We start from the raw sequence: 140,799 nt of genomic DNA on the forward strand, positions 1-140,799 counted from the left end.
GATTTTTTTGAAACTCAACATTATTTTCATTTCTCAATGCACTAAATCACTATATTTATTGTGATTTTTTTGAAACTCAACTATATTCTCACTTATCAATACACTAATTAATGATACATGAGATAAGATTCCATCTAACCAACTTTTTTCTTAATATGTGTGTTTATTCCAAAATGGACCTATAAATTGAGACGGAGGGAGTATTTTTCAGAAAAGCTAAACCCAGTATAAATGTGTAATAACAAAAACCCAGTATTACAATCTACAACCACTTCATGTTTCGACTTCATTAGAAAAAACTGACTGTTAAAAAAAAAAAAAAAAAAAAAATGTAACAACCGAAATGTTCGGTTTCGGATCTAAATCCTGTTGGCTGTTCTCTACTGTTAAAACCGAAAAGTTCGGGTCGGTTTCATTTCATGGAAATAAGAATCGAGAGGCTCGGTTCGGTTTCAGAAAAACAAGAACCGAAAGACGATGGTGTTTACAGCGGTTTTAGAAAAACAAGAACCGAAAGACGATGACGAACTACATCTGCCGGTTTGGACTGACAAACCGGAGCGAAATTTTGATGACTAAAATCAAGCCAGAACCGACTGACTACTTCAGCTGCTGGAGTTTGGAAACTCAAACAGACCCGAAAGCGAACCGGAATCAGCTTCTCCTGAACTTTGCAAACACGAACCGACCCGAAACCGAACCGAATATTTCAGCTCCTGAAGCTTGAAAACTCAAACCGACCCGAAACCGAACCGAACATTTCAGCTTCTGAAGTTTGGATACTCAAACCGACCCGGAACCGACCCGAAAATTTCAGCTTTTGATCTCAAACCGACCCGCAACCGAACCGGAATCAGCTTCTCCTGAACTTTGCAAACACGAACCGACCCGAAACCGAACCGAACATTTCAGCTTCTGAAGTTTGGATACTCAACCGACCCGGAACCGACCCGAAAATTTCAGCTTTTGATCTCAAACCGACCCGCAACCGAACCGGAATCAGCTTCTCCTGAACTTTGCAAACACGAACCGACCCGAAACCGAACCAAATATCAGCTTCTGCAGTTTGGATACTCAAACCGACCCGGAACCGACCCGAAAATTTCAGCTTTTGAACTCAAACCGGCCAGGAACCGACCCGAAAATTTCAGCTTTTGAACTCAAACCGACCCGGAACCGACCCGAAAATTTCAGCTGCTAGACCCGGAAGACTCAAACCGACCCGGAACCGAATAACCCTAAGCCAAACCGTCAGAAAGCGGCAATGCACAACATTCAGAAACCGAAAAAGGCGACGTATCGGTTGGTTTGGCTGCTCAAACCGAACCCGAAACCGGATGAAATGGACTTGAATCGACCCATTCTCACCTCGAACACCATACCGTTCTGGAAATACGATATTAAAGAGGGAGGGAGCGGAGAGAATGACACTAGGAGCATGTGATTGAGAAGGCAGCAGCTTGTGTGGTGGGTATAAATTTTACAAACTCAAACAAATACTACCAAATCAACAATCACGATACAAAGAAATACATCAGATTAATTTAGTTGTTAAGATGATCAAGTAGGAAGAAAGAGAGGGTCTGAGAAAGGTGAGAGAGTGAGAGAGTTTTGTGCATATGGTTTCAGGCTTTTAGCATCAAGCCTAGGGATGGGCATCGGGTCACTTCGGGTCGGGGAGCGCTATAACCGGCCCCGATCCCCGAATCCTAACCCAATCCTCATCCCCGGCCCGATCCCCATCGGGGATTATTTTTCGATCCCCATCCCCGGCCCGATCGAGATTCGGGGATATCCGCGGGGATTCGGGGATTTTTAATTTAAACCAAAATTTCTAATTAAATACTTAAATTCATAATTATGATTAGTTTTTAATATGTCTTACCTCATTATTTTAATTTATCTTCAATGATTTAATTATGACCTTTTTAATTTTAAGACTTATTTTAATAAAATTAAATATTAACATTTAATTCAATAAATTTGATTATATTAAATATATAATTATAATATATATAATATATAAACAAGTGATGACTAAAGTTGCACCTAAAGAGGTATATAAACATATTAATAAATAATTATAATATATATATATATGTATATAATATAATATAATATGATAATCGGGTCGGGGATCGGGCCGACAATCGGGGAAAATCGGGTCGGGGATCGGGCCGGGGGAATGTGAAAAACCGTACCCGACCCGATCCCCGATATTTTTTTAAAGTCGTCCCCGTTCCCCGGCCCGTACCCGAAAAAATCCTCGAATCCCCGCACCATTCGGTGCGGGGATCGGGTCGGGATCGGGCGGGTCGGGATTAATGCCCATCTCTAATCAAGCCCAGACACAACATGTCCTTTACACAATCTGATGAAGAAATTATTATCATATAAAAAATAGTTAAACACATATATTTATATATTTTAATAATTTGGTTCAATTATTTCCTAACAAAAATATTCTAATCATCTTTACTCTCGAAATTATCATACTAAAATACGAGTACTCTAAAACTTCCATATGCATAAAAAATATTAACAACTATATTTTTGACATAAATTTCACATATATATGATTGGATCAATTTCCATCATCAACATTATGATCATTGAAAAATGAATACTCTACAACTTCAACATGCAAAATAACACTTATTATTTTTCAAATAATTTTCACATTTACGTGATATGTGTAAAATGAATATTTTTATAATAATGATATATATACTATTAGATTATGATATTATTAAATTTTTTATTCAGTATACTGTTTTCTCTTAAATTGGTTACTATTATTAATAAATCATTAATAAATTGTACGATTATGAATATAAGTTACACATGTATAATTTTTTTATTGTATGCTAAGTTTATAAATAGCGACGACCAACCTTATATTAGCTAATTATAACTGGATCGCAATTATCTTGTGACGGATTTCAGAAAGTTGAAGGCTATCTTGTTTAATCCTCCAGAAATGTTCTGTCCAGACCAACCAGCATTCCCATAACTTATTTAGCCTTCTTGTCAAGTTTCTGATGACGTCTGAGTACATCTTGACGATCGTCCCCATTACTGCTAATGACTACTCCAAATTCCTGATGATGTCTGAGTATATCTGACGATCATCCCCATTACTGCTAATGACTACTCCCAAGATCCTTCCACCATCCATTTGAGAACTCAATGTACTTGCATTCCACCATATCAAAATGGTATAAAATGACTAACAATTAGAAATGAAATTTTGATTTGTTGCGGTACATTAATTATCAGTTAAAATGTAATCACAAATAGAAAGATCATGTTTTTTTTTGTTGACGAATATGGCTTATAGCCTTACACATGAGTATCTGTTCTACGAAACTCTCGGGGTGAGCCAGGGTCGAACCCATGACCAGGGACGACAGAGGATAAGCTCTTTACCACTGAGCTATCCAACCGTGCTCAATAGAAAGATCATGTTAATTGATCCTAAATTGGATATATATTAATAAAAATCTTAAATTCAGCCCTATTAGTATATCTTAACGCTCAATATAATTTCTAAATTATATATCAGATATATGATGATAAAAGATGAATTTGTCGCGCCGTCATTATATCTTTAGCGACACTTTAATACACATTCATAAATAAATATCAATTTAACCTATAACATCTTAATTTTTTTTAGATAATCTTTTCTTACCTTCTTTGTCATGACATGATTTATGTGTTGAAGCTAGTGTTATCAGCAGAACACATCAGGATTCCTTATCTCAAAGAAGCAAGTGAGTCCATCGATTAAAATACACGTACAGGGGAGTCGTTGTCACTGTTATCGTAATTATCTGTCATTCAAGTTATGTTTCGACTGTTCTGATTTCAGTTTAATATGTTCTTCATGTTTGATATTTATGTGTATTATTTAAAGATTTCTTCAGAATGTTAATGTTGTGTTTGGTTAAGAAGAATAAAATGAAATGATAAAAAATAAATGAAGAAGATAATAGAAGTACGAGAAAAATCTAAAAAAAATTTAAAAAGTGTAAATTGTTAATCATATTTAAAAAGAAATTAAATATACAAGGGAAGGAGAGAATGGAGTATTGCGATCCATGGTATGGGATAAGGAATGAAACGAAGGAATTAATGAAATTTATATGTATAACATAATTCAAATTTATTCCATTCCTTTCATGTTCATTCACTCGAACCGAACACAATACAAGAGAATCAATTGACATTATCAGGAGAAGGAAGTGAGTACATATAAGCTCGTAATCTATGAATTCTCGATGAAATATATATATTGAATGCACTTTAATTTAGGGTTATCATCCAAGAGATCTGAGTGCCCTAGACGACTTTTGAAAATGGCGCTCCTATTTTTCAAGATCGTAAAAAAAAAATTACATACATTCAAAATTTCAAAGCAATATACAATGACATAATCAAAAATATTATTTAACATTAAAACCACAATTAATTCAAATATATGTAAATATATAAATTCATCAATTTATCATTATATACTACATATGCATAGGTTTTATCATGTCCTGGGATAGTGGTGCCTAGGCGTTCGCCTTGGTCGCCTTACCCAAGGGCGGATAGTGGTGTCTAGGCATTCGCCTTGGTCGCCTTACCCAAGGACGGATAGTAGTGCCTAGGCGTTCGTCTTGGTCGTCTTACCCAAAACCCGGCCTGATCCTTAACGTTCAACATAACAATAAAAATGCTTCGTCATAATATCTTAATCATAGTTAAATATATATTTAAATAAAATAATTAACCTATTACATTTTAACTTTTTTCGACAATATTTATGCGTTTAAAATAGCAGATCAAATCTAAGAATTCTCATACCAAAACCAAAAAGATAAGTGAGTTAATTTATTATTAAAATACAATTATGATGGACAATTGATATCAATGCTATCATAATTATTATTATTTAGTGCTATGTGGTGGGTTTTAATTGGCTGGTTGATGTAAATGCAGGGAGCCCATTCCAATTAAAATTCAACACATGTCAATATATACAAAATTTTGTACATATTTATGTGCACTAAGCATTTTCCTTATCATAATCATGATTTAATAATTTTATAATGGACGGTTGTTGTCTTTTTTACCATCAACTAATTCATCTACTTCAAAAAAAAAAAAACTAATTCATCAATTTTATGATCGACGATTTTCATTTATATTACCGTAAATTGCCTTATAAATTTGTTTCAATCATTTTAACTTCAATTTCAGAAAACATGTTGTCCTGTCAAATATTTATTTATATTACCCAAAAACCCCTAATCAAGTATCATAATTTAGGAAAAGAGTGAGCAGCTCGTAATTCACTTGTAATTTGTTAATCCTCGAAAAAATATATTATTACAAAAAGCACTTAAATCACACGACACCAGATTATAATAATTAAAAAATATGCACGGGGAAAAAGGGGGAAACCATTTTTTGGGCGAGGGCCTATAAATACACATAACACAGACACACAACACAAGAGATCGTATGTCGACAGCCGCATAGTCCAAGCCCTCCAAAGCTACAAAAGCCTCGTGGTTTCAGGTATGTCCTTAAAGCCCACCATCTTCATCGTCTTAAACCCCTTAAACCCCCTGCTAATACATGTTTAATCTTTAATCTAATCTTAATCCCCCTTTGTTTTAATATTTGATCATCGTTTTTTCTTATACATGTAAGCTCTTTTTTCGATCTCTCTCAATCCTGTTATGCGCTGATTCAAACAATTAATGATATTAATATAGATATAAGTGTGTAAACTAATCGATTCTGTTGTGTATATAATTGGCCGAGTTAACAGAATTTTTTATTGCTTGATTATTCTTGTTTGTTGTTATACCATATCTGCATTGTTATATTTTTGTGAAAATCAGGGATTAAATTTATGATTGGGATTATGGTATACTGGGTACGTGGTTTTTTTATATATAATGAAAATAATGTAGACTTTAATAGCAGCTTTGAAATGAATTTACGTGGGTATACAGTATACTCCCAGTACTAGCAGATGGGTGAGGTCTGATGAGCATATCTCACTCTTCATGCACCCTACTTTCGAGTTACGAGTGCGATATACGAGGCATGTTTGGAGTATTGAAATGATTGTTGAGACAAAAGACAATCAACTTCAGAAAGTTAATTTTATGTGGTTATGCCTTTTAGACTTTAGGCTCTGTGCATGAAAATGAGCATGTTTAATCAGAGGGAATTACATTCCGATTTTAATCAAAAATGCAATATCTGAACGAAGAACGAGTTGTAAGTGTTTGCAAATCTGCGGACTATTTGTTTTATTAATTTGCTCCTCAGTGTTTTGTTTTGTTCTTTCTTATATCACCAGTGACGGTGAATCCATAATTGTTGCATATTGTACATGAGAAATTGGCTGCGTGCATTACTTTATATAACATTTAATTTCGCGCCATGGTACTGGAATATGAATTTAGCGCTATTCTTGATACAAGTAATTTAATTAATGCGGTATTTGGTCGTTAATTCTTTAAAATGTTCATTTTCCGTTTAATATAATTTACTTGTAATCAATCATCAATGATGTTGGGCTGCAATTGTGTGTATTGTATGTTGAGAAGTACTTTACACCAAAACTATATTGCACTCCTGTGCTGAGAGGGAAAATTTGTGATTTATTTGATGTGCATATACATATATATGTTAAATGCTCTATTAACTGATATACTGTATTTTGATAATCAGAATCTTTTAGCTAAAGATGGAAACGGCTAATGAGAATAATGAACAGCCCAACAGTATCAAGAGAAAGAAGTCTATAGTCTGGGACTACTTCACAGTCCAGGAAATCAGTACTGACTGTAAGAAGGCTTTCTGCAATCAATGCAAAAAGTCATTTGCTTACGTTACTGACTCGAAGCTTGCAGGAACAAGCCATCTAAAGAGGCACATTAAGGATGGGATCTGCCCAGTTGAACGACAGAAAAATCAGGGGATGACTCAGGTTAATTCGTCTACCCCTTTAAAGACTGATGGTGAGAAACGTACAACCTTACCCAGAAAAAGGGACACAAGTATGCCTGTATCAGCACCAGTCCATGAGATTGCCAGAATGATAATGCTTCATGAATATCCACTAGATATGGTGGAGCATACTGGATTCAATGAATTTTTACAAGCTATGCAGCCTCAGGTCAATATGTTGAATACTGATTCTATCCAAGAGGAGTGTCTCAGTATTTACGCCAGTGAGAAGCAACGCATATCAGACCTTCTTAATGGGAGTTTGGGACGTGTTAACCTTACTTTGGATCTGTGGGCATCACAACGAAGCCTGGGATATGTACTTTTGACTGGCTACTTCATTGATAGCGATTGGAAATTGCAAAGGCGGATTCTTAATGTTGTCATGCTACCGTTTCCTGATTCAGAATCTGCCTTCAACCATGCCGTTGTAGCTTGCATAAATGATTGGGATTTGGATGATAAGCTATTTTCGCTAACCTGTGACCAATCTTTTGCAGCTGAAGCTGTGAGAAGGAATCTCAGAGGTCTCCTCTCAATTAAAAACCCTCTTGTTCTCGGGGGTCAGCTGTTACTTGGGAACTGTTATGCTCGGGTCATAAGTCATCTTGCTCTGGATGCTTTAAGTTCAATGGTGAAAACCATAAAGAAAGTCCGCAATAGTGTTAAGTACGTGAAAACGGCAAAAGGTTGTGAAGCAAAGTTTATAGAATTGAAGCAAAAGCTTCAAAACCCTAGCACCAAGAGCCTTATCATTGATGACCGAACAAAATGGGACACTACATATCATATGCTGGTGGCTGTTTCCGAATTGAAAGAAGTATTCTCTTGTTTGGATACATCAGATCTAGACTACAAACAAACGCTGTCGACAGAAGAGTGGGAACAGTTAGAAATTCTCTGCAGTTACTTGAAGCTTTTCTTTAATGCTTCTAATATTTTAACTTCTCCTGCCTGTCCGACTTCTGATATATTCTTCCATGAGGTGTGGAAAATTCATCTAGAATTGACTCATGCAGCAGTGAGTGTGGATACTTTCGTTAGCAATCTGGCCAAACCTTTGCAAGAGAGATTCAGTGAATATTGGAATGGTTGCAATCTAATTCTTGCAGTTGCTGTGACTTTGGACCCGAGGTCAAAACTGGAGCTGGTGAAATACTCTTTCTCTAAAATTTATGGCAAGGATGCTGGAACTTGGGTCAAGACTGTAATTGAAGGTATTCACGAACTGTTTCTTGAATATATTGCGCTATCGCTTCCTGCACCAACCTTTGTGGTTGAAGACTGTAACAATATTGAAAGTGAGATGACCCAGGAAGATGCTCTTGTTCCTGCTGGTGAGGATGGTATGTCTGATTTCGATGTCTATATATCTGAGATAATGAGTAGCCAACACATGAAATCAGAGTTAGACTTGTATCTGGAAGAGCCTCTTCTGCCAAGAACAGAAGAAGGTTTTGATATCTTGGCTTGGTGGAGAGAAAACATGCAGAAGTACCCTACTCTCTCTAAAATGGCAGCTGATATCTTGTCCATTCCAGTGTACACAGTTGCTCCAGAATCAGTTTTCGACACTGAAACTAAGAAGATGAATAGCTATCAAAGCTCTCAAAGACCATCGATGGTTCAGGCTCTTATCTGTGCAAAAGATTGGCTGAAGTACGGGCCATTAAAGGTTTAAACAAACTGTTTTTTTTTCGTTGGATTGCAAAATGATCCATAGATATAGTCAGTCTACAGTATCAACATACAGACATGAGGTTACAATGTCATTTTGTGGATTTATACTTGTGGTTTAGCAAACAGATCAGATGTTTGACTTTTTTTAGCTGGGATTTTGTTTTGTATTCTAAACTTTGCTTATGAAAGATCATGACAACTTCTTTGTTTTGAAACTTTAGATGAAAGAGAAACAGCATTTTGCTTCCTTGCTAAACCATTTCTTGATTTCCCATCTTTTTCAGTTTCATAGTTTAATTATTTATCTAATTTTCAATACTAGACAGCCAAGTATTTCCTTCGATACACAATAACATGTGGTGACGAGAAATGCAAAAGTGTAATCTGGAATCTATTTTTGTTACCTTCATATAGATCTCATGACTTCAATTTTTTTCCTCTCGTCGCTCTCGAGTTTAAATCCGTGTTTGTGTTTGAAATTTTTTTTCTTTCTTTTTGGCAGACTGGAAAATAGTTTCCGGGGATAAGTTCTATGAAAACCACGTTTTCAATTTGGAGACCACTTATGTACTGCAACTAAAATACTCCATAAAAACATTGCAAAACGTATTATTTTTCGAATCATGTTCTACAAAGATCATTATTTTACTGACAATCTTGCAAATTTTATACATTTGGCAATTTAACATTAACAAACATATTATTTTACAAAACCATGTTTAGTGTGCAGAACATACATGTTCTGCTTGTTTAGCATAAATAATTTTCAACATTTTTAATGAAATAGTGATATTTATCGAATGTACTTTGCAAAACAATAAATTTGGTAATGTTTTAATTGCGGAATATAAGTGGTCTCCAAAGTCTACGATGAAAACATGGTCTCCATAAAAATTTTCTCTAGTTTCCGGTTGATCTTTTTGTGTACAAAGAAAGAATAATATTTTCAAGGGGGAGTAAATTTTGCTTTAAAAAATTGATGAATTTTGAGATTATGGATTCTGTCTTCCAAAATGAACAACTTACTTGATGAGCAAAATAAATGTTGTTCTCCGTAAAAAATATTCTGATTTTTTTTCTTCCAAAATCAAGTTTTCTTTCGACAAACAAGTAAACAAACGTGCCTAGTGAAATCAGAAATATTTTGAAGCAAATATTCCCTCACTACACTGAATTGTATATATCAGATTGGGAGACGCGACATGCACTCTAATATTTTTGTAAGAGATAGTTTTATAAAAAATTTAAAAGTAAATTATAAAACTATATTTTAGCATTAAAATGTGCGCTGAATAATGAAAAAATGTATAAAATGAGTGACGAATGAAAATAAATGTGTAAAAATGAGTGAGACCGTGAAAGTATATCTAACTTCCTTTGAATAAAAAAGTAATTAGAAACATCCAAAACAAGTATCTAAGTATCTAACTCCCTTTGATATTATTTTTTAAAAAAAAAACATCATGTATAAATACATACACAAACATCAAGGTACACTAAGTATTGTGTATGTATAACTTTATTTATAGCATTAGTGCTTCTAAATCATGAACTCTATGAACTGAATCTTCAATTGCCTGCAAAGCAGCCTTGCAGTGTTCCTTTGAAATCACCCCCTCCTCCACAACTTGCAATGCACTTCTATAAAGGTGAGCAACCTTTTGAATCTGGTTGGCAGCATCATTGTAATTGGACAACTGATCTGGAAGAAATGTACGCTTGTAATCTTTCCTCCATCTTGATAGAATGTATGTCCAAGGGATCTCCTCCACCCCGTTAAAGTTAAGCACTGACAATGCATGGCGACATAAATAACCATAGAAGTTAAAACAGCTACATATGCAGCGAACTTCTGATGCTGCTCTATTGTACAGAACTTCATAATCCCTAATCTCTCTCCTATTTCCTTCAGCCAAGACACGCTCCTTCACCAAGAATATTATAATTGCCCCGTCAACATGCACTTGGGTAGTACTGAAGCAAGAATACATTTCCTCGACTTCTAACTGAAACTTCTTAAAGATTTCACTAGTATACACTTTCGATAGCTGAACTTCAAAAGAACATCTTGTTTTCAGTGTAGGAATTGACTCTCTCGATTCCTGATCTGCTTGTACTTCCTCCTTGTGCTTCTTGTGTAAAGCTAATTCGTACTTGTCCAGAAACTCTTTCAAAGGAGTTTGTTTATGGACATATTTATCAAAAAATGCATTGTGGGTCTCACCGGGTCGTGCAGCAGCCATTCCAGCAAAATAAGTTTCTTTTAGGTAAGCAGGAACCCACCGCATTCGATCGTCATACAAGGACCGAATCCACTCATGATCACCAACACCAAAATGCTGAATCATAAATGCCCACGAAGCTTCAAAATCAAAAGGTTTCAAGGCCTCATAAACTGCTTTAGTTAATGCCTTTCTAATAGCATCATAGTTGCGGAGTCCTCCCAACTTTTCTGGAACTTTTTTCATGATGTGCGACAAACCAAAACGATGTAGAGCATTTGGAAATACCTCCGCAACTGCACTCTGCAAAATCTTGCATCTCTCAGTTATTATGGTCTGGGGAGATTGTCCAGATGTGCAGGTAAGCCATGCATTAAATAGCCAAACATAAGACTCTATGGTCTCACCAGCAAGCAGGCCACAACCCAGTAATACTGATTGACCATGCTGATTCATTCCAACAAATGCCACGAGCGGGATTTCATATTTATTTGCCAAATATGTATTGTCAAAAAAAACTGCATCATTAAAATAATTAACTGCAGCCTTACACCTAGCATCTAACCAGAACACGTTTCTCAGACGCCCACCACTATTAAGATCCGTCACATAAAAAAAGTTTGGGTTAGTCAACTGCATACGACAAAAATAATTGTAAATGGCTTGAGTGTCACCTTTCCTCAAGTTCAAGTGATCAGGATGATCAGAACAACTTCTATCTTCTCTAGCATCAGACTTGGAGTTGCTAGTGCCTCCTGCATCTATAACAAGTGCTCTATACAACTTTATTGTCTGTGTTTCTGTATCAGAATTTGTATGCAGCTTCCTCTTGCTTCCAGGGTTCATCTTCTTCGGTGACTTGTAGGCCTTTGTACCTAACGAGTGGTTATGGTCGAGAGTTACTTCAATTATCCTCCACCTCTTAGAATCCACTAGTTTCATCCTTAGCATTGCAGGACAACCGGTTCTTGTTTCCCTTCTTAAACGGTTGACATCTTTAATTCTTTTGAAACCCTGACTGCTGCAGCATAAAACTGCACCATACTTCTCTCTACTATTTCTTTTAAACCATGAATTTTTAACTCTTACACTAAACCCCGCCTCCTTCGCGTAACAATTATAATAGTTGTAAGCATCATCATATGACTCAAATTCCATGCCTGCAGCAGGTGGGACAAACGCCTTCCTTTTTTCATTGTCAACATTTTGAGCATCTATAGGAACTTCCTCACCATTTTCCTCTTCCATAGCTTCACTGGCCTGACCCAAAGCCGCTTGATCTCCATCAAGCGGAAATTCCTCCATCTGACATGACCAAATTTATAAGAATTACACGATGATCTATGAGTAAGAAGACCTACAAAGACACAATATTTCAAACACCACGGATACTGTCATAAAGCAAGAAACAACTACGACAGAGGTCCACCAAACACCTTTGTAAGTCACAGAAAGGATTTCGAAGAATACTTAACAACAATTTCATATAATTCTATCATAGCAATGCCGGTACTCCTCATGTGATCCAATTCGATTTAGTTTAAATAACAAATTCCCCTAAGTTTTCCCACTTACATAAAATAAACACAGGAAAATTCCACAAACAAAAAAATCTAACCAAACAAATCGCAAGTTCATGTCCCTCATATAGTCATATGACTGATATACAACCAAAAATTGTCCCGCAGCCATGTACAAAATGTTGTTGAATTTTCAATTACATAACTAAAGAGCAACTTAAGCAAAGAACCAAATGATGCAATAATATAAATACATCAGCTAAGAAAGAGCTATAAAAATTAAATCTTGATAGAAACCCACGAATTAAAAACAGAACCCAAGTCGTAAACATAATCAAAAACAAATATTTATGATGGTTTTGATACATCCTCAACTCTGAGCTGGGTTAATAAGAATTAAGGGAAAATGCAGTGTATGGGGTGAAATGAAATGAGAATAGAGTGAAGTAAAAGCTACAAGAAAGAGATGAATTAATAGGAATTACTTACAAGTGCAATTCGGGGATTAGAGATTTCAGCAATTGATGCTCCTGTGTGTGTTTTCAGGTGAGAGCTTCTTCTCTTCCGTTCTTCGGTGTTCTTGTTGCCTTTGTTTATGTTACAGTATTCTGTGTTTCGTTTTGTAAATTTCTTTTTTAAATTTTTATGTCACCGACTCAATCGAATTTATTATTTCTTTAGATTTTTATTATAAATATATTCTTGATGGTAAATTAATATTATCAATCAGAAAAAGAGACGGAAGGGAAGAAGTGTTACACACCTGCTGTGTATTTAATTAAAATTTTAAATATTATTTTTTTTATTTATAAAATTTGGGTATTAAATTCGGATTTTAGAAAAAGATATTTCTAGTACCAGTGTGCGCTCATAAACAAGCACCAAAAATCACAATTTTGGAATATTCATTTGAAAATTTAAATTATACTATAAAATATGATATTATATTCGATGTAGATTTTAAATTATACTTAAACATCTGATATTATTCGGATACTAATGGATCATAAAATGATGATTTTTTATAAAATTATTTAATATATTTTAAGTTTTTTGAAATTCTCATCAAAATGAGATTTTGAAATATTTTACTTAAATTTTAATTTGCATAAAATTGAAGTGTTTTTCTTTTCACTTGAAGAAGAAATTATATAATCTTTAGTGATATGGAAATGCTGTGTTACATTTGTGGCTCACATGAAGCAGAGAAAGAAGATTCAGCACAAGTGGTGATGATGTCTCCAAAACAAAGAATGAATGACAAAAATGAAATGAACTAAACTAGTTTAGCCAATGGCTTCAACTCTCCTCACTCCTCTTCTCAATCTCCCAACTTCATCTTCTCATTCTTCTACAACAACTTCCTACTTGACATTTACTAATAACATTAGTAATCATCATCCTGAGCCAGTTTTCAGCACATGCTATGGTTTCTGCAGGACAAAACCTTCACAAAAAAACAGGAGACTAATCAGTGTCAAAGCTTCTGACAATAAAGAAAAAGCAGCAGAGGAAGAGTCCGCTCCAGCGTTTAATCCTTTTGGCTTTGTCACTGATAATGCTTCCAGCAGGACTGCCATTCAGCTCCCTGAAGTCCCTGCTGAGGATGGCAACGTCGGCCAAGTTCTTTATGTAACTAACTAAACATTAGTCGCTTTTTTAGTTTCAAATTATTAGTTTCACACTTAGTACTTAAAGTTCAAAATTTTAAGCCTGTAATGTATTTTTTAGTTGAACTTTATTTTTCTGTTCAGATCATATAAAATTGTGCATTGAGTGAATTCTTTATGATATTGAAATGTATGCATATGGATGTTAATTAATTCATCGACGACTTGAGAATCTGCAATTGGTGTTTAGGTATTATGGTTTTATGAAACTACTGATTTCCAAGTCTTTTTCTATATTAGAGGACCGAAGACAAAGGGAGGGAATATGGTTCCTATATTAAAGCAGGAGAGTTTAGATGGTTTGTGAGAGAAACAGGTATTTCTTTGCTTTATCATAAATTTATGCGGTTTCTTGGTAGAATATTGACATTTATTATTTTACCATACAGGCTCAGCTAGAAGTGATCGTGGTACGGTTATTTTTATACATGGCGCTCCAACACAGTCCTACAGCTATCGAGTTGTAATGTCTCAAGTATGAGCCCTAATCTGTATTCAGATCATCAATTATATAAATGAAATATTTATGTACTACCTTTTCCCCATTGCCACTTTCACTTCAGTTATTTACAGTTACAATGTTTAGATTAAGACTTCTTAATATAATACTAAAACAGATGGCTGATGCTGGCTTTCGCTGCTATGCACCTGATTGGTTAGGGTTTGGTTTCAGTGAGAAGCCGCTGCCAAAATACGATTTCGACTACACTGGTTTGTAATTGTTTTGCAGGGTTATGCAGCATTAATCATAGCATTTTTATGAAGCTAATTCTCCAATAATAATATTTCAGTAACTTATTGTGACAGAGATAGAGTTCCACAAGGAACTTGATAAATTACTGGATGCGCTTGAAGTTAATGCACCTTTTTACCTAGTAGTTCAGGTCTGAATGAAGTCTAACAAAGCCTATACATCTGTAAATATTATCTTTATCCTTGGTCTTGGGCACTTCCATAATAGATTTACATTTGCTGTAGGGGTTTCTGGTGGGTTCATTTGGATTAACTTGGGCATTAAAAAATCCAGCTAGAATATTGAAGCTTGCAATTATGAACAGTCCATTGACAGCATCCTCTCCCATTCCTGGACTATTTCAACAGCTCAGGTTCAATTGCTATGCTGTCTATTTCTGAAACGCGTAATTATGTATTTTCTTCCCTTTTCTGTTGGCAGATCATTTAAAGTTCTTCAAATTTTCCCTGTTTCCGCAGAATTCCACTCCTTGGTGAATTTACCTGCCAAAATGCTGTAATGGCTGAGCGCTTTATTGAAGCAGGTAGCGCGTATGTATCCAAAATTGCAATTTATCACTTTAGAAATTCATCTACATATATCTTGGCATGGATTCTGAACTATCTACAAAAAGAATTCTCCTTTATTGGTATCTGGTTTTGCTAATCCTAAATTGTCTCACTTTATCATAGTAGATAATATCATATCACCTGTTATTAGTTTTCATTGTCAGACTCCCAATAACACTTGTGGACACACAATGCTAAAATTTTCTCCAGACCAACTGCATGTGACTTGATAATTCTCTCAAATGTATGTTTGAATAAGATAGTCATGATTCTCAAAATTCAAATTCTTAAATTCTTTGTAATACCAATTACAGAAGATTTGGACTGTACTTTAAATTTGGAGAAACTTTATTGCAACTATAGGCTATATCACTGTTGACAGCATCGGAGAAGTCAATTAATTATTCTACAGACGACTAAACACATGGTGTTTTTCTTAGTATGCTCACTAATGCCACAATTCATGATGCTCCTTGGCAGCTATGTCCTAAAGCTGGAGAAGGCTGATGTTTATCGGTTACCATATTTGTCAAGCAGCGGGCCTGGTTTTGGTTTGTAGTTCCATCTTCTCTCCTTTTTCCCCTCTCTTAAATAGGAATTTGTTGACTTTATATATGAATATATGCAATGCAATTGCCCTTGCTGTCCAAAAATACCTTTAGCATATTTTTTAAAGTTTTAAGTATTTTTTGAGTTATCAAGCTTAATCTTTTCCTTATTATAATAAGTGTCTTCGTCGGGATAGTACATATCTTAATCGTTATGGCAATGTTAATATACAAATGTGCCAGGAAGTCATGTCCTACCCGTTGTTGCTTGAGCATCTGTGATCAGGCTTGTGAAATGTTGACAAATGATTCCTCCACCTAGCCACATATAATGCAGTGTCTACATTTTATCGATTTCCAATTTTCCAGAATTATTAGGTATTTTTGCTTGGAATATCCATATTTGCAGGTTCTACCAGCGACTCCTACCTTAAATGTTAAAAATAACTTGATATTCTGCTATCAATACTGGTTGTCCTTGATTTGCCTTCCTAGATTTAGTTGGCTAAATTTGGCATTACTGCATCGTGTATTCCGGCTTTGTAATATCGCATTCACATTAATAAAATCAATTATACACACTTCCAGAAGTACTGAGATTTCAGTAACTCTGCTGTATTATACATTGCAAAAAGTAACTTGAGCTGTGGCATAAATTTTAGCATTGATCAGGGAAACTGTGTGACTTTTAGTTTAAAATTAAATAAAAACCAATCCTAGTTAAAATCAATATCTTTATATAGGTTAATTACTTAAAGAATCTGAGAAATGGTGATTTGTTTTCATATTAGCTTGTCTAATATCTGTTCTTCCCTTGTATGTTCAGCTTTGCTTGAAGCAACAAAAAAAACCAACTTCAGAGATGTCTCAAGTCAAATAGCAGATGGCTTTGCATCAGGAAGGTATAATGGCATTATTCATTTCTTTTAAGCCTATATATGGCCATAGTATGAGGAATCAACTTAATTCAAGCCTATTAAGGATCAAGTTGCTGCAATGTATTCCTCATTCCCCAGCAATAATAAAACGACTGTTCCTTTTCAAATATAGTGTCAGCTTCTAAAGCTTGCATAGTAGATAATAGGTGGCCAACTTTGACAGACGCTGTTTTCACTTGATACTAATATATATGATTGCCGAAACTACCATAGAGTTAACAGCTCAATTTTCATAAGCCAAAGTACGTAGATAAGTTGATACAGGAAAGCACGTTTTTAAGTATAGTTTCCAGCAAACCAGCCTAATGATAATCTATTTTGGTTTCAGGTGGGACAAACCAATCTTACTTGCTTGGGGGATTTCAGACAAGTATCTTCCTCAGTCTGTGGCAGAAGAGTTTCAAAAAGTAAATCCTGCTCTTATTCAGCTAAAACTGATTGAAGGTGCTGGCCACATGCCTCAAGAGGACTGGTAAGAACTTGACCAGTGTTTATGTTTAAACAAAAGCCATTTCATAACTCCTTTCTGACTGATTGACATTGAACAGGCCTGAGAAAGTCGTTGATGCTCTAAAATATTTCTTCTGATCCCGTTCATGAAGTGTGTTCATGCAACCATACAGTTATTGCATGGCTTGTACAAATGAAGGAAGAAATTATCAAAAATATAATTATTCCGGAATGAATCCATCATTTTGTTCCTTGTATTGCGTGATTATACATTAAGTTCATACATGACCAAATCGAGGTAATTATCTCAACAATAGTTAGCTCCAATGGGAACTATTATCTACCTTGATAAGTTGTTGGGATGCTTTTTAGTGTTCAACATAAGAATGAAGTAGGCCTTGTAAAGTTGTTACAAGTAAACATTTGAGATTGGTTTTGTTTTTGTAAGAAGAGAATAAGCAGAATCTATGTCAATAGGGGTAAATTTTACCATATAAACCAAGAAAAGGATTATATCAAGCATGGTTTCAGAAATGGTTGCTGTTCTTGTGTTGCTGGTTTAAATTCCAGAAAGTCTAAGATAGAAAATCTCAAGTTTGTTACAGACTTATAGTCTGTCTTCTACTGCTGGACTAGGAAAAACAGCTGATTCAGAACATACGAATGGTACTAGTATATATCTAAAGGAAAAAAAGCGTCAAACGTGAAGAACGGATGTGCGAAAAAAAGAGCGTGCAAAAAAAAAAAGCGTTAGGATGTGAAAAATCTAGAACGGGACAATTTTCTGCTGAATGATACTAGAACACCCCGTGTATATATAAAAAGAAAAAATTGTAGCACCCCATGTATATATATAAAAAAAAAAAAAAGAGAAAATTTTAGGATTAACCTACGTATGTTACTAACATACATATATGAGAAACCCAGACCCTGTATATATTTGAGCATCTGGCACCACAGAATTCGAACAATAATACCTTACCCTAGTTCATAGCACATTTTATCTGTAATCCTGGGCATTTGGTCAAAGCCATTCATGATAGCATTTTATCTTTCATTTAAGCGCTTAACTTAAGCCATACATGATTTACAATTACATATATTGTGAGTGAAAGTTATGAACAATAAAGGATATGGAAATAAAGAACTGTTCGCTAAGCAGCATAAGATTGCGAGTCAAACATAAAATTTACAAACTCGTGTCTTCGCATGGGCCATAGAGGCCGCTGACAGTTTGATGGGCACCTGGAGAATGTAGGTGAAAAGATGAGAGAACTATGCTCTACTTCCACTTAACACTTTACTACATCACTTTATAGCAAAAGACTTTTAATGTTCCAAAACATGAGATGCAAGGGGTAGTACAAACTATCTTGATCTCTTCTTTGGCTGCTTGCCCGTTTTGCCTGTTTCCTTCTTTGCCTTGCTTTTTTCTTCCTTTATGATCTCTTGATCCTCCTTGTCATCATCCCTATCAACACCATCATCATCATGCTCGTCATCACTTTCCAGCGACTTTCTTTTTGCAGGCAATTTCTTACCTCCTCGGGTTTTCTTTTTCTGGTCTACAACATCCTTTTCATCTTCCTGATGTTTTCCTTTTGTTGAAGGATTCTTGCCTCTACTTCGCACTTCAACAGCGGCTCCCCTGCTATCATTTACTGTATTCTTTTCCTTTGCAGGAGGCTTTTTGCCTTTCTTGGTAGTGTTTTTTCCTTTCAGCTCCACATGTTTTGCATCCTCCTGAACTTGTTCTTCAGGACCACCGGCGTCGTCACTATCATCCACATCCTCGTCTTTCATAGGGGTTTTACGAGATCTAACTGGTGCTTTAGCAGCTTGACTATCAGGCAATTTTTGCAACTCTGGTACAAAAGCTGATGTCTGCAAACATGAGAAGCACGCTTCCTTATATTACCAAATATATATGCATGGAAACAACAAAGGAAAATGTTTACCAAACACGTACTCTGCCTCCAGCATTAATAAATTCGATTTTCTTCCCTGCCACAAAATGCAAATCCATAAAAAAAATCATGAGATCCACCTCTGGATATATAAAATTTGGGAACGATATAGTGATATAGAGGTTGAAACTTAACACATATACACAAGTAGACTCTGCTGAGCATGCACTAGGTATAGGTGTGCTTAAGAATCACAGCTTGCAAGTCTAAAACAAAACAATATAATTAGGAATATCATGTCTATAAAGGGATAGCATAGCCAAGAGATGTGACCTTGTGTTTATTTAAACTAGGTTTTCTTCAATACTTGTGTATTTAGTAAGTTATAGACTGCAGGCGCTATACAGTTATATTAAGGATAGGATCTAAAGTTAGCATAAAAAGGATCTCCTGTCAGCAGTAATTGGAAACTAGCGCAAGTTATGTAATATTTCTTATTGCTCTCCTGTAACAACCATAAAGCAAAAAAAATGTCACTTTTCCTCTCCCTCTATCAAGTATTGTGAGTAACAATCAGCACAACATATGTTCATACTCTGCTACTGCTACATGTGCTGACATAAACATACATGAGCAAATTTGTGATTGCTATCAAACTATTGTTAAAATATTTTCTTTTCAAATTAATTAGTGTTGAGATATTAAATTGTAAGTCCATATATTACCAACTTGACCAACTAGGAAAAAAAGTAACAAATGAATTATATTTTCTACACAAGATTTACATAAGAATGTCAAGACTCAATTTAAAGAAAAGTAGCCAGATAATTCCAAGCCATGTAAAGAGTTTGAAATAGTTTGGAAATCAAACCATCAACAAAAGCTTTGCCAGGCTTTTTTTCACGAGAATGAAATATCCAACTACTTGGAAACTGACTGCTATCAGCCCCAACTTCGACAGCTTTTTCAATAACCTGTCAAATGAAATGATTTTGTCTTAATGATCACAATTTTACTAACCACTTATTTTTCCAGGTTTTTTGCCCCATCGAAAATGAAACAACCATTGATTTGGAAAACGGCCGCAGTCAGCATCAACTTCAACCGCAAACTGAATAACCTACATAAATTGTCTTCTACACTAATATAATAAAAAGATCCTAATTAAAACCAGACAACAAGAGTTATGATATAAAACCGCACCTCTTTAATGCACTGGTGCAGTGCGAAGCAACTTTCTTTCGATATGCTTGCACTGATTTGCAGTGGATGAATTCTTGCCTGTATTAAGGGGGATAAAAAAAACATTGGTAAAGTTATAACGTAAGCAAGACCACCTATATGAATGAAACATGAACTATAAAAACAGAAAACTACACCACACAATCAATAAATTTTTACATCCCAATTAGTACTACAGTGTAATAACTTTTCACTGGGTAAGGTAAAATAAGTAAATGCCGAATGTATGCTTGTAAGAATTTTGGCAAATAATAATACAGCACCTACTTGAACTTAATATTAGATAGAACATGAAAAGAAAGTGGAGAAGTAAATGATGACAAAATTATTCGCAAGGGAGCGTCATAAAACTAACTTGGTATAACACTTCATCAGCAATCCAATTGCCAATGCCTGAAATGTAACTCTGCAAGAATATGAACAAAAAGAGATTAGTATTATTGAAATTACATAAAAGGTTCATTATAGGGTCGCATTCGATTTCATTCCTATTCTAGAGAAGCTTCTAGTAGATGTCAAGCACCCAGATTCAGTACCCTGGATATCCTAAGCACATTGGTCTATAAGTTAATTTATTACCATTATCGTTTGATAGCATTTAGAATAGTGCAAGTTGCAGATAATATGTATCTACCTGGTCCAGTAGAAGAGCTTTAATTCCAGTCTTTTTACTGCTAAGAGATTTAAAGAAGTCTTCTGCTGTCATAGGTTCAAAGAGTGCATCAGGACCAAGCTCAGATATAGGTAACGCAGAGACTGGCTGCATAAATTACATCAGAAGAAACATTAGAATACTGAAACTACATAAGAAAAACTGATTCAACATCCAACAAATAGGAAAACAAGTTTAAAATACATTTTCGAGTAAGCGAACTTTAGCAAACCGCCTCTTATCAGTGAACGATAACTCCAAACCATCATCAAGCTGCCAAAGGAAAAAAGAGAATAGATCAATGTTATAAATGAACCGAATACATAATCATCTACTATGATCAACTAATTGAATACCCCAATTAAGAAATCACACAACTAAAGCACCAAAGATATTCAATTAAAGTTTGATTGAAATCCGAGAATTTATTTAGGCATTAAAATCACTTCTATAATTCTATAAACTACCACAACGTAGTAATTTCTTAAATGACGGCAACTAACTGGCTCATACTGATGGATCTCCCAAGATAGAATAATCATAACACGAAGTTTAACAGTCCAAGTACATATACCTTTTAAACAACAACTGCGCAAGTAGTCAATTATTGACAGACTCCAAAACATGCAATAAATTTCTAATTGCCGAAAAAGTTTTTTGAAAAAATAGAATAGAAGCTCTTACTTCCATAAAAACCTTGGAATATTTGGAAGGCCACTCATCAGTGTCATTCACAGCAGACCTATAAACAGCAACATTATAAATTAACTCGGTCGATTTTACAAAAAACCATATCCGGAGGTTTAAATATTGAGAGAGAGGGGGGGGGGAGGGAGAGAGGACCTCTTATATTTAGTAACAGCAACTCCTTTAATATATATAGCTCCAGCCATACCTACAATGTATAAACCCTAAGATGTTATATCACACACATTATATATTGAATTCGAGAAAAACAAATGAAACAAATGATTTAGGGTTTAGTACCGAATTGAAAGGTAGGAAAAGGAGGTGAATCGAGCTGGAGCCACATGTTTTTGCCTTTGCGATGAGCGGCGACGATTGTTTTGCCGACGAGAGAGGCTTGGAAATCGGAAGGAGAAACGGCGTCGATCACTTTGGAATCGTCGGCGATCAGAGCTCGGATTATCTTTTTTCCGATGCAATTATCTTCGATGGCTCTTCGAGCCGCTTCTACCTCTGGGAGCTCTGGCATTGTTGTGTTTTAATGGAGTTTCGCGCGCTTTTTAGCTTCTTCACTCCCTGCTTGTGTTCTACGCTTTTTGAGAACTACAGCATTGAGTTTAGATGTGAGAGACTGAGTGGGTGGGCTGGACCGGGTCAGTTATCAGTGTGGGCCTCTAGGGTGGATCGATGAAATTGTCATTTCCGGCTTATTACTTTATCACCGTTCCGTTAAAAATTAATATTAAGAGAAAACTTACTTTAGAATTTTTATTTTATCAGAAAAGTGTAATAAAATAAGCAATTATAATAGTTGCAGATTTAAGCACAGGAATTGAGCTGACAAATCAAATAGGTAAAGACTCTCATTTAATTAAAGATAAAAAATTAACTTGCTAACAGACTCGACGAGGAAATATGAAGAGAATGAAGAGCACAACAAATACAGCTAAAAATAATGATCTGGCTAATGATATCAATCTGTTTTGGGAACAATCAATGTTCGGTTTTTCTAGTGTGCCTATGAATTTTCTAATGTGCACCATGGATGATTTTCATTGGTTTCTACTTCTTTATAATGATAGATCCCGACAAATTCACCAACTAAAATTCACCGAATTTATTGAATTTAATGTTTGATATATGCACAGAAGCACACACTAGACAAATCCATCGATGTTCTCTGGCCAGAAAAACTCGTGGCTGCAGCCTGCATGAAGTTTAAACCGTGGCCAAAATTATATGAACAGACACCATTATATTTTCTCAAAAAAAAAAACAGACATCATTATAGAAACTTTTTTTTGACTATGTGAATGTATGTTATACTTGGACAGATGTTTTATTATTCTGTTTCAGTTTTTTCTTAAATAATTGCAAACAAATACATACGCATCTTTTTTCATTCTTTATCCTATTATTACTGTTTCCACGCCTTGTGATTCTCAAAACAGATTATTGTTACATTTAACTGACCTTGTGAACATTAAAAAAAATCAGCTTACAATAAGGCTATTTGGCAACACTTTTTTTAAAATGATTCTGGACTCTTTTTTTTAACTTTTTAAGTTGCTTCTATTTTTTATGTAGTGATTGGCAAAATAAATGGAAGTGCATTTTTTTAGATTTTTACATGTTCATTTTGATTTTCCAGAAGTCAAATTGACTAATTTTTGACTAAACATTACAAATTATCTGTTCATTATTTGTAAAATCTGAAAAATACATATTAATATAGACTAAATATACTTTCGAATGATATAATTCTTATTATTATTTTCAATTATATGATATATGTAAATTTCAGTCAAAACATAATCAATTTGATTGGTCAGAATGGGTGGCAATATCAGACACGACCCGAACCCACAACCCGATTTACTGAGACAAAACCCGAAAATCACCCGATTGACACAAAATGGACCCGAAATGACCTGAAATTAGAATTTCATTTTTAATAACTTCAATTTTCAGTTTTATTTTATATTAAGTGATTTTAGTTTTACCCGAAATCGACCCGATTGCTGACACGAACACGACCCGTTACCTGAAATTGCGCACCCCTCAAACATGTAAAAGGGAACAGAGGAATTACCATTTTACAGAATAGCTTTGTCATGTGCACTCTGTCAAATTAGTCCAACTTTTTTTTCCTTGAACAATGAACTTGGCTTACATGCCTACAAATCCGTTGCAAGAACGTTGGAGAAACTAGATGATAAATCTCTATCATTTAGAATATATGGTGCTGCAAATCTAGTTCATATCTAAAATTTCCTGACCAAACATGGAAAATATATCTTTACATTAGTTTGTCGAGCAGCCACTGCCGCACGTCCATATGTTTTTCAAGGTATGGCTCCTTAAAAAGCGAAACAGAGTATGGGCTCTCTGTTTCCTGTCTACCAGTCTACTGTTAAGCATCGGGTATGATTTCTATTATTTTGCCATTCTTAAACATTTCAGTGGGAATTCTAAGAATACATAGTAGTTTCCTCAAATTTTTAACCACAAGTAAGATGCCCTAAAACCCAAAACTACATATTTATTAACTTAATCACATGAACTTAGCTATCAAACCATGATGGTTGTCCTTTAATCACACAAATGCCATACATGAATGGATATGATTCAAAAACAAAACACAGAAGAAGACTGAATTTCTATAGAGATAGATCAGCCAAGTCAAAAGTCCTGGAAACGGCTTTGCACCATGACTCCACCTTTTTCTTTCTCTTTTCCTCCTCTAAAATTGGATTGAAAGTGGTAGCAATCTTCATCCTCTCACCCGAAGAGAATATCTCCTCTTCTTTCCAGACCCCGACAGCTAAACCAGCCGCGTATGCAGCTCCGAGAGCCGTTGTTTCAATATCTGCTGGTCTTACCACTGGGTTACCCAATATATCTGCCTGCAATTTATAACATAAGAAAAGTTTGATTATCCACTCGCTCATTAGAGTCGAGGGTCATTAGTAACTAATTAATACTGGCAGGAATTGATAAAAATGCAACATTGCCACAGAAGGTAACATAGTTTGTCCCCAAACAAAAACCAAGTGCACCACTTTATTATCTGCCACTTTAATTTGAGTTAATAAATATTCTAGATAAAAGCATCAAAATTTAACTGTTGAAGAAACAGTTTCTGATCTTTGACAATAATTATCTTTTCAAGTCAGTGAGAGTTTAATTGTTTCGAGAATCCACTACCAAAGATCACATTCGGCATCCACTTTTGATCTACCTTTATGAAGAATGGCTTGAAGTTTACTACATGTTCGACACAAGAAAGTAACTATGTAATTCATTTTTTTTGGTAATTAAAACGAGTAACTTAGCAAAAGAAAACAGCTTGATAATAGACAAGTGAAACTACTTGTAGCAAATCAAAAAGATACGGAAGCAAGAAGCACAAATATACTACTGAGTGTGAGAGTGTACCTGAATTTGCATTAGAAGGTTATTAACGGTAGCACCACCATCCACCCTAAGCAGAAACTTTTCTTTACTTTCCACTTCACTTGCATCCTTATGCATCGAGTCCAACACATCTTTTACCTGGAAACACATGCTTTCAAGTACAGCCCTAGCAATGTGAGCCTTATTTGTGAACCTTGTGATTCCAATACAAACTCCACGAGCATCATCACGCCACCAAGGAGCGAACAGTCCGTTGAATGCTGGCACAAAATAAACCCCGCCAGTGGAATCAACCTCTGATGCCAATTTTTCAATTTCACTTGCTCTACCAATTAGGCCAAGACCATCTCTGAGCCACTGAACTGCGGCTCCAGCAATAGCAATTGATCCCTCCAGAGCATAATTTGTTGGAGCATTAGGACCAAGTTTAAACGCCACAGTGCTTAGTAGCCCATGAGTTGAATTAATCATCTGATCACCAGTGTTTAGAAGAATGAAAGCACCAGTCCCATAAGTGCTTTTCGCTTCTCCCTTCCTACAAGCTTGGCCAACCATAGCTGCATGCTGATCACCAAGACAACCAGCAATTGGTATTCCCGTAATTGGCCATCCCTCTGTAACCTTCCCAATAATCTCTGAATTACTAACAATTTTCGGGAGTATTCCGCTAGGAATTCCCAATTCTTTCAACGTCGTCTTGTCCCAATCAAGAGTCTTAAGATTCATTAACATCGTTCTCGATGCATTTGAAACATCAGTGACATGCTGCCCCCCATCAATCCCTCCAGTCAAATTCCAAATTAACCAGCTGTCAATAGTTCCAAATAAAGCATCCCCACTTTCTACAGCTTTCTTAACCTTTTCAACATTTTCAAACAACCATAACACCTTCAAAGCACTAAAATAGGTACTTATTGGTAAACCACACGTCTCCACAAAATGAGTTCTCCCCCCTTCTAATTCCTTCTCTAATCTCCTGTAAAGTATTTAGATCAAATTAAGTCTTCTACAATTAACCAACTATAATATACTATATTACAAACACCCAATTCATATTCATTGTAACCACATTCATAAATGAAACAACATCCATGTTAACAGTACCTAATAACACCCAACCCAACAAGATTTTTCCACACAATTAAGGCAAAATATTAACAAGTAGCCCAGATCTTGATCACACGAAATAAAATGACTGATGAATCAAACATAGACTAACACAACATAAATGCATATTACACACAAACACAGAGAGAGAGAGGGATAGAGAGAGAGAGAGAGAGAGAGAGCGAGAGGGAGAGGGAGAGGGGGAGGGAGGGAGAGAGAGGGAGGGAGGGGGAGATAGAGAGAGAGAGAGAGAGAGAGAGAGAGAGAGAGGACCTGCAAATAGAACTAGTGCGAACATCCATCCAAACAATAGCATTGTGAAGAGGGGCACCAGTTGACTTGCTCCAAATAACCGTAGTCTCTCTCTGATTAGTAATCCCAATAGCTTTCAATCCTTTCTCAACACTATGACCATCAGCAGCAGCCTTCTCAATAGCCTTCGTCATACAAATCCTCGCACTCTCCAGTATCTCAACTGGATCATGTTCCACCCATCTAACCAATCAAAATCAAAACATTCACATAAACCACCACACACAAACCCATAAACCAACACAAATAACTAAAAAACAAACTCACCCTGCTTCTGGGTAAAACTGAGTGAACTCAACCTGGTGTGATCCAATGGCCTTAGCGTCATGATCATAGATAATGAACCTCGTACTCGTCGTCCCTTGATCAAGCGAACCAATAAAAACATCAGATTTCGCCATCCTTTTCTTTCTCAGTTTACAATAATTTCTTCGAGTGAAACAGAGGATGAACTGTTGCTAAGAGTTGTGTTAAGATAAAATACAAAGAGACGAGGAAGAGTTAAATAAGCCAAGTAAATGTAAAGATATATATGGACACACGCTGATTTCTTGGGAAAATGTCCGTGAGTTTTATCCGAATCAGAAAAATATTTATCCTATTATGACATGGATATGATTAGAAAGGTCAATATTTTCCTTTTACGAGTGCTGTTAATTTGGACTAAACAGAGCCGATATATATTCGTTTTAATGAGTTCCGATTGTAAATTTAATATAACCGAATCAATTAGCTCAAAATTAGTAATGGAAGAGGTTGTTTATATCATTTCCTTAGTTGACTTGTTTTGGACAATAAGTCATCGATTTTATCTTTAATTTAACGCGCTTGCCAACCGGATTATCCGACATTTTTGGAGATGAAATTCGTCATCCACATTTATTAGATTCATTATTGACAGTTATTTTTTTAGATAGGTTATTAATTTCGAACAGAACTACTCAAGTTTAGTGGAAAATACTCCCTCCGTCCCTATTTATCTGTCCACTTTAGAAGTAAAAATTTGTCCCTATTTATCTGTCCATTTATACTTTCAAAACTAATTTAATGATAATTTTTCAAATATATCTCCATAATTTCAATTTTCAAGGCTTGACTTATTTAAAACTTGATTGAATTCATGTTTTCAAAACATAAAGTAGGGGTATTCCACCATTTTCAAGATATTAATTAGAGGCATTTAATGAAAAAGTTTATACAATCAATTATTCCTTGATATGTGTTTTTTTTCCAGAATGGACAGATAAAAAGGGACGGAGGGAGTATATAATTACCTTTATTACTATATAATATAAATTTATATAAAAATTGTAGTTACCTAACTTATATAACGAGGAATTTAAATTTGCGTCGATGATATTTGATATATTTGAAATATATATGGGAGGTTAAGCCTGGCAAATAACTAAATTATAAAAATTATAAGGAATAAAGATGTTACACTAGAATTAGTGTTTCGTTCATTCTGAATTAAATTTATTTTTTATTGATTATATCAATTTTTGCATGATGAAAAATATATAATTTATATTTATATATATTAATAAATATAATTTTAAATTTTCAAAAATTGAATTAAAATATTTAGGTCGGAAAGTAAAGAGGTGAATATACGTCACGCAGGATATTACGCATTTAATTTTAGCAAGGCTTTTGGTTGCGGTTGATGCGCAGTAGTTGATACTGATCACCAAATGAGATTAACTAGTTTGTATCCTGGTCTTGATGATAACGAGATTAGTTACTAGGCAACCAAGTTCTTGTAATCTTGTTTGTGAGTTGTGACCAAAAAAAAAAAAAAAGCTTCATGTGTTCTTGTTCTTCACGCCCATGATGATTCATGTGTATTCAGTATTCACGTCAAAATCACATCTTCCTTTCCTGCGCTTTTAATTCTAGTACTTCTCGTGTCCTTGCTTTTATCAACCATACTCATAACTCTGCCGTTACAAGTATGACCGGCTCTATTTTAGGTACGAGCATGAGTCAAAGCCAAGAAACGATACTATCATGAGTCTTGTTCCCGGAAAATGTCTCAGACCCTAAATAGTTTTTAAATTTATTCTCATTTCTCAATTTTATGATTATCTCCGATCTTATTATAATCCTACAATCCGTTCCATATTCTTTATAAAAATGTTAATTTTATAATGAAAAGTCATACACATCTACAACAATGTTTGAGTCTCATTATTGAGTTGAACAAATTATTAATTGTCATCGTCTGTTTTCATTAAAAACAAGTAAACGATTTCTTTAAAAATAATGTATATACAAATAGAAGTATCCATTCTATACGTTCTCATTTAATTATTAATACATCTTCATCATTTACCGATGAAACTATCGACCAAAACTGCATACAAAATTTCGTCATCAAATCAATAACACCACTTACAATTAATAAGCGATAACAAATCATATGGTAGTTAAGGAATTTTAATTTAAATTTAAAGTGATAATTGGTATTTTTTTTATAAAACTCGAGCAAAATATTCTAACTTAATAATTGAAATTGTACAAACTTTATCTGATTGATAACAGATTAGATTTTCAATAATCCTCTTTAAATATAAATTCATCAACTAAGAGCAAGTCCAACAGTGCCCTAGCAAGTGTCATATAAATATAATAAAAAATAGTGTCCTAGTAATTTAGGACATTTTTTATACATGAACTCCAACAACATGCCTTATATGTGTGCCTTATTATTAAACTAATAATTTATTTGAATTAGAATTGGAGGGAAGTGAAAAAGTGAGAGGAGAAAGATGCATTAAAATGATGGGAAGTTAATATTTTAATGAGAAAATTAGTTTAGGACATGCTTAAAAATGCCTCAAAAATGAGGCACTTGTTGGATGTCCCAGTGGTTTAAAGCACCATTAGGACATTGTTGAAGAACACATTTCATCCAATTGCCTTATATTTTAACTTAGGACATCAATTTAGAACATTGTTAAACTTGCTCTAAAATAACTAATAATGGTTAGGAATAACATTCCCTTTGCTCCCTCAAATGTTTATTGCACGTATTTTAATATTTTTTATAAAATATAATGTGATAAATTACCTTGAAACTTTTTTCTTTGAAGTAAAATTTGATATTTAAGTCTTATATTAAAAATAAGTTGTTAAATTATATTTTACACGTGTTTTAGAATACTTGTCGAGCAATTTCCAACCATCGCAAAGAAAAGAGAAGCACAAGAGTACTAGTTTTAGGTTTTTAGAGCAAGTCCAACAGCTGCCCTATTTAATGTCCTAAGTCATGATATAGGGCATTTGATGAAAAAACTTAATCCAATAATTTCCTAGTGATGCTCTATATCACTAAGACAACCCATTCAAGCCCTATTTTTGAGGCACTTTCTCTCCTCGCCCTATTCCATATTTTATAATAAATTTTTACCAACACTCTCTTTCTCTCTCTATTTTATATTATGTTTTAATGATGAAAGTGAATTTTTAATAATAAAATATTAAACATATATTGAAAATAAGGCACATTGTTGGAGTTGAAGTTGAAGTTAGTAGAATATGTCCTAAACTACTGGGACATAATTTTTTATATTATATTTAAAACTTCAACTAGGACACTGTTGGACTTGCTCTTGGCATCAAACCAATTCTATATCGGACTACTTTACGGAACTCTAACCTACCATAAAACTGTCGTCTTCCGAGGACAAGAATTTATGAGAACTCCAAGCTACGGGCCCATTCAGCAATCTGTTCGGCCTGGACAATGAAAAGTCCAGTCCCAATGTTGGGCAATACCACCCCTCCGGCCTCCTGTCATGCGATTTACCAGGTTTCGGGCCTTTCAGCCTTTCCGGAAGGGCCACGAAAACTTCTGCTCCCAGGTTTCGTTTTGTTTGTCTCTTCGATTTTTCCGGAGAGTATATTCTTTTATCGGTTTTTATAGTGTGTCTATAGCACATGATAAGTACGAAATTTTACAAATCTGGTTCATTTTTATTGACTCTTGTATCTTAATAATACAACCACCACACCAATCGAATTCTCTCAAACATAAAAAATTATGAGCTTAGCATGTGCCCAGACAAACCCTTCTTTTATTTATGTTGATTAACCTCACACGTTATTTTATATTTATTGTTTTCTAAATATATAAAAAAGATAAGGGATGTTCTATATGGTACACTCGTAGGATTGACTTTTATCAATGGAACAATTATATTTTTAACTTTTATACCTGATAACCTTATGTTTATGATTTCGCACGTATAATACCTTCATGTTATGTAACATTTAAAAGAATTGATATTGAATTGTAAAATAGGTTGAATACTTGAAATCTTTGTAAACAAAATACATGAAATAGACTTTTAAATCATATAAATCAGAGTTAAACTAAATGAGATACTCCTATAAAAATGATTAAAGTTTGGTTGAGAAGTTTAGAAATATCTCACTCAATTTATTATTTTTTGAGATATTCTTTATAATACACTCGTGAAATTGGCTTTTTCTGATGGTGTCATCACATTTTTTACTTCTATCTCTGTTAACTATATATTTATGATATTCCATATATAATATCTCATGTTATGTAAAACATGATAAAATTGATTTCAGATTGTAAAATAAAGTATATATTTAAAATTCTTAATAAAAAATATATCAAATAGACCTTTGAATCATGTAAACCCTAGAAGTGATCAAAATTATTTAACCAAACTCCATAACGACAAATCATCTTTACATAGATTAGCCAAATCCATAAGCAACCTCTTTTTTCTTGCTCTAAGTTTCTGTATAACTTAAAAATATGAAGAAACTTAGGTGTTGTTTGGCCGTGGTTTTTAACCCCGGATTTCGAATTCACAAGTTAAAAGTACTTATTCGTACTGTGTAAAAAGTCGAGGAAAACTTATAAAAAATCGAGAAGTGCTTATAAAAAATTGATAATATTACCTTTTGTTTCATGACTTCTACTTATTTTTTAAACAGTTTAATCACTTGCAAGTCTAAACTTACTACTAGCTTTTATTCCACTTCTTTACTTTAAGTAGAAAAACACTTATTTTAAATTCACCCAAACGGCTCCACAGTATGAAGAAATAACAACAAGATTTTGGGATCGTTTGGATTAGCTTAAAAAAACGACCTTTTACTTGAATTAAAGGAGTAGAGTAGAAGTGATAAACAAATATGTTAACAAAGTTTTTGAAAAACAAGCAACTTCTCTAATAGAAAAGCTAGCATTCTCATCTTTCTGAAAACATTTCTGCTTATTCTCCAACAGCTTCCCTGTATGGTGTCCTAAGCTATTAATATAAGGAATATGACATAAAACACAACTCCAGCAGAGTACTAGCCATCCCTTAAAAAGTTAAGATGCCCACTTCATTCCTCATTTTTAAGCATTGTGGAACCATTCCTCATACTATTTTGAAAAATAAAATATTCACTTCTCTTCTTTTCCCCCTTCTTTCCCTCATTTCTCTCTCCTACTTACAAGTTGAATATAATATTATAATAATAATAGGGAATAAAAATAGGGAATGTTGTTGGAGTTCTCATTCAATAAAATGTAATAATCTCTTAAAAGATAAATATTTTATTATATATTTAAGGAACATGTTAGGACTCTGCTGGAGATGCTCTAATAAGCTTCCGCTTCTGCTGAACAACCGGCTGTTTATTCTCATGTTTTAAAATCTAAAATAAATGGTGAAAACATATTTTACACCGCATAATCAATGAATGCTGTTTACAGAAAAATGCGTACAGAAAAAATCTGGATAAATACACCGGGCAGGAACGCACGCAACTCAACGCACAAAAACGTCAGCTACCGGCCTACGGCTGTCGAGAACAGCAATCGTTTTCTTCTCACTTGCTTTCGCCTGAAAAGAGCAGCGAAAGAAATGATTTTTGTTACTTTTTTTTTTCTAAATATTTTTGTTACTTTTTTGTTTTCAAAAAACAAACGTTTATTTTCTGACATATTTTTAAGATTGTTGATTGTATATAAAAATATATTATATTTAAACATTTTCCGAAAAGTAAATATGAATATATATTTTAGTTCAAAAAATTGAGAAATGATATAAAATGCGGTCAATATACTTGAAAATGAGTGATAAGAAATAAAGTGTTAATTATTTAAAATTAAATGGGGTAATGGAGTAATATATTAATCTCCCATAATTTTAAATAATTAATAATTTATTTTGCTTTAGTTGCTACCACATATTATTAGAAATTTAGGAGGGGTGTATTGGATTAGATTTTAAAGCATTTTTTTTCATTCATGAAATTCGAGAGTATTCGATTGGGATTGTTTGAAATTCATTAAAATCTTGAGGTATTCAATTGGGATTTTAAATTCTGCTACAAAATCTGGTGGTATTCAATTGAGATTTTAAATTATACTTTAAAATCTGATGGTATTCAACTGAGATTGTTTAAAATTCATTAAAATATGATGGTATTCAAATGCTGATGGATTTTTTTTGGATTTCATAAAATGATGGATTTTGTGGCATTATTCAGTATATTTTAAGTTTTTTGAAATCTCACCAAAATCAATGAGATTTTGAAGTATTGTGTTTAAATCCTATAAACACTTCGATATTTATCAAGAATCCGCGCAAAATCAAAATCACATACAATTCATTAAAATCCATAGATTTATAACAATCCATTAAAATCCCAATCGAATACTCCATTAGTTGCCACTTTTGGGTTTGTGCCGGTCAAATTAACCAAAGTTTAACTTGAATTTATTAATATTTTATCAAGTGAAAAAATAAAAAATATGTCTTCGAAAATAACTTTTAATCTACTTTAAAATATAATTTTCTGTTTTTTAAAATAATGAAAAAATAATTTATAATTTTTAGTCAAAAATTAATAAATTTAGCCAACAAAATAAAAATATACTCCCTCCGTCCCAAAAAGAGTGAACTGGTTTGACTTTCACGGAGATTAAGAAAAATGTAGTAAGTTTAGTTGAAAAGTAGGTAAAGTGGTGGGACCTACCAATATTTAATAATAGATTTGAGATAGTGGAGGAAGATAGTGGGTGTAACAGTGTTTATATTATTATAGAATGAAGATAGTGGAAGAAAGTAGTGGGTGTAATAGTGAAAAGTAGTGTTCAAAAATAGTAAGTATGGTAGGTTCATTCTTTTTGGGACGTCCCAAAAAAGAATAAGGGTCACATAAAATGGGACGGAGGGAAAGATGATGACATTGTTTTTTCGAGATACCTATGTCCATATTCCATATCCACCGAATCCTGCTAATAATCACATCTGACGTGTGATACAACAGTCTCCACCGTAACAACCATACTCCCAACCGCACTCTACACGCCCCAATCTTATCCTCTGTACCTCACACCCACCATTATATAAACACCGCCTCGTTACACTAAACCCCTCTCCTCTCCTCACTCTCTTATCTCCTTTGTTTTCTTTTCTCTTCTCTCCGGCCGGCGAGATTAGCCACAATGGCATTGCCCATGCTCTCAGATCTGGCAACGGAGATCGTGATTCCGACCTGCGCAGTGATCGGAATCATCTTCTCACTTGTCCAGTGGGTTATAGTTTCTCAGGTCAAGCTCTCGCCGGAGAAAAACTCGGCGCCGAAAAATAACAAGAATGGCTATAACGATTTCTTGATTGAAGAAGAAGAGGGCATTAATGACCACAACGTCGTTGCTAAATGTGCTGAAATTCAAAGCGCTATCTCCGAAGGTCTTTTTCTTTTCTAGATCTCTTTTGTATTGTCTCAGATCTGTTAATTACACTTGTGCTTATGTTTTTGTGTAAATCTTTAGATCTTGATAAAACAGTGTGTATGTGTTGAAATCAATGACGGGTTTCACTTTTTACGAGCCAATGTTTAAATCTTGATGATAAAGTTTGTTCATTTACATCTGCAAGTTGGTAAAGGTTTGATTTTTTTGTGTTTGAGTGAATAAATTTCTGATTTTTACTTGAGATTTAGTGTTGAAGTTTAAGTCTTTGAGTTTTGTTGATTGTTTTAGCGCTGGGTTTGGTGTTAAGTGATAGGAGGAAGTAATTTGAACTTGATTTACTTTGGTTTCTGGGCATTGGGTTTCTAGGGTTTTAGGGTTTTTAAGGTTTTGCTTTGTTTTGATTGTGTTGATGTGGAGAATGGGGCGGATATTGTGGCAGATCTGGTGTCTTTTTGAGAAAAGGAAGTATTTTTGGTTGAACATGATTTGTCTTTTAATGGTCTTTTTTTAAAACTGTTACTATTACCTGGATATTGGGAAGGGAACATTTGATTATTATATACTACATTACACAGTACCCTGTTGGGGCTATATCTGGGGGAGTTTATATCCTCTTTTCTCTGGGGAAGTAATTCTATCAGTTTATTTTATTATTATTGATTGATTATACAATTCTTCTTGGCACATGTCCTCCACGTGGAGATTATGGCAAGTAGATGGTGTCTCCTATTATATAATTAAAGAATTATCACATAGCTAGTGGTTTCTAATCTTTTAAGTTGTTATTATTAGAAATCAAGTAGTGTCTCTGTTAATTGTGTAATTGACATTAGTTTGGGCCTATTAGTTTTGAGATCCATATCTGCATTTCTGGTAAATATATTCTGTAAGCTAATATGTGAGATTGTAGCAAGAGACGTACCCTAGCATTATATTATTAATGTTAGAGAACTGTGTACAAAATTGCCTGATTTTAGTTGATTGATTATGTGGATAGTTTCTGTCAACTTTCAAGCACTCAAAATATCGGTGTTAGCTTCTCTCAGACAATATGGTTGGTTGTTTGTCACATTTAAACAAAAACTTTTAAGCTGACCTTTAACAGTTATCACCTCTAATCTATAATTGCTATGCCAAGAGCGGAACCTGCAGATCTAAACCCTAGTATGCATGACTGTTTCTTACTCTACTGAGCCTGTTACACAGGCTGTTTAAAATGTATTGTTTATAGTCCAGGAAAATATTGAAAAAAATGATCATGCATTTAGTAGTACATCGTGTCCTTGTAAGATGCTCATACTTTTTAATTGCATTTTGTTGGGGACTTTAGAATATATGATTTTCTTGTATTTACTTGAATCTTGTTTTGTATGGCACACTGTCCACTTTTACAGAGTTCTTTTTACTAGCTTTTAATCTATGTTTGACATTCTTTTTGCAGGTGCAACATCCTTTTTGTACACTGAATATCAGTATGTTAGTATTTTCATGGTTGCTTTTGCAATTCTCATTTTTCTCTTTCTGGGGTCTGTTGAGGGCTTCAGCACAAAGAGCCAGGCATGCACTTACGACAAATCTAAGACGTGCAAGCCAGCACTCGCCACTGCTGTCTTTAGCACCATATCATTTCTGCTTGGTGCTATCACATCTATCGTGTCTGGTTTTCTTGGAATGAAAATTGCGACATATGCGAATGCAAGGACCACTCTGGAAGCAAGGAAAGGTGTTGGTAAAGCTTTTATCACTGCATTCAGGTCTGGTGCAGTTATGGGTTTCCTTCTGGCTGCCAATGGTCTTTTAGTTCTATATATTATCATCAATCTCTTTAAGTTGTATTACGGTGATGACTGGGAAGGCCTTTTTGAAGCAATTACTGGATACGGGCTTGGTGGGTCTTCTATGGCCCTATTTGGAAGAGTTGGTGGCGGTATATATACCAAGGCTGCTGATGTTGGTGCCGACCTTGTTGGAAAAGTTGAAAGGAATATTCCAGAAGATGACCCAAGAAACCCAGCTGTAAGCTTATAAAAACGGCTGTTAATTTCTTTTCACAAGAAAAACACCTGAAACTAAATTCTATGACATTTCAAATTATAGAAACTGAGAAACTATAGCTGATCGATCTGTGTGGTAATTTTTGCAGGTTATTGCAGACAATGTTGGAGATAATGTCGGTGATATTGCAGGAATGGGATCTGATCTTTTTGGCTCATATGCCGAGTCATCTTGTGCTGCCCTTGTCGTTGCTTCAATCTCCTCTTTTGGCATCAATCACGAGTTCACTGCAATGTGTTATCCCTTACTCATTAGTTCCATGGGAATCCTTGTTTGCTTGATAACTACCCTTTTTGCTACTGATTTTTTCGAAATCAAAGAAGTCAATGAAATTGAGCCAGCCCTGAAGAAGCAGCTTATCATCTCCACTGTTCTCATGACTGTTGGAGTTGCAATTGTTAGCTGGATTGCACTACCATCATCCTTCACCATTTTCAACTTTGGTACTCAGAAAGTAGTAACTAACTGGTAAGCTATGCTTGCATCCTCTGTTATCCATCTCATAGGCAATTTTCTTTGTGTTGGTCTCTGGGCAGAGCAGTTGATACTAGCTAAACTTGGTGATTTCCTTGAATTGTTTTTGCAGGCAATTGTTTTTGTGCGTTTGTGTTGGTCTCTGGGCAGGGCTTATTATTGGCTTTGTCACCGAGTACTACACAAGCAATGCTTACAGGTACCTGTCTAATTATTGATGGAATTAATGTGATGCAAATTGATTCATTGAGTATGCTATCAGTTTCATTTTTTCATTTAATTGATTCATCTTTTCATGGCAGCCCCGTGCAAGATGTTGCTGATTCCTGCCGGACTGGAGCTGCAACAAATGTTATTTTTGGCCTTGCACTAGGATACAAATCTGTCATTATTCCCATTTTTGCCATTGCAGTCAGTATTTTTGTTAGTTTTAGCTTTGCTGCCATGTATGGGATTGCCGTTGCTGCACTTGGTATGCTGAGCACCATTGCCACTGGACTGGCTATTGATGCATATGGTCCTATCAGTGACAATGCTGGAGGCATTGCTGAGATGGCAGGCATGAGTCACAGGATACGTGAAAGGACTGATGCCCTTGATGCAGCTGGAAACACCACTGCTGCCATTGGAAAGGTACAATGATACTCTTTCTTCTTACATAGAGTAATTTGTATTTCTGCACATGCAACCATGTGGTGTAAGTTCTCCTTGTGCATATTATACTGTATGCAGGTATTTATGAGATTTTAAAACTTCTACGAATGCATTAGAATCTCTAATAACTCGTTGCCCATATATTGATCCTGTTTCTGAGATTTCAGTGCTGTTAGTTACTCCTTCAAAATTTGTTACTATTTATTTATTTTTAAATTATTAATTATTAATTATTATATTATATTTAAAAATGGTTATTTTGAGAAATTTAGATACTGACTCATGCTTCTACTGAGAGGCTTGAATTCCAACCTAGGTAGAAAATTTTATTTATTTTAACCTCTAATTATCTAGGAGTAGAGGGATATGAGCATTCAGCTAAGTTACAACAAGGAATTTTCTCGCACTTATTAAAATTACAAATTACATTCCTGCAGGGATTTGCCATTGGATCTGCTGCTCTTGTTTCATTAGCGCTTTTTGGTGCCTATGTAAGTCGTGCATCAATCACTGTAGTTGATGTATTGACCCCAAAGGTCTTCATAGGCTTGCTGGTTGGTGCCATGCTTCCTTACTGGTTCTCTGCTATGACCATGAAGAGTGTGGGTAGTGCCGCTTTAAAGATGGTTGAGGAGGTCCGCAGACAATTTAACACCATTCCTGGCCTCATGGAAGGCACTGCCAAGCCTGATTATGCAACCTGTGTTAAGATTTCAACTGATGCATCTCTAAAGGAGATGATCCCCCCTGGTGCTCTTGTGATGCTTACACCACTCATTGTTGGAATCTTATTTGGAGTGGAGACCCTGTCTGGTGTTCTTGCTGGTTCTCTTGTTTCTGGTGTCCAGGTATTACTTGCTAAAAAGAATCAGGAGACAATGAACTATATGTTGATCTTAATTTATTTATTTTCTTATCGGAAACTGTGGGTCCTTTAGATATCCTTGCTCGGTTAATATGAGTTTGTTTATATGTCCGGCATTTGATATAGTAGTAATCACTCTAACTTTTTACTGACAGATAGCAATATCTGCATCCAACACTGGTGGTGCCTGGGACAATGCAAAGAAATATATCGAGGTAAATATAATTCTATTTGAATGTTTCTAATTAATTCTATGATCTTCTTTTATTTGAGATGGTTATCAATATTCTGTAATTTTTGTTAGGCTGGGGCCTCTGAACATGCCAGATCTCTTGGACCAAAGGGTTCTGATCCACACAAAGCTGCTGTAATTGGTGACACCATTGGAGACCCCCTAAAGGACACTTCTGGCCCATCACTCAATATCCTTATCAAGCTTATGGCAGTTGAGTCCCTTGTATTTGCCCCCTTCTTTGCTACTCATGGTGGCGTGCTTTTTAAGATCTTTTAAAGAAAGATAAACAAACGGAACACAACATGGAAGGGAGGATCACACATGACCTTTTCACCCTGTAGTAGTTATTTTTCTTTCATAGTCCTCTCCGCATCTTTTCAGAAACTGTTCTCTTCCCAAAAATGTTTTGAGTTAGTACGTGGTCAGCAAGTATTATTTTTGATAATGATGACAACGACGGCAAGTAATGATGATACAATCCATCAAACTAGCAAGGTTAGAATTGAGAACATGTGTACTAGTTTTCTTTTTAGCTAGCTTTTAGAACATCTAGTATCAAGTATCCTTGTGGAAGAGAATTAGACATTTGGTTCATTATATCATTTATTTTCTTATTTGACTTGTGTTTCATTGTTCTTCCTCCCTCATGTACGCCTCATTGTCACATCTAAGTACCGCGACATGGAACAGCCAAGCTTTATTCTATCTTGATTTTCTAATTTCTGGTTTGCTAGTGAAAAAGACTGGGATAAGATGTCTCCTGCCAAGTTTGATTCTATATTGGTCTTTTGATTTTTGGTTTGCTAGCGAAAAAGACCGCGATGATCATAAGCTGAGATCTCCTGTCCTTGTTGAGAAGGATGTGTGAAACATACATTGGTAGGTGTAAATTAAAGCTCAATTTATTGTTGTTGCATCACACTTGAGATTCGAAAGTAGCTGGGACAACTACCATATTGATTGAGTAGGTGACGAAAGGGTAGAAGTAAAGATGCCTGTAACATTGTACGAGACTTGAGAGTTTTGTCCACAATACAGACATGAAGCTTTTAAGTGAAGATATCAAGCACTACAGGTATCATAGGCTTTGCACTACCCACATGCCACAACACACTAATGTTGTGTTTGGTCGGGGAGAATGGAATGACCAAATATAAACGGAAATAATGTTGTGTTTGGTTGAGTCGAATGCCTGTTAGAGTTTCGACTTGTTACATGAATGCCTATCCATTTCCCAACCTCCAACTGACTAGACCTTTGACTCGTTTCGACTAGTTACACGAATGCCTATCCTATCGCAAACCTGTGAAGTCTGGCGAGAGCTTAACCATATCACGAGCATCCCGTTGAGATGAACAAACGCTGCTTGCAACTGTTGTTATTTGCATCTTCTTTACATGTTAAAAGAGTAGATACTTGCTAGACAAAAACCTATATCTTTTTGCACAGATACAAAATATGTGAATCAAAGGCGATTCTTTCTCGAAAAAATATTACTATTAAATATTGTATTCATCGAAGTGATCGATGAGGTCCTACAAGACAGTAGCATTAGCCACTTACAGACACTAGTTTGGATAAAATGAATGATTAGGTTTTGGAGATAGACATGGGATTCCTAGTCATCTTAATGAACGTCACGTTTTAGCAGTTCAATGAAGATGACAAATGCTACATAATATATTAATATATTATCTTGCATGGCCCATCATCCCCCCATTGTTATTTAAATGTAGTCATCACTTTGTTGATATACAACAAGACTGTGCCAATGGGGAGTGCATCATCAGTCCTATCTCAGTCTGATATTGAAGAAGTTCAAGAACACTGCAACAATCTCTGTGAGTTCTCCTTACATGTGTGTGTGTGTGTGTGTGCAGTTCTCGAGTTTGTTTATCTTGTCATAACTGTCTAACTGAGCTTTAATTTTGCTCGTAGTTACTGAGGAGGAGATAGTGTCGCTGTATCAAAGATTTTGCCAGCTTGATGGGAATGGCAAGGGATTTATCTCAGCTGATGAGTTTCTATCACATCCTGATTTTTCAATTAGCCCTCTTTCTGAGGTTAGTTAATTCTTCGTAAATAAAAGCAGTTATAACCTGGTAAATAAGTCGTGATCAGGTTGCTCTGTTCTGATAATATTTTTTTTTTTAATTAATGTATTGGAACCAGAGGTTGTTGATGATGGTTGATGGTTTGAACTTCAAGGACTTTGTAGCTTTCTTGTTAGCCTTCAGTGCCAAAGCAAGCATGAAGCAGAAAATCGAATGTATGCTTTATATGCACCGTAAATATATCCAGAATTCTTTAGTCACTTATCCTTTGTAAAGCTGTGTTTACTTCTAGTGCAACTACTGACTTGAAGTATCTTGTTTTTTCAGTTGTCTTTAAAGTGTATGATTCAGAGCATAATGATAAGGTGACTTTCAGTGACATATTAGAAGTGCTGCGAGATTTAACAGGCCCAATTATGTCAGATGAGCAAAGAGAGGTACATTGGTTATAATAGATGTAGTGACAGATTTTAGAACTATACTCACTTGTTTTGTTAGTAAAATCATCTTGCTACTTCTGATAAAAAGAATACAATGTATTTATGTTTTTTGTTTTGTAGGCAGTCTTGAGCCAAGTCTTGCAGGAAGCTGGTTATACAATGGAGTCTTTATTATTGTTGGATGACTGCATCAAGGTACATCTAGAGCTCAACACAGTCCTTAGGATCATTAACATTAAGATCAGCTGCCACTATAATGTTCAATGCATTTAATATCAAAAGAAACTGATACAGATTGCCTATCTTACATAAAAATGATGATTAGTAACTACGCTTCCTTTGAATCTGGCCTCTGCACTATTGATTATTCCATGTTCTAAAGTGTAAAAACTAGACATTAAGCACAGTAAAGGACTTAAAGTCTCTTCATCATACAGTGGTTATGCTTAAGGTCATTGCCTCATTGCCTAGATTCTGTTAGTTCTGCATATGTTGTTCCATTATGATTTGCGCTGAATGTACATTTCAGATTGTTAACAAGTCTGGCCTGAAGATGGAGGTGGAAGTCTCAACCAGCCTTAGCATGTGATCATTCTCAACTTAAGCAGAAAAAGATGTAGTTCTGGATGGAAGGAATCAAGAAAGAAATAAACAACGAAATAAGCAATTCATATTTATGTACATAAACTAATTTTTACATGTATTATCTTCAACCGTGCTATATGTGGTACTCTATTAGCGTACATATGCACGATAGTGTTGATGATGTTTTTGGCTGAGACAAACGATCTCTTCTTGTGCCATTATTTTCAGTTCAGTCTTGTATCGCCATTTATGCATGTCAAAGGACTCAAAGCTGATTCCGTTGTTGCCAAATCCTCAGATCTCGGAAAGTGTTCAGTGGAATAATGAGTCTTAAGAAAATATAACATGTAGTTACTTATCTAATAGTATAACAGTAAACTTTAGTAAAGAATGAAAGAGGCATACTAAAGGCAAAGCAGTTGGACTAAGGCCCTCTGACATAAATCTTAATACCTCACTCTGCTAATTTATATTGCGCCGCCTTGCTTAAGACTAGCAACAAGATTGAACAATGCTAATTTTGGAATGTCCGCTGAAATGTGTTTTAACATCTTCTGCAATTTGATCCTATGTAGCTGGTACTGCTAAATATAGATCAGAAATTGCTTACTAGTTCAGATGGTGACAAACTTTTCTGTTTTTTACTTTCATCATAGAAGTTTATCTGACCAGTGCTTGCTTTTGTTTTAATTTGTCTGCCTTACAACCAAAGCAAAAGAAACCATTCCAAACAAACAAGTTCTAGTTCTGCAAAAGACAGTAGTATCTGGTAAGCAAACATCATTTGCTTCCATGTCCTAAGTCTTAACTAGAAACTGCAACTTCCCCCGGCCCTTTGTGCATCCCTGATCCACAAGGTATCTCTGGAAATCCATAACACATCTCATACTTTCAAGTTATGTTGTGTGTACTGGATTTGTTGCTGAGACTTATTTAGATTTTAGTCGGTATGCATTGGAGGGTTGCAGCTCATTTAAGGAAAACATGTCATCAGATTCAAGGGCTTCAAGTTCTGATAACATGGCAGAAACTTCATCTTCCGAGGCCAAGGCCACAGTGACTGCTGGTGAAGTGAAGCAGTTGCTTGACAGAAGAATTAAAGCTCTTGAAGAAGAAACAGGATTCTCAGAACAGGCAGTCCTGGACAGCCTGGAAGAAAGAAAGCAGTTGATAGATGAGATATACACGCGCTTGCAGTTCATTCGTTGCTCTCTTTCCCTAGAAGATCAAGAAACAGAACAACAGTCAAGCCAAGGACCCTTAATTAACCCCGGCAGCAAGGTAACATGGTTTAGAACACTAACATATATACTTCGGCTGATCATGTCAATCACTTGTTGCAATCTCTCTACAGCTTAAACAGAAGGGAAGAACGAGGACCGGTCTATCACAAATTCTGGATCAAGAACTGAACCAGACGCAGCTTATTGCTAGAGATGTAAAAGTGAACACCAAGGCATTCCATAATCATTATGAACTTTTTCATGATTCCTACAGGAAGATGATGGCTCAGCATTGAGAAACAACCCTCTTGGGTGGACCTGATAGTATTTATTTCGCAAGCTAGATTTGCATAAATATTCTGTCTAGTTCTCTGGCAAAAATAATATCTACATAGTATATTTCACCCTACCAAAATATGGTTTCTACCAAGACTCCAAGATGCCTTCTTTTAAACCATGTTTCTTGTTTCCGGTGGGATGTTTGGATTGGCTTTCTATAGTGTTCAGTAACAATCCTAGTATAATTTTTGCAATGAAGATAAAATTAATAAAGTTAAAAATAAATAATAATAATCACACTCGCCTGGCGGTTATCATCCTTCTCTCGATAAAAAGAGGTGTCGGTTTGATTCCCCTTTCTAATAATAAAATGTTGGTGATAATTTGGATCTCCTTTCAATAATAAATATTGATAAAAGGGTGTTCGATGTTTTCTAAATTTGTATAATTAATTAAATAATTAATCTGAAAGATTATTATATTTCCTGATTTTCGAGAAAAAATATGTTATGATTAATCAAAATTTTAAAAATCTGATCGGAAAAGAGATTACGGTGATTAAACTCAAAAAGACTGCTACCAACAACCAAATCCCCAGACACCCTCAACTCTGAGGCCTGGAAAACATGATGAAAGCTTGTCCCAAACACTCAATCTTGACCCACCAAGCCCTCATGCCATCACTCTCATTCTCCCCATCACGACTTATCCAATTCCATTCCAAACCCTTGAATTGCAGAACCCTAAATTCAAGCTCCCTCGACAACCCCTCAAATCCCACAGAAGTAGAAGTGAAACTGAGGCTCCCAAACTCCCACTCCCACCAAACCCTCACAACCCTCCTTTCCCAATTCCACACCCAAACCCATCTCCAAGAAAACATCTTTTTTGATGGGCTCAACTCAGAACTCACCTCAAGCCTCTCTGTCCTCCGTCTCAGATTCTACAATCAAGATTCCAAATGTGTTATCTCTTTGAAATCTAAGCCCAGAATCTCTTCTGGGATTAGTCGGGTTTTCGAGGATGAAGAGCCTATTGATTCTTCCATTGGAAGGTCGTGTGTGGCTGAGCCTGGGAGGCTGTTGTTGATTGATGAATTGAGGATTGTGAAGAGGGTCAGGGAGGAATTTGGGGTTGAGGGGCTGGTTTGTTTGGGTGGGTTTAAGAATGTGAGAAGGGTTTATGATTGGAATGGGTTGAAATTGGAGGTTGATGAAACAATGTATGATTTTGGGACTTGTTATGAAGTGGAGTGTGAGAGTGTGGAGCCTGAAAAAGCTAAGAAGTTGATGGAGGAGTTGTTGAGGAGGAATGGGATTGAGTATTGTTATTCCCAGGTTTCGAAGTTTGCAACTTTTGTTTCAAGAAAGCTTCCCAAGTAGTCTTGTGTAGGTAGGAAGTATGGTGATTTATAGATAATGAATGAATGTTTGTTGAGAGGATTTGGTTTATGATTAAATCTTTGAAAGCTTGCATTTTTCGTGTTTTGTAGTGTTGAAATTACTGTAAAGTTATGTGGTTATGGATCTGTGTAATAAAGAAATGATGGTTTAAAGGATGCATTTGGAATACTTATTGGTTATGACTTATGAGATTGATCATATCAAATAAAAGGTGGGTGTGTATCTATTCTAATGGGGGATTTTCTGTTGTGCAAGAGATACTGAATCTTAAAATGCACAGGTAACTTAGTAGCCTTAAAGTGGTTTACTATTAGCAGAATGTTAATGAGTTTACTGTCCATTATATTTGCTAGATCACATGTTCAATTATGTCTGCTAGGTCACATGTCAGGATAGATTTATATAAAATGACGAATGAGGTTACAGCTGCGTCTTCTACCAATCTGCTACTGCGTTCTGTGCTGGAGACCTTACCCTTCCTCAGATGATCGAGAACAGTTTAAAGTGATGTTTGATGCAAAAGTCCAAGAAAGGTGATCGCTTGATTGGAGGAACAGGTATGTTCAGGAATGAAGGTTTTTGCCAAAATGTAAGCAGTTCACGTTCACCCACATGTCCATTGCATTTGGGCAGACTTGTATTGTGCACTGTAAAAAAACATATATTCACCTAAGGTGCTCAATGCTCATTTACCAGCTACATTGTGGATTAAGCATAAGTATATCAATTTTAAGCAGTTCACCCCCATGTCTATAGCATATGGGCAGACTCATATTGCGCACTGTAAACAAAAACATATATTCACCTAAGGTGCTCAATGCTCATTTACCAACTACGTCGTAGTTTAAGCGTAAGTATATTAGAAGCTAAGATTAAACAAACTCACACATCAAACCAGGACACAAGCATAAACAAGAGGTTGTCTCCAATGAAATATGAAATCTAAACAATATGACCGCATAGCGCAGTGGATTAGCGCGTTTGACTTCGGATCAAAAGGTCGTGGGTTCGACTCCCACTGTGGTCGCAGATAATGTTTTTGGGTTGGTTTCTTCGTCGACTTCAGGAATTAATGTTTTTTGGTTGGTTTCTTTGTCGACTTCAGGTATTTAAGAGCTGTTTATGGTGAAGGGTAGTATATAAAACTGCCTAGGGTCATGGGACATGTTATGGAGTTCAGAGGGGGGGTATGTAGATCATGAAAATGCAAAGAAATTGATGCAGGAGAGTATGTGGGAAGCTGATGGAACTGATTGTCAGCAGATTTTGAAGTTTGCAACTTTTGTTAACAACAACAAAAAAAAGTTTGCAACTTGTGTTTCAAGAGAGCTTCCTAAATCCTAACTAATTCTTGAGCAGATAGGAAGTTTTTATTGAGATAATTTGCCAATTTGGTTACAAGAAAATGTTGGAAAGCATATATTTTGTATTATATAGGCATGTTGTGCTGGGAATCACTATACATTTTGTAAAGGTTCTGCATTCATTTAACTGTGTCAAGGCTGAGAGGTTTCACATACAATGTTAATGTTATTCAAGATTACTGAGGAACCTTTTCTGTTTTGCAACTGATACTACCTTAAACCTCATTTCTTTTTAAGGAATCACGAATTGATGATCATTTTTCCACAGGCAAACATGTTTTGGTAATTTCTATTGTAATGATATTAATACTGCTCGGATAGGTTATTACTTAAAATTGAAGGATCTTTGAACATCTGACCGCATAGCGCAGTGGATTAGCGCGTTTGACTTCGGATCAAAAGGTCGTGGGTTCGACTCCCACTGTGGTCGTTTTTTCGTGAAAAATACTCTCTTTTTTTGTATTTCATTTTATTTAATAATGTACAAGATTTATATTAAAGAAGAGCATAAAAAAAAGTAGAAGTCTTTAAATCTTTTCGAATAAGAAGTAAAAGTTTAAAAATTAAAGAAGGAATATTTTAAAAAGTATATCAAAGTTTTTTCCCGTAAAAGCATGTCAAAGTTTTTTCCGTAGTAAAATTTTATCTCTTATCGATTTATCTTCTCTCTTAATTTTTTTTATAAAGAGCTCAGCTCTTTTGTTCTTCTATTCTAACTCAAATATAAAAATATAGTGTAGTTCATCATTAGAACTACTCATATTATATCAAAATCAAGATAGGCGACGGCATTGCAATAAAAATCTGATAGAGATTGCAATGTCGTCGCCTATCTTGATATGATTTCATGTCAATTGTAATAGATATTAAAATTTGCAAAGCATGTTATCTGTAAATTTAAATAATTTGTATATATATATGAACCGTGATTATGCACTAAAATTAGAACGTCATCACCGATAGTTTAATGTAAAGAGGCTTATCATAAACATTGGAAGTTCAACCTGCATATAGTCCGGTTCTAAAAAACCTTCGCTTTGTTATAGTTGACACGATAATTATATACATCATTCATCATTTTGATTATATTCTTTATCCTGATATTAGGCGTGAAATGATTATATGATTTTTCTAAATGATCCTAGGCAAGTAGGGGTGAGCGTGGTTCGGTTCGGGGTGGTTTTAAGGTAAAACCGGAACCGAAACCGCAATTCTTCGATTTTTAAAATTAAAAACCGAAACCGCAACCGAACCGTCGGATCGGTTTCGGTTTCAAAACCTCGGTTCGGTTTTAGTCGGTTCGCTTTCGGTTATAAAACCGCAAGAAATAAGAAAAAGAAAAAAAAATTACGTAAAAAATTATCATAACATTAAAAGTTATCTCTTTGTATTTTTTACGGTATTAGACCGATGAAAGAGTCCAAGGCTGCGAGTTTATGATTTTGATAGTATGTTTCATACTACTCATTTGGATGAAATCTAAGGTATGTAAAAAGAATTGAACCTAATTCAAGTATCCTCCGACCTAAACCAAACTATAATCTAAATTCTATATATTACTTAGTTACGGTTCATGATATATTAATATAAATGTATGTATATATTATCTTAATACACACGTGTATATATGTACATATATAAATATATTTATATATCTATATTTATATATGTATTATAATTTATAAATAATATTTATTTATTTATTTTAAATAATCGGTTCGGTTCGGTTTATTTCGGTTCGGTTTTAATCTAAAACCGGAACCGCAACCATTAGAATAAGTTTGTTTTTTTGATTTGCGGTTTCGGTTCGGTGCGGTTTTATACGGTTCGGTTTTCATCGGTTTTTAATGGTTTCGGTTTCAATTCGGTTTTTTGCTCACCCCTATAGGCAAGCGTGGTTCATTACATAAAAAATTATCGCAGTGATGGGCAAAAGAAGTAGAAGTGTTTTTTTTTTAATTTTTTAAGCCAAAAGTAGGAAGTAAGAATTATTAATTTTTTTTAGAGTTTTTTTAGTGATTCGCATTTTGTTGCGAAATTTTAAATTGTTAATATGTAATAAATTTTAGAATAAATTTGAGAATTGTGGTCAAAATTGATTCTGTTTTCAAAAAGTTGGCCAAAATTTTAAATTCTCAAAAAAAAAGAGACTAAACTTTGATCCGTTTTTTAAAAGTGTGGCTTCCATTAAATATATACTCCCTCCGTCCCAGCCGTTTGTATACAAATGGTTGGGACACGGAGATCAAGAAATTATGTAATAAATGAGTAAAGTTAGATAAAAAGAGCCATTTGTATACAAATGGTTGGGACACGGAGATCAATAAATTATGTAATAAATGAGTAAAGTTAGATAAAAAGTGGGTATAGTGGTGAGACCCATTTATATTTTATAATAGATTTGAGATAGTGGAGGAAAGTAGTGGGTGTAATAGTGTTTATATTATTATAGAATGAAGATAGTGGAAGAAAGTAGTTGGTGTAATGATGTTTTATATTATAAAAGTTTACTACTTTTGGAATGTATACAATTGATGGGACGTCCCAAAAAGGAAACTGTATACAATTCACCGGGACGGAGAGAGTATTTAACAGGAGTTGATACACATATTTTGAGTAAAAGAAAATGAAACATAACTTGAGAAAATGAAACTGGCCAGCAAAAAGTACAAAGTCACCGAAACGTACGTCACTTTGTAGTAGCACGAAATTATAAGTTTCCTAGATGGAGCCCACAAAAGCCGGTAGTATGGGACCAGCACGCTGCCCACTGATTCTCACACTTATCCATGAAACAAATAAGTCTCAGTCTCCACTACTTTTATAGCCTTTCTGGTTTTCATATCAACAAAATACAAATAATAATAATAATATACACAAATTATAATAATAATCTCATCATATCAATACATATTTAAATTTAAATATTACTTGTCCTAGACTCATTTTTTCAATCTTACAAATTAAGAAATATATATTTTAATGAAAACATGATAAATGATCAAAAAAATTACAATTGTTTTTCTATTTAAAAAATCTTAAAATTTTAAAAATATGTTTTAAATCTTATATCTATATCAAAATTTTTGATTTAATACGATCTGACTCGAAAAAATACATGCATACATACGGAAATAGTAGGTGGTTAGGACTCAGCCTCGTCCTCACTTATTAGTAACTACTACTACAGTTACGTACACAAAAATCTAAAAATGACTTACATTATCTACTCGACATAATTACCATTAATAAAATAATTTGTGTTTATCTTTCGTCTTCTTTCCTTCTTGCTTCAAATTGCAGTAACTAATAACCAATCCAATCAGCTTTGTATATAAATTAATAAAATCATCTCCATCACAATCATTTCTGCCGACTCATCACATATTCTCCTCCTTTCGGTTTGATCCTCTCACCCCTTTTTATTTATCTGAATATCTCTTGTTTCTTCACATATACACAGACATGTATGTGTGTTTTGTACAAGTTTGGCTGTGTTTTTTGTATGTTTGGACACATATCACATGTATTTAATCAGGGTGCTTGTTGGTTGATTATGTCTCTGTTTCATGTTTCTTGAAATGGGATTTTTTGTTTTTCCCGGGAAAATTTGTGAGGGTGATTTTGTTGACAAGCTTGGTTTGATTTGTGTGATTTTGGTGTTTGATGCTTGGTTTTAAGTTTGATTTTAGTTGTTTTGTGTACCCTTTTTGTACAAGGGTTTGTTTATGCTTACTTGCTGAAATTTCTTTGTGTTAAGATATGTGTAAAGAAGTCATTTTTATCTTCTTGGGCTTGGAATGATTGATACTCCAAATTAGTCATGCTTTTGTTGTTAATGTTTATTGTGTTGTTAAAAAGTTTTTATTTTTTTGGGAAAAGCTCTAATGAGCTCAAGAGCTTTTGTTGCTTTCTGGTGGTGCTATATTAGGAAGTAATAAATGAGTGTAAGCTAGTTGAGGATTTTACTGTTGTTTGTGATTAATGATATGACATATAGGGACATTGGTTTCTAAACAGGAAGTTTCTTAAATTATCATTAATATTTTTTGTTTGCATTTATATTCATGAATTGATTTTTATGGTTAGATTGTACATCACTTGTGTTGCAGGTACAGTAAAATGAATATTGTGATTGCTTGACATAGGAACTAGTGTTGATCATACAAGATTGTTAATTAATGGGTGGAGTTTGCTCAAGGAAGCGAGAACAGCAGGTTAATGAAGAGAGCATTAATAGAGGACTTTCTGTGAGATACTTTAAAAGTGGAAGTTCAAAATGGCTGGGTTCCTCGATTTTGCGAGCACCTTCAGATATCAAGCTGCGCAATGGGAAATGTCCATCTCTTATGGAACTCTGTATTTATAACATATGTGAGGTATGCAGAGTTCTTTATGAAGGTTATTTCTGGAAGTCGAGGAGTTATGGCCTTGTTGACTGATACTGTTCTGTCATGAATGTGTAACAGGATATGGATCAATATAAAACTCTTTCTATGCTGCCAAGGGATATTAATCAGCAGATAATTAATGAATTGATCCGTTCCCAGCGTCTAACTGAGCTTACACTTGAAGCCTTTCGTGATTGTGATCTACAGGTAATTCGTTGCACATGATGGTAGAGCTAAGATTGTGGTACTTGTATAGGGACCATTATTTGTATTTAGAACACTTCTGATACTTTCAAGTCATACAGAAATGAATTGTATCAATTTTTTTGTTTATCAGGATCTTGACTTTGGAGAATATCCAGGATTTGGTGACAGCTGGATGGATGTTGTAGCTTCACAAGAGGCTTCTTTACTCTCTTTGGACATTTCTGGTTCTGATGTTACTGACTCAGGCTTGATGAATCTTAAAGATTGCAAAAATCTCCAAGCCTTGAATCTTAATTACTGTGACCAGATTTCAGACCATGGACTGGAATGTATCAGATGTATGTATTTATTCTCTAGTTAAGGACCAAGTGTCTTCAATTATGATGAGGTGTTCTAACAGCTAAAGCATGATTTGTTCAGGAATAACCTGAATTCCTAATCTTGAAACGTAGTATGCTACCGAGGTTCATTAATATGATGCAACATGGTTCCTTAAGACATTAATCGAGAATGCATACTTGATCAAATTGTAGATCATTTTATATGTTGAATTCAACTCCACACTATTTCGTATTGTCTTATCTTTGATACTTCTGATGTTTCCCAAGTTATTTTTGGATTTGGAAGCTGAAATAGGTTTTTGATGTATAAAAAAGTTGATGATATCTGAATGAGAACAATTGGTATAGTTACAGCATATGAAGCACCGCTGTTTTCTGAAGTCTATAATTATTTTGATGAAATAGACAATACGAAAAGCAGTGTCCTTCTGATGTGTGTATTTTTTATTTTGCTAAATCCTTTTGATGTGTATTGTCTACTTCTCATTAATGAAACTTGAATATGGAGTTCACAATTTGTTGTTTATTTGTTGATTTACTTTTACTTTATGCTTATGAAAGTCATAGCCCAAACTTGGTTGGGTATTAAGGCATTTTACTATCAAATTTTTTATCTTTCTTTATCAGCAAATCTTTTCGTTAAATAATACATTAAAAAGGTAAAACAGGGTACCAGGACTTGAACTCTGAACTTTTGCATGTTTTGTTGTGCATAATTTCCTTTAAACCAGACTACCTCTTGTCTGACTTGCTCCTTTCCTATATTCAGATCACTCCAACTTGACAACCTTGAGCTTTAGAAGGAACAATTGTTTTACTGCAAAAGGAATGAGTGCCTTGTCTGGCTTAGTCAACTTATCAAAGTTGGACTTGGAAAGATGTCCAGGGATTCATGGTGGGCTTGTTTATCTCAAAGGTTTGCTTCTGTTTTACAGTCTCACTTAGTAATGAGTTTCTTGCACTATGGTTGTAAAGCATCTTAATGCATATTTTTTTAAGCTTCTCTAAGTTTTACAGCATCTTGAACTTATATCTGGATCTGTTAGCCTTCATTTCATGTTATATTGTTTAGCTTCCAAGTTGGGAGTTGGGCAAACCATGGGTTTATATATTAGTCTTATCCAATACTGCATGAAGGTTTCTGTATATACGATGAATGTAAGCTTCATTTCCCAAGGGTTTTTGCCAAGAGAGAAGTGTTGGTGCACCAATTGTATCTCATAAAGGAGAATTTTTTGATGGTATAATGTGTTTCTTAACTAGAATCACTATATGGAAGTTATTCTTGCTGAGGACAACAAAAGAGAACTATTAATATTATGTGGTCTGTGCATACAGAGGAAAGCACAGTCAATTGGAAGTACTGTTATGTCTTATATTCTCTCTATTGTTTTTGTAAAAGCATGTACTACCAATTAAAATTCAGTATCGCTGAAATTTTTTCAATTTAGTTACTGAGGTGTGAATTGTTAATGTATCAACGGAATAAAGTTTTACATAAAAACTTTGAACATACAATTTAAGTTTCAGTTAATATATCTCAGCTCATTCTTGGCAGGACTTTCAAAGCTCGAGTCCCTTAACATTAACTGCTGCAACTGCATCACAGATGCTGATATGAAACCTCTTGCAGGTAACTCTTCTTGATTGGAAGGGGTACCAAGGTACCATCTATGATGTAGGTTTATTAAATGTATACGTCTGTGATCCATAGGACCATAATATAGACATGTAGTGGCTTCTTTGAAAACAATGACGTTTTGGGAGAGTTGGTCATCATACAAGGTTCTTACTTTTAGTTTTGTTAAGCCTGTAAAGTTTGGCAGCTTCCTGGGGGGAGGCGCTGTTAGCGTTTACCTCTCTGTTATTTCTACCACTATGAGATTTTTTTTAATACTCTAATCACTCTAATAAAGCCTCCACATTCTTTCTTTTCATTGTTCAAATAATGACCTTGCGGCTCAAATTTTATGGTGCCAAGATTTTATGCTTGTTGACCACTGTATACATTGCCTCACCAGGAATTACAAGCTTGAAAGAGTTACAAATTTCCTCGAGTAAGGTTACTGACTATGGTGTGACCTTCTTGAAAGGTACTTGTTTTGATTTGCCCGTATTTCTTCATAAATAATACAGGTTCTTGGCCATGCCACATCATGCTTCCAATTTTGTTAATGCCTTTCCATTTTGCAATAATCTTAAATCATTCTTAATTTACAGTCAAAGTAGGTTTACAGTTTTTTCCCCTTCACCTTCCCAATTTTTCTTTATGTAAAATATTCCAATACGGGATGCAGTGAAATAATTTTATTTAGCTTCTCATTCCTCTTTTTGGTAATTGTGCCCTGATTTTTGGGCAATAAGACGTGTTTACACAATTATTTGGTTGCAGCCCTGAACAAGCTTACTTTACTGAACATGGAAGGTTGTCCAGTTACTGCAGCATGTTTGGAATCTCTTTCAGGTTTAATCCCGTGCATAGTTGTTTTTTTATAACTTTAATCTCTATATGTAGAGTCTATATCCATATCAAATCCCTGTACTTGATTTGATTATCTTGCATGAAAATTCTTTTGTTGGTAGAACCTTTACTTTTTTGGTTACTTGGCTTTGTATATGATGATGCTATGTGACCTCAATTAGTATGTAGCGCTACATACATCTTGTCAAATAACTGGATAGCCTGGTTGCCACAATTAATTTTAGACAGCTACCTTGTAATCTTTAGTTTGTACGATAGATTATATATAAGAAAAGAATAATTCTGTCTTTTCTGTTTTTGGATGCAGCTCTTACCACCCTGTTATATTTGAACCTCAGCAGATGTAATTTGACTGATGATGGTTGTGAAGAGTTTTCACGTAAGTATCATCACTGTGCCTTGTAACTATAAAATGTCTGTAGGAATTATTATGGCGACTAAAAATTATTTAATATGTGTGATTATATATAAAACTTGAGGCTTGTTTCTTCTTCCTTGTGTCTGCAGGGCTGCAAACTCTAAAGGTTCTAAACTTAGGATTCAATGAGATATCAGATGCTATTTTGGTACACCTGAAAGGTAAATTTTGTAGAGTAATTTATATCTGAAGTTCGCCGTGTTTGTATATATATCCACACATTGTAGAATTTCATGGAGCAAAAAATTGAGCAACCTGAAAGTTATGCATGTGAGTTGCACAAACATATTACACACGAACTAATTGTACGATTTTAATTGGCACATGATCCTTCTTCTCGGAACTCTTGCTTATAGAATCTATGATGCTGTATGTGTTTAATTAATCAAAACTTGATAGATAGTTGTTGCCAACATGCTAAAATATGTTAGTTTGCTGAAACTTATATTTTTTATCGCGACAAACTTTCTTGACATGCTAAAATCATGGTTTGTAGGAACCCCTTCCCCTTTTCTTGTAGATGAATTTTGACAAAATGCAACTATATATGTTTTTGTGAATCATCCTTGTGCCATTTTCAGTATATGTATTTGTATGAGATGTTCCAATCAAGTTTAATTTTTGCAGTATAGCTTTTTCAATACTGTTTGTAGTGCCATATTGTATAAGCTTTCGGGTACATGCTCATACTTGCCTTGATTAAAAGCAGGTTTAAAGAAGTTGGAGAGCTTGAACCTTGATTCCTGTAGAATTGGTGATGAAGAGCTATATAATTTGTCAGGTTAGTGTATTGCAAATTTAGTTGTCTATATGTTTGGTATATGACACCATTTATTCTATTATGTGAGGCGAGTTTCCGGTTATATTGAGCTCTTGAGATATGTCTGAACTTCTGGTCTGTCTTAAGCAGACGAGTGAACGTGGATTTTATTTATTTTTTCCTACATAAAAAAAAAAAAAAAAAGCTTGGTGTTTTTCCTTCTACAACAGTTGATGCTTCTTCTCATCTTCCTTTTTGCATATCTATCTACTGACCCCAGTCAGCTCCATGTAATGTATTGTTACTTCATATTCAGGGCTTCAGCATTTGAAATGTTTGGAGCTGTCTGATACTGAAGTAGGAAGCAACGGACTCCATCATCTCTCTGGTTAGACAAGTGTCTTGTGTAGTGATTATATAGCGTTATCATTTAGTGGTGATCCATGTTTCTTTGTATACATTAATGTTGTTTATATCCTTAAGTATCTATTATGTAGGTTTGACTAATCTGGAGAGTTTGAATCTTTCATTCACTGTTGTAACTGATGCTGGTCTGAAAAAACTATCTGGATTATCATTTCTGAAGTCTCTTAATTTGGATGCTCGCCAAATTACAGATGCTGGCTTGGCAGCTCTCACAAGTAATGACTGTTTAAATGATAATTTACTTTAAATGTTAGAATTGCTAAAGAGCTATCAACACCATTATTTCAAGATTTTTTTATGTTTCCAGATATATATTTTGTCTTTGTGGAAAATTTAGTTCTTGTTAGGTGATATGCAGGTCAAATATTTCTAAGCCTGTTTAGATTTTAGGAGAACAAAGAATCCTCGCTAAAGATATACTTCATCTATTAGTTGATGCTGGCTTATCATATGCATGCAAGTTATGTATAGTTGGTTCTTAAATTATTGCCTTGGGAATAAAAAAATTAGTAAGTATGGAGGCTTTGGGGACTAAAGCACACCGGAAAGTAAATATAGATGTTAGGGTTTTGTTGTGCACTCCATTAGATTAGAAGGGGATTCATACGAAGCCCTTTAGCAATTCTCCGTATCACATCAAAATGTTAGCTTGTTTGGAAACACCTGTTTAACTGGCCCAACTTCATTTTGCTGCCAGCCTTAATCAGCAAGTGAAATTTTGCTGCTAGGCTTTATGTCCCATTTGGCCAGTACATTTGTGGGGAAAAGTAATACTCTGTTCCTTCCCTCTCTAGTACATATTTGTCCGGGTTTGAGATTTAAATTTATTAATCTCTAACTTCTCTTTTCCTGTTCTTATTTTTCTAAACTCAATTGTTGAATTGAGCTGCGTGCTGCAGAAGTTTGTTTAGTGTCAGTAAGAAGTATAATTCAAAGCCCGCAAACACGATCAAGAACCAAATTGAATTAAGAAGTATAATTCAAAGCCCGCAAACACGATCAAGAACCAAATTGAATGCCTTCTGGTTTATTGTTACTTCATTCTTATATCCCTCTTATGGTAACATTTTCTTGTTTGAAATTTGTCTGTATGTGCAGGTTTGACTGGTCTGACTCATTTGGATCTATTCTGCGCTCGTATCACAGATTCAGGAACAAATTATTTGCGAAGTACTTGCATATAACTTCTGTCATTTATTTAAAATTAACACGTGTTCCATTTTGAGAAGTTCTTTTTAGGGTTAAATTCTGCATTATTATTATATTTTATATGTTATTAAATATGTATTTGGAACTGGAAACAGCAGGATCATTTACATTCATATTTCATGTTGTGGGCTGATTATTTAGGTTTCAAGAATTTGCGGTCCTTGGAAGTTTGTGGTGGAGGATTAACTGACGCTGGTGTGAAGAATATCAAAGATCTCTCGTCTTTGACAATGTTGAATCTCTCTCAGAACCACCACCTGACAGATAGAACCCTGGAACTGATTTCTGGTATATATTGGCATCTTTAACTCATCTAGATCTTCTTTATGTGAATGTGGTTGATTTTTTTTAGTACTCTGGTATTTCAAATCCCTAGAAATGTATTGATACTGATTACATATATATTCTTCACTTTGCACGTTTGCGATGGAGATATCAGCTCGAGTAATTATTTAGTAGCTCGTAGTAAGGACAATGAGATTCCGTTTTTTTCTTTTGTGGAACTACATACTTTGATTAAAGTTCGTGATCTGCTTCTAGGACCTGTGTTGGCAAACATTTGTTCTTATATTTTCCCAGTTGATGACTGCATAAAAGCCTCATATATCCACATAATTACAGGTTTGACAGATTTGGTTTCTTTAAATGTCTCAAGCTCTCGTATAACTGCTGGAGGGTTGAATCACCTAAAACCCCTGAAGAATCTAAGATCATTGACCTTGGAATCCTGCAAGCTGAATGCAAGTGATATAAAGAAGCTTCAGGCCTCAGACCTTCCTAATCTGGTAAGCTTTCGACCAGAATAGGATCCGAGGAAAACATCTGTGTATATAGCCATTCAGCCATGAACTTCTGTATATTAGAATAATAAGTGATATGTGGAATTGTATAGATGATAGACCTAAAAATTACGTTGAATTCCTTCTGGAGGATGGAGACATTTGTGTGCTGCATGTGGAGCCTTCCTTTTGTATTACCTACACTCAAAAGAAATGTATATATGCTTCTGTGGCCAAGTTTCTGAATGTGTAACCGTCAACTTTCTAGATATTCATCCGTACCCCTGTATATTATCTGGTTTTAAGATGAATGACTTAAATTATGGATTTTACACCTTGGCAATGTCATTTAAATAACTGACATGCAGTCATGCCTGTTGTTTGTCTAAGAAGTAAGTGCTCCTTAGATGGGAGTATCGGGTCTGATATTTCAATGTGCTGAGAAATGCCGATGCAACTTGCGAGGCATCTTTCCTTGTTCATGTTTGAGTGTTTATCAGCAATCTTTTGGTGGTGGATAAATTTGGTTAATACAATTGTAGCATGTCCAACTTGAGGTTTATGGTTATGCCAATGAAATAATAGCACATGAAATGGTCTCTGTTTTATGTCTTATAGAAAGTTGAGTTGCCATATCAGAGCATTTTCGGGGCCTTGACAAAAATCAGAACTCCAATAGAAGAATGAAGGACATCGTCATATTCACAGGGATTGGATTAAGTAATGACCAAAGACGTCGGTACTTTCTCGGTACTAAAGTGAGCTACAGGGAATCAGAGTTGCCATGCCATATTAGACGCCTTCCCGTAGTCGAAAATCGGAGAGCTATAGGAAGTCGAAATCAAATTAAAATATTAGACGTCAAAAGTGAGGAAAAGATTAAAAGTCGCAAAAGTGAGTTGTGGGAAGTTGAGTTATAATATTAGACGCCTTCCCATAGACAAATGTGAGGATCAACTTGTAAATAGTGACTATTCTAGCCCTCCCCCAACAGCAAACGTAAGTAAGCTAGACAAAAGAGTGATTGAAGGCTTGGTACCAGAGGGGATTAAACGAAGCAATGAACCGCCAAACTTTGGCAATACACCATTCGTTATTCGATTCCAACGCTTCCAACGCTTGAGTTATTGATGAATCAATGGCCATCAATTTGATTCAATCCCCTTTGTGTTGATTAAATTCCATCAATTTACTAATTAATTTGATGATGTACAACATCAGATATTAATCTGGTGTTTGCGGTAACAAACTTCATCCATTCAATCAAAAAATTGACGAATCCCTTCTACACCTGTAATTCAAAGGTAACAAGAACCCGCATACTGATCAAATCACGGAGCAGCTGAACTTGAAAACAATTCAAATAGCAATATTCCAAATTCCAACTAGAAATCTTTTCGTTTACAGAGCAGCAAGCCCCAAATACATAAAATAGAAAAGATATTCCAGATGAAGTCCCTTCCAGCAAGAAAAGAGAGGTGGAAGATTCCAGCATTACTAATATAAAGCAACTACCTTCAAGGCTTTAAATAATATCTTGATATAGTTAGATATACTGGCCGGCAAGTCATTTCCTACTAAAATACATAAACCTTTCGCACTTGAACCTGCAGCAAATAGTACTTTGTGAGGAAGCCAGTACCATAGCAGAGGAGATGACAGTGGTTAAATGTAGATAATAAGAGTGAAACTTTTATGTACAATTAGCAACTCTGCCATTGGGTAGAAGGCATCACTAATCTTATATATCATTTTATCTATATTTGTCACTGGATGGACGACTAGAAGGCAGATTACTCTAGGTTTCAGTAAATGTGTTCACAAGTGTTGCATATGAGATTTACAGTGTATATAGTCTGATATAGACAATTTCCTATCTCTATGACACCTAACGTTTTAACTCTTAAGCTTTGTGGTAGATTTACATATTTGACATAGTAAGTTGTTTCACTTCTTTAGCTATATTGTTTAAAAGTAACTCTAGTGCATGAGTGAAATATACTTACATGTTGAATTCCACTACCAAGCAAGGTTTCTAAACACTTGTGCTCCTGCAACCTATCATCTCTGCGCTTGATCTGAGCCTGAAGCTCCAACTGAAGTTGCCGGAACAGTACTTGCTGAACCATTTTCAACTGGTGGGGGCACACCCCATTTGCCTTCAGATTCAAGGGGCTCAAATACATGCACTCCTCCATCTGATAGTCCTAGTGCAAATTGATTTGGTTCTTGTGGATGTGCAGCAATCACTACTGGGTGAACGTTTGAATTGCTACAAGAGAGATAAAAAATTAGTGGACTTGCATTGTTTGGCAAACATTTAATATCATTATTTGCATGTGTAGTGATAGATAGTTTATCAATATCATTATTTTGCAACAAAAAGTTCTAAAATGCTTAAGATAATTGCATGTGTTGACCGATCAATGTTGTTACCACTTGACGGAGGTATCGGCCAAGTACAAAATTCCATGAACTCCATAGAGGATGATGTTACAACAGACACAAGATGTAAACGTGAAATGACAAAAATAGGGTGCTACAACTACAAGAAGCGTACCTGACACTATGTGGCAGATAAGCCAAAGGACTGATGCGACATCGGAGATGGAGGTGTGCAGCACTAAATATGCACACACTTGCATCCAAGAAACTGGCATAGACCAGCTGACTATCGCATGAAAACGTTGCATGAGATATAGGAGCAGCAGATTCTCGTGGTACCCACTGGAAAAAAAAGGTTAATCCAGTAAATAAAGGAAAGATGTAATGCTGTAAAATGCAAAAAAAACAGCAGTGTTCTGATAGACTACCTGCTTTAAACATTCAAGTTTCGTCGTCTCATATATAGCAAGCTGAGTCTCATGTACAACCAGAAAGTGGATCTGGTCTTGATGAAACTGTACCCGAGTGTCGGACTGTGCTGTTGGAGTCCTTCCAGCTGGAATAGGTAAGTATCTGTTCTTCTGCCTTTCCCATCCATCAGAGCTCCACACACACAGCTAATGATGAAAACAGAACAAAAACAAACCAAAGAAAGGGAGAGGATAATCAATGTATAATCACTCAAGTTTCATATACTTTTACAGGAGCTTAATATGACGGTATAGCATCTGACAAAGTGAATTTCGATAACTTTTCCCAACTAAACTATGACAAGGTAGTTGAACGAATTGCAGCAAAATCATCTCCAATACTACATACATGTATGAACATGCAAGAAATGCAAATACTGAAATTGGAAGATACAAAAAGCGATTTTTTTAAGGTTAGAAGAGTAGCAGCAAGAAATGATATAAATATAAATTAAGAAAAAAGAGTGATAAAGTGAAGGGGGAGGGGAGAAGAACAAAATGATTTTGTCACCTGAGCATCTGCACCAGAAGAAACTAGCACACTAAGCACATGAGAGAAGGCAAGACCAGTTATTCTTTTAGAGTGGCCCTTTAGCTTGCTTTTTACCTGCAGAAATATACCATTAGTAACAAGCTTTACAAGTGAAGCTTTAATTATCAGATTAATAGCGATATAATCTATTATTTGTGGTAGACAAAAAGATACCTCATCCACACGGACATTATATATTTGAATCGAGGAGTCATCCATGCCGATAGCAATGATATTATTGTCTTGAGGATGGAATGCTAGAAATGTTGCTGCCGGTGGTGGGGGCATGAAAGTTGTCATTGTCTGCCAGAAGTGGGATTAGATATATTTGATCAGCATGGAAACAAAACCACATCCTCCAATTGCTCTTCATTTATATATTACCTTGAAAGTCATCATGTTGAATAAAGATATCTTTCCTCCTGATGCTGACATCACATAAGAATCATTTTTCGACAATGCAAAGCATGACACAGCATCCTCGGGGTTGGCATCGGTAACTTCATTGGTCATTTGAATGCCGCTAGATGGTTGCCATAATTGAGGTGAAACATTAGCTGTAGCCTATATCAACAAAAATGTTCTTGGAAGTTATTTTCTGAAAACTGTAATGGAAGAGAAGAAATTTCAATGCACATTCTTGATACCTTGCCACTAGAGTTTCTGTCATTTCTTTGCCATTTCCACAGAAGATGAATTGCATTTGATGCTAATGCCAATATGGCATTGCCTGAATTAGTGTAAATCAACCTTGATATCTGCAATGACCGCACAGGAAGCAACGAGCATGCTTCGCTCTATCATATGAATACTAACAAGAGAAACCAAGATACTGACATTACTGAGCACGGCTAAATTTCACAATAGTGCATACAAACTTCAGCACACGCAGAGCTGAAGGCACGAAAGTGACTGACAATGCAGAAACATGGAGTTAATTTCATCAAGTACTCTAGTAGACAACATAAGCATAATGAAAAAGATTCTCTTCTAGAGAAAGAAGCATCAAAATATTAGTAACTTGTCCATATCAACAGATAGCTATGCTGAAATAGGTGGGAGAACGAACTGTTTACTAGCTAAGTATTAGTAAACTGTAATTTTTAAATAACTAAAAAAAACATACATACAGATGATGGTCCATAATTTATATACTTGAGATATAACTGAAATATACCTTAGGTACTCTCATGTTTTCGGGAAGCTTCAAAGAGCGACACTGAGAAGGTTCAGAAACCTCTGTCAATTTCCAAACCTTTGATTTGTCACTCGAATCATCGGCTATTCTCGGCTTAATGTCCCCCATATTTCTGGCATCTCCATTCTAGCAACAAGCACAAGCATGTTGGTAGGTGTGATATATACTAATATAGTCTACTTGTTATCAGCAAAGATAGATTATTAATAAAATATAGCCCTGCAAGACCTAAGTTAAGATCATCACATGCTAAAACAAACATATTAGCACTAACCATTCCAGAAAGAGAGACAGCAGAGACAACCCTATCTGCAGGTCCAGAACTACTAGCAGCAGCTGCTGCTGCTGCTGCCGCTACTGATATTATAGGCTGCATGAAATAAAATTATAAAATTATATAAGATATAACCATTGCATGTCAGGTGGCTCGAAAAAATCAAAAATTTTGATACCTTCACTGATTCGGGAGCTCTTGAAGCATCATAAGATTTATTTTCAAAAGTACGTAGCAACCGAAGACCATCAGAATTTGCTAAGATCTTGATCCCATTTTCATTTGTTGACACTGCCAATAGAGATCCGTCTTTGTTGAAGCGGATACGTGGACTCGCCTTGAATGATTGGACAAGAAAAAACAAGACTTGTCAATTATTACTATAATCTTATGTGTAGAAATACATCAACAACGTCATGTCTATAAGCATTTAATTTACCGGAAGGCCTCCATCACCGTCGATGCTTGTTAAGATTTGAACATTGTCCATATCCCAGAACTTAATAGAAAATTCATCACCAGCAGCTAAATACCGGTTTTTAGTTGTATCAAACTGAACAACACCTAGAGAACGTTTTCTGAAGCCCAGATATGTCCTTTTCACAGCCCCTTCACTTTCATTCCATTCAACAATGTGAGACTCCCCATCTTTGCTGGTTCCGCATGAGAAGAGCCTGCACGATGACCCAGGAAAAGGCAAATATTTTCAGAATCGCAAATTAAGCATATGGTGGTTTGGAGGTTAGTCCACACATAATCAACAAATAATTATACTAGTAATCAAGTTATATGAATTAACATACCTTGTTCCATCAGCACTGTAGGCCATTGTCGTGCACCACCGCCCAGGAGCATCGTAATCAACTCGAGATCCCAAATTGTCATACAACCACGCTTTTATCTTTCCATCTAGAGCTGTTGAAAATATGAACTGAAAGCAAGTGGAATAACAGGCCACCATTAGCAAATTTTATTCAAGGATAAACAGATTTGGGAACTAAACAAATTATAAGCTTTAGATATCAATTCTAGCAGCCTGCTTGAATTAAATATTAATACCTGGATATTTTCTTTGAAGTGGGGGCAGACTGAATAAACAGGAGCTTCATGACCTTCAAAAGTGTATTGTTTTGCACCAGTATTTGCATCCCAAACCTGAAACCAGTAGTGTTAGAGGGAGATGCTGCTTTTGTGAGTAGAAATACTGCGATATAGATGATTCCTTAATTTGGCGGTTAACAACTTAACATCTTTACCGGCGACCAACCTTAATTGTTTTATCATCCCCACAGGTAATCACACATAGCTGCTTATTAGGATGAGAGAAAGCAAGATCGTTTACTCCACCAATATGAGCATCAATCTAAAACAAAAAGTTCCTTGTCAATAATTGCTTAGCAGACCAAGTAATATGATAAATCAAGGAAATGGAAGACAAAAGGTTGACAGTAAAGAAATGAAAAACTACCTCTAAATGCTGCCTTATATCATCATCCCCATGATAAGAATACATTTGTACAATGTGTCTTGAATATGCAATTCCTATTTTTAAAAAAAAACAAATTAATTAATCCACACAAAAATGATTGCATTATAACATTATATAACCGTTGCCAGGTACAATCACTACAAACAAAAACTTACCAAACAAAGAACCATCGGGGCTCCAAATCACACGGTTAACAGATACACCGGGATCTTTAACTATTGCAGCCTGAATAAGTAAAGAACAACAAATTTAGGTCTCCAGCAGACTAGGAGACTACATTATACACAGGAATCAGTTTCATCTCTACTAATTTCAGGAAGGGGCAGACCTGCAGAGTCGTTGAACATGCAGTAACATTCCAAACTACGAAGTTTTTAAGAACCAGTCTCTCCTTGGAACCAGTTTCCCACAATCCTATATCTCCCACATTGGTACCAACTGGTACACCATATTAGAAAATTTTAGTATTGACGATATCCGCTTAGACTTGTTTAAAAAACACTGTACAATATGAATTTTACGGAGTTCTGCTCCAGAAGAAAGTATACCTAAAAGTAATGTCTGTTTCGTTGGGTGAAAATCCATGCTCATAGGAGATGAGCCCTGATTTAAAGTCCTTGCAACATTTTTGGGCAGGTCATCAGGTGAATTGAAAGCCTGACTCGGACCATGCCCAGGGAATGACATAGGCAATACATTAATTGGAAGGTTTACCTGAGATAGCACAAAGAAACTAGTAAGAACTAGAGGTAACTATTACTTAACAGAACCTCAGTAATGAAAGATAATAATGTAATAGAAGAAAAAATTAATATTGAGACACAAATTATAACCTCGTCACATATTCCCATGGGCCTCGTTCTCTTGGTCACATGATCCGAATCTCCAGAAGGGTAATCTAAAGAAGGGTTTGCTGGTGGCGTTCTTGGATGCTTCAAAGCAGCTGCATGGCGTGAAAGTGTAAATGATCAATAACGCAGTCAAGACAAGTTATGACGCCTGAGATTAGCAACCATGACAAGGCTAGAATAGCAGGTTGAAACAAAACCTGGCATTGATGGACCGCCGAAACCAATAGCTCCGCTGGAAACTGGAAGGTGATTAACTGTAGGTGTGTTGGACATCCAACCAGCAAGAGGAGTTGGAGCTGGTGCTGCTGTAGTTTGAAACGGCTAAACAAAAGAAATTCACAAACAATAAGGTAAGTTACATATATCTGAAGTGGACTTGATAAGTTGAAGATATGATGTACGAACCCCATGTGCCCCCAATGGAGGAAACCCTCCAACTTTAGGTAATGATCCAAGCAATGGATTATTTGCTGGTGATGGGGCACATGCACCATTTGGTTGCGCACAGGAATGATCCACAAAAAGAGTTTTGATATCTGGATTCGGCCGTGGGTTTTTACAAAGTTGATGCTGCCAATTTAGGCTGCAAATATTGAAATACCATGTATGCAGCAACTCAGTATAGCAAATAATTAAATCTGATTACCACAACATTATTATTGTGGATTACAAGCCAGAAACTGAAAGAAGGAAAATTAGCTGCACAAAGATATCACTTCCATTCTAATTCTAAAAAACAATTAAATCTACAATTAAAGAAACCATTGAAAGTATATCAACAATAACCACAATTTCTGAAGTTGTGTGTGCCAAACTTGACTGACAAAAAGAATAGATGTAGACTGCATCATATTTACTAATATGAACATTGTGTACAAGTCCAGGTAGTTTTCTTCAACATAAATTACCTTTGGTTAATGAGTGTACGCAACCTTGAATTTTTAAGGTTGGGAAATTGCAATTTGTCTCGGAACAGAGGATTGGCCTCAATAAGCTTCTTAAGTTCAACCAACATAATCGCTCTTGCAGACTTCGTATCTCCATACTTGGACAGCTGCTCATTTTCCCTGTTCAAACAATACACGATAAATCACAGTGAAACAAAAATTCAGTAGCTCTGTTGCAGATAATCAGTAAAACTATTGATGTATATACCTGAAATTTTCCAAGGTTAAAAGCTGAGTAATCTCCTTGAAAAGATCTTCATTGAATGACGCAAAAACTTTAAGATCCTTAACCAGGACTTCTACAGCTTTGGGCCGATCATTTCTAACAAGAAATTGCAGTGTTCAAATCTTAATGTGAAAAACCAATGTAAAATTATTGACTGTTAAATAGGCATACTAAAATAAGTTACACACTTGTCCAGAGCCTCAAGATACTTCTGCTTCCGTATCTCAAAAAAGATTTTCATGGAATACCGATTGTCGTCCACCTTTGTAAAACCAGAGAGGTACTTCTCAACCTCATCCCAATTCCCATTATGCACTTCTTCCTCAAAATACTTCATGTTAAAGTAAAAACTCGATTCCTGTTCAAGCCTATGAACAAAATCCGAATATGCGAAATAGGAAAAATATTACATTCAAATTAATAAAAAAAAAAAAAAGGAAAACACAAGACATATATAATTATAACCGCATAAATATCCGATATAAAATCACGAAAATTAAAAATCAATCTACGTACTTGTGAACAGTTTCTTTGAACTTTTCCTCATCTAGAAACTGTAAGATCAAGAACACAAGCTCTCTACTGAGAGATGACATTGTCTCCAATCAAGCCCTCCTCAAATCCAAAGACTAATAATTAATCAAGCTAGCATATAGGCAGATCTGCACAACCCCAAAACAATATTAAAAAAAATAAAAAAAAAAAGGTCAATATCACTACTCTTTTGACTAGTTAATATAAAATCATTGAAATAAAACAAAATAAACATACACGATGAAAATGACTTATTGTACCTGTAATTTAGACTTAGCTCCTAGGTCATCTTGAAACTCATCTGCAATAAAGACGCCCCATTTCTTAATAGACCATGCACCGACATATTTCAATTGCAATCAATAATCGAGCCACAATTAGGGTTTTATCTCAGTGGATCAGGCACTAAAAGCAACTTTAAACAAGGGAATCAAAGATGCAAAAAAAGAGAGAGAGTAAATGGGCACAAAAAAGCAAGTGAAGTGATATAAATATAAAGACACAAAGACACAGCGAGAGAGAGAGAGAGAGAACAGTTAAAAAGTAAATATTCGAACACAGAGAAGAAAGCTGAGAGAGAGACTTACCCAAATCAATAACAAATCCAAGAGATCGATTAACAAAGACCAGTTTCAGGAACAAATACTACTCTATCTCTCTCTATCTTGTATCTATCTATATCTGTATGTATAGATAAGTTTAATGTTGTAGTAGTATGTGTTTGTTAGTTTCTCACGTTATTATATATAGAGAGTTTAGTATTCTCTCTCTACTTTCTCTCTCTATTCTATCGTGCTACGATAATGAAAAATACACTTTAAAATACATTATAGTACTTGCAGAAATGGAGATTTTAAGAAAGTGGGGAACAGATAGACGAAGATACGCAGATCAGCTTATCATTAGTAATAAGTAGAGGCACTTATAGATAAGTAGAAGTAGCTATAGTGTGTGTTGAGTGCATCGGTAGTTGAGCTGTAAATGGACAGAGATATTATATTCGGGTACGCCATCTCTTACTTTGCACGTCTAATATCGACCGTTGGTTTCGTGAGGACAGTGATGATTTAGTGATCGTACGGCTGTGAGCAGCTGATTTTGAAAGCTGAGACAGCGATAGATTGTATCCCCGCAGATCCCATTTATAATCGACACGGGGTTTTCTGATGTTTGGTGAATTATTTATTTGACACTGGTTTTGATTATATTTACATGACTGCCACCAACTGTGTCCATCACATTGTTGATTGTGAGTCTGTGACGCGTCTTTTTGAGCGTCTTGGCAAAATGATAAGCTTGACAAGCTACTGTATACAAGTGCAATGCATAGGTTTATTTTGATATTTAATACTTTTATATATTTAGAATAAAAGTTACTGTAAATTTTATATAATTGACTATGATATAAAGAAATAATAATTTTTTCATTAGATAAATTATGATAAATATAATAAGTAAACCGCATATATTTTACATGCCCAATATTAAAATAGATGGGAACTCGTATGTTTGTAAATATTTTTATTTATGAAATATAATATATGTAGTTGTTCATATAATTGTAATTAAACTTAAAAATATTAAAATATAAAATATAATATATACGTGTGAGAGTGAGATTTAGATCTTATGTATATTAATATGGGTCTTTCTAGTGTGTGCCCATGAGCACACATGATACACTAAATTTGAGGAGTTTGGTGGATTTTAATTGGTGGACTTGGTGTAAATGCAGGGTCATCTTTATTTATGATTATATAACCAATAAAAATGCACCAAATGCATAGGATTTAGTGCTTATTGTGTGTCCATGGGCACACCATAGAAAAATCGTATTAATATAAGGGGCCGTTTGGTTCGAGTTAAAGAAACGGAATGGAATTCAAAAAGGGAAACGAAGAGAAAGGAAAGGAATGATGCTGAATTGTATTACCTGTTTAGTTTTGATCTGGAAACGGAATGGAAAATTATATGATTATTCTTATATTTGATTTTTAAATATAAAATAATATCAAAAGAGTCAAATATATTTACGTTTATGATTTGATATATTTTATCATTTAAAAATTTCATTAATTTTATAAATATCTTGACTTATAAATTATACTAAAATTATTTTTAATATGTAAAAACTAAATTAAAATTTATTTTTGATCTTCAAAAATATTTTACATATTATTTTTTAATATTAATGATTTTTGAAATAAATTATAATTGAAAATAAAATAAGAATCAGAAAAGGGAAAAGAAATACCTGGTGGGGGGTGGGGAATGGATCAGGAGGATTTTCTAAAACCAAAACAAGAAAAAGGGAATGACAGATTTCATGAAACAAACAACAACAAAGGGAATGAAACGGGTTGTTTCCCTTTCCCTTTGTCAGTTACCTCTAACCAAACGGCCCCTAACACTGGTTAACAGTTTATCATCTGTCGTCATCTCGTTTCGATCCTGACTCTCCCGAAAATTTATTCCAACAGATACTCTCGCTGCAAACCGGTCCAACTCTGATCTTTCTCTGCATGTCGTGGTCCGATCTGGTCCAGAAAGTCAGAAACTAAATACTCCCTCTGGTCCTTATTATAAGTCACCAAGACTTTTTGCACACAATTCTATGTGCTTTGACCACCCACTTAAAATTATTTTGTTAATAATTTTCTTTTCCTGAATTAAAATATATATCACATATTTTAATTAAAATATATAACGGGCCTGGTGTCTCATGTAAGAATTTATAAAAGCCCGGTACTTAGTCCAATCCAGGTTGGTCCCGTCTGATTAGGTTTTGGACATTTGTCCGGCCTCATTGTGGTGTGTGAATTTTAGAGTGAGACTGTCCAGTACTAATAGGTGACTTTGTTGGGCCCACCGTTTTGGTGGGAAAAATACACTAATTTGGTGTGAAAACTACATCAAATCAAAATTTCACTCCAACCCATCAACACCATATTCTACACCAAAAAGAATCTTTTACACAATAAATGGAATATTCTCTCTTTTTAAGTTATTTATATCATTATTGAATTTGTACTTAAATTTTAACATGTTCAATAAACAAGGACCTAAAATAATTATAAATTCATTAATAAATTTAAGAGGACAACTTAATTATATGAATTCCGATGCTCTTCCCATATGTGCTCGATCAAGGCGTTGCGAAGTTCAAAATGAGCTTCCTTATCTTTAATTTGTCGATATCTACTAAGAAAATCTTAAAATTCGTCATCTCCATTTCTTTCCATTTCGACAGCAGCAGAAGATGTTTCCACGTAATCATGTACATGCAAATTCAAGTCTCGTTCATCCTCAACTATCAAGTTGTGCATGAAATACATATGTGAGGGTATACATATGTGAGGTAATTTTAATCATTGTGTATTTTATTTTTAATCAAATCTATTTAAAAAACATATCTTCTATATAAGAATATAAATTTATTGATATTTGGAAATAAATAAAAAACTTGAGTAAAATAGTAAAGAAAGAAAATTTAAAACAATTATGATTAAAGAATAAATAATATAACATAAAACAACTTTAATGGGACATAGATGGAATAATTTTGTTTTCATTAACATATGTGAGGGTATAGTAAGTATTTTGGAAAACTCCAAATTTGGTGTAAAAGTTGCACCAAATCAATACTTGACACCAAATTTGGTGTCAACCAATTCATTTGGTGTCAACTTTACACCAATTTGGTGTTGGGTTGGAGTGAATTTGACACCAAATTTGACACCAAAATGGTGTTTTGGTGTTGGGTTGGAGTTGCCCTAAGAGCATACAGTAGTATTATCCTTTTTCCATTCTCATCATTTTACGTTACTTTTTGGCATGTTTTTCAATACTCATTTAAAATATAGTTTTATAATATATTTTTAATTTTTTTTTCTAAATAAAAGTTTGATATTTAAACATTTATTTAAAAAAAATTGAAATAAGTTATGAAACTATACTTTATAGTATATAGAAGTCTCAAAATACATGCAAAACAATAAATGTAAACAACCACGTGGGATGGAGTAATATACACTAGAAATATAGAGATATACAGAAGTAGTATAGATTGCATATATATGGCGGAAAATGTTAGGGATCACAAAAAAAAATTCCAAATATTTTTCTCAAATGAAGAAGTCTGATTGTCTGCATTCACTCTCATAATAATGAGACCCCACTTATAGATTCATCAATCACCCAATCATAATTTTCCACCTTTTTGCCACATCATTTGGTATGATTTTTGAAATTTTTTTTGGAGTACCTAGCATCAGTGTTAATGTTACAGAAATCGAGAATTGGACCAAATCGATTGAACTACCGATTCAGAATTTATCAGAAATCGGAGATTAATCAGATTGAAAATCGGTTGTATTTTAATATTATTTAGTTATTATTATATTAGTTATTTAATAACAAATATATTTATTATATCGTAGATTCTATAATTGCTCATATTTAAAGTAATATAGTAATCAATTTTAATAATTTATTATATATACTTTAATTGAGAACAATTTATAAAGATTAACCAGTTTTACAAAAATCGAATTGATGACCGATCTTGTAAGTGATTAATGGAGGATTTTTAAAATACCGTCCGGCGTTACCCATATCTAATTATCTCTGTGTGTATAACTTAATATTGCACATATTTAGTCAACGAGTACAACAAAATCTTCAAAGGAGATAAAATATATAGCGGTCCCACTTAAAAGTAGTTTTTTCTCTAAAGTTGCTGTCCCCGCTTAAACACAAAATAACAAAAATTAATGATGGAGATTTCTCCAAGTTTGTCCCCGCTTTAACATTTAATTACACTAGTTGAGAATCCGCGCGTTGCGGCGGCATATAAAAATTACATTAATGATTGAAAATTAATATTTTTAGAATAAAATCAATTTGCGGCGACTTATAAAAATTATATTAATGATTCAAAATTAATATTTATAGAATAAAATAAATTTTATATTATAAACATCTCGATAATACCAATATTAATTTTTAAAATTGCAAAATTGGACTATAATTCATATGTGAAAAAAATGATAATAAGTTTCCACATGTAATTAACGATTTAAACCACGACGAATCTTAATTTTAATTATGTTTTTCTTTTTGAAAAGTAATCATGTTCTTGACTAACATTGTCATTAACTTTTCCAAACACTGCTTCTTAGACACATACACCACTACCTGCATATAAAAAGCATACAACTCTAGTGATTGATGACATCAATAAAACAGACACTAAGCTTGCAAACAACAACAAATACGTCCGACGACCAAAACAAATATTATAAAAGAATCACCAACAAACATATATCATTGTAATTAGGGGTGTGCATTCGGTTAACCGAAACCGAAATTTATTTCGGTTAACCGAAACTGAAATTCTATGAAACCGCGGTTAAAAAACCGGATAACCGAAAAATGAAAATTTGGTTACCGAAAACCGAACCGAAATATAAATTTCGATTAACCGAACCGAAATTATTTTGATTATTCGGTTCGGTATTCGGTTAACCGAACCGAATGCACACCTTTAACTGTGGTATTGAGAGACAGTGTATGTTGTGTTTAGATGATCCAAAATCCCACAACCTATAAGGGTATTTATAGGTGCCGAGAAACTTGTGCGCTACTCTTTTCCATAATTAAATAATCTGAAATAGAATCAGATTAAAAAACTTGCAAGATACTATATTCCATAAATAATCTGAAATAAAATCAGATTAATACTTTCAATTTATTATATTCCATAAATAATCTGAAACAGAATCAGATTAATTTATGCCAAGATATATACCATATCAATGAATCTGAAACATTTTTTTTTTGATATCTTTCATCCAAAAATTCCGGAAAATTAGAAAAATAGAACGGAGCTATCTGAGAGGCGCCACCTACACGCCCCTCGCTTCTCCTTTATATAAGTATATTGATGATAGCGTAAATTATTGTGGTGCGAAACAATTAACGATAAATAGCGGTTAAAAAATTATTTGTGGGACATTCTTTACATAATATATGTTCTTTTATGGAGTATTTATAAATAGCTTTTTCTCCGAGGTTATTATTATTATACTTTATGTTTGTTATTGATTGTCGCGTTTCGGAGATTTTTTATTTTCACATTAATTTTTTATTTGTAGAATGAATTATATAAAATTGCATCTTCGTGTGCATGGAGAAGTTCCGATACAAATTAGTTTGAAATAAAATTTTCATTCAGAACAAGATTTCTCTTTTTCTTATAACCGATAGTAATATCTTTTAGTTAAAAATATAATTTCAATTTTTTAGTTTATTATAATATATATAAAAAATGATTGCGTATCTTTAACAAGTTTAAGGAAATTTATATAAAATATTTATAATATATATAATAATACAAAAGTTCTCTATGATTGCGCTAAATATAATAAATTGTATTAGAGCATCTTTCACGATATATAGTAGATCGGCTAAACTGGACTCGTAAGATATTTTATAAAAAAATTTTGAATTCGTTAAGGATCGTATTTTGATGAGATTGACTAATGATTGGTAATGTTTTAATATAACTAGTATATCTGGCCCGTGCTTCGCACACGGGAAATGTTCGTTTGTTTTCATATTTTTATAATTGATGATTATATATACACATCCAATAATCATATGTTCACTGCCCTTTTTTTCTAACTACATGATTCCACAATTTTACGGAACATACATACCATAATTGTGTTATTAGATCGGCATCTGTATCTTTTTAGAAATTCATCGAAAAAGCTCTCTCTCATAAAAACATGTGATTATTGGATATTCTAATACTGATTATGATAATACTAAAAAATTCATAAATATGCATACTGTTTTCTTTACATTTTTTCATGAAAAACGAAGTAAGTATTTTAATAATAATTAAATTAATTTTAATGGGAGCTCGCGTGGGCATAATAGCTGTGGCATTATTAAATAACAAAAGAAGTGTTCTATAATAAAATTTTAATTTTTTGGAACTTTTTTGTAATAAAAGTCATTTGTTTTAGTATTATAAAAGTGCAATCAAGTTACAATAAAAGCAACTTAATGCGTGGGAAGCAATAAAAATAAAACAACTGCATATATAACTAAACAGAAATCATGTAACTTATGCAAACCGATAATTTCTTTTGAAAATCATAAAATAACTAAATTTCACTAATATTAATTTGATAATTAAAAAAACATAAGCACTGTATATAAGATAAACAACTCTTTACATTTATTTAAATGAAATTTGCAGCATAATGTTTCCGCAGCCTGCTCCCAACCTCTTTGCATATGTAGAGTACCAAAATCGTGTACCAACATGCATTGTAACTGCCTCAGAACCCACCAGTATTGCTTTCTTTTGCTCAAATATAGCCACGACAAATTTCAGCACTTGATATCCATTTCAGAACTTTTTACCAATCATATTAATCCCAAGTTCATGGCTATTAAAGTTACCACACAAATATTCTACAAAAGCCAATAGTGTGTTAGCCAGGAACCAAGAAACACAAATAATAATGGATAAACTGACAAAACAATCCGCAAACTTTAAAAAGACACTAATCTACAATTTTAATTCTATATCTTAATGACTCACTTGATCAAATATATTATAACTTATATAAGGATGCAAAAAGGATTGGAATTATAGAGGGACCAGTAATAAGTAATGCATGGAATGATTTTCATATCTAATTTTAGGGACAAAGAGTAGATACAATGAATCTGTCTCTGGCTTAGGTATAAATGGTCAAGCACTGGTTTTACGACAGTCTCTGGTCCTGGAAATGGATCAGCTGCTGTCCCCAGACCCAAAACAGGCATGCTTTTCGCATTCCTGGAACTCGGAGTAACTTGTGGAATGCTCATTTTTCAGTTGGTGTTACCTTCCATCCAGGCGGATTCTCTTTTGGAAGATCTTTAAGAGTAACACCTTGGAGTTGAGAGACAAAATGAAATTCATCACATTACAATTATGACCAAATTATGATTATTAGGCTTAAAATCATAATACGATGATATGAAAGTATGAAAAGTGAAAGAATGAAAATCATAACTTTTCTGGAATCCTATTACAATTATGACCAAATTATGACCATAGATCGTATTACTAATACGATGATATGAAAGTATGAAAAGTGAAAGAATGAAAATCATAACTTTTCTGGAATCCCATTACAATTATGACCAAATTATGATTATTCATATTCTGGTTGAGATTACTATCTCAAGATTAAATGTGTATCATGTTCAGAAGATAGTGAAATCTGGTTAGATATTGCAGGTCTCTTGATAGCTACAAAATCAAAGGAAGTATTCGAGTTGGATTAGACATCAGCGTCTAATCGCAGAACCTAACATCACACTAATATGCAAAGAATGTGAAAGCGAGGAAATGTACAGAGCTATTAATATTTGTACCTGAACCTTGTGTGGAGTGGGAAAGTTGTTGGCAAATCTTATCAGCACGAGTTGGAGTTTCAAAACGCGAAACTGGCACTGACCTGTTAGATGCTGCAAGTAACAAAATTTAAGCTAAATGAGGTGATGTTGGGGGTGTAAAAACACGATGAAAACAGAATCGGAGAGGACTTGGAATTCAGACCAAGACACTGGTAAAAACTATCTTGAATAGGATTTGAAGTAGTAGCTGAAGCTGAGATCAGAATGAGAACACATGAAAGTGTGACAGATAGTACAGAAGCCAGTGCTCACTTGTGTCTCTGTCTAGTGCTTCAAAGGAATGAAAATGTGTTCTCTATTTATTAACACTGTGATGTCTTGTGAATGGCATAATGTGATATAAAGCAGACGTGATGTTTATTTTGATAATTTTAGTAGATGATCAAATTCTAATTTTTTTAAAAAAGAGTAAATTTAGTGTTAGTTTATATACTAAATCTTATTATCAGAATATATATTTTCTAAAATTTTTAAATGTAGTGTTAGTTTATATTTTTAAGGCTAATGTCAGAATTTATATTCAAAATTTTGTTTTTATTAGAATTCGTACTATTTTTTGTTTAATATTTTTAATTTTTAAAGTTATATATTAAGATTTTTTTAAAAAAACAAATACAATAAAAAATAAAGTAATTTTTTGTAATTTATAGCTATTATAAATAATAAATAAATCTTTTGTCAGTTTAACACTTTGCTCCATGTGTACCAATAATAGTGGGTGTGCCTGAGCATTATTACAAAAAAGGAATTAGTACTAATCTTAAAGGTGTTGAGGACAATGTTAGTACCAATAAAAACTGGACTCGTAAGATATTTTATAAAAAAATTTTGAATTCGTTAAGGATCGTATTTTGATGAGATTGACTAATGATTGGTAATGTTTTAATATAATATGTCATTATTATTCAGTATTATTCCGAGTTATACATTATAATTCAGTAGTGAGAGGATTTTAATGGATCACGAGGAACGTGTTACAAAGACCGTGTGTAGCAATTTTGGGTCGGTTTGTGTTAATTTAGAAAAATTGATTTCTTAATTAAAATAAAGAAATGAAGTAGAAGTAAGAAGTAAATTAATGATTATAAGTGCTCGTTTAGTTGGATGTGAGAGGTAACTTCCCAGAGATATTTACACTCCCCTTCCATAAAAACTACGAAGTTTAATAAACATGTTTGGTTGAAAAAATTACATGGGAAGTCTAATAAACATATTTGGTTGATAAAAGTGAATTCTATACTAATTATGTTCATTAGTTTGTTTAACTAAAATTTAAATTTATTATTAATAAATTTTGAATAACATTTTTATCCTTTAATTTATTATAAAAATAATTTGATCAATATTATTATATATTATTATTCCTTATTATAACATTGACCTAAGATGTATTTTATACAAATATTTACATATTAATTTATTAAACAAATTAAGTATTCAATTTATTCCTGACTTTTGATATTTATAAGGTTTTGACAAAATAATATTATTAATATGTTGTCATTTTCTCTTTATTATTTTATTAGATTAAATGAACATATTCTATAATTTTGTTAATGAAGAAATACAATTTAACAATTATATTTTGAGTTACATAAAATAAAAATAATAATAACAATCCTATAATTTTTTGAAATTTACTAATTATTTCTACTATTATATGTGTCAATATATTATTTTAGAACAACTTATGTTTTTTCCCGGTATATTAAATAAAAATTAAATTTACGTATGTCCCACAATAATATTTTAAGTTGCACATAATGAATAAATAAATAAATAATAAATATAATTTTTAAATTTAATTAATTATTATTAATATTATATGTATTAGTATATTATTTTAGAGTGGATTATGTAGTTTTATGTTATATTACAAAAAAATTAAATTAGGTGCGTGATGCAAGAAGGAAGTCTGAGTAATCGAGGGGGGCGTGGGTAAATAACTTCCTACGTTCTACTACTAATGTAATTTCCTGGTGACTTCAACTTCCTGTATTTTAGGTCAACCAAACAACTGCATATATTAGTAGGGATGACAACGGGTTGGATCGGTTCGGATATCTGTGATATCCAAACCCGAACCCGAAAATTTTCACCAAACCCGAACCCGATCCAAACCCGTTTGGATTTAAAAAACAAACCCCGAACCCGATCCGATGGATTTCGGATCGGGTTCGGGTTTATCCAAACCCGAATTTCTTCAAATCTTATCTTAACTCAATCCGGCGAAATTGCAACAATCAGCTACCCACTAAACAACAACCCATCAACACCTAAATACATAGACCCAGTAATCTACCTCCTTCCTCGCTCCACCTTCGCGTCGATCTATCACCACGCACTACGGCCATCAGCACTACGACTTGGACAACAGAGGCGGACGGACTTGTAGGCGGACAGTGGGCTCGGAGACAGAGCAGCGAAGGCGCACAACGGAGTTACAGGCGGCGACTAGAACTATGCGGTGGAGAGGCTAAGATGAAAATGAAATTAGGGATTTTGATTTTTGTGAGAGGATGAGAGGGTGAGAATAAGACCCGTGAATTACTTACTGGATGTGCACGTCATGAGTTATTGAATAACTTCTCATTTAGTATTATATATAATATTAAATAATAACTAAAATTAAAAATATATGTATATTATATAAGCTTAAAAAATTATAAATAATATATATATTCTTAAAAAATTATAAATATAAATAATATATAATATATATTTTTCGGATTTTTTTCGGGTTTCGGGTTTGGATCGGGTTCGGATCGGATTTGGATTTCGGGTCGGGTTTCGATACGGAATACCTAATATCCAAATCCAAATCCAAACTCGTTCGGGTCTAAAAATCAAATCCAAATCCAAATCCAAATCCAAAATATCGGGTTCGGTAAAATCTATTCGGGTCGAAATGGTCGGATATCCATTCGGATCGGTCTTTTCTGCCATCCCTGTATATTAGCATTTCCTAGGTATTTTAAATACCTGACTAATTTCCGGTCTACCAAACGTCCTCTAAGTTGTTAAAATGATTGAAAAAGAAGTAGAAGTTGTAAAGACAAGCATCTTCTGCTTCGAATTTCTTTCTTGTAACTTTTTAAAAGTTCTTCTTCTTTTTTTATACAAACGGGTCAAGAAAAATAGAAGAAAAGCAGCCTCCTACTACCCTCCCCCAAACAGGGGCTATATTTCACGTAGTAGTATTGCTTGACGTAAAACAGATAGTGGATTTGCTTCTGTCTTTTGTTGAATCTTTTTCACGGCTCGATAGATAATTTGATAAGCAAATGATTTTTTTCCGTGTTTCAGAATACGGTTAACCAACATGTTAACTAATCGATTACGATAAATTGGATCGGATTTTGCAGTTTTTTCTTCTGCAGTACCTCGACGTGACATGAGCGCGAAGGGGGTTCAAGAATCCGTTTTATTTTTAGTATCTTTCACGATAATTTTTATTTTCGAAGGAAGCGGGGTATCCATATATTGAGAAAACAACAATTTTTTGGTAACAATTTTCATCACAAAATCTGAGATAAATGTAATTTTTTATATTATAATTAGGATAATGCGTAGTTAATAATTTGGGTTAAATTTTGATTTTCTTAATCAGGTCCAACTCCGATTTTGCAAATATGAAATAATTAACAAATATTTTTATATACAAACAACTTAGGTAGTTAATAAGTCTTATACACACATCAAAATATAATGATTTGATGTATTTGTTACACTTGATAACTGTCCTTTTAATAAATTAAACTAGTGTCTTATACTTTTTTTAACTATGATATCATACGTAACAACTCGATTCTCGTATTTGTCGAAAATCAGGTTAGCCTCAGATATCAAATTTGAAAAAAAATAAAGTACGACGCCCCAAATACAACACCTTAAATTATCATGATTTGTTTTGGAAATAATAATAAAATTATTTTCCCTTATAAACGGGTATAAAATTTGTTATATTCCCAATGTGAAATGTTGGATATCAACCCAATATAATATGTTAATATGGACTTGCATGATATAGGACACACACACGTGTGTGTGAGAGAAATAATTGTAAGGCGGCTGAAGGCGAACACCTAGGGCACTAATATCCTAGGAGCACCAAAAAATATATGCATATATAGTATATTATGATAAATTTATGTATTTTTATATTTACATGCATTTGAATTGATTATCTTATTAATCTTAAAACAATGTTTTTTTATGATAACATTGTATATTGATTTGAATGTATGTAAATTATTCTTTTACTATCTTAAAAAGGATAGGCACCATTTTCAAAATTCGTCGAGGGCACTCAAAGCTCTTGAACCAGCTAGTTTAGACTATATATAATAAAATGTGTGTTTTGACCACAGTATCTTAATTAGAAATTAAGAAGGTAAATCTTGTATAATAAAATATGATAACACTCCTGTAACAAGCTTGGTAAAATTTGGTGGGTAAATATGTGTTAGTTATAAAAACATGATTATATTGGGTTTATATGTATACTCAAGAAAATTGTTCAGATCCGAGATAAAAGATGATCGAAGGGATCATCATAATTATTTCTATGGCTTAAATTTATTATGTGGATTATTTTGGATGATATTGGTGATGTTTTTTTAGAAACCGAAATCGAGTGACTCATTAGACGGAAGTTTACTCGTGATTGATACACACAAATTTGTAGATGGACATGTCGTTGTAATAAAGAACAATGATTTGGAGTTCATCAGCTAGATAAAATTTAACTACACTCAAACCTGTAAGAACGAGACTAAGATTCAAGAGAAGACAGTGATGAATAGATTTTGATGTCTTAATCGTGATAGTTAAATTGTAACAGGTTGAAGGTAAGAGAATCATCGCAATGTGATAATATGAGTTTGAGTGATCTAAGATAAATATGGATAATACTTATATATTTAGACAATTATTTACAGAAATGTCTTCATCACAAAATTAGGAAATAAAAATCAAGAAAGTATGGCTTGTATAACAATTATAATAATGCTCGTATAACAAGTATGATAACTCTGGTGACGGTGTTTAAGTCTATGTGTATATACATGATTATATTATTTTTAATGTTTATGGGTATTTTTTTGAAAAATACACTATTGTATCGTTAGATTTGATATCCAATTTTCATTGATTGTGTTATCTATAAAAATTTAATCAATAAAATAAATTAAAACATGACGAAAACACATCGTGAGGATTTTGTATTAAAAATTAAGTATCATATTTTTATCTATAACATGAGAAGACAATATTATACATGTAAAAATTATAATTAAACAATTATTTCATCAAGTACAATTTTGTCCAAATGACTTTTATAATCCCTTTTTTTTATTTTTGTGATTGTTTCAACAAATATATTAATTAACATACAATAACATTAAAAAAAACAGGTTTTAACAAAAAAAAATAACAACAATAATAATAAATAATAAAAAATAATAATGACGGCAAAAATGCAATCTAGGTGCTGGACTAGGCCGAGCGGTATAGAGTGCTACATATACTACTCGGTGCCTGCGATAAAATCTATTCGATTGTGTGTCCTCTCTCCGTGTTTATCTCCCCCTTTTCATTTTTCATGTACTTTTCTTTGGTAAGTCCCCTCTCTCTCTCTCTCTCGCTCTCTTCTCTCCTCGTCACAGACAACAGAATTACACAACTAAAGAAAAGATATACTCAAAACGTTTTCTTTTTTCCCCAAAAGGATCATCCTTATAATTTAATCACACCACCGATTTTACTTTTTCTGTTACACACACAAAAACATAACAAGCGTTTCACACACAAACACACACTTAATCGAGATAAAGATCGAGTTGAATTCTGATGTTGAATTGTGTTTAGGAGCAGGCTGTGGTTGATGGAGGAGAACAGTTCGATTAGCTCGTCGGAATCGAGCAGCGATCGGAGTGTGAGAGCCGATCCGACGGCGATCAGCGAAGATGTGTGGGAAACAGCAGAAGCAGTGGCGTGGCATGAGGTTTTAGAGTGTATTCACCCGACGCTTGACTCTCAGGAGAAGCGTAGAGACGTTATTGACTATGTTCAGCGACTTATTCGCCGCTCTCTTGGCGTCGAGGTCTTTTTTTCTTCGATTTTTTCGCTCATTTGTGCTCTTGTGCTGTCTGTATACATGTATCTATATGTGCGCGTGCTGATGTGCCTGTGATGAATGATATTGATTAAATGATTGATGCTTGTTTGTGTGTGAATGATAGGGTTTATAATTTTTTATATTGATTTGATGTTATTTCCCGTAAAAATTTGTTTTTTTTAATGATCAAGTGTTGATACTTTATATGTTTCTTCTTTGCATCTGTGATATATAAACGGAGATATATGAAAAATTAGTGGCAGGAATTTAACCTAATTGCTATGGTAAAGGATTGTTAAGTAATTGTTCGGAATTATTTGTTTGGGTGATTTTTAAATTTTACGTATATTTGACATTGTTTGCCATTTGTTTTCCCTAATCAACAAAGTATGTCAAGTCAATGTGCCACAAAGATACTATATGACCATGAAGACATCAAGAGCGTTATATGCACTATTGATGTCTTCAATATCAAGGGACGCCGGTCTTGAAATCGGCATTGAAGTTGCTCAACCTCCATCTACTGAAACAGTCTTGGGAAGTAGGTTGCATATATACATATAACGCTCTCCACCTATTAATCAGCAAGTCTTGTATATACCATGATGCTTTTCAGTTGTCTTGCATTATTATAAGAATGTCACAGGTATATTTTTTGTATCTATTTTGTATAAATCTTGATGTGCTAATGAATTTTCCCTCTGTGGATATAGAGATTATCTGGCTACTACATCCGGTTGAATTGCTAAATTGACATATGCATAAAAGCTTGTTGAACTGAATCAGTTGTCTGATTCTTTGGAGCTGTAATTATAGTTTTGTGTATTTTTAACGTGTTCTTTACTAAATATGTTGCACAGGAATGTTTTGTAGTTGTTACGTGGAACTTGGAGTTTTATTGTCCATACTCATTTATCTTTGTAGAACTTGTGCATGCCTGCTTGTTTTCAACAAGTTATTTTTGCATCGTGCATTAGTCTAGCCCTATGCAAGCTGGGTCTAAGTTTTGACCTTTTCATGGTTTTCTGAATTGTTTTTCCATTTTAGCAGTTCGGTATTATATCCGCTTTTGGTATTGTAGCTTTGTTGTTCCTCATTCTAGTGAAAGAAGTGTTTGCAATTTGGATGATGATCTCCTAGACTGAATTACTTATATATTTTTTTTTACATTCACAGGTGTTCCCCTATGGTTCAGTTCCGCTCAAGACTTATTTACCAGACGGAGATATTGACTTGACTGCCCTGAGTACTCCTAAAGGTGATGATTCTTTGTGCCGTGATGTACTTGCGGTCATGCATGGCGAACAGTTAAATGCAAATGCCGAATTTGAAGTGAGAGATACGCAGTTTATTGATGCTGAGGTTCTTTTCTTATTCCTGGTTCACTTTAGACGTTTTCAGTGATTTTTTGAGTTGTGCTACTTATTAAATTGTAAATTTTGGACACCAATTATAGCAATGCTATGTACTGCGACAAGTTTGAAATTTTCTTTAAGTGATGTACCAAAAGTCCTACCAACTTTTTCTAGAGCAGATTGACTGTAGTGCTCGCTGTAATACCCTTCACTTCATGTTAACATCCAAGTATTTTTATGTGTTTGGCTTAAATATAAACCAAACCCGAATAGTAATCGCGTGAACCACTAAGGTTCAACATGTATTACGTTGGGCCACGGTTCTATACCTAATAATGGAACCCTAGATGGGCCATTCTCATTAAATAGGATATATTCACTTGATATATCTATACTCAAATTCTAGAAAAGTTTGCCATTAAATAAAACATAAATGTTTTATGCACATGTTGAATGTGGTTCATGTTTTATTAAAATAGAAAACTATCTTTATGTAATCCAAAACCTATTCCCTTATTTGTAATTACATTTAATTGTGGTCGTATGTGTAACTAACTCACCAGTAATCAGATACTTATAGGCAGAGTATTGTTTTAAACGCCTGGAGTATATAAGATTCGGGATAGCTTCAGACAGGATACCCCAAATGTGTTGAGCTAAATTGTAAATAGTATTTAGGGCTTCTTTCTTTCTTCATATTATACTAGCAATAAATGCCTGTCCACTCTTATCTATCTGGTCGGAAGTTACTAGCGTCAGCATTTTCTTCCCATATATATTATTAAACAATGATGTGAGAAAGAGGAAGAACAATCTTATAACTTGATATTACTCTTTCCCCCTTTACGCAGTTATGTATGTGCTGTTGAGAAATTATGTTTCGCCCTTGCATTTTGTCCTTTGTCTCTTAAGTAATTGTTTTCTCTGATTGCAGGTTAAGCTTGTAAAATGCCTAGTCGATAATATCGTGATAGATATATCCTTTAATCAGCTAGGAGGACTTTCCACACTCTGTTTTCTCGAACAGGTATCAATTTAGCTTTTATGTACATTTAAAACATTATGAATGTGTTTTCATATGCTTTAAACTAATTTTGCGAATAACTTTTGTTTTGTTTAATATGGAATTCTAAAATTAGCACTGCAATTTTTCCTTTTAGCGTTAAGCGAACTATTAATATGTTTACCTACAAAAATTTTGAAAATACGCGCACCCCCGCATGCACACACACATATTTTGTTTATGTCTAAATATATTATTCATTTTTGGTTATACTGTTTTAGTATAATTTCTATTTAAGATTCAATATTGCCTTTCTTAAAACCAACCCCTTAAGAGTAATACTAAAAAAGGTAAAACTTGCAAGGCAAAATAACATTTATATCATACTGGTATCTAATTTTTCACTGTATATATAAACTTTAGCTTATATAGACATACCTACTATTACAATAAGAAGCATTCCAGGTTAAATAAACCAGGTGGATAAAAATATTAATGCATATTGTTTTTATAGTAATCAGTATAGTAAATATCTATTTGGTTATTTGTTTAAGTACTGTTAATTTATGTCAAATTAAATTTATAAAAATAATACAAAAAAAGGTAGATATAATAATCATTATACTTTTTAAGCAGACATGGTCTGTTGTACAAGAATCTAACATATTTGAACTGATTGCAAAGAGATAATTTGCAGTCTCAAGGGACCGATTCCGCTCAAATGGTCACTCAGATTGATTTTTATAACACTGAAAAGAATTATTACTTGGTATTTTTTGTTGATTTGTAGTGACAGGGTATGGTCTGTATGTGCCTTAGATCATGATAGAGTGGCTTGTATCATTCTATACTTGGATACCTAGAGGTGTTTGGCCAGTGCTTACTGTTAACAAATGTGAAGGCATGAGCTGACTGTTTTTGTAGTAGTAAATATATACTTGCCTTTATGTTTCAACTATATGTTTTGCTGTTCTTATTCTTGTTTTAATACATTAAATGCAGGTTGATCGTCTCATTGGGAAGGAACATCTGTTTAAACATAGTATCATCCTGATAAAAGCATGGTGCTACTATGAAAGCAGAATCCTTGGTGCCCATCATGGTCTCATTTCTACATATGCTTTGGAATCATTGATTCTCTACATATTCCATATGTTCAATTCATCTTTAAATGGACCACTAGCGGTATTTACTTGTGGCTATGTTAAATGAAAAGTGTATAATAAACTCTAACAGGTTGGCTTATAAGATTTGCCTTCCCAACTGTAGGCTCTTCATCGATTCTTGGTTTATTATAGCAAATTTGATTGGGAGAACTACTGTATTAGTCTGAATGGTCCAGTTTGCATTTCCTTTCTGCCTGATCTAGTTGGTAAGCAATACTATCTTGTGAAGTTGTGGTATGATGTATTTCAATTTCTCACTTCTCCCTGTGTTCAAGCAGTTATGGAAAGAGTGATTCTGTTAATTCTGAGAATGTGTTTCTATGTTTTTTAGTTGATAATCCAGGTAATGACGAAGAGCCAATGCTTAGCGAAGAATTTCTTAGAAACTGTGTGGATATGTTTTCTGTTTTACCGAAATCGTCGGAGTCCAATTTCCGCGCGTTCCCCAAGAAAAATCTAAACATTATTGATCCTCTGAAGGGAAACAATAACCTCGGGCGCAGTGTTAATAGAGGTAGGTAACCTTTTTTCCTATATCCTTAAATGTAATTGCACATCCGTTCTGGCAGTATCATGTTTGAGTTGCAAGATTGATGCTTCTTTTTCCTTATATTTAGTGATTTATATATATATGTGTGTATATGTATGTGTGTGTGTGTGTACATGTGTATATATATATGTGGAAATGTAATTACATCTAATTATAAAATATTTTATTTGAAATTTGAAAGAAAATGTAATCTTGGTTTAAAGCAAGTGTGGACAACTGTAGTTGGCTTGCATATTCTATACATTTTTGATTCAGTTGTTTCAGAATGTTTAGCTTGTTTCATACTCTTTTCTTGTGATTGACGAGTTACTGTGCATTGAAGCTTATGGTTCCTGCTGCAAGAAGGCAGGATTATTGAATATGCTTGAGTTATTTAGAATGGCATGTAATAATAATTTTATTTCGTTTGGACTTGCCAAAATAAATGTACTTTCTGACTTCTGTAGTAAATTTAGCTCTTTCTTTAAATATAAAAATAGCAGACATATTATATGGTACCAGCACGAATTTGTCTCAGTTGTGACTACATGGGTAATACTACAAATAGTTCTAAATAAGCTCTCTGCCTTCGTTTCTTTAATCTGTGTCTCAATTTCATAATAATTTGTATGATACCTGAACTCACAGAACGTAAATATATCCCACTTCGGGCAAATTTTTGAAGTTTCCAAGCACAACTCCTGATTTGAGTATTGAGAAACTGAATAGTTCTGGTTGGTTTATCTGTAAAAGGATAAAGCTTGATTTTTTTCCGTGTTTTGCCTCTAAAATAATGAAATTGTATATGCTTGATACTTTCAGGAAACTATTTCCGGATACGCAGTGCTTTTAAATTTGGTGCCCGCAAACTTGGTAATATCCTTAGTTTGCCAAGGGACAGACTTGCTGAAGAGATAATGAATTTCTTCGAGAACACTCTGGAGAGGCATGGACGCAAAAATGCTCCAGATATATCTGCTGATGAGCTTGAGAGGTTACCAGTTACGGTATATTCGAATGATGAAGTACATCTGAACAAATTCAATGGAAATCTTGTTCACGATATGTTGGGGTTGGAAGATAATATCAGGTATGCATCAAGAAATGAGCCAGACAGGTATTCGAACAGCACAGTATCTTCACAGATGGTGCAAGCAAGCCCAGAAGGAACCTTGGGAGGTCACTATGAAAAAGAGTATGATGAGCTCGTCACAGATAGGTGTCTGCACTTGCAGAACACAAATTCAGAACCTAATTTTTCATCGCCTGGGAGAGATAACTGTGATTCTTTCTCAACAAACTTCAAGGCAGGATGTTTTGGTGAATCGGCAATCTCTAGTCAAGAGGATATTCTCTCAGATGGTCCATCTGTTGATTTTAAAAAGAAAACCTTGGATGACAATTTAGATGATACTGAAGGTGTGAACCTTGCAGACCTTAGTGGGGATTATGATAGTCACATAAGAAGTCTCCTTTATGGCCAGTGTTGCCATGGATATGCGTTATCTTCACCTGCAAAGTGTAGTACTCTTTTATCATTCCCTACTCATGTGCAGAGCAAGCCCTGGGATACTGTCCGCCAGTACTTCCCAATACTCTGGAGGCTGAATTCCAGTGATGCAGCTTTTGTACAGCCTCCTTATGCTGTTGACAATTCTAATCAATCCACAGATGGTTTTGGTTTGGTTGAAAGGAGAAGAGCACGAGGAACAGGGACATACATTCCTCATCTGGTATTCTTTTGACTTTGTCAACAGTTATTATTTTGTGGAACTAATCTATATTTAACTGAATACATGGTTTGAGGTACAAATACAATCCCTATTTACACGTTAATCTAATAATCGTATCTTGTGATGTGCAGACGCGTAATTCATTCAACTATCCACCCTCTCAGGTTAGGAGGAATCAATTGCAAGACACTCGCGGCCAGGTTCCGAACTACACCTACTACAACATTGTGGATTCAACTTCGCCCAGGACATTAGATGCAAATTCTGTAAGAACTAATTCATTTGAAGGAGGTGACCAAATGAGTGTGAAAGAACAGTCAAGTTTTGAAAAGCAAGATTCACCCAACCAACCAGTTAACTCTTATGGCAATGGAACCTCAAGGGCGAACTGGGAACTTAAGTTCGGGTCATTTGGCCCTTTGGCAGAAGGCAGTTCATTGGGTTTGAGTGAATCTGTTGCAGGGGTATCTGTTTCAAGCCCCGTGTCCTCAGCAGTGCGGAACTCCGAAGATGTAGAAGGTAACAAAGAAAGGTGGGTGATTATTACGTTTACTAAATTGAGATTCTTAGCTTAAACGAAGATTCTTTAGATATTCTGGTGTGTGCCTAAAGCAATGTACATGTCTTTGGGCTTATTTCAGGGACGCGGAGAATTTTCTAAACCTCCAGAATGATGAAGACTTCCCCCCTCTTTCTTCCTGAATCCCTTGTAGGGCTACATCTGTGCATGTCTTAACTTGAGGTGGATAAGTTATAGGTTCTAACTTTCAGAATGATCTTTAGAGGTTTTTTGGGTTGAACACCGTTCAAACTCTTGTCTTTTTGGTTCGTTCTCACATTAGGAACACAAATGGGAAAAAAAAAAAAGAATAGATGGATTAACTTTTTTGTAGATTGTACAATCTTCTGGTTAATTTTTTCCCTGCATCTCCTGTCTCTGATTATTATAGTCTTTGCTGTTATGTCTTATTAGTTCTCTTCAGCGGTTAGTTTTTTGCTATAATAAATTTCAAAATGCTTGATTAAGCTGAACATTAGTTTGGCTCGGTATATTATAGTTTATTGATACAAGTTCTGCCTTCTGGAATAGGTTAGTGAGGTTAGTGACTACTTCTTCCCCCAATGAAACGGCTCCTGGTGCTAGTATAGTGTGAAATAGGGCCTTGGTGCTAGTATAGTGTGAAATAGGGCCTAGATTAGCACTCCCTCTGTTGGTTCCTCTAGTCTTTATTGTGCGCTCATCATAAGAACTACTTGGTTATTACTGCAACTTCACATTCCTCCCTTCTTTTGATCATTATGGAGTATCAAATGTGGTCTAGATTTAACTATGGTTTTTCATCACATATCCATTCAGTATAACTTTAAACAATTGTGGAATGGAATTGGATTATGGTTCCTCACCGCGTAGAACAAGTTTCGGGGTGTTTTCACGTTTCGTACAAATGAAAACATATCGAGTCAAAATGCGATAATACTAAGAAAAAAAAAATCTTTTTGAGACTACATAAGTGTAAACTTATACGTTGATAATTGAGTTTAACGTAAACATATACTCCCTCTGTGCCAAGAAGAAAAGAAAAAGAGTCGTTTTGACTTTTTACATATAATTTGAGGTGTTAAAAAAATATTTAAAAAATAATGTCTATTTTTAAAAAAAATTCAAATTACACATAAAAAATCAAACGACTCATATTTTGAGACAGAGAATTAACATTATTCTCGTAATGGACAACTTACTGAAAAACATATCATATGAGATGACATTTTCATAACATACAACTGGTTCCGATGTGGGTATGAAATGCAAAGCCGATCGAGTTCAGGAAGGCTACGTCCTCAACGGAAACAAGATGCGGATTATTATTTTTAGCTCCGCCATGGCTTATAGACATAGTTGCAGACCTCAGCTGCTGTATACCAATTATGAAGCAGTCTGAGCTTTTAGCTTAATGAAGTCTAATATTGTTTATATCTCTGCGGAACTATAATCTATAAGATTGTATACGCAAAAACAGATATGGCTGCTTGCTCCAAAGGGATCACTGCTTCATCGTCGAGAAAGGAATGGCTGGGTATGCCTTCTGCGTGTAGTTTTTCATATGTACGCATATAGAAAAAACAGTCAGATAATTAATTACTAACGTAAATAATGAGAAAACAGGCTAAGAAACAAGTTCCAAGCATATGAAAAAAAATTATTTTAACTAGACATGCGGCATATACTACACATGTACTTTTAGTTCAAATAAGCAGCTTCATTGATTCCCTGCGATTCTGCGAATATAATGCAGATTCTCTACCGCGCAGAAGTTGACAAACTTGGAATGCGAGGAAGTCCTACGTATGTATACACAGCTAATTATGATAATCTAATTGATCAAAGAATATGTAATGATAAATTCATAACATGTGCACCTATACATTTGCATTCCGCGCATTTGTTGTGCCTGCTAAATGCTGACCTAGCGCCCTATATGGATGATATGTATTAAAACTATCATATCATCCATATAGGGCGCTAGGTCAACAACAATTTTGTCCCTCAAGAAAATATTCTTGGACAAGAGGGAAAAGGTATACCTACAGTTATATACATTAACACCTTTACCAAAACAATACCATGGCAAGGAGAGCCAACCCTGCCCTTGTAATTCAAGCAAGTGCAGTAGCATGAATGTAGTAGGGGCACCCACCGAAAAACCACAAGCAACCATCTTGTCTATAAGCACACATTCTTCATTATATTTCTTATCCTCAAAGCAGCCACGAATAAATGTGTTGTAAGTACAGTGATTTCTTACTCTTTATGGTTTCTACCACTGCTAAAGCTTTATCAACTTTTTCACACAAGCAGTATCCATCCACGAGTGAATTGTATGTGACTATATTGAAACACTTTTTGATACTGACCAGGGCGGAAAATATTTGATCAAAGTTAAGGCAAGAAACAGAGGTCTAATTTGATTGATAAAAAAGTACGGCCACTATATAAACACCTTGAACCAATTGAGCAATAGTAGGAAGTTAAATTTAGAGACCACTCCATGCAAATACAACAAAAAGATCATAACATTGTAGAATAATATGACACTAGACCAGAACCCTTCAAAAGATCATTTAAAAGATTTCTCACCTCATTAACTTTTAGCTCTAAAAGGCCTTGGCTAACCCCAAAAGTGCTTCTGCTTAAGAGATTGAGTCACAAGTCCACACATAGTAACTTGTAACTCCAAACGGTACTATATTGGGTTTACGACTTTCCTGTCCATATATTTGGACAATGTAAAGGCAACATGTTCAATTTAGAACGAGCTTCCCAAATAAGTGCTCAACCTCAAGAGGTTTGTGTTTGGAGCTAAACAATGAGGTGTAGGTAACAACATTTGGCAAAAAAACAACATTTCATGATACCACAAGCAATGAAAAAGCATAATCAACTCTATTCAAGTGACAAGAAGAATTGATGACAGTATTAATGGCAATACTTCAGCTGGAATGGTAAAAGAACAAGTAACAGTAAAGAAAGACAGCAAAATAGTATTGTTTCATTTTAACAATGGTGGAATACAGTTAATTGAAGTTAATTAACCATGGTACCAGGTCTCATTTGGAGCACATTGTCTAACACAAGAATAGCAACATGGAGCTTATTATAACTAAACCTTATTCCCCAAGAAGTAACTGTTCAAGTAGCGGATGAGGTGTCTTGGGATCAGGGTCCAAATTCAGTGGAGAAAAGAGCGCGAATAAAATAGAAAACAAGTTTAATAATTAATGAATAGTTGTTGGGATTATTTACCTTTTTTCAAAAAAGGCATAAAAAAATTAAAAAATACATAGAGTCAATGAGTAGAATACATAATATTAATTGCTAAAATATCAAGTGAAGACTGTAACAGTTGTACTTCAAGTCTGCTGCGCTTAACACTCCTTTATGCAAATTTAAACTAACTTTACAGTAAAGAGAAGTCCTAGTCGACTACGACAAAAGATAACAAACTGACAAGAGAGTGCAAGTGAATAATAATGTTGCAGACTGAATCATCATATTTAAGTATGCATGACAAAACAACTTTTGTGCAGGGAAAACAAGTTTAATAATATATGAATAGTAGTTGTGATTGATTCCATTTCTTTAGAAGAAAGTTCAGAACTACATAGAGACGAAAAATACATATATTAAGAACTAATATATCAAGAAATAATTGTAGCGGTTCTTGTTTTTTACTTTTGCTGCACTGAACACTGCTTTATGCAATTCTAAACTAACCCTACAGTAAAGGAAAATCCAAGTTAATTACGAGAATAGATAAGAAACTTACAAGAGAGTGCAAGTAAATAATAACTTTCCACACTGGATCATTCCAGTATCCAGTATGTATGACAAAAACTTTTACAGAGCAAGAATAGCAGTGTCCTATTTATTTGTCCGGAGCAGGTTCTGTAATATACAGGTGGTATGCATCTCCCGAGAAACCAGCTTCCTGCATTTTGTCAAAGGAAACACATGCTTTTTCATGATTCTCATTTTGTAAGAAGATGCAGAGATACAACATGACCACCATCTCGAAATTTGATATTCAACAAAATTACATATTATTAACTCCAATATCACAATTGCTATTGACATTAAATATCTTAGCAAATTATTACAAAGTTCAGGAAATTTAAAAGTATTTTGTACCTTAATAAACTCGCTCATTGATGTAGTCAAGGCATGAACTTCTTCTGCAAAGCAAGGAGCGCAGGGTCCTGCTCTTTTAATTGCAGCAAATCGAATAGCATGGAGGTGGTAGAGGCATCTGCTTTGAAACCATGAGCACACATCTCATCTATAAGCACACAACCTCCATCATACATCTTATTCTTAAAGGAGCCGCGGATAAGAATGTTGTAGGTAAATTCATTAGGCAAGCAATTGTGCTCTTCCATTTCCAAAAGTATTTTATATGCTTCTTCCAACAACCCTTCTTGACAGAATCCTTGTATCATATTGTTGTAGGATATGACATTAGGCCGTAAACCCTTTATAAGAATATTTTGAAAAAGGTTTCTTGCTTCACCAACTTTGCCGTCCTTGAACAATCCATAAATCAGAACATTATAGATGCGTATGTTAGGAACTAAGCCACATGACTCCATCTTGTGAAACATGAACATTGCTTCAACAAGAAGTCCATTCCAACAAAGTCCATACAACAAGATCCCGCATGTCACTAAACTTAGTTTAACACCTTGGTTTAACATTTTCTTATAAAACTTATGTGCTTCATCAAGCCTACGCATACGAAATAACCCATCCAAAATAGTATTGTACGTTTCAACCGTAGGTGTTAAACCTGCCCTGGGCATTTCTCCTAAGAGATGTATAGCTGTGTCTAGTTTCATCTTCTTACAGTAACCATTGATCAATATGGTATAGGTATGAGCATCCAGGAAAATCCCCTTATTTCTCATGGTTCTGAGCACCGCTAATGCTTTATCCAATTCTCCCCTTAAGCAGTATCCATCCATGAGGGCACTATACGTGACAACGTCAGGATTTTGGCCTCTTCGAATCATCAAATCTATCAGAACTTGAGCATCTTTGACCTTTCCATCTCTGGCATGTGCATCAACCAATATACTGTAGGTACGCTTATCTGGAGAAATTTTGTGTCTGTCCATATCTCTGAACAACTGGATAATATTGTCCCACCGACCGAGGTTGCACATACCATGAATTAATGAGTTGTAGGTTACAACATTTGGTTGAATGCCTCTCACTCATTTCGGCAAGAAGTGTCAAAGCATCATCAACTAATCCGTCTTTGGACAAACTATTAATAATAATGCTACAAGTTACTTGGCTCGGCATACAACCTTTCGTCTCCATGTACCTAAGCAACATCATAGCCTGGGAAGTGTGGCCTGTTTTGCAGAGGCCGTCAATGATGGTTGTGAAGATGGGTGCATCAGGCTGAATCTGATTGTACTTGAGAAGGTTCTTGAAGAGAAGCTCAGCCTCGAGAAACTTGTCCTGGGATATGAGTCCCCTGATGAGAGTGGTGTAAGTAACAACATCCGGGAGAAAACCACGCTTGAAGATGGCAGCCAACAGCGCAAAGCCATAATCAACTCGTTTTAAGTGGCAACAACAGTTGATGGTGGTGTTATAAGTAACTATATTAACAGGAATGCCAAAAGAGCACATCTTCGAAAAGACGGAGACAGCCACAGAGTAATGTTTCGTCTTGACAAGGGCGGCCAAGAGTTGAGTAAATTCGATGACAGTAGGAAGAGGTCTCATACGGAGCATTTTATCGAACAATCGAAGAGCATCATCGGGCTTATCAAAACCAACCTTACATTTCTCGCTAAGTAATTGTTGAAGTTCCGTAAGATGATTGGGTTTGTAATTAGGGTTAGGGTAAGTGGAGGACAGAGAAAATGAATGCAATCCAAGTAATGTAATAACACGACAAGGAGTAGTAGTAATATTATTAGTACCTTGTCTTGGGAATGGAAGAAGAGTGTTTGAAGTGAAGCAAGTAGTGAAAGCCCTCCTCATTAGCATCGTCTTCATCTTGCACTTGCCCTTGTTTTTAGAAACTCTGCTCCTTTGCTGTTTCTTTAAAGGAGACTGCTGCTTGTAAAGTAACCATTAGCTTTTTGATTTACTCGCTCTGTCCCATTTAATAATATACGTTTCTTTTCAACTGCTCGACACACATTTCAATGCTCTTATAAAATATAGTTCCGTAACTTATTTTTGAGATTTTCTTTTTCTGAATAAAAATATAATATCCAAACTTTAATTCAGAAAAAAAAAATTTAAAAATAAATTACACAACTACACTTTAAAGTACTAGAAATATGCTAATACACATCAGTTAAAAACTGATGTCCCGGAGAATTGTAACTGATGTTACTGTGGGCGATGTTAAAGGTACCTGTCTTTAACATCATTTAATAACTGTGTCGGGTCCTTTCTGTTTTAAATTGAGTGTGTTGTGTGCGTGTTTTAGTTTGTCTGAATGTTTGTATGTGTTTTATGTTTAAGTTTGTTTTTATTTTATGTGATGTTTATTGATATATATTTGTAATGTGTTGGGTTGTAATATTTTGGGTGATTTTAATTTATGTGTGTGTGATAGTAGTTTTAATTAGTTTAATATTTTTATTTAGTTGAATAATTATAATTTTTAATATTTTAAAGTTATAATATATATATATATATGATTTATGTATTTTAATAATTTTTAATATTTTAAAATTATATATATATATATATATATGATTTTGTATTTTAATGATTTTGATTATATAAATATTTTATATGTATGTGTTTGTAGTTGAATGATTTTATTTTAAAGTTTTATGTTATGTATATTGGAGGGAGATGAAATTTGTTTAAGGGAGGGAAGTTGAAATTTTCCAAGGGAAGGAAATTTTTGATAAGGGGATGGTGGAAACTTTTTTTAAACACGTACCTTAGACATCAGTTGCATAAATAACTGATGTCTAAAGTACTTTAACACATAATGATGTTGAAAGTATCTTTAACATCAAAGACATTTCTAACTGATGTCTGAAGTGTGATTTCTATTCCACTTTTTCTAGTAATGTTTACAGGAGCATTAAAGTCTGTGCCGCGTCCCCGTCCCCCAATGTATACTACTCAGGGGGACGGAGGGAGTATAAAACATTAAATTACGGTATAATTTACAAATTTAAAATAAAATGGTATTTAGACTTTATAATTTTCCGGACTTTATAAAATAATAGATTATGGGCTTGTTTGGTTTAACTTAAAAAAAGTGACTTCTTACTAAAATTAAAGAAGTAGATTAGAAGTGAAAAACAAATAAACTAATAAAATGTTTGGATGAGCTTAAATAAGTGCTTCTTGATTAAAGTAAAAAAGTGAAGTACAAGTTAGAAGCAAGTTAAGACTTATAAGTGATTAACGTGTTTTGGAAAAAAACAGAAACTCTGAGAGAAAAGTTAGCATTTGTAACTTTTAAAAAGTGCTTCTGCTTTTTTCCACAAACGGGTCAAGAAAAGAAGAAGCCGACTTCTTTCGAAAAGAATTATTTTTCCGGTGTCCCCAACAGGCACCTGATGATATTCTCAGCTTCTTAAAAGTGCTTCTACTTGTTTACACAAACGGGTCGAAAAAAGTAAAAGGGAGAAGCAGAAGCAGCTTCAGCATACCAAACAGGGCCTATATGAATTTGTTGAGTGTATATTGTATGTTTTAAAAGTTCTTCGTAGATTTGGAATGATTGGACCCAACTTTATACTAATTTCATAATATTTTATCTCGATATTCATATAAATTTCAAATAATATAATTCATTAGATTTATAATTATTATTTTTATTTATGGTGTTCAAAAAGTCAGGCGATTAATCGTTGTTCGGGATTGACTCCAAGTCCAGTTTTTTATTATACTGTTATTATATTATAACACAAATCAAATACATATAAAAACTATCTCCGAAACATATCAAAATAATCAGGACATCTTGAGTGATACACCACACGTCTTCTTGAGTCTGAGTAAGAAACTCGTTTTTTCCTTAAGGAGATGGATTGAAAGAATTTAGTCAATTAAAATTTATAAATTGCTAGAGGAAAATAATCTAATAATTTCAATAATGAATAAAAAAGTGAGTGCATTTTTTCTAATTAACTCAACTCATCCACATAAAGAGACGCCGTTGCATTTAAAGGCGATCAAAATCGAACCAAACACAAACTAAAATATAAAATAATATTATTGGCTTCAAAACTTAATTTAGTATAAAAAAATTGACCGAGAAACAATTAACAACAAACACAAACTTAAAAATAAAAACAAAGTAAAATGGAAGCTCAAGCCTCAAGCTACACAAAAATAATAAAACTATTGAAATAACAGAGGAGTAATACATTTTGCATTTCGGCGAAAGTAACGCTACATCTTGCCATTTACTCCAAACAAATCTATCTTGTTCCAGCTAGTTTAATTAAGACTTAATTGCACCAAGATGGCCTCAATTATTTTTTTTTTGCAGAAAAATAGCCAATCTATAATAATAAGCACCCAATTGACACAACTATAATTTTTTTAGCACCCGAGTGACTTCCGTCAAATCCATCTAACGGACGTTAAATTTGCAGGGTTATATGTGGAACACTTGTTTCCAACAGCTATTGCATAGAAAAGACCTGTATATATATGCCCAAATACATAAAACTGAAACCTAAACTCCAAACTAAACACTGAAGCTTAAATTGAGAATCATGTCGTATAAATGTTGAAAAACCAAAATAGACATCCATACCAACGAAAATTGTAGGAAATTGCACAGTTAATAGTACATTACTGAATACAAACTTAAGAATGGCACATCATAATTCAATGTTGGCCTCAAAATAGCATGGCACTGTCAAAAGTTCTAGGTAAAAAGCCATAAAGTGAAGGCCAGCTATTACAATCCCAACAACCATATGACTTGCAAATTTGTGTCATAAAACTACACACCAACCAACCAGCCCCAACAAAAAACAAAGCAGTCATGAATACATATAATTTTGGGATATTTGCCAAAATGACCAAAAACTAAGCAAAAAAATGCTGCAAGTCTTCATCTCTTCCTCTTTGGAGTGAGCTTCTTCTTCTGATTTGCAACTGAGGAGCTGCATTGAGTTCCTTGACCTTCTGTCCTGGAGCTACCTCCCATCGTATTTGGAATTGTTTGCTGGTCTTGCTCCCTGCTTACATTTTTTGTTGATGCATTGCCTCCTTGCTGCTGTTGTTTCTATATTCTGATAGATGTAGATTTATTTTGTAAAAATATAAGTAATATGTGGATTTATTGATGTAATATGTAGATTTATTGTTTTTGAATAGATGTCCAAGAAAGCAGCAGTTACCTTGACTGGACAAGTTCTTGAGTTATGTCCAGGTTGGTTGCAAGTTTTGCACACACATGTAGATTTAGGAATAATAGGCAACCTCCCATCCTCTGCTGCCTTTTTGGCCATGTCATTTCTCTGTGAAAACAAGCAACAATTAAAGAACTATACTATTTAACAATTGCAAATTATAGGTTCAAAATAAAAACAAGAATTAATTGTACCTTAGTTGTACAAATTCTAGTATTATGACCTCTTGCTTTACAATAAGTGCAATTAACAATTGTGCCTACTTTGCTCAATTTTGTTGGATCTTGAGGAATGTCATTCCTTGTGGTCCTTTTTTTCTTTGGTCTTCCAGCAGGGGTCTTCACATTGGGAGGCAAAGGCCTTGGCTCAGATGCTTGTTCCCAAAATTCTGGCCCCATAATTGGCTCCAAGGTACAATTGTAAAGCTGCATTTATCATTAATTTGTATTATCATCAAATTGTGCAGTGTGTGTAGTCTATACCTAAGTGTGTAATGTGTAAAGTATACCTTCATGTACAACTCCTTAGTGTAGAAGCCATGTATATGATTCCCCCATGGTTCATTCCTAACTGCTATGCATGCACAAGCATGATAGCAGGGAATTCCAGATAGATCCCATTTTCTGCAAGAACAACTTTTTTTGTTTAAATCCACGACTAGCTCATGGCCACCATCTGTACAAGTGACTAGATATGATGTGCCTCCTGACCAGGTTACAACACAATTGCCAGCGTGATGAATTGCCCTATAATTTGCAAAAAAAAAACACATATTAATGAACTGTGTTAAGGTATATGATAATGTCCACTCGATAGTCAGTAAGCATAACTTACTTGTTCAATTTCTTAAGTGCATTAGGGCATATCACAGTGTCCCTTGCTACCATTTTGTCTCTTCTTACTTGGATCCTTTTCATCACTGATTTATGCAGCTCCCTAAACATGGTAATGATAGGCAAGTCCCTATACTTTCTTATACTACTGTTAAACACTTCACAGTGATTGTTAACAAACATGTCACTGTGAACAAGTGTCCTAAAAGAAGATCTTGTCCATTGACTCTTTGGCTTAGCCATGAGCCACTCATGACATCTAGATGCAATCTACAATAACATTTAATTTTAGACAACTAAATCAACTATGAAAGAAAAATAAACAAGAAGAAAAAGTTTAGAAGAAAATTACACCTCTTTCATCTTGTTCATATGAAGGTTAAACTCCCAATTTGTTGTAGACCTAGCAGCTTTCCAAAGCAACTGCCTTAGAGCAATTCCCTTAAACTCCTTGTGCATATTTTGGTACAGATGCATAACACAGAATCTGTGTTCTGCATTTGGTACAATCAGCTCCAATGCATTTATGAGTCCCTACAAATAATTTTTAGACCAGTTAGCAGGAATTAATAATACACACAAGTAATTAAATAATGCAGACAAGTAAATTAATAATACACACAAGTAATTAAATAATGCAGACAAGTAAATTAATAATACACACAAGTAATTAAATAATGCAGACAAGTAAAATAATAATACACACAAGTAGTTAAAATGCTCAAGAAAGGCACACACCTTCTGTCTATCTGATATGAAGGTCCAATCAGCATCACTTTGAATCTTTAAATCCTGACTCAAGAGTTCCAAAAACCAAGTCCAAGACTCTGTTGTTTCTGATTCTACCACTGCCCATGCAATGGGGTACATGCCATCATTGGCATCTACCCCAACTGCAGCCAATAACTGTCCACCAAAGGGTCCCTTTAGGTGGCAACCATCTAACCCAACTAATTTTCTGCAGAACTGTACAAATGCATTCTTCAAAGGTCCCAAACATATGTACATTCTCATAAATCTTCCTCTCTCAGTCCCTGGTTCTGGATCTTCACAGAGAATCTTAACAGTGGAATCAGGGAGTATCATCTTCAGTTCATAAGCATAGTCCCACACCTGAGCAAATTGTGCTCTGTGAGTGCCATTTATCTTCAACAATGCTCTTGTCTTGGCCCTGTACACAGCATGTTTTGACACCTCACACTTGAAATCATTGAATATCTTCTTATGAAAAGCAGCTACAGGCCACGAAGGATTCATTCTTATTTCCTTCTCATAATGCTCCGCAAGCCACACAGAATTAATTTGTTTCTGATGGAAAGTAGGCATGCATGTATGCTTATTCACCATAGTCCTTATCTGATAAGTTTCACTCTTATTAAATGGAGAGGCATACACAGTCCATTTACAAGGCTTCTTACATACATACTTCACCTTCCGGCCGTAGTTTGGAACAAGTTCCACTGGTCTCCTCTCTACAATGGCATGAGTCCTTACAGCCTTCCTAAATACCTGTGAATTCTTAAACAACATACCATTCTTAAAAACAGGTCTTTCCATATCTACATCTTCATTGAACACGTGAAAGTCATCGTCTTCCTCATCGGTAGAATTTGCTGCCATTCTTTCTTCATCACTCCCAGCATAAACACTATCATCATCAGTATGAACACTATCATCCTTCTCTGGTTCCTCTTCAGGGATATCATGTTCTTCAAACACTGTTTTGTCAATATTTTTCTCAAAAATCAGATCATCATCGGTGTCGTCCTTGTTGGAGGCATCTGAATGCCAGGTTTCATCATCACTGTCACTCCCATTCAATTCATAATCCTCACTATCAGCAGGATCAGAAAAGTCTTTATCCAAACCCTCAAAGTCCCTCAATTCTTGCTCTAGATCAATTTCTTGTTGAGTAGAATCAGGAAAAGGGTTGCCCATATGTATTTCCTCTTGATTAGGAGCCCAATCCCCATCTAATTCTACATTTAAGGGTGCACATATCCTGCTCACAAATAATTCTACATACCTATTTATCTTAGGCCTCTCTTTGTTGGTTATAAGTGTACACATTAGCATAAGTTCTTCATCAGTCTCTAACTCAAACAAATCATTCTCCATTAAGGTACCTGGCAGCTTATACCACAATTTGTAATACCCACCCCTTGCACCACATTCAACCAACATACTATTTATTTCTAGCAGGCTAATAGCATCAGAGTCACAGAAATCCACATACACCACAAAGCCACCAATGTATTTCTTAGGGTCTTCTTGCATTTCACCATTACAGTGCATTTTTATGGTGAAAAGTTCATCATCTAGCATAAAAGTGACAAAATGACCAAAAATTCAGATGCAAATACCAACAAATAGACACAACCAACAACATCAATATTGTATCTATTTAATTACTACATAACAAATACACATAGCTTTGTCATAAAACTGTCTGGGCAGATTAGTTTTGTACTCAAAAAACAGAATTAAACTACAACACATAGATTACCACATAATACATACACATAAACAAGCTTCAAACACAAAAGACCCAGTTTTTATGATCATTATGAACATTATATGCATGTAACAGTCGAGATTAGTAGATACCTGTGTATTCCGGACATTCGTAAGGCTTGTAGATGTCTTGATCTTGCTTCGCCCTCAGAATCCATTCCATTGTTGTCCGCTTTTCAATCCACCAATATTTGGTTTAGGGTTTTGTCTGATCAGAGAACTAGAAAAGGAGTTTTGGAGGGAGTTTTGTGTAGAGTAATCGAGAGTTTTATCGATTGAGTAAACAATTATTTTGAAAATCCAAAACTAACCCTGTCTTTTGTTAAGTTTTATAAAAAACTAAAACGTCCGTTAGATGGATTTGACGGAAGTCAATTGGGTGCTAAAAAAATTAAAGTTGAGTCATTCAGGCGCTTACTATTATAGATTAGCTATTTTTCTGCAAAAAAATAATAATTGAGGCCATCTTGGTGCAATTAAGTCTTTAATTAAAGGCCCAAGACGGCGCCACACTCATTCTGATCGATCCAATAGCGTTTAGAGAGAGAAAATAAATCCCGATTTTCTCTCTTCCCCCATCTCTCTGGTGAGCACACCATTGACCCTGAGATCTAGTACAAGCTAAGTATTTTTTTCTTTTATTTTCTATCGATCAATTGATCAATCTGCTCTTTCACATTACTCGTTGCAACAAACACGATGATGGGCTATGTTTGTTGCACAAAATAATCCGACCCATCAAATCTTGATCATTTCTGTAAGTGTTTCTTGTCTTCTTGAATATATATATGCAAAGATTGTAGGTACTGTGTCAAGAAAATGGATAATAATTATTCAAGAATCTCTAGTTCGTTTGTTGAGTCACAATTGCATGATGGTGATCTTAATTCTGGGGATAGAGACTCTAAAGATGCGGCCTTTACAAAATTAGTGGCTTCTGATCAGGAGCTAGGGCTTGTAAAGTCAAAATCTTTGAACATAGATGATGATATTGATGATGATCTTGATTTTGATAATGTACCCTTTGTAGCTAGTGGTAGTAGAACTACTGGGTCTGGCTTATATGGTGCTGTTTTTAATCTGACAACTACTGTTGTGGGTGCTGGCATTATGGCTTTGCCTGCAACTATGAAGGTTTTGGGTTTGTTTGTAGGTCTTGTTTTTATAATTTTGATGGGTATTTTGTCAGAGGTTAGTATTGAGTTTCTTGTTCGATTTACGGTGCATTATAAAGCGACTTCTTATGGCGAGGTTGTTGAACATGCATTGGGTAAGAGAGGTAGAATTTGTTCCGAGATTTTTATCATTCTTAATAATGCGGGGATGTTAATAGTTTATTTGATTATAATGGGTGATGTGATGTCGGGTTCGCTTCATCATCTTGGAATATTTGACCAGCTGTTGGGGAATGGTGTGTGGGATCATAGGAAGATGTTGATTTTAGTTGTGTTGGTGATTTTTCTTGCACCACTTTGTGCTTTGGACAAAATAGATTCTTTAAGCTTGACTTCAGCTGCGTCTGTAGCTCTGGCAGTTATATTTGTTCTTGTTGCTTTTGTGGTGGCTTTTATAAAGCTTGTTGAGGGAAAGATTGAAGCTCCAAGGTTTACCCCAGAATTTGGCTCCACAAAGGCAATCTTGGATTTGCTTGTAGTGATACCAATTATGTCAAATGCATATGTGTGCCACTTCAATGTGCAGCCTATATATAATGAACTGGAAGGACGCTCACCTGAGAAGATGAACCGGGTGGGGAGGATAACAACTGCTCTTTGTGTTTTTGTTTATGCTTCGACTGCCATGGCTGGTTATTTACTCTTTGGGGAAGATACAGAGTCAGATGTGCTGACTAACTTTGATAAAGATCTTGGGATTCGTTTCAGTACCGCTTTGAATTATGTAGTTCGTGTTGGTTACATTCTTCATCTGCTCCTTGTTTTTCCTGTTATTCATTTCTCCCTGCGTCAAACTGTGGATACTTTATTATTTAAGGGATCACCTCCACTAACTGAAAGTAGGAAGAGATGTCTGATCTTAACTGGGGTACTGTTGGCATTCATTTATTTTGGTTCCACGATGATTCCAAATATCTGGACTGCTTTTAAATTTACGGGGGCGACTACAGCTGTTTCATTGGGTTATACATTCCCAGCTCTTGTTGCATTGAGGTTAGGGAAGCAGGGGGCTGGTTTGAGCCTAAATGAGAAGCTTTTGTCTTGGTTAATGCTGATATTGGCCATCTTGGTTAGCATTTTCGGAGTGTTTGGAAATATATATAGCATCAACAGCAAATCTGAATGATATAAATGAGCTTTGGGTGGATTTTTGTTTTAGTAGAAGATGAGGATTTTTAGGCAACTTGCAAGTTGAGATTAGTGTTAGGACTGCAAGATAAGACAATGGCTACAAGCTTATTTGTTTAAAGACTCATTCTTTATCCACTGTTTACATGTTACTGAGAAGTGTGGCGGTTCGTTCTTTAGAGGATGAACTTCAAGGAAACTTTATGGAGGCAAGAGCATCACAAACGCAAGTCCTCGGACAGGTTCATCAATTATTTGATGATTAGTTTCATTTCATCATATCATTCATCTCCGTGCTTCAAGTATTCATATCTATTCTTCCCAATCACCTCAAGCTGGGATCCTTGTAACATTTTTATACAACAATTAAAGTGACTGTTTAAGAAACAGTTCTCTTATGATATATTCATATAATTTCATACCTTTATACTTTTTCTCATCTCTCTTATCTTTGAAAGATGTCCCTTTTTACACACAATTTCTATCAATATATACATGTTATATTTTAAATTTTCTTAGTTTTTGAGTTATTTTATGCTAATGTGTATGCGTGCATGAGCATGAATATGACTGCATTGAGCTGGTTGTAATCCTGTACTTCCTTATGCAAAGGATTTAGATTGGGATTTTTTTTATAGGACCACAAATAAGTACTTAGAAACTGTTTCAACTTGAATTCCCATCATTTTATTGCAGAATGAAGATTTTTTTGCTCTTCTCGTCAGGAAATGAAGAATTACTTATGTTGTCTTATCCATCAGTAAATTAAAAATTAAGGATGATTTCAGCACAGCTTAATATTTAGAATTTAGATGCTGCTTATACACATTTTGTGTATCTTTATTAAAATAACAATTGCATTATTTGTTGCTGGATTTTCTCTATTAGTTTCACGCCCAGAAAATGTTATGATCATCTTGTTCATAAAATTTCTTCCTAAGTTTTTGGACAATTATTTGCACATTCTTTGCATATACTTAAAAACCTTGTATGTGAGGCGACTTGAACTTTGTGCAATACTAGGCCAGGGTAGTCATTTCATCCTTTGTTCAGGGCAATATTGTTTTTTGATTTAGCATATAAGCTGGTGTCTTTTGAGTGGGACTAGTTAAATGCGAGGACACTGATTGTCCTCTTGTTGTGTTGAAGCCTTGAAGGTGGTGGTGCTGGATTTCCATTTGGGAATACAATCCCCACTATGTCATGGAAGCCTTGTGGGTGGTTATATTGGATTTCCATTTGGGAATACAATCCTCACCATTTCATGAAATAAAAACAAACTTACTTGATGTGGGAATGACAACTGAAGTCCCAAAGCTTTTCAGGAAATATTAGTTACTGCAGAGAGCCTGAGACCTTTAATGGCTTCTTTCTAAGGAAACAGTCTTGAGAAAAATGATTGGTTTAAATTTTAGATATCGTAGTCCAGCATCATCTGTTTGACAAAGATACTATAGCATGTAATGAATCAGATTTCTTCTTTTTTCCCATCCGTAAATTTCTTTTTTTTCCCCATTTCATTTTGCTCGGACAAATTTCCGATTCCTACATAATGGAGTTTCACCTTAGGTGACTCTACTGCGAAAATTAACATGAACAATGTTATGATCAGATTGAAACTGAAGGATCTATGATTGAGTTGTGGGGGGCGTTTTTGAACACTAGTATTCGAGCACCTTCTTCATCCTTGAAGATTCTGAACTAGCAGTATTATTTAAAATGTCCTCCTCTTACTCATTTTGTCGGTTGAGGCACGCACTAACATGTAATGTATGGGAATGCGACGCTGAGATATCCGATCTCGAGGAGGCATTTTTAATAATACTACACATTCTGTTATATACACAGCACATTCATTTCGAGTGTATCATCATTTATCATCTACAAATGACTTGTGCAGGAACAAAGCCGTCTACTCAGGTAACTTAAAACGAACTCATCTAAAATCTTAAGATGTCAGTATACTTTGTTCTGTCGACGTATACTAAGCGTTTAACATCCGCTTATCGATTTAAAATTGAGATCCTAAAGCCTAGAATATGGTTTGAGTAGCCTAGGAGTTGCTTGTAGACTAATCAAAGAATATGGTCACATATAACCCTACTCTTGAGTAATAGTCAAAATGTTGTGCTTTTTACCCTCAAATAAACCCATTGTGGGGGTGGTCCATATTATATACATGAATAAGCTTACCCACTTTTTTCAGGCCGTGATTGATGCCCCCATTTTTCCAAAGCACTTGTTATACTACTTTTTCACTACTCACTTCTAACTTACACCAAGACTTTGATCACACCCCCTACCCCTTTTTGTGATACTCAATTTTTCTAGATACACTGCTTAATCATATCTAAGCAGATATTAGTTAGATTCAATTCTCTTATAGAGTGGTTAAGTGTGAGTACTAATTGATGGATTTGTCTCAGAAGACCCCATAAAACCCCCATCATTTTCTTGGTTTTCAACTACTTTCCCATTATTAATTAAAGCCTGTTTCATCACTCTTGAGTTTTCTTGCATCCTTGGCCTCATATATTTAAGTCTAGACATATCTAACACACATAACCAGATCAGGCTTACTATCATGGCATATGATCAGAACAAGGCCATGGACTGGTACTCTTGGCTGTCCAAGACTGGCCTTGAGGCTACCCTGGTTTATGAGTATGGTTTGTCTTTTACGCAGAATGAGCTCGAAGAAGAAGATATAGAATACTTCAACCATGAGTTTCTCCAGAGCATGGGGATCTCGATAGCCAAACACAGGCTCGAGATTCTCAAGCTTGTCAAGAGAGAAAGAGGGCCTAGCAGGCCAAGGTCTGTGGTCAAGATTCTCAGTGCAATCAAGCAAACAAAGAAGTCTTTGGTTAAGTACATTCAGACGTTGGTTCATCGCGATGAATCAGCTATTGTTCTTGTTACTAGGCGCAGTTACAGTTCGAGATGGAAAAGTGCTATGTTGAAGAGGAGTAGCAAGCCAAAGGTGGCGGCTAAACAGAACAGGCTATTGCTCACTAATGGAAGTCCTACCAGAGTGAATAGTTTTTCTAGCCCTATGGTTTATGATCTTCGTAGCGATGAGAAGATGGAAGATGAGGATGAGGATGACGACGACGAAGATGGATACTATTACAGGACTGGTGTGGAAGAGATCAGGTGGGATACCATGTTTCAGAATCTAAAGCCTACTTAAGTGAAAATACTCACTCCCCTGTCTCAGATTTCAATGGTGAGAAGATGGTTTTAGTGTTCATCCACCAGAGTTTGTTTTTTTTTGGATTATTAGCTTTGGATCTTTCAGAAAATTTGCATTATCTTTTTCCTGTTGATGTATACTTTTGATATTTTCACTTGTATTATTGGTTGTATTAGTAACTCGCTAATGAGATCGTCTCTTCGACGTCTTGTAAACCAAATCAAACATATTCAGTATATTCCGCTTGGAACATGATAGTGTGAAATGTACTCTGTATTTTGAGAAGCAGAGATGTGATTTGCGTGATTATCGAAAGATCAAGGAAAGTTTAGTTGTGGATGCTGAAAGCTGAGCATCATTAAATTAAGAATTATGGTGTAACCACTTTTGTAATGAGAATGAATATTGGTAACCAGGTCAACAAGCATGAACGTGAATGAATAGTCACAAAAGCGTGGTGGCTGATTGACACCTTTTAGTGTTCTACACTATTCAGCTTAATGTCAAGATTCACCGGCTATGCAAATTTAAGGAACATATAATGATAATCACATGTTAACATGCAGTCACTTGCACTATAATCCCAACAGATAAACTTGATTACTTGGGCACACATCTTGTTTAGTTAGCTCTAGCCTCTAAGAAATGTAAGGCTTTCCAATCATATATTAGGATAGTGGTCCACAACAATCGATTATAAACAATATACATTCTGCGGGAAAAAATCGCTGAATGATAAAAATTCTAGAATGAGTGATTTTTCTGGTGAAATATACTCTAATCATCAATAATTTAAAGTTAACACCATCCACCGGAAAAAAACTGCTAATCCCTTGCCATTCAACACATCATATTATACTAGTGGACTAAGCCCTTGCCATTCCCCTTCCAATATCTCCATTTTCTTAGTTAGCTCGCTCAGCTTTGAATGATGAACAATATCCGACACGATTCAAAACACGAGAACGTGGAGGGACGATAATATCTGATACGATTATGTGGACGTGAAATCCTTTAACAAGACTCATATCCAACCATCAAAGAAGCAAAAATTATGGCAAAACATTCTCCCAAATTCGCCTCTTTCTTGATAATTCCGGGACCTCACTTAAAGCCAGCAAAGCATTGCAAAAATGAGAGGACAAAGACAAATGGGATTTGATCAGAATATTGACTGTACAGAATTCCAGTAGTTTTAAGAACAAATATGCGTTGGATATGGGCCTGCTCATGGACCCCCATTATGTCTATACGTTATACAGTATGTTTCAGTCATGCCGTGCGATCTATGTCATGTGTGATAACGACGAAAATAAATTGCAAATTGCATTTTCTGTCGTATCCTTTAAATTAAATAAACTGTATTATGTGACAACTATATTTCAACAACTTTAAATATGCCTGAATTTTCTGAATCGACTTTCGAATAAAAGAAGTGTACTGTTTATATTCATAGTATGCAATTATTTATGGAACGTTTTTTCACGAAGGTATGGGCTTATAGGTAAGTTGGGCCCAGCCTGCAAGGCGCCCTCTGTTCATGCTCTTTTTCTAACTTCTGAAATATACGACGAGAACAAGTCCACTTGCTTTGATTGTGAAATTTTGGTTTTATTTTTTTTTCTTTCGGCCTTAGTACAAGTATCCAGTTTATCTGTATCTTCTTTAAGAATTAGGATCACAATCCATTTTTAATCGCTGAAATACATGGTACATGATTTTTTATGTGAATACAGGACAACACTGTCTTCTGTGTTTAGATTAGACCCGGCAAATTTTCACACGACACGAAAACGACACGAAAATTTAGTGTTTGTGACACGAAAAGGTATACGACACGAAGTACACGACTGAGATGTCGTGTCGGTTTTGTGTTTATCCTTCGGGTACACGACACAACACGAGGTACACGAAATAAATATAATTTAATAGTTAAATATTACTCCCTCCGTCCCTTCCATTTCTTTACACTTTCCTTTTTGGGGTGTCCCATCCAATTCTTTACATTTCAAAACTTACCAAAAATAGTTAATGGGTCCCACCACTTCTCCACTTTTCTTTCCTTTTCACAATACTTTTACTCCACTATCTTCTTTTTATACATTAAAAATCAATGGGTCCACCACTTCACCCACTTTTTTTCCTCTTTTCCAATACTTTATACATATTTCTTAACCTCCGTGCCCAACCCATTTGATAAGAAATGGGAGGAACGGAGGGAGTAATATTTAATTATAAATATGTATATTTATAATAAATATATGTATATTTTCTTTTAAAATAATACATAGTGGAAACCGGTCCACAGCCACCGGTAGATAGGGTCCGGTTTCCAGCCACCAGATCACGTCCCTCCATTTTGTGATCCTACGGCTAAAAAAAAGGCTCCCCGCAATGAAACATTGCGGGTATGAAAGACCCCGCAATGAATCATTGCGGGTATACAAGTCCCCGCAATGTTTCATTGCAGAGAGTCTCTTTTTATTCCATGGACCCTTTTACCCTTCCTTCACATATCATATGCCTTGTAGAGTTTATTATATTAAATTGTTATTTTTAAATTAAACTAAAAATATTGTTAAGGTTTGTCAAAAAAATATATATATATATATATATATATATATATTGTTAAGGTTTGAAATAAGAGAAAATTTTGATTTTTCTTAGTACAATATATGAATAATTTTCTATCTAATTTCTATATATTTTTATCTTATTAACTATTTTATGTCATTTTGTTATACTAATAATTTTACTTATTTGAATACTACTGCTTGTTTCCTAAATATATCAAACACATGTTTGAACTATGTAGCTCACATGCTCTTTTAAGGTTAATTAACTTTTTGTAGCTAAAGTTGAATTATTTTATTACAAATTATTAACTTTTTCCAATTCCCTTTGGTACTGGTAGTGTTTTCAAATGTACTCGAACATATTCAAATCAAAGATAAATATCGAAATTATGAATAAACATCACTTAAATTGGTTGAATATTAGTAAGAACGCATATAGTTAGTATTTTTTGCTAGAATTTAATATTTTTTGACAAATTATTAACTTTTTCCAATTCTCGTATGTACAAGTAGTTTTTTCAAATATACTCGAACAAATACAAATCAAAAAAAAATATCTAAATTATTATTAAATGTCACTTAAATTATTTAAATATTAATAAGAACACATATATTAATATTTTCTAGCTCAAGTTGAATAAATTCTTACAATTTATTGAACTTTTTCAAATATTTTGAATAAAATAAATAATATTATCTTCCCCGCAATGAAGCATAGCGGGGATAGTTTACCTAAATTTCATAGCCGCAATGAAACATTGTGGGGATTATGTACCCCGCAATGAATCATTGTGGGGTGTTATATCTTCATTTGAAAGGTGGCTGAGTGAGGTGGATAGGGTATATGTTTTAAAAGGCACCCGCCATGAGTCATTGCGGGTAGTTTACTTTTTAAAAGATAACCCGCAATGAATCATTGCGGGGAGTATGTTATACTCCAAGGCACATAGCTCACGATTCGAACACTACACCTTCCGATTCTACGACATTGTGAATGATAAATAATAAATAAATTTTATTGTATATTGAAATTGGTAATTTAACTTAATTTTATTTCTTATTAATTTGACATTATGAATAAGAATGTTATTTTTCTATATATATATTTAAAAATTGTGGTTATAAAAATTCAATTTTATATTAATAACAAAATAATTTAATTTAATTAATAATATGAATAGTAAAATATTTTTTAATTTTAATATTAGTTCAAATGATTTCGAATAAATAAAACAATTTCATAAAAAGAAATTAAATTAATTATATAATATAATTAATAATATACTTTAATTTTAATAATAATTCATATGATTTCGAATAATAATAAAACAATACCAAAAAATTAAAAACTCAATTAAAAACATACTTTAATTAATAATATGATTTATTTTAATAATAAATCAAATGATTTCTAATTATAATAAAATAATTTCAAAACAAAAAACATAAAATTTAATTAATATTTTATTTAAGTTTTTAAAAATTCAAATGATTTCAAATCATAATAAAATAATATCATAACAAAAACATAATGTATTACATTAATAATAAAAAAATCAAACAACAAATAATAAATTAAATTCAAAAAATGAAATGAGAGAAGGTGATAGAGTAATTTTGTTGTTACTTGTAGGTAAAAACATTAATTACGATCCCCGCAAGGGAGTAAAAGTTCTGTGCAATGAAACATTGCGGGGTGTATTGGTACCCGCAATGAAACATTGCGGGGAGTATTAGTACCCGCAATGTTTCATTGCGGGGATGGGAGATGGGATAGTCGTAAGTCTACAAATAATTTCGTTGTGGGTGATATAATGTATTAGTATAATAATTAAAATTAAAATTTTAAACAAATATAACATATAAAATAATTAAAATTTTCAAAAAATATTAAGAAAAAATATTTTTGTAACTTAAAATTATAAAGAATTAAATATTTTAAAATATTTGTGATATACAAATAATTTAATATTATTATACATTCTAGTGATATAATTATTTTGAATAATAATATTTAAATTTTAATATATATATATATCTTGAATTAATGAAGATAATCGTACATTTAAAATGAATAAAAATAATTTAAAATTTAAAATGAAAGTAAAAATGTCAACTAAAACTAAAGTAGTGGAAGGATAGTTTAGGGAAGTAAAATGTTTCAGAGTTCCCCGCAATGAAACATTGCAGGGACTGAAGTACCCGCAATGTTTCATTGCAGGGACTTAAGTACCCGCAATGAAACATTGCGAGGTCTTGAGTACCCGCAATATTTCATTGCGGGGAGTCTTTGTCATCGAACGGCCCAAATCTGGTGGTTCCCTATCCAACGGTGGCTGTATAACAGCCCCCATACATAGTTTATAATATTGTAAGTGTAAATGATTTAAATATATATATATATATATATATATATATTTCATACTATTTTGTAAATTTTTTGCCTAAAAATCTAATATTTACATTAATTTAGATATTTATTTATATTTATATTTAAATTCGATTTTACACGAAACACGACACGAGAACGACACGAAAACGGAGATACACGACACGAAAATACACGAACGCTAAATAGGTCGGTTTTGTATTTGACCTTTGAGTACACGACACGAAAAAGTACACGACACGAAAGTACACGATCTGCACGATCTAGTTTAGATACACAACCTAAGATCATTAAAAATCACGGAAAATTTGTTACACAGAGCGATTGTCAGGGAAGTGTATAAATTATGTGGTGTGTGTTTTTACACCAGTGTTGTGAGAACTCGAAGCATTTAAAATCAAAATCTCATCGTCTGTGAGTTGATCGACTAAGGAGATTGAAAAAATATTTGGGCTAAAAGATGCAGCTAGAAATAAATAAATTAAGAAACAGAGAGGCCTTTAGTTTGAGTACAAGCAGAGGTGTTGCAGAACCGGGTGGGTTTGGGTCGAAATATCCCCCTCCTTTGAAGATTATGTCTGGATGGCCTAATGATCTGCAACAAGAATGCTTTCAGAAGCTGGTTCATCTTCGAAGACGACGAGTTAGATACTGAGGATGCACACTCCACTGATCTGTTATTCTTGGCCGTGCATGATAATGATGATGATGATCTTGCGCTGGAGCTGAATCTCCAAGTCCTGTGACGGCTGCACCGGAAGGACCCCGGATGGGTGGTTGGAGAGCAGAGACATGCACGCCCGGATGCAAATGAAGAAGATCTCGATTTGGAAGCCATTGATCAAGTGTCCCTCTGCATGCACTTCTTTATAAATCTGGGTCGTCTGGTCTAAGTTTGGAACAGTTAAATATTGAAAATTGTGTGCATGATCAATCTCTGTGTGTAGAAAACAAGGTGCGATTGAATTCAAATAATTGAAGCAAGCACACAGAAAACAAGGCTCAGTAGCATGTTTTTGCTCAGTTGATCCAGGATTAGGTGCCCATGTATTCAACTAAACCTTGTGCTACACTTTTTATAAACCACAGAGCATTAGAGTATCGGTTTTTCCATGGGCACATGCTAAGCGCGACATAGCATGTGCCCATGGGCACACACCGACAAACCGTTAGAGTATTTCACTACATTTTGTTTTTTACCACAGTATAATCATTATTTCCCCACAGTGATTTTGTGTCAACAGCCAACTGTCATTGTGTAATGAGTTTAAAGAACCTGATGCCTCTTTGACTTCATAATCACATAAATATAGAAACATCATATCTTGATGAACTAATAAAGAAACTGATCATTCTTGTGTTAGGACAAATGATTCAATGAATGATGTTCTAATTCTTCTGTACAAATAATTTACCTAGTTTCCTTGCAATATACAAAAAGATACTTTAAGGCCGTCCTTTCTCTTCGAATGAATTTGGTGCGGAGGAGTTTCTGATGAGTTTGGTGTATTTCCGGTGCCGCCTCTCTCTTGCATACAGTACCCAGAAAATTAAAGAAAGCATTACTGAACCTGAGGCCAATGCCAGTCCGATGTAGACCCATCTGCTGTATAGCCTCAAATCTGGGCAGTACTCATCTTGTATCCCCATGAAGGCATCGCGAACAAAGCTACAATCCAGTAAATCAGCAAGAAATGGACCGTATTGATATAGTCCGTAACTCACATTAGTAGCAGCAACCATTTGGTCATACATACTAGGAGTCAGACGTCCCACTGAGATACAATGGTCTCCTGAAACTTCACATATGTTATTTTTCCAAACCTGCAATTACCGAAAACAAATCAATAAAGATCAAAAGTTTAATAAGTTGGAAGCATAAAAATAAAGTTACTTGATCAAGCTCCAACGAGCTTCTGTTTCACCATTGCTAAGTACTAGTAAATTCTAGCTCACTGTACAACATGAAACGTTGCTTTGAAATTTACCTGCGCTGCATCGCTAAGCTGAACCTCACCAGCAGTACATTTTCGATCTGTTTGGTCAGGATTGAATGGATTACACAGGACAGGCACCAAAGGGCCAGATTGGTTATATGAGAAAGGTAGACCATATGGTATATCAACGTTTGAAAGATTGACGATGATCTGGTTCACTGCTACAACCAATTGAAAGGTAACATTCTTGCTTTCAGATAATATTTCTTGAGCAGTTGCAGGTTCAACACATGGCAATATGTCATCTAAAGCTGTATGCGCTGTAGGGTTCTTAACCCACTCATCCATTGCCACACAGGTGTCTCCAGTCGCACTTCAAATATAAGGAAAAGAAAATATTAGAACAAACTAAAACTCCTATCATAAACAACTCTTACTCAGTAAAAGTTCCCTAATTTGTATTCATGTGCATCGAAGACTCTTATTACTCTGCAAATCCACTTGACTGTTTATTTTAGAAAAATTAACAACTCCACTTGATTATATTTAACGAGCACTTATGTTCCATTAGTAACACATGAACAGAGAGAGATAACATTCCACCTAAGCAGCTATATCTTTATACCCCTAGTTTCATGCCTTACAATTTTGATCAACCTCTCTTAACCATGTACATCTGAAATATCCAGATCTTTGACATTCCAACATATGTACTTCGATATTTAGTAAAAGTTCACAATTAGCCAAAATGATAAAGAGATTAATCAAAGACATACTTGTGGAGAGCGAGGAATATGCCACACAGGATAAATGTGAGTGTCACAAGAACCCATCCTATGATCACCAGACTGAAAAAGTTCACAAACAGGGATGCACTTTCAGTAAACTGCACTGTAAAGTATCATACAGAAATCTATTAAAGCTTTTCAGTCTTGTTATCACTTACATATAAACAAGATACTGCATGCCAAAAATTGAGAATACTGCACAAAATAGCAAGAAATGAGATGAATGATACCACAATTTGAATGGGGACATTAGAAAGAAAGACGAAAATATATATGCTTACGAAAACCAAGAAACGCCACAAGAAGCATTACAGCAGCAATTATCACAAGAGCAAGACGCCTGCAGAGTGCAAGGTAATTAATAACATATAAAAACCTTAATAGATTTGGGGAAATGAAGAAAAGTGATAAAGAACATACACTGCATCCAGCACATTTTGTATATCATTTGAATTCTTTTTTGTCTCATGTTCAAGAGTTGCAGAAGAAGAGTTGATCTTAGTCTCAACACTGTCAATGCTATTCTGGATACTTGGAGGTAGGACAAATTGGTTTAATCTAATCCGTTTAGCTGCTGCAAGATAGCCCGACACATTCTGAAGATTTTCAACTGTAGTGTCTGATTTGTTAACAACAAAATTCACAGTGTCGGTTGTGGTCATATGAAATTTTCCCTGTCCAGTGTATAAAACGACCGAGCCGGCACTGAGAAGAAGTGAAAAAATCAGCTACACATTAATAATGTAAACATGTTTTCCTCTATGGATATGGAGAGAAAGAGAATTACATAGCTGCAGCGGTGAATATTGAGAGAAAGATAAGAGAAAGGGCATAAGCAGTCCGAGAATAGCCATAAGGACGTTTCTGGCAGCAGCAAAAGCACATACACAGGATCAATAAACACAAGCCAAATCCCACAAACCAGAGCGCAGCAATGAGGAACAAAGGAGCCGCAGTAAAAGCCACAGACTGTATTAATATGACATATCAAAGTCAGAAAATCCTCAAAACCAAAGTTACTAATTGCTAAACAATGCTCAGAAGAAATATACATCAAGCCAAATTTTCAAACATAGAATTTAAAGGAAACATTAATTCTTCAAAGGGAAACAATATGATCAAGTACACAAACTACAGGTACCAAGTACAGAAGAAATCGAGGTGGCGAACTAGGCGATAACTGAAAGGTAAATAAAACAAGATACAAAGCAAAGTAATGCACTAGAGATCAAATAAGCTGTAAGTACTAATCAAAACTAGTATTAATTGCGAAAAAAATAACATGATCAGGGTTTGAAAGGTGAGAAACATACATAAATGTAATGCTTTTCACTTATGTTCCATCCACGTTTATAGTACTTAAAACTGTCAGAAGGGTCTTTTCTGTAAGTTCTTTTCTCAGCCAGTATCAACGATGAGTTGCTAACACCTGTGGCATCCTCAGCCACACTCCTTCTACTTGGCCATGAGACCAAATTATCCTCATTCTCGTAAACCACCCCTGAAAAAAGCAAAACAAAATAAATTATTCTGAGTGAACAAAAAACAAACAGTTGAGTTTCAACGCAGCATTGTTGAGATACCTGAAGCTTGATGAGAGAATGAAAAGAGGGCTGAAAACACGAGGAGAAGCAGAGCAAGTTGGAGAGAGATTCGGTTATTGCAGAACATGATGAAACTTGTTGAGTTTGTTGAGTTGAGTGTTGGTAATAAAAACAAAGAAGGCCGAATAGAATCGTTTACGCGGTCATGGGCAGGCTGTTGATGTGTAGGGGGAGTGTAAAAATATATATATAAGCATGATTTGAACGCGTGTATGTGTATGCAAAGGCAGTTAGTCGTGGGAGTGAATACTCTGTTTCGGCATTACGTGCATCTCTCTCCCTCGTTCTCTCTCTTTCTCTCTCGGTTAATTAAATAATGTAACGGCCTCTTTGTTAATCTTTTCGGTGCATCCAAAAATACGGCCAACTATTCGAGCTACAAGTGTATTGCTAAACAGAAATTGAAATATTTTAACATAGTCAAGGATACCAGTGGAGTATTGAATAATTTTAAGAAAAAAACTTTTCACCGTGACCATAGTACTCTGCGAAAATAAATATTTTTCAGGCGTAATTTACGTAAATGACAATATTATGTTGCCGCATGTATATTGGCGAATTAAAATATAGAATTGAGAATATTACACGAACCGCAGTTTCGGGACGTGTAAATCAAATAATAATATCTTATCTTTGTACATACAGCTAAGCGCTACTGAATTTTCTATTGCCTGGTCTTATGGACTCGATCTTGTAATAACTAAAAAAAAAAGTTAAACCTGACTTATAATTTGTGCAAAGAGGTTCTATATATATACAGGTTGTAATTCGAGTCGAGCTGGTCGAGTTTCGAGTTGAGCCTAATTCGAGCCAAATTTAATTGAGTCGAGCCGGCTCGTTTAACTAATCAAGCCTAAACATTTGCTGGAACTCGACTCGTTTAATTTCACGAGTTGAGCCGAACCGGCTCATTTAGCTAAACGAGCCGGTTTTAAAGAGTCGAGCGAACCAGCTCATATAATTTTACACTTAATCGAGCCAACATTTACCCGGATTCAGCTAGTCTAAATTTACGAGTTAGAACCTCTATATAAGGAGCCGAATGCATCCTCCTAATTCCTGATTATAGTCCATAACGAGTAAAAGGTGGATCCTCTCAACTTAACTTATGTGAATTTTCATGTATTATTTCTCTTGTTTGTTTGTTTCTTTTGGTGATCTTCTTCCTGTCAAGTTGTCCACGAAAGCTCAAAGATAAAATTATAGTATACGCTAGTTGTATTTTAAGCTTGAAAAATGTTCCGCAGGACCAAAACTAGAATAAGAAAAGACTTATGATATGTCTCATGCGGACACATCAAATCATTTTTTAAGCAATACAACATCTAAATCATGCTTTACATTGTATTCATCTTCAAGGTTGCAGTATTAGTAACTACTAACTACAATGACTTCAATAGTATTGCTCTGTACAACCAAGCTACTTTACTCAAATAAAATTAAAAAGATAAAATAAAATTTGTGTTTTTTGTTTGATGGAATGAAAAAAAGGTCCCGGTCCTTAGAATCGTGCATCATATGTTTGGGGCGCCACATTATAATTGAGCGGACATATATTACTAATAATCGATTGTTATGAATCACTACCAATCAAAGAAAATATAATGCAGAGATGCCTAAATGTCCCCTGGACCTGGAATCCTTTGCATCCTCTGGCAGTGAATTCTTTACAATCATAAGATTTTATTCACTGCTCTTAGTCTTTTTAGATGATTTTTTTCTGTTGCAGTGTAGAATTTGCCTGCTGCTGGGCTGAATAGTTCGACAAGTGATGCTTGCTTAAATGAGACAATGAACTGGGCTTCCGACAGAAGATGCTGGGGAACAATGGCTGTTCTGTTCTGGCAATTGAGATAATTGGAAGAAAGCGTAAAATAGTGACGATGGTTCAAATAATCTTTTGATCTTGGTGTGCAATATATTTTGTTTTTTAAGTTGTGGATATTTGTTTCTTACCGGGAAGAGGCTTCATGAGGTCTAGTAAGCATGCAGAAACTTTAACTATATATGGGAGAATTACAATTCATAACTGGCTTAGATTTTGGATAGCCAGCTTACAAAAGTTATGTAACAAAACAATGACTGATACATTTGAATTATAGTCGACGTTAGGAAGGCACATTGAGATGTGGAGCCGCAGAGTATGCATCTTACTTGTTTTGCTGGGGAGGGAAGAAAGGAAATGGTGATGGATCTGACGGCTCATTCGACGAAAAGTCTGGAGGCGTAGAGAAAAAGGGTTGAGGTTGTTGTTGTACTGGAACCATGGGAGGGGGGAAGACAAAATCAGGAGCCTGAGGAAGTGGAAATTGAGGAGGATCTTGTGGAACAAGAGGTGTTTGTGGCTGTGGAAATTGATCTTGAGAGGGTGGTTGAAAAATGGGGACAAGAGGTGTGGGGGTATTGCTAATTGGTTGATCAGGTGGTGGGAAGAAGAAGTCGTTTATCGGGGGTGAAAAGATGGGGACTAGAGGTGGTGCTGGTGGGAAATCAGGGATTGCAGGTGGGGAAAAGAAGGGGAATGAGGGAGTGTCGGATGGAGGTGGTGAGAGCCAGGGCCATGGGAAGAATGGTGGTGATGGGGGTGTTGGTGGTGGTGGGAATACGAAAGGGGGGAGATCAGGTGGTGGAGGGGAGGGGACTGGGGGTGGGGGGGAGGGGACTAGTGGTGGCGGTGGGGGTGACGGCGGGGGAGGGGAAGGGGGTGGGGGGGATGGAGGAGGTGGCGATGGAGTTGGTGGTGGAGGGGAGGGGATTGATGGAGGGGGCGATGCGATTATAAGTGGGGGAGAAGGTGGTGGGATTACTGGCGGAGCTGCGGCTACTGGAGGGGGGGATGAAGGGGGAAGTGGTGGGGGAATTACAGGAACCAAAGGTGGTGGAGAAGGGATGACTAATGGGGGAGGATTGGGAGGGCTGCTGGCTCTTCTGGGGGAAGGGTTAAAAGGGTTATCAGGAGATTGATCACGAGAGAAAGGCCATTGTCCACAACTACCATATAAATAGCTGTACAATGGATCACAATCACTTGATGGTGATGCTGATCTTCCTCGTCCTCGGTTTCTTGATCCTGATGGTGATGGTGATGATCTTCCTCTTCCTCTACTTCTACCTCTACTACCACCTCCTCTATTTCTGCTCCGCGTGCTTCTGTTTCTTGATCTTTTCTCTTCTTCTTCAGTATGATGTTGAGTAGTAATGGGCCTAATGGCCTCTCCAAGAGCACAACAAACAAGAATCAGTGTTACTAGAGTAAAACTAACTGCATTTCTTCTCATCATTTTTTCTTACTGACTTCTACTCGACATTGTACTCTTTTTAAGGACAAGAGTGGAGAAAACAAATACTCCATGTAGTTGCATAAATGCGTGCCTCGACTAATGTGCATCTTCTAACCACAATCAAACAGCAGGCGCAGGAGTAAATACTGAGAGTTGCAGACTTGGTGAAGACAGCTAGGTTCCAGGACAAGTATGTTGACATACAAAGTTTGCAATGGAGCTCAAGGTCAGCGGGAATGGCTGGGAATTGAATGTAAAAGGGACGAGTAATGCCTCACTGCCTAGTTCTACGTGCCATTCTCAACATTGCTTGGATAGACTTGTTTTCAATACACATAAAATAATAATCCATCAGTAAATGAAAAGCAGAGTCTCCTTGTTCATTGTTCTCTCAGCCTAGCACTAATATTATATGGCCAGTATGAGTATAGGCTTTTTCAAATCTAATGTTGAGCCCATTGACATGAACATTGTATCTTGAGGTCTTCACTCGGGAGGTGGGCTTGAACATTTCTTCACCTGTTTTGGACTGGGCTGATGCCTCGGTAATCGGTATGTTTGTGTTTTGTAGCGAGTCTAATGACTCAACATTGATCAACAACTCTTTGCTGAGTTTTTTGGTTTGCAGCTGTGAGATGAAAACTTTCTATTATTAGTAATACTAGCCTTTAACCCGTGCTCGAGTATATAATTCTTTATTTTTTATTTATAAGAAAAAGAATATTAGTTAAGAATATTCACACTTATTTATATAATTTTTTATTTGACTTTCAATTTGTCTTTTATAAGTATACATCTATTTATAAGTATTTATTAGTATTAATATATGTTATTAATAATAGTTTCACTTTTTTTCAACTAATTATAAATTAAATTTAAAAGGATAATGATAAAGTTTTTGTCTAATACAAGATGAGAGTTTTTAGTATTTAAAATTGTTTAACAATCTTGATATATTGTAGATTTCTAATTCTATAGAAAGAGTATCAAATCAAACAAACATAATCAAACCAAAAATTTGCACGACTACAAATTATATTCATGTTGGCTTAGTATAGTACAGATATATTTGCTGAAAAAAATATTTAACAGAGTAAATCATAAAATGAGTCAATTTTTTTTATTGAATTACGATGAATCGACCCTCATCAAAAATTATTAATCAACTTTTTCCTGTTAATAATATATCCTCACATACCATTATTATGATCCGGCCGTCATATATGTTCCCTTCCTCCTAGATTAATGAATTAGTTGATTGGGACATAATTTAATGTGTAATGACCACTTATTTTTAAAATTTATTTAAAAAGTCTTCTTTCATTAATAAAATTTTTATATTTAAATTCTCATTAGCAAAAACAATATTTTATTTTAAATTTTTATTTGTAAAACATATAAAAAAACAAATTATCTCATTATACAAGTCGATGAATTTTAAAATACGTATGCAAAGGATACAACGTACCCGTCTAATTTTAGAAATTTTGCTGTGACATCAAAATGCAATACAGGGAGGAAAAGCACGTGCATGAGTTGTATGCAATTGCAATAACAAGTTACTCCCTCCGTCCCCTCAATTGTTTACATTGGAGGAGGACACAGAGACCATATGAAAAATGAGTAAAGTTAGATGAAAAGTGGGTAAAATGGTGGGACCCATCAATATTTAATAATAGATTTAAGATAGTGGAGGAAAGTAGTGGGTGTAATAGTAGTTTTTATCGTTAAATATGAGATAGTGAGGGAAGATAGTAGGTGTAATGATGGAAATGTAAAGAAATGAGAGAGACATCCCAAAATAGTAACTGTAAAGAAATGAGAGGGACAAGGGGTAAAACGTATGATTAGTCTTAGAAGCGACAGCATAAACAGTTTTTAATACATTGACTGATTATTAAGTCAATAATTCTAACCACTCACGTGAAATGAACAACTGAGAAGAAACAAAAACACAGTGGAGAGTAGAGTAGCAGTAGCTGCGTATCTGTAGTTTACATAACGTGCACATTTTGCCTACATATTGATTATCTTAGCATTCACCATTAATCGCGCAATTACTTTCAACTTGTTCATTTCTTAATATGAACCACTCTAACAATGCTTATCAAATTTAAAAATCAGGTATCGGTTGATTACTTGATTCATGTACAGTCTAGCAGGCTGTTTGTTCTACGTACTAGATTTAAAATTACTTTATTGAAAAAATATTTATTTTTGTAAAAAATCAGAAATCGATTTAAAATTAATTAAACAAATAGATTAAACTCTCGACATGTTGAATTATAAATTACAATTTTAAATTAAACTAAACAAGTTCTAGGAACCGTATATCATATATATTTTAAGTGATGAATAAATTAGATAACGTAAGCATATTGTAGTCATTTTTGAAACAGATGGTGTGATTTATATTATTCTTCAAATAAAATGGTAGAAAATATTTATTTTACATTAAAGAAAATCATAAACACATGAAACACAAAATTTGTTTTGGATTCAGAAAAAAAATCATATGCAAATAGCTATCAGTTGCCTTATAAAATAAAAGTTGATTTTTTTCTAATCTAACGGTGCTTATTTGTTTAATATACGATCCAACAGATGATAAGTTTTGGACGATAGAACCATGCGATCAAATTATCCCTTTAGGCTTATTGTATATAAGTATACAATTATATAATTTCCAACTTTGCGAAAAGAATTTGTAGTATTTTTGGACCGCATCTCTTATCCTCCTCCTTGTCCTTGAACCCAAATTATTCGAATTATTAAGATACAAGTACATGATAACATTATTTGCATTGTATAAATTTGTAATCTCGTAACCGTATAATATATGTTCACTCATATCGGTGTGAATAATTACAATCGAGTGTGCAATTCTAAATCTCATGAATCAACTTGTTTGTCTTTTACTTCATTACTAGAATTTGAATCCGATTATATACAATATAATCTGAATTTCGACTAAATTCCCCGGCCGAATAGTTTGTTTGTGCCATTATCTCTGGTCTAAACGGCCACAAAAGACCACTTGTCCTCGTACATGCATACCATGATTGGCGGGCTTCATGCGCTTCTCAATTTCAAATCGGTGACATAACGGCCATTATTAAGAGCAAGTTCAAGATGCCCGTATCATGTCCTAAGTTATAATTTAGGGTGATTGATCTAGCAATGTCCTAGTGATGCTTTATATCATTAAGACAACCTCCCCAAGCCCTATTTTTGGGACACATCTCACCTTGTCCTATTCAATATTTTATTATAAATTCTCATCATACTCTCTTTCTCTCTCTATTTTTATATTATTCTTAAATGATGAAAGAGAATCTTTAATAATAAAATATTGAACATAATGTGAGAATAAGACACATTGTTGGAGTTCAAGTTAGTAAAGTATGTCCTAAATTACTAGAACATAATATTTTATATTATATTTGAGGCATCAACTAGGACACTCTTGGACTTGCTCTAAGACGAACAAGACGTAATAACATGTGAGATGACACAAGAGTAAGGCTTAAATTTAAATAAACCATTCAAGTTTGCTTGTTTGTACATGTCAACCACTGAACAAATAAACTCGATAGGGTTACTATCCAAGTACTGAAATTGTACAGTACAACCATTGACAAAGATAATTACTCTGGTTTGTGAGAGAGTAGTTCACACTCTCTGACTTGTGGAGGTGAATGGTGCAAAAACTTCTGACTGGCCCAAAAAATAAGGCTTCACTGCTAAAAAGAAAGTAACATTTGAATCATACAAATATCTTTGTCGACACGAGATAAAAGTGCATCTCGAATTATCATGACATTCTTTACCGTTCCGGTGTTTTAAATTTATGTGTTTCCTAACTTTGTTTAAAATTATTTTTATATAAATATTAGAGTTAAGTTCCATGTAGTTCACATATTTACTGTAGTACCGTAGACCACGTATATTCTGCAACTATAAAATGGCATAAAAACATTATAAAATGTATGAAACTTGTTATTCTGTGAAATACATTCTATAAATATCACTATTTCATTAAAAATATTAAAAATTATTTATGTTCGACAAGTAGAACGCATATGTTCTGTAATATGTAAATATGTTCAGCAACTTAACATGTTTTACAGAATAATGTGTTTTTCACTATTTAACTTGTAGAATGTTTAGGATTGTCCATTAATTGTATACATACCAAAAATATTAGTAGGAGTTAGAGGAGTATAAAGTGGGTGTAGTGCAACGACAATCCATTATTGTCTTTAATGACAGGATATCTAGAAATAGCGGGTATATTACTAGTTTTGAAAAAATATATAATCGAGCATGCGTCCAAAAAAAACCCCGAATAAAAGTGAATGTTAGGAGGGAGTACTAAACTGCCATCTTCCAAGATAACCTAGGAACACCAGAAAGTACGGGAAATAACATTTTCCAAACGATAGAAGCATGAAACTTTTAGGCTGTTGTGGTCAAAGTTTACATTGATTTTCAAAACGTTGGCTAGAGTTCCAAATTCTCAAAAAGATGGCCAAACTTTGACTTCGCTTTTTAAAAGTGTGGCTCCCGTTGAATGTCCCTAACGGGAGCCTGACAGGAGCCACATTTTTGAAAAGCGGACCAAAATGTAGCCACTTTTATGAGAATTTGGAACTCATTTTTACCCTTTTGTTCATTCCAAATTCTCAAAAAATTGGCCAAATTTCAGTCCGCTTTTCAAAAATGTACATATAATGGGAGCCACACTTTTAAAAAGGGAAGCCAAAATTTGGCCATCTTTTTGAGAATTTGAAACTCTGGTCAACTTTTTAAAAATCAGTGTAAACTTTGGGTACAACTTTGAAATTTACTCTATTTTAAATAAAGATCGAAATATATATATATATATATATATATATATATATATATATATATATATATATATATATATATATATATATATATATAGGGTAGCACTCCATAGCATACCCTCTTATATGGAGTGACGTAGCACACCATTATAAATATATACATAATATATATTTTATTATATTTTTTATAAAATATAATTGCAAATTTTGATTATTAAACCGAAAACGAAATTATACATTTTTTTAATTCCAAAGATCATCTAAAATTATGCAATATCTCAACATGATTCTATAACAGAATAATAATCATCCAGAATTATTCTGTTGTAGAATCAGTTTCGAAAATATACTTTTTTTAATCAAATTTTAAGTGTTAAATTACTTAAAATAGATTTATTTTATAGTATTCTATATTAGAATCACGTTTTATTAGTATTCTATAACAGAATTTATAATAAAAATTGAAGATTTATAGTGGCGCACTATGTAACTCCATATAAGGAGTCCCTCTCTGGAATGTTGGCCTATATATATATATATAATAAATTGTTAAAATTAAATTACTATATCACTTTAAATATGAACAGTTATAAAATTTATGACATAATAAATATCAATAAATAACTAATATAATAATAAATAAACATTAAATAATATTTTGATATTAAAATATATCGATTTTCACCCTATTAATCATTCTGATTAATTAATCTCTAATTTTCGATTAACTCTAAATTTGTAACTCAGCCGATTAGGTTCGATTACCAACTTCTCAAACACTGGTTTTAAACCGTTAATTTAACACTAAGTAAATATTGTGCAGAGTTTAAAAAATAAAAATGACAATCATTTTGACTACTTATATATTTTAACCACTAATGTGTAAAATATATATATACGAAGTCAACAAACAGTAATTTGGTTTATTTGTAATATGTTACTGTAGTTGGGATGTTGCTGAGGGTTGAATAGGATGGAGATTGCGGAACAGGTTTAGAAATTGAAATAATATGAAAGTGAGCAAGGCGTGACGTGATTTGGATTCACATGCTATAATGATTCATGTACCGTGCGAGAAAAAAGAGCGGAGAGAAACTTGACAATTTTGCATTACACTGAACCGCAGGTGTACAACAAACACCGCTGTCTTGAGTTCATTTTTCCGGTTGAAACTGACTACATTTTTGTCTACTAAGCTCCTGACAATATAATCAAGCAAGTGAGAAAACTACAAAAGTCTATGTTACCTGCCAATAGCAAAGCATCCGAGATGGAAAATCATTTATCTTTTTTTTTGTAATATTATTACTGAGATATAATTATTTACAGTTATAAGAATTATTTTGATCAAGTTATTTTATTTTATGGAAGATGATTTGCTTTCTAAATTTTTTAACTTATATATGTATGTATATAATAATAATAATAATTAGTAAGGCTGATTACAAGGAGGAGCTGATTTTTTAAAATGATCTTTTATATTTTATAAAATCAAATTTAAAAATAAAATAAATTACTAAAAAGAGTTAGATTTTCAACTTTTCGTATTTTAAATTATAAGTCGGAGTAGACTGACTTATAAAGTCTTCACATAAATAATACGAATGAGTTGTTTGTGATTTATAAGTACACAAAATTGTATTTTTCAGCGGCATTTTAAGTCATTTACAAGAAATTTAAATATCAAAATAAGCTACAGAGCCAAAAGCCGAAAGTTAAGAATTTTGGCCGAAAGTTAAGAATACAGGGTCGGTCAAATGAAGTTCACTGGGATGTGTCATGCTGAACATACGAGTAACATAGTTAATTTCCTTACAATCACTGCAGCTTGTGTATCACTATCATCAATGAAAGCAAGCATTCATATCTATGAATGCTAATATGTTCCTACATACACAAGCTAGCATTAATATGTCTGTGATCCTTTCTACAAACTTACTGTTTGGCTAAAAACATCGCCCCTTTTTTTGTCCAGAGGCGCCAGATTCTTGAGTGGGATGGATTTTCTACAGGATCAGCTTCAGTGACAGCAGCTGCTGCAGTGTGGTATCTTTCTACCATCTCATGATCCATTATCCACTTCAGACCTTCGGATGTCTCGGTCAATATTGGGGTCTGGAACGCCTGAGCATGATAAATTTATTTTTTTATCCAGCAGAGACATAAAAACCTAACTTAAAGTAACAAAAATATTGGATTGAATTTTTACTTGTCCACGGGGACTTGTACTTGATGTTGTCCCCCTCTGAATCACACGTGGAGAATAACTATCAGGTAGTACTGAGCTTTCCTCTGGAGCAGTGGAAGAGAACTCTTAAAACAGCATACATAGAACATAAAAAACGACATGAAGCAGAAATATCAAAACATGAAAAACGAAAAACGACATGATGAAGAAATGTCAATTTCACCTCTGGCTGTACTTGGAAGAGACTGACCTGAGCCAGGACTGCTCTCCTGCCGTCTATGGCTTCTTCCCCTTTGCTGAATCCGGGCCGCAGCTAAGAAAACTGCTGCTGCGACCCTTTGCTTAATCCGGGCCACAGCAAAAAGAATTGCTGCTAAGAAAAGAGTGACTCCACAAACGATACAAATGATTGCACCAGGAGCATAATCTTTTGTCTTTTGCTCCTTTTTCGGACAATATGGAGGACTGCTACCATTGGTAGCAGTCGTTGCCTCGTTAGATGGTGGAGGTGGACTAGTGATATGAGGTGTGAAGTCAAACCAGGGGAAAAACCAAGGTATATCACCTGTTCTTCTATGAAATCTGTTTCCTCCTAACCTATGAATACGATTAAAGATATACAACTTATCTACTTGTGTACTTGTAAAAGAAAAAAAAAACAAAACCTAGGAGATAATGCTTCTTACCATAGATTAGGTATTCCTCGGAAACTAGGTGGTATTACACCGCTAAAGTGGTTATCTTGGATATCCCTGGTGACATATATAGTGAGCTGACAGAACAAAAATATGAAATACGTAATAAATACTTTGTAAATAAATGATCTAAATCATACAAATCTGAGAGAGGGAGTTCAGAAAGAAGGGTGACAGATCCAGTAAATCCATTGCTCTCTAAGAACCTGCAGACCATTGACAGCAAATTGGGAAACCTCTTTGAATTGGAACTTATAATAAGAATTGAAGAAATGAGGAGGGACAACTCACAATTTGCTCAAATTAATTAAGCCTTGAAATGAACTGGGTAGATCTCCAGTGAAATTATTGTATGACAAATCCCTGTGACATGATTATGAATTTCATAAAATGTGAATCAATTATTCCAACTACAGATAGTATATTAAAATAAGAATAAACGTCCTAAGATAATAAGGACTGGTTATACAAGTGGGAGTAGTTCTGCAGCTGCCATTAAATTGTCATTCAAACTATATGTTGCACATTTAGACTATTTTATTAGGAGTACTTCTCGAATAAAATTACAAGAGGTGAAGAAATATTACATTTCTTTGAGGTTTGTCAGTCCTGTGAAAACGTCTCCAATTGGTCCAGATAGTGAGTTGTGGCTCACATTTCTGTCGAAATATATACATATAGTTAAATTACCATATTCTATCCTAGTGAGCCAAATTCTGCCATTTTCAGATAACGATAAACTTACAAAAGCTGAAGATGCTTCATGTTTGTCAAGGAGTACGGCAGGTTCTGGCTAAACATATTGTGTGCTAGGTTCCTATTAGGAGAGGGAAATATATGAAATAGAAAAATGTAATGCATAACATGATCATTAAGGAGACTCCTTACAAGTAAGTGAGATTAGCCGGTAGGGCGTATGGAATCGGACCCTGAATCCGGTTCGAACTCATGTCCCTGGTACAAATATTCACATAAACCAGAAAAGATAAATATACAATATCAGCACTTCAAATTTTTACAAGTTGGTTTTCCAGAACAACTTACAGCTTCTTCAAGTTCCGAAGATCAGATAGTCGGTACCCTAGGTTACCACCAAGCTGAAGCCCAGGAATTTCTCTGCAATTCAATGATATATGTTATTTTTTTATGGCTTTATTAAAGTTAACAGAGCAGAACATAAACGAGTATGTAACAGTTTTTACAATTGAACCACTGATGAGCCCTTGCAGGTAACTCCTGTCCATGATTCTGCACATGGATCCCCGCCATATGTCCTCCATCCCTTGAGCTGTGACGGAATATTCAGGGTTCTGTGCAGGTCTTGCAGTGACTTGGCTGCATAATTAAGCCAAAACACTCAAAAGTCTACTGAATGCTGGTAATCTTTTGGTCTAGCACTTCTAAACCCAAAACGCATTGACTAACGAAGTGTTATCTACTTGACACCGGTACCCCTAACCTCAAATTTGTGCTCATTGTATAAAATCAGAATCTCAACAAAGCGATTAAGAACTATGCTCATAAAATCAATATTCACTCCCAATCTCAACAAAGTGACATATGAGAATAAGGAATATCAACAAAGTGAATTAAGAACTACGCTTATAAAAGCAAATATTAAACAACAACTAATCAAAGAGAGATAATACATGAATAAACGTCGTCACATACTTTCGTGTTCATCAGTCTCAGCACTAGCCTGGAGACCTAGGGCTAAGAAGACGAGAAGAGTAAAATACAGCCACAAACTCCTCGCGGACATAGCAACTGGATACATCAATTAAACTTATATTATTCAATAGAGTCTAACAAAATCAGGCAAAGTGAAAACAGAGAAAAGAATCAATGACGATGTATAAACAGAGGTAAAAGTAGAAATCAAGAACAGGATTGACTGGAGATACATATGCTTACAAACAAGATATAAACGGAGAGATATACAAGAATGTGTACGTACAGTGTTGTTAGCCCTGGAGGTTTTGAGAGAGAGATCGAGAGGGAGAGAGAATGGAGAGAGGGGGGAGAGATGATGGAGACTGAATGGGGGAGAGTGTCTTAAATGCCACCTCCACCTAGGCTAAAACGGTTGTGTAAGCAATTTTTTTTAAAAAAATTTGGAGTTACTCTATGTTGCATTTTATGTTAACTTCTCCCGTTACACTTGTTTGCAACACAATTTATTTGTTAAAAATTCAGAAAAATGATAATTTTGCAAATCCTAAAAAAAAAATTAAAAATGAATTAAAAAAGAGAGTATATTTTTTTTAAAAGGGTATTTTTTAAAAGAACAAATAATATTACAGTGCAATATTTTTTTATAATTAAAAAATGCTGAAACACTCTTTTCGTTTCCACAAGATTGAGATAAAAGGAGCTAGGGAACCAAGACGGCATTGGCTGCAATATGAGGCTCCTTCAAATTTCTAACCACCCTAAACACAATCTTTACAAAACTAACCACCTTTTTTTTCACTTCACAAAACTAACCACCCTAAATTCCTCAAGCCACGGGCGAACACAGCAAAATAACCCTTCCATGTTCGACCCAGCCAAGGGCGAACATAGCATGAATATAGTTATCTGTTCGCCCTTGGCAAGGGCGAACATAGTTACTGCTCGGTCATACAGTCGTATGGTTTGTGCTGTTGAGGATGAACACGTCACTCTCTTTATATATTTACTTATTTAGGTAGGGGTTTACATTTTGTTTGTTAAAGCATATGATCTCCCATGAAGAAATTTTATGAGAACTGCACGTGGAACGGTGTAAGCATGTATTTCCTCGGTTTCAATTTATATTTTCAATTTTAAAAAAAATATTTTAAATTAATTATCCATTTTAATTTTCAATACAAAATTATATTTTGAAAGTCAATTTTACTTCACATATCTCTTGTTTATATTTCTTAGATCAATCTTCTGTTATTTATAATTTTTTACTTTTTTTTGACAAAGTGAACATTCACTTTTCTTAAATTGTGGTTTTTTTGAAAGTAATCAAAGTATACATTAATTTGACATAGATGGAGTATTTACTTCTTACTAGTGACATAGTTACTGCTAATCACAGCACACACAAAAGCGAGCAGGGAAATTTAGATAAATTTAAAAGTAAATTTAGAGAAATTTTAGAGAAATTTAAAAGTAATTTAAAGTACAAATGTCAAATTAAAAAATACATAATATAATATCATATCAATATTTCGAATATAATAAATAAATGAAAGCATAATGAAAGAAGCTAATTAGTTATGTTCGCCCGAAGAGAGGGCGAACATATAATGGGTTGTTTTGTAAATATTGAATTGATATTATTTTATTGATTAAAAATGTCATGAGTTGAAGTGATAATTGAGTAAATTTGTTTATATATAGTTAGAACTAAGGCCATACACATACTCGAACTTCTCATCTGCTCATACTAAAAACATCTCATGGACAAGCAGAAAAAATCTAGAAAGCTTGACGACGGGATGGAAGAATGGAGTTGTAAAAAAACGAGAAGACTTGTTTCAATTGCCATGGAAAGGGATGCGGAGAAGATGAAGTTTGCTACGGAGATGCGGTTGTTGGAGTATCGAGAAGCGAGACAGGGCAAACACTGGGTGCCGACTAAGGATGAGACCCATATTGAAGTTCTGCATGGAGTCGGTCGCCCGCTACGTGAATATCACTACAGAAAAGACCGGGATATAAATGATGCCTTCTTGAAAGGAAAGATCACGGATGAGGAAAGGATAGGTTTGCTGAGAGAAAGCTCGGCAGAATACGCTGCAAAAGTTAAAGTCATTGAGAAATCAAATTTTGATGCTTATGCAAAGCAGTTGTAATTTTGTTTGTGCTAAGTTTTTCCATTTTAATGTTTTCAAAAGAAATAATAAAGATGCATTTATTCGTACTTATATTTATTGGAATAAAATACAAATGATATTTGTCAATCAGAATCATTGGCACCGGTTGAGTCTTCGTCAGACATGTAGAAATCCGAAATGTAATTTGGATTTTCAAGCAGTGCACATTCTTCTTCGAAAGACATTTCTCTTCTGCTAGCAGTTGCCGAGTCTCTGGCCAACTGATACATGTACATACGACATCGGCGCAACAACATTCTGTTGTTCTCTTCCCTGATCTGCTCCACTCCTGCAATCACTTTCATTCGATATTCACCCCAACTACCCTGGAACCTATATTCCGGATAAATAGCTAGCGAGTCACGGGCCGGGAGTTTTGCACCTAGAGCTATAAGATCATTTCTCAACTGGTCGGATTCTTCAAGACGATGAGCCCATTCGCGCCGAACACCAGCATTGGAAGACAAACACATAACATGAATAACATAACACATCCTCAGCATCCCATCGAGATCCATCACCTTTCATGGTCTTCCTCATTCTTCTTACTCTTTCGGCATGCTTCGTCTCCATTTCTGCCACTTCCGCTGCCTGCGACCATTTGAGGTCACTTATTTCATCAGCAAGTTTGTTGATGACCACAGTTGAACGGTTGTATAGCTAGCGGTGATGGATCTCGATGGGATGCTGGTGTTCGGCGCGAGTGGGCTCATCGTCTTGAAGAATCCGACCAGTTGAGAAATGATCTTATAGCTCTAGGTGCAAAACTCCCGGCCCGTGACTCGCTAGCTATTTATCCGGAATATAGGTTCCAGGGTAGTTGGGGTGAATATCGAATGAAAGTGATTGCAGGAGTGGAGCAGATCAGGGAAGAGAACAACAGAATGTTGTTGCGCCGATGTCGTATGTACATGTATCAGTTGGCCAGAGACTCGGCAACTGCTAGCAGAAGAGAAATGTCTTTCGAAGAAGAATGTGCACTGCTTGAAAATCCAAATTACATTTCGGATTTCTACATGTCTGACGAAGACTCAACCGGTGCCAATGATTCTGATTGACAAATATCATTTGTATTTTATTCCAATAAATATAAGTAAGAATAAATGCATCTTTATTATTTCTTTTGAAAACATTAAAATGGAAAAACTTAGCACAAACAAAATTACAACTGCTTTGCATAAGCATCAAAATTTGATTTCTCAATGACTTTAACTTTTGCAGCGTATTCTGCCGAGCTTTCTCTCAGCAAACCTATCCTTTCCTCATCCGTGATCTTTCCTTTCAAGAAGGCATCATTTATATCCCGGTCTTTTCTGTAGTGATATTCACGTAGCGGGCGACCGACTCCATGCAGAACTTCAATATGGGTCTCATCCTTAGTCGGCACCCAGTGTTTGCCCTGTCTCGCTTCTCGATACTCCAACAACCGCATCTCCGTAGCAAACTTCATCTTCTCCGCATCCCTTTCCATGGCAATTGAAACAAGTCTTCTCGTTTTTTTACAACTCCATTCTTCCATCCCGTCGTCAAGCTTTCTAGATTTTTTCTGCTTGTCCATGAGATGTTTTTAGTATGAGCAGATGAGAAGTTCGAGTATGTGTATGGCCTTAGTTCTAACTATATATAAACAAATTTACTCAATTATCACTTCAACTCATGACATTTTTAATCAATAAAATAATATCAATTCAATATTTACAAAACAACCCATTATATGTTCGCCCTCTCTTCGGGCGAACATAACTAATTAGCTTCTTTCATTATGCTTTCATTTATTTATTATATTCGAAATATTGATATGATATTATATTATGTATTTTTTAATTTGACATTTGTACTTTAAATTACTTTTAAATTTCTCTAAAATTTCTCTAAATTTACTTTTAAATTTATCTAAATTTCCCTGCTCGCTTTTGTGTGTGCTGTGATTAGCAGTAACTATGTCACTAGTAAGAAGTAAATACTCCATCTATGTCAAATTAATGTATACTTTTTACTTTCAAAAAAACCACAATTTAAGAAAAGTGAATGTTCACTTTGTCAAAAAAAAGTAAAAAATTATAAATAACAGAAGATTGATCTAAGAAATATAAACAAGAGATATGTGAAGTAAAATTGACTTTCAAAATATAATTTTGTATTGAAAATTAAAATAGATAATTAATTTAAAATATTTTTTTTAAAATTGAAAATATAAATTGAAACCGAGGAAATACATGCTTACACCGTTCCACGTGCAGTTCTCATAAAATTTCTTCACGGGAGATCATATGCTTTAACAAACAAAATGTAAACCCCTACCTAAATAAGTAAATATATAAAGAGAGTGACGTGTTCATCCTCAACAGCACAAACCATACGACTGTATGACCGAGCAGTAACTATGTTCGCCCTTGCCAAGGGCGAACAGATAACTATATTCATGCTGTGTTCGCCCTTGGCTGGGTCGAACATGGAAGGGTTATTTTGCTGTGTTCGCCCGTGGCTTGAGGAATTTAGGGTGGTTAGTTTTGTGAAGTGAAAAAAAGGGTGGTTAGTTTTGTAAAGATTGTGTTTAGGGTGGTTAGAAATTTGAAGGAGCCGCAATATGATCCTCCATCAGTGTCAGCCAATTCTTTACTCTTTATGTTCGCTTTGGGCGCGGAGATTAATAAATATGTATAAACTAGTGAAAAAAGAGAAAGAAAAATGGGTGAGTAGTGGAACCCATTGATTTATAATGTATAAAAGGGAGATAGTGGAGTAAAGGTAGTGTGAAAAGGGAGGAAAAATGGGAAAGTGATGAGACTCATTGACTATTTATAATAAATTTTAAAATGTAAAGAATTGGATGAGACATCCCAAAAAATAAACAGTAAAGAAATGGTGATACGGAAGGAGTATAATTTCATGGAGGACTGAAATCAAAAAACAATTTGCAAAAATATAAAGACTAGTATTCACGCCCGCATTGATGGGCCTGTGCAAACTAAAAATTGTTTTCCTCTTAAATTGTGAACACTTTTATGAAGAAAATGTCCTAACAATCGGTGTAAAATGGTTGGATAGATGACGGTTAGTTAAAAACTGAAGTTTGTTCTTCAAGATACAGGAACAGAACAAACAAACAAAGTGGATACTGTCATACATTAAACCAAAAGTACAGTTGCTTATTACGGTGAGTTCTAAAAACAGTAAAATACAGTCATGTTCTAATCCTTAGATTCAATTAGAGGTTAAGTTGACATTCGAGATCCCTGCAGTGTTGTACGTTGACATGGTGGCCTGTTATTAATAAAAATGAAGTTGACATTAGAAAATTAAACTAAGTGAGCTAATGTTTGGTGTCATTAGTTAATACTTGTGATGTTTGTGCTTCATTGTTTGAGACAATATCAGTTGATTGTTTTCGTAGATTGGCAAAGTCTTTACAGATGTTAGTGGTCTTATACACCTTGAAGTTTTTGACAATGTTAATCTCTTTGATTTGAGTAACTAAAATGTACTGTGTAGTATACTGAGCAAAGACTTTGACACCGCTTCCGCATCGGAAACCTGCTTCCAATAAAATATAAGCATTAATTTAAGTTGTTAATGACAACGTAAGTAATCATGATTACCTCATCAAATAAATCCGAGGCTCTTCTACCAACAATTCTACGAACTTTTCTATCTCCTAAGATCACTTGAATCTGTCCAAACGCATATCAGATAGAGTTTATGGTTGCAGCGCATCAGAAGCATTGAATACATAGCAATAAGGAATAACAATCAAACAAAGGAGTTAACTTACAGTGGTTGCAGCACAAATTCGGTGTGCCTTCAATAACTGAGTAGTTGGGTGTGGAAAAAAAGAAAGAGATGTTAAGATATGTAATATCAATACATGCTCTCTTGAGATACTATAATAAGCCAACATGAGTATAATTTGTAATCTCACTTTTTGTTCATGTATTTCGGTTTAGTCATGTTTTTTAGTCATTCTTATATTGTATTATATTGCTAAAAAAAAGGAATCACACTAGGAATTTATCTCTTAATAGATACAAGTCTTAAACAATTATAAGACTAAAAATCTATCTCTTATAACTACAAGTTTTAAATAAATTACAACACTAAAAATCTATCTCATAATAAATACAAGTCTTAAACCAATCCAAAGTAGGCAAAATTCTCATCAAAAATTTCAATAGGGTCATTGTAATTGGCAAGAAAGAAGCCATCCAGAGTAGGCCTGTCAATGGAGCGAAAATCCGATCCGACCCGATCCGATCCGAGGTCATTTTAGCGGATATGGATTTGGTAAAAAAAAATCTGATCCGAAATTCAATCCGATTAAAAAAAATCCGATAATAAATGGACCGGATATGGATTTAGTGTGATCCGATCCGTTTATAACCCGATCCGGTAAATATATGTTTTATATATATATATATATATATAGGGATAGGATCAAATAAAAACTTTTTTAAGTTACAAACTTTTTTTTATTCTCCCATCGTGTTAATCCTTAGTTATATAAAGTATCTATGTTGAAAATTCTTCAAAAAAACATCACAATTTTTAAAAATAACGCATAAATAAATCGCGTTTTCAACACATTTATAACTGGGGTTCAACATCGGGTGTTGAACACTAATTATCATTGTGTTGAATATATCTAAAAGGATGTTTAAACTATACCTCTGGGGTTTGGGTAGGGTCTAGAAACATATATATTAGTTATATAACATGTTTACCTTAGTTCTTACATTTAAAAATTGGTTTACGTACTTCTCCACCACTATTTTAATCGATGTTCAACAAAATATGTTAAAAAAATGTTGAACTCAAGTTATATATGTGTTGAACAAAAAAAGTTTGTAAGTTTGTAAGTTTGTACCAGAACCCTCCCCTATATATATATATATAATATTATATATTATATATTATATAATAATATATTTTATTCCCGATAAATCAAATTACAACATACATTACAAACTGATCATATGAATATAAAACCAACTACAAATTCACAGGCCTAGTCTCTGCTAGTCATCTAGTATGTTTGGTGACCTGGGTCCTTAAGTGTCACTGGTTTGAAAGCTTAAAGATCCTTTTAAATTTTATTTATGAACAATTTAGGTTGTAATTTGTTTTGAGACTTGAGATGTAATGTTTGACTTTGTAATTTAAATTTTAACATTGCTATTTACTGGTTTTATTTGTATTTTAGGTAATGTTAAAGTTTTATAAAAAATATACTCCCTATGTCCCTCTCATTTCTTTACGGTTACTATTTTGGGATGTCCCTCTCATTTCTTTACGTTATTATAAATAATAAGTTTTTCTCATCATTACACCCACTATCTTCCCCTACTATCTCATATAGGGCCGTAAATTGATACGGACTATCCGGTGTCTCGGCTCATATCCGGCTCAAAAATATGATACATGTCTCATATCCGTTTTGAAAACGATCCAAATCTGGCGGAAAAACTAAGCCCGTATAATATATGATCCCGGATACGAGCACACCTATACCCGCTCAGATTCGGTCTCATATATTTTTTCATAATATGATCCTACCCGAATAACCGAATATGATCCACGGTTCATATTCGATTCAAGCTCATATACATATTATATTTTAACATTATCATATTTGCAAGTAAATAGTCATCATTTTATAAAATTTTAATATCTTATTTAAGTTTATATCTGATTTATTTAATGTGATCATGCTTATTATCTTCATATATATTTAATAAATAATATATACCAACATATAACTATAAGTTTTAATTTAATATTATTATACTTTATAATATTATGTTTACCTAGACTAAATGATAATTATTGAACGACTGAAATAATAATGATATTTAATGTTAGTGGATCATATCCGGCTCATATTCGATGGATCATAAACTACCCGGTTAATAAATAGAAAATACGATACTGGATCATATCCGGTTCAGATCCGAATCTCAAATACCCGGGATCGGTTTATATCCGAATAAAACGATCCCGGACCCAAATCTGGACAAGATAAAAATTAAATGATCCGGTACTTGAGCAGAGGGGTACCCGGGATCACCCGGATCATTTTACAGCCCTAATTCTCATATTTAACAATAAAAACTACTATTACACCCACTACTTTCTTCCACTATCTCAAATCTATTATTAAATATTGATAGGTCCCACCACTTTACCCACTTTTCATCTAACTTTACTCATTTTTCATACATTGTCTTGGTCTCCGTGTCCCCCTCTAATGTAAACAATTGAGTGGGACGGAGGGAGTATATAAGTAGTAAGTAAATGGATTGGATATCCGATCCGAGATCCGTGATCCGAATGGATATGGATATGGATCGGCTTTAAAAAAATCCGGTCTCGATCCGATCCGATCCGAATCCGCTAAATTAAATGGATATGGATATGGATTTAGGTCGATCCGATCCAAACCCGATCTATTGACAGGCGTAATCTAGAGTGTACCTTCGGATCGCAAATGAAGCTATTGATATAAAAAGAGTTTATCTTTGATAAAATATGCAGTTATGCACTGTTTGATTGCATTTCTCCAGTTTTGCACGTGTGCTATGACCGCATAAGTTATAAAAATAAAATACCTGGGTAAAAAAATCTGCAGCTGGCCTCAAATTATGTGATGGGAAACTTTTATCAACCTTTATGATCAAGGTCACTGGTTAACTGAATTACAGGATCAGAAGGTGACTTCTGACAAGTCAAAATGATTATTTTTTTATTGAAATTTACATGTATCATATAACTATAAAATATAATAAAAATTATACTATTAGAAAGTATAATTAATCTGTTTTAAAATGCAACTTTCATATTTTAAAAATAATAAATAGATAATTTTTAATGTTTTATCAAAATTTGGTCAATTTTACTACTCGAAAACTAAAATGGTCATGTAAAAGGGACGGACGGAAGTAAATCATGGTTGTTGGAACCTTTTGACTTTGTTGACGGCTTCAAGATAATTTTTAATTAGAATAAGATGTTTTCTTGCAAGAGATGTACTACCAAAAAAGTTGCGGGTGAAAATTTGTCTATTAGCAATTACCAATGGATTGCTCACGGTTATTCGTTGACAAATTATTTCAATTCAGAAAAAAAAAATAACACATGCTGAACTAATTTAGCTGGAAATTAATCATAATAAATAATGAGTTTGCTTAATCTAACCTAAAAAGGACTTATTACTTATTAGTAAGAAGTTACGAGGGATGGACCATAGTGACCATGCTGGTAATAATTCATAATATGCTATGTCTTTTTGCTCCTCAATGCCCAACTTTTCTGAAATAAGAGCAAGTCCAATACATTACCTATTTTATTACTTATAAATAATATAAAATAATGAGTGCTAGTATGTCTTGGTGATTTAGATAATCTATTTTTAGTGTCAACTCCAATAATAATCCCTATATTTGTTCTCTTAAGATTATTTTAATAATAAATTGAGAGAGAAAAGGGGAAAAAAAGAGAATAGACAAAGAAAGAAGGAGAGAGATGATTATTTTATTCATAAATGACTAGAGGTTATTTATAAATAGGTAATGGTTAGGAGAATGAAGGCTGTGCTAGTGATTTAGGATAACATTAGGATAGTGTTGGAGTGCATTTTTTGGACACATTATCTAAATGTGTGTTCAGAACATTATATAGGCAACCTATTGGACTTGCTCTAACAACCTAGCATTGCATGCAAAACGCACAAGTCACAAGATACCGCTAGATTGAGACATCACTTGATTCTACGGTCGTCATCACTATGTACCCCTCCTTTCTTTGTAATTTCATACGATTATGAACAATAGCTAAAGAAACTCAATTATCACTCTACCATTTTTGAAAGATGCGGGTTTGTTTTAAGTAATACGAGGAGAGAGAGTAAGGGGCTGTTTTAGTGAGGTTAAAATAAGTATTTTTTGTTTAAAATATAAAAAAAAGAAATAGAAGTTAGAAGTTAGTTGAGACTTATAAGTGATTAAAGTGTTTGGAAAAAAAATAAAATTCATGAAATAAAAGCTAGGACTTTTAGCTTTTTATAAGTGCTTCTCGATTTTTTAACACAAATGGTACGAATAAGTGATTCTAACTTATAATTCTAAAACGAATAAGTGATTCTAACTTATAATTCTGAAAGCGGATAAAAAAAACCCCACTAAATACTCTCAGGCCACGAAAGCTGGGGTGTTTGAATTTAAATAAAAAGTTATCCTAATTAGCTACTAGTATGGAGAAACGGTGCAAAAACGAGATTAATGAACAAAGTCGTGATGCAGACATGCAAGCAACAATATACTAGACTACTAGTACAGGTGAAGTTTATTAAAAAAAATGCGGTCAAATATTAATTTCCATGGGCACGATGTAGTATTTGTCTCCAACGTCCTTCAAAATTTAAAACGGTTTTTCTATGGTGTGCCCAAAGGCACACACTAAGCACTAATTTTTATGAGTTTGTTGCATTCTTATTGGTCATGTAATCATAAATATGGATGGTCCTCCTGCATTTACGCCAACTCCATCAATTAAAATCCACTAAACTCATCAAATTTAGTGCTTAACGTGTGCTCTTGGGCACACACTAGAATGACCCAATTTAAAAAACTCTACGAAAGTTTGGTTTAGCGGATTTGTATATACGACTACTGATACTGATTGCCCTCCTGGCTCCTGGAACCTCTTTAATCATGCAATCCTGTCTCCGCCGTTCGCCCGTACAAAAAATATACTCTCTCCGTCCCAAAATACATGTCATATTTGACTTTTAACTAGTCAAATTGACTATAATTTGACTGCAATTTATATGTATTATATGATTGAAAAAAATAAACAAAAAATATCATTAGAAAATATATCTAATTTATTTTAAGATATAACTTTTTATGTTTAAAAATAATAAATAAATACTCCCTCCATCCCATTTTAAGTGTCCACTTTGCCAAAAAAAAATTCCCAAAATATGTGTCATAGTCTTTGACCCATGTAAACTTTATACTATTTCCAATATAGTATTAAATACAACCAACAAGCCCCCCATAAATATATTGAGAGAGATTTTGAATGTATAGTGTAATTTGAAGTGAAGAAAGGTCCAATATAGAGTAATTAATGAGGTGTGTAATTAGTAATATGTATGACAACTAAGCTGATTAGCATTGGGAAGATAATGATCAAAACATTATACTCTTAAATGTTTCTTAATATGTGTGAAATTTGCAAAGTGGACACTTAAAATGGGATGGATGGAGTAATTTTTTATGTACAGTCAAAGATGAGTCAATTTGACTAGTTAAAAGTCAAATGTGATATGTATTCTGGGACAGAGGGGGTAGCTCCTCGAGTCCTCTGTGTTCATTACTACTAGCATTAGAAAAAGGGAAAACAAAAAATTCTGCACATAAAATTTGAAAGTGAGCGATTCTATTGCACGAAATTCGACTACAGATGGGTTAACATTTTAAATCTGAGCATTAATTTGCTGGAAAATAACAAAACAGATCAGTTGTTGCTTGTATAAGTTGTAACGGCTTAGATTGAGGCACTGTTGTATCATTAAGTGTCTTCACTTGCTCACTTATATTATGCCTCTTCTATGGCTGCATCGCTCCAACTTTATTTATACTCTGCGCTCTCGTGCTAATCGCTCCACTTCACGGAGAATGACCGTTTGCTCAAATTCTGATCGTTTTGTCTTTCCAAATCTAATGCGATACTTTTTGCTTTGGGCTTCAGATGTCTGTTCCTCTATTCGGTCGTAAGTTTTGGTATGCTTGTTTTACTAGTCTAATGCGACGGTGGCATAAAATAATATCTTATATATTTTTTTACAAAATATTGTTATTTTTTTTCTTCAATGTTTGACATTTTGACTGATATATTTATACCTAAACCGGGAATATATAAAAACACAAAATTAGTATTTTTTTTTTATGCTAGCTTAATTTAGAAAGGGAATTCACCGACGGTGCCGGAGTGTTACTAGTTTTTCAGTTTTTTTATGATGTGTCTATGGACACGCAATAAATATAAAATTTGATAAAATTCTCTTATTTTGATTCGCTTAAACTTTAATAATAATGGATCCTCTTGTATTTACAACACCATACTAATCAAAATATTCAAATTTATAGTCCTAGTACTTTAGCATGTGCTCGTGAACACTAGACAAACTCTTAATTTTAATATTAATTTTAATAATAGCTGTGTATTATACGAGATGCAGTTGTTAACTTGTTATAAGTAGTCGTAAACGTCTAGAACTAGAAGCAGGTGCAACAAAAAGATGTGAAATGAGCTTTATGTGTACTTGTCCCCACTCCCCTGTGCGGCTGAGTGCGTGTATAAAAATACAGTTTCACCGTTTTGAAGGATAAAAAGATGCGGAGCACGATCTCCTTGTGCTATGTTGATAAAAATAACGGTCACGTTCTCGGGCGGTGTTTCCTAAATATATTGACCCAATCTATTTGCCGTGGCTTTGTCCACTATGCTCTTTTCTTTTTGCTGCTTCCTCCTATTTTCACTCTTTTGACTTTTTCCTATAATTTTCACCACTTTTTCCTATTCGAATGCGTGACACTGGATACTGTATTTCCTTTCCTGTTCCTGTATCACGATTCACGAATCACGATTATGTTCTTTACCTATTTTTCATTATATAATTATTTTCTTTATTTTAATTAAAAATAAATTGGATAAAATCTAAATATATTATCATAAATACTAGAATTCATAAACTTTTACTTGATATTGATATCATTCAAGAATAATGTGTAAAACTTTATAAATAATATTTTTACAATTTGAACTCATATTTCGAGATAATTGTTTGTATTTATGATAACTTGAGTGACTATATTAATAACACTTTCAGTTCAAATTCACTTCAATAACTAAGTAGATAATTAACCTTTGTTTTAAGTAAGAAACAGTTTTTTAAACTTATTCAAACAACCCCCGGTATTTTCAAATTCTTATAAATACTTTTTGATCTTTTATGCAAGCAGTCTGAATAAATATTTTTAAGTCATAAATTCAGAAGCCGGGTTTTAAACCCGGCCAAACACCACCCATCCGATCATTCTCGCCACACTTATAACAACGGCATCTATCTTCATTAAAATCCACTACTAGAAATCTGCTAATACACATCAGTTAAAAACTGATGTCCCGGAGAATTGTAACTGATGTTACTGTGGGCGATGTTAAAGGTACATGTCTTTAACATCAGTTAATAACTGATGTCTATTGTTGGTTTTAACATCGGTTCGTACACCCTAAATGATGTATATTATACTCTTTAACATCAGTCCTGTAAGCTTAAATGATGTCTATTGTACTCATTTACATCAGTTAATAACTGATGTTGAAGGTTAGTGCCTTTAACATCGCCCACAAAGACATCACTTGAAATTTTTGCTTACATCAGCTAATAACTGATGTCTATGGCCTTTAACATCACTTCATCCTTAAAGAGAAGTTGCTTCAACTTATCTATGTAGCGTTTGGCAA

At 34.3% G+C, this 140,799-nt stretch overlaps 18 protein-coding genes, 2 non-coding genes and 1 pseudogene across 31 annotated transcripts; 12 read left to right on the plus strand and 9 right to left on the minus strand.

Moving 5' to 3' along the window:
- The first annotated feature begins 6,757 nt into the window (after window positions 1-6,757).
- On the plus strand, window positions 6,758-8,701 carry LOC108194944 (zinc finger BED domain-containing protein DAYSLEEPER-like). Its single transcript, XM_017361880.2, has one exon. It carries the CDS (start codon window positions 6,758-6,760, stop codon window positions 8,699-8,701), a length of 1,944 nt encoding a protein of 647 aa, XP_017217369.2.
- Window positions 8,702-10,117: 1,416 nt separating this feature from the next.
- LOC108193978 (protein FAR1-RELATED SEQUENCE 6) lies at window positions 10,118-13,049 on the minus strand. The gene is made up of 2 exons (XM_017360845.2): window positions 12,932-13,049; window positions 10,118-12,227 (listed from the first exon to the last, which is right to left on the minus strand). Exon 2 carries the CDS (start codon window positions 12,225-12,227, stop codon window positions 10,224-10,226), a length of 2,004 nt encoding a protein of 667 aa, XP_017216334.1. The 5' UTR covers window positions 12,932-13,049; the 3' UTR covers window positions 10,118-10,223.
- A 573-nt stretch (window positions 13,050-13,622) lies between these two features.
- On the plus strand, window positions 13,623-17,781 carry LOC108193603 (uncharacterized). The gene is made up of 11 exons (XM_017360323.2): window positions 13,623-14,074; window positions 14,353-14,428; window positions 14,502-14,587; window positions 14,730-14,823; window positions 14,920-14,996; window positions 15,091-15,218; window positions 15,325-15,396; window positions 15,895-15,965; window positions 16,789-16,864; window positions 17,229-17,372; window positions 17,449-17,781. The coding sequence occupies exons 1-11, from the start codon at window positions 13,736-13,738 to the stop codon at window positions 17,486-17,488; spliced, it is 1,203 nt and encodes a 400-aa protein (XP_017215812.1). The 5' UTR covers window positions 13,623-13,735; the 3' UTR covers window positions 17,489-17,781.
- A 701-nt stretch (window positions 17,782-18,482) lies between these two features.
- Window positions 18,483-22,467, minus strand: LOC108193616 (formamidopyrimidine-DNA glycosylase). Of its 2 annotated transcripts, none has more exons than XM_017360343.2 (10): window positions 22,139-22,467; window positions 21,995-22,046; window positions 21,836-21,893; window positions 21,356-21,424; window positions 21,134-21,259; window positions 20,855-20,905; window positions 20,461-20,538; window positions 20,278-20,377; window positions 19,320-19,354; window positions 18,483-19,234 (listed from the first exon to the last, which is right to left on the minus strand). In XM_017360343.2, the coding sequence occupies exons 1-10, from the start codon at window positions 22,365-22,367 to the stop codon at window positions 18,719-18,721; spliced, it is 1,314 nt and encodes a 437-aa protein (XP_017215832.1). In that variant the 5' UTR covers window positions 22,368-22,467; the 3' UTR covers window positions 18,483-18,718. The 2 variants fall into 2 exon arrangements, with proteins under 2 accessions (XP_017215832.1, XP_017215830.1); XM_017360341.2 differs by lacking the exon at window positions 20,278-20,377 and adding an exon at window positions 20,129-20,231 and having other exon boundaries at window positions 22,139-22,465.
- A 1,893-nt stretch (window positions 22,468-24,360) lies between these two features.
- Window positions 24,361-27,241, minus strand: LOC108193147 (glycerol kinase). The gene is made up of 4 exons (XM_017359675.2): window positions 26,942-27,241; window positions 26,636-26,857; window positions 25,277-26,231; window positions 24,361-24,744 (listed from the first exon to the last, which is right to left on the minus strand). The coding sequence occupies exons 1-4, from the start codon at window positions 27,073-27,075 to the stop codon at window positions 24,499-24,501; spliced, it is 1,557 nt and encodes a 518-aa protein (XP_017215164.1). The 5' UTR covers window positions 27,076-27,241; the 3' UTR covers window positions 24,361-24,498.
- A 6,719-nt stretch (window positions 27,242-33,960) lies between these two features.
- On the plus strand, window positions 33,961-39,311 carry LOC108195861 (pyrophosphate-energized vacuolar membrane proton pump). Its single transcript, XM_017362861.2, has 8 exons — window positions 33,961-34,407; window positions 35,854-36,428; window positions 36,556-36,935; window positions 37,054-37,140; window positions 37,244-37,574; window positions 38,033-38,443; window positions 38,616-38,675; window positions 38,765-39,311. Exons 1-8 carry the CDS (start codon window positions 34,161-34,163, stop codon window positions 38,969-38,971), a joined length of 2,298 nt encoding a protein of 765 aa, XP_017218350.1. The 5' UTR covers window positions 33,961-34,160; the 3' UTR covers window positions 38,972-39,311.
- A 229-nt stretch (window positions 39,312-39,540) lies between these two features.
- Window positions 39,541-42,065, plus strand: LOC108195864 (uncharacterized). Its single transcript, XM_017362863.1, has 7 exons — window positions 39,541-39,574; window positions 40,432-40,536; window positions 40,634-40,758; window positions 40,868-40,964; window positions 41,077-41,186; window positions 41,310-41,384; window positions 41,719-42,065. Exons 1-7 carry the CDS (start codon window positions 39,556-39,558, stop codon window positions 41,776-41,778), a joined length of 591 nt encoding a protein of 196 aa, XP_017218352.1. The 5' UTR covers window positions 39,541-39,555; the 3' UTR covers window positions 41,779-42,065.
- A 132-nt stretch (window positions 42,066-42,197) lies between these two features.
- On the plus strand, window positions 42,198-44,834 carry LOC108195865 (uncharacterized). Its single transcript, XM_017362864.2, has 2 exons — window positions 42,198-43,055; window positions 43,129-44,834. Exons 1-2 carry the CDS (start codon window positions 42,759-42,761, stop codon window positions 43,291-43,293), a joined length of 462 nt encoding a protein of 153 aa, XP_017218353.1. The 5' UTR covers window positions 42,198-42,758; the 3' UTR covers window positions 43,294-44,834.
- On the plus strand, window positions 43,814-44,834 carry LOC108195862 (triphosphate tunnel metalloenzyme 3). The gene has a single exon (XM_017362862.2). The coding sequence runs from the start codon at window positions 43,903-43,905 to the stop codon at window positions 44,656-44,658; it is 756 nt and encodes a 251-aa protein (XP_017218351.1). The 5' UTR covers window positions 43,814-43,902; the 3' UTR covers window positions 44,659-44,834.
- Window positions 44,835-45,632: 798 nt separating this feature from the next.
- TRNAR-UCG (transfer RNA arginine (anticodon UCG)) lies at window positions 45,633-45,706 on the plus strand. The gene has a single exon. It is a non-coding gene; the product is annotated as a tRNA-Arg (tRNA).
- A 693-nt stretch (window positions 45,707-46,399) lies between these two features.
- Window positions 46,400-46,473, plus strand: TRNAR-UCG (transfer RNA arginine (anticodon UCG)). Its single transcript has one exon. It is a non-coding gene; the product is annotated as a tRNA-Arg (tRNA).
- A 2,802-nt stretch (window positions 46,474-49,275) lies between these two features.
- LOC108196001 (uncharacterized) lies at window positions 49,276-57,302 on the plus strand. 4 transcript variants are annotated; one of them, XM_017363048.2, is made up of 16 exons: window positions 49,276-49,444; window positions 50,156-50,422; window positions 50,513-50,641; window positions 50,772-50,979; window positions 51,752-51,898; window positions 52,541-52,615; window positions 53,004-53,075; window positions 53,375-53,446; window positions 53,772-53,843; window positions 53,972-54,043; window positions 54,592-54,663; window positions 54,959-55,030; window positions 55,140-55,283; window positions 56,167-56,238; window positions 56,419-56,565; window positions 56,899-57,302. In XM_017363048.2, the coding sequence occupies exons 2-16, from the start codon at window positions 50,225-50,227 to the stop codon at window positions 57,081-57,083; spliced, it is 1,737 nt and encodes a 578-aa protein (XP_017218537.1). In that variant the 5' UTR covers window positions 49,276-49,444; window positions 50,156-50,224; the 3' UTR covers window positions 57,084-57,302. The 4 variants fall into 4 exon arrangements, with proteins under 4 accessions (XP_017218537.1, XP_017218538.1, XP_063937242.1 ...); XM_017363049.2 differs by having other exon boundaries at window positions 49,397-49,510; XM_064081172.1 differs by having other exon boundaries at window positions 49,433-49,569.
- A 1,097-nt stretch (window positions 57,303-58,399) lies between these two features.
- Window positions 58,400-66,772, minus strand: LOC108195962 (protein TOPLESS). 3 transcript variants are annotated; one of them, XM_017362998.2, is made up of 28 exons: window positions 66,550-66,772; window positions 66,223-66,263; window positions 65,945-66,090; window positions 65,617-65,796; window positions 65,411-65,524; window positions 65,164-65,322; window positions 64,661-64,838; window positions 64,453-64,576; window positions 64,238-64,347; window positions 63,953-64,118; window positions 63,733-63,842; window positions 63,560-63,629; window positions 63,384-63,457; window positions 63,183-63,278; window positions 62,975-63,070; window positions 62,719-62,846; window positions 62,355-62,589; window positions 62,094-62,252; window positions 61,916-62,011; window positions 61,621-61,767; window positions 61,091-61,201; window positions 60,828-61,007; window positions 60,618-60,746; window positions 60,423-60,518; window positions 59,870-60,058; window positions 59,617-59,783; window positions 59,063-59,328; window positions 58,400-58,663 (listed from the first exon to the last, which is right to left on the minus strand). In XM_017362998.2, exons 3-27 carry the CDS (start codon window positions 66,022-66,024, stop codon window positions 59,118-59,120), a joined length of 3,405 nt encoding a protein of 1,134 aa, XP_017218487.1. In that variant the 5' UTR covers window positions 66,025-66,090; window positions 66,223-66,263; window positions 66,550-66,772; the 3' UTR covers window positions 58,400-58,663; window positions 59,063-59,117. The 3 variants fall into 3 exon arrangements, with proteins under 3 accessions (XP_017218487.1, XP_017218488.1, XP_063937241.1); XM_017362999.2 differs by having other exon boundaries at window positions 66,223-66,285; window positions 66,550-66,764; XM_064081171.1 differs by having other exon boundaries at window positions 66,223-66,377; window positions 66,550-66,756.
- Window positions 66,773-79,896: 13,124 nt separating this feature from the next.
- LOC108196342 (uncharacterized) lies at window positions 79,897-87,277 on the plus strand. 2 transcript variants are annotated; one of them, XM_017363589.2, is made up of 10 exons: window positions 79,897-80,063; window positions 80,315-80,549; window positions 81,741-81,926; window positions 82,854-82,946; window positions 83,925-84,107; window positions 84,192-84,294; window positions 84,420-84,602; window positions 85,440-86,350; window positions 86,482-86,882; window positions 86,992-87,277. In XM_017363589.2, exons 1-10 carry the CDS (start codon window positions 79,912-79,914, stop codon window positions 87,050-87,052), a joined length of 2,508 nt encoding a protein of 835 aa, XP_017219078.2. In that variant the 5' UTR covers window positions 79,897-79,911; the 3' UTR covers window positions 87,053-87,277. The 2 variants fall into 2 exon arrangements, with proteins under 2 accessions (XP_017219078.2, XP_017219079.2); XM_017363590.2 differs by having other exon boundaries at window positions 80,321-80,549.
- A 3,353-nt stretch (window positions 87,278-90,630) lies between these two features.
- On the minus strand, window positions 90,631-92,982 carry LOC108194317 (pentatricopeptide repeat-containing protein At1g63330-like; annotated as a pseudogene).
- A 2,655-nt stretch (window positions 92,983-95,637) lies between these two features.
- Window positions 95,638-99,778, minus strand: LOC108196239 (uncharacterized). The gene is made up of 8 exons (XM_064082095.1): window positions 99,709-99,778; window positions 97,840-99,419; window positions 97,456-97,635; window positions 97,103-97,371; window positions 96,777-97,014; window positions 96,463-96,693; window positions 96,257-96,376; window positions 95,638-96,141 (listed from the first exon to the last, which is right to left on the minus strand). The coding sequence occupies exons 1-8, from the start codon at window positions 99,776-99,778 to the stop codon at window positions 95,968-95,970; spliced, it is 2,862 nt and encodes a 953-aa protein (XP_063938165.1). The 3' UTR covers window positions 95,638-95,967.
- A 305-nt stretch (window positions 99,779-100,083) lies between these two features.
- Window positions 100,084-102,357, plus strand: LOC108196240 (amino acid transporter AVT6E). Its single transcript, XM_017363432.2, has one exon. The coding sequence runs from the start codon at window positions 100,435-100,437 to the stop codon at window positions 101,914-101,916; it is 1,482 nt and encodes a 493-aa protein (XP_017218921.1). The 5' UTR covers window positions 100,084-100,434; the 3' UTR covers window positions 101,917-102,357.
- A 1,738-nt stretch (window positions 102,358-104,095) lies between these two features.
- LOC108196241 (uncharacterized) lies at window positions 104,096-105,454 on the plus strand. The gene has a single exon (XM_017363433.2). It carries the CDS (start codon window positions 104,503-104,505, stop codon window positions 105,109-105,111), a length of 609 nt encoding a protein of 202 aa, XP_017218922.1. The 5' UTR covers window positions 104,096-104,502; the 3' UTR covers window positions 105,112-105,454.
- A 5,381-nt stretch (window positions 105,455-110,835) lies between these two features.
- On the minus strand, window positions 110,836-114,572 carry LOC108194132 (uncharacterized). 2 transcript variants are annotated; one of them, XM_064082334.1, is made up of 10 exons: window positions 114,388-114,572; window positions 114,118-114,305; window positions 113,592-113,773; window positions 113,225-113,509; window positions 113,086-113,144; window positions 112,963-112,999; window positions 112,793-112,864; window positions 112,068-112,389; window positions 111,495-111,903; window positions 110,836-110,968 (listed from the first exon to the last, which is right to left on the minus strand). In XM_064082334.1, the coding sequence occupies exons 1-9, from the start codon at window positions 114,473-114,475 to the stop codon at window positions 111,526-111,528; spliced, it is 1,611 nt and encodes a 536-aa protein (XP_063938404.1). In that variant the 5' UTR covers window positions 114,476-114,572; the 3' UTR covers window positions 110,836-110,968; window positions 111,495-111,525. The 2 variants fall into 2 exon arrangements, with proteins under 2 accessions (XP_063938404.1, XP_017216525.1); XM_017361036.2 differs by lacking the exon at window positions 110,836-110,968 and having other exon boundaries at window positions 111,360-111,903.
- A 1,810-nt stretch (window positions 114,573-116,382) lies between these two features.
- On the minus strand, window positions 116,383-118,032 carry LOC135147739 (leucine-rich repeat extensin-like protein 3). The gene has a single exon (XM_064081047.1). It carries the CDS (start codon window positions 117,687-117,689, stop codon window positions 116,559-116,561), a length of 1,131 nt encoding a protein of 376 aa, XP_063937117.1. The 5' UTR covers window positions 117,690-118,032; the 3' UTR covers window positions 116,383-116,558.
- A 6,260-nt stretch (window positions 118,033-124,292) lies between these two features.
- LOC108193725 (protein STRUBBELIG-RECEPTOR FAMILY 2) lies at window positions 124,293-127,515 on the minus strand. Of its 4 annotated transcripts, none has more exons than XM_017360527.2 (13): window positions 127,380-127,515; window positions 127,094-127,189; window positions 126,625-126,757; window positions 126,467-126,538; window positions 126,311-126,376; window positions 126,168-126,239; window positions 126,010-126,081; window positions 125,714-125,785; window positions 125,563-125,628; window positions 125,414-125,479; window positions 124,978-125,324; window positions 124,749-124,831; window positions 124,293-124,663 (listed from the first exon to the last, which is right to left on the minus strand). In XM_017360527.2, the coding sequence occupies exons 2-13, from the start codon at window positions 127,182-127,184 to the stop codon at window positions 124,475-124,477; spliced, it is 1,329 nt and encodes a 442-aa protein (XP_017216016.2). In that variant the 5' UTR covers window positions 127,185-127,189; window positions 127,380-127,515; the 3' UTR covers window positions 124,293-124,474. The 4 variants fall into 4 exon arrangements, with proteins under 4 accessions (XP_017216016.2, XP_017216015.2, XP_017216014.2 ...); XM_017360526.2 differs by having other exon boundaries at window positions 124,749-124,852; XM_017360525.2 differs by having other exon boundaries at window positions 124,951-125,324.
- Between the last annotated feature and the right edge of the window lie 13,284 nt (window positions 127,516-140,799).

The sequence above is a fragment of the Daucus carota genome, chromosome 7, assembly GCF_001625215.2.
Source record: "Daucus carota subsp. sativus chromosome 7, DH1 v3.0, whole genome shotgun sequence".
Classification (NCBI taxonomy): Eukaryota; Viridiplantae; Streptophyta; class Magnoliopsida; order Apiales; family Apiaceae; genus Daucus; species Daucus carota.

Bases quoted from the DNA above. Each gene is read 5' to 3' on its own strand.
- LOC108194944 (XM_017361880.2), top strand. From the start codon at position 6,758: ATGGAAACGGCTAATGAGAATAATGAACAGCCCAACAGTATCAAGAGA.
- LOC108193978 (XM_017360845.2), bottom strand. From the start codon at position 12,227: ATGGAGGAATTTCCGCTTGATGGAGATCAAGCGGCTTTGGGTCAGGCC.
- LOC108193603 (XM_017360323.2), top strand. From the start codon at position 13,736: ATGGCTTCAACTCTCCTCACTCCTCTTCTCAATCTCCCAACTTCATCT. The intron at 14,075-14,352 runs GTAACTAACTAA...TTTCTATATTAG, and splicing joins ACGTCGGCCAAGTTCTTTAT to AGGACCGAAGACAAAGGGAG. The intron at 14,997-15,090 runs GTCTGAATGAAG...CATTTGCTGTAG, and splicing joins CTTTTTACCTAGTAGTTCAG to GGGTTTCTGGTGGGTTCATT.
- LOC108193616 (XM_017360341.2), bottom strand. From the start codon at position 22,367: ATGCCAGAGCTCCCAGAGGTAGAAGCGGCTCGAAGAGCCATCGAAGAT. The intron at 21,260-21,355 runs GTATTTTAAACT...TAATTTATGCAG, and splicing joins AAGTTCGCTTACTCGAAAAT to CCAGTCTCTGCGTTACCTAT. The intron at 19,355-20,128 runs GTTTGATTTCCA...ATTTTGTGGCAG, and splicing joins TGGCAAAGCTTTTGTTGATG to GGAAGAAAATCGAATTTATT.
- LOC108193147 (XM_017359675.2), bottom strand. From the start codon at position 27,075: ATGGCGAAATCTGATGTTTTTATTGGTTCGCTTGATCAAGGGACGACG. The intron at 26,858-26,941 runs GTGAGTTTGTTT...TTGATTGGTTAG, and splicing joins CAGTTTTACCCAGAAGCAGG to ATGGGTGGAACATGATCCAG. The intron at 24,745-25,276 runs GTACACTCTCAC...TATAAATTGCAG, and splicing joins ACCTTCTAATGCAAATTCAG to GCAGATATATTGGGTAACCC.
- LOC108195861 (XM_017362861.2), top strand. From the start codon at position 34,161: ATGGCATTGCCCATGCTCTCAGATCTGGCAACGGAGATCGTGATTCCG. The intron at 38,444-38,615 runs GTATTACTTGCT...TTTTACTGACAG, and splicing joins CTCTTGTTTCTGGTGTCCAG to ATAGCAATATCTGCATCCAA. The intron at 38,676-38,764 runs GTAAATATAATT...AATTTTTGTTAG, and splicing joins ATGCAAAGAAATATATCGAG to GCTGGGGCCTCTGAACATGC.
- LOC108195864 (XM_017362863.1), top strand. The intron at 40,759-40,867 runs GTTAGTTAATTC...TATTGGAACCAG, and splicing joins CAATTAGCCCTCTTTCTGAG to AGGTTGTTGATGATGGTTGA. The intron at 40,965-41,076 runs GTATGCTTTATA...TTGTTTTTTCAG, and splicing joins CATGAAGCAGAAAATCGAAT to TTGTCTTTAAAGTGTATGAT.
- LOC108195865 (XM_017362864.2), top strand. From the start codon at position 42,759: ATGTCATCAGATTCAAGGGCTTCAAGTTCTGATAACATGGCAGAAACT. The intron at 43,056-43,128 runs GTAACATGGTTT...ATCTCTCTACAG, and splicing joins TAATTAACCCCGGCAGCAAG to CTTAAACAGAAGGGAAGAAC.
- LOC108195862 (XM_017362862.2), top strand. From the start codon at position 43,903: ATGATGAAAGCTTGTCCCAAACACTCAATCTTGACCCACCAAGCCCTC.
- LOC108196001 (XM_017363048.2), top strand. From the start codon at position 50,225: ATGGGTGGAGTTTGCTCAAGGAAGCGAGAACAGCAGGTTAATGAAGAG. The intron at 50,980-51,751 runs GTATGTATTTAT...TCCTATATTCAG, and splicing joins TGGACTGGAATGTATCAGAT to ATCACTCCAACTTGACAACC. The intron at 51,899-52,540 runs GTTTGCTTCTGT...CATTCTTGGCAG, and splicing joins TGGGCTTGTTTATCTCAAAG to GACTTTCAAAGCTCGAGTCC.
- LOC108195962 (XM_017362998.2), bottom strand. From the start codon at position 66,024: ATGTCATCTCTCAGTAGAGAGCTTGTGTTCTTGATCTTACAGTTTCTA. The intron at 64,119-64,237 runs GTTATAATTTGT...GTGCTATCTCAG, and splicing joins CCATGGGAATATGTGACGAG to GTAAACCTTCCAATTAATGT. The intron at 61,008-61,090 runs GTATCAAGAATG...TTGTTGATATAG, and splicing joins ACAGAAACTCTAGTGGCAAG to GCTACAGCTAATGTTTCACC.
- LOC108196342 (XM_017363589.2), top strand. From the start codon at position 79,912: ATGACGGCAAAAATGCAATCTAGGTGCTGGACTAGGCCGAGCGGTATA. The intron at 80,550-81,740 runs GTCTTTTTTTCT...TTACATTCACAG, and splicing joins GCCGCTCTCTTGGCGTCGAG to GTGTTCCCCTATGGTTCAGT. The intron at 82,947-83,924 runs GTATCAATTTAG...CATTAAATGCAG, and splicing joins CACTCTGTTTTCTCGAACAG to GTTGATCGTCTCATTGGGAA.
- LOC108196239 (XM_064082095.1), bottom strand. From the start codon at position 99,778: ATGGAATGGATTCTGAGGGCGAAGCAAGATCAAGACATCTACAAGCCT. The intron at 97,636-97,839 runs GTGTGTGCCTTT...AATTATTTGTAG, and splicing joins TCATATCAGATAGACAGAAG to GGACTCATAAATGCATTGGA. The intron at 97,015-97,102 runs GTAAGTTATGCT...TGCAAATTATAG, and splicing joins GCACTTAAGAAATTGAACAA to GGCAATTCATCACGCTGGCA.
- LOC108196240 (XM_017363432.2), top strand. From the start codon at position 100,435: ATGGATAATAATTATTCAAGAATCTCTAGTTCGTTTGTTGAGTCACAA.
- LOC108196241 (XM_017363433.2), top strand. From the start codon at position 104,503: ATGGCATATGATCAGAACAAGGCCATGGACTGGTACTCTTGGCTGTCC.
- LOC108194132 (XM_064082334.1), bottom strand. From the start codon at position 114,475: ATGTTCTGCAATAACCGAATCTCTCTCCAACTTGCTCTGCTTCTCCTC. The intron at 113,145-113,224 runs GTATGTTCTTTA...TGCACTCTGCAG, and splicing joins CAAAATGTGCTGGATGCAGT to GCGTCTTGCTCTTGTGATAA. The intron at 112,390-112,792 runs GTATGTCTTTGA...TTATATTTGAAG, and splicing joins ATATTCCTCGCTCTCCACAA to TGCGACTGGAGACACCTGTG.
- LOC135147739 (XM_064081047.1), bottom strand. From the start codon at position 117,689: ATGATGAGAAGAAATGCAGTTAGTTTTACTCTAGTAACACTGATTCTT.
- LOC108193725 (XM_017360524.2), bottom strand. From the start codon at position 127,184: ATGTCCGCGAGGAGTTTGTGGCTGTATTTTACTCTTCTCGTCTTCTTA. The intron at 126,240-126,310 runs GTAAGGAGTCTC...CTCTCCTAATAG, and splicing joins CCGGCTAATCTCACTTACTT to GAACCTAGCACACAATATGT. The intron at 124,664-124,748 runs GTAAAAATTCAA...TATCATGCTCAG, and splicing joins GTACAAGTCCCCGTGGACAA to GCGTTCCAGACCCCAATATT.